We start from the raw sequence: 144,179 nt of genomic DNA on the forward strand, positions 1-144,179 counted from the left end.
TCAGGCACGATGCCCACAGGACACCGCTGCGGCCGCTGTATGACGGCCCATTCAGGGTTATCGAACCGGGCAAGAAACATTTTGTTTTGGATTTGGGGGGTCGAAGGGAGACTGTGTGTGTTGACAGACTTAAACCTGCACATGTTCTTCCGGACAGTAATGTAGTGCCGGCCCAGGCTCCTCGCCGTGGCCGCCCTCCTTCGATGGGGTTGACAGACTCTGGTTTTCCCCCCAGAACTACCCCCGGACCACCGGCGTTTGAGCTCGCCTTCACCAGCCTCGTTCACAGGATGGACCTTCCTCTGCCTGTTCTCTCCCTCCCAGGTTCAGTCGTTCGGGTCGTTTGCTTAGGCCCAGGGTCCTGGACTGAATAGAGACCTGTGTGTTCGGGGGGGGGGGGATGTGTGGCGGACCAGCAGGTGGCTCCACTCACACCCAAGTTGAAGGGAAGTGCTCGGGTGGAGATTTTGGCGCTTACTATATGTGAAGTTCTGAGAGTCAGTTAATAAAGTTGGAGTGAGACACTGAGACCTCTCCTGTCGTTATTACATACCTCCACAATACAATATTAAAATATTAACAATAATAAAACACAGCAACTCATGCGAGATAAAAACTTAGTTAACTTGTCCATTTCCACCCGGTGACACAAGGTTGTTTGTGATCTGAAGTATTCAGGATCCCCTAATGATGATGTTTTCACGGCTGCCGACGTGAGCCGTGTGGTGTTGGAGGGAGAAACAGTGTGAACTGTTTTCTGCTCTGACCCGACACTCTGGCGAGATTGCAGGCAGGTCAGATTTCATGAAACCTTGGAATCATTTGGAGCCGAATCTGAGCAACTGCTTTAGCCTTATATGTTCAGGATGGAAGAGAAAGACCCATACAAACAGTGTAACTGTCCACACTGATGTAGCTGCTGTCATACCTCCAGAACTGGTTGACTACCTTGCTAAGAACCACCTCCAACATGATGATCAGGTCAAACATTGCACTCATCCAAGATTATATAGGTATAAATATAAATATACATATAAATATAAAAGGACAAGTATGTGTGCAAATATAATGTGGTGTACAAAATTGACAGGGTCCATTTAGGTGTGATTAATTATGTTCCACATGTGTGGATCTGACCCAAGTGGATGAATTAAAAAGTAAAGCCAAAAAAGTACTGCCCATTCTGTGATATTGTGCAGCCTTACCTGAAACAGTGCAGTAACTTCAAACTCTTGTTGAATGAGAAGAACACAGAGTGGATCAAAGCCAATAAGAGGTGCTGGAGATGTACAGTACCTGTGATCATTAAGCCGCTAAGTGTAACCTTAAAGCCAAGTGTAAAACATGGACTACAATGCCTTGAAGTTCTTCGTGACGTTAATACCAGCCAAGATGCTACAGCTTCTGATTCCACGAGTGTGCTGCGGGAAAGCACCTGCTTAGTGAGCTCCATTCCTGAGACTCGCTATGTGGGCCAACCAATAGCAGTCAGGTGTTACTCAAGCTAAGTTATGTCATTATTAAGAGCACGACCAACATGATTGAGACCTATGCTATATCTGATGTGAAGCAGGTGATTGCTTGGAGCTTCATGGGACAGCCAAGGACCTTGCACTCCACACTGTCTGTCAAGACATCGGTACCATACATAGTACCGCTGTGCCATTCTCCATTTCTCCTGCCTCACAGCGTGACACGTCCTTCAAGATCCACTGAGCCTTCACTGCAAAGGAACTTGGCCTAGCATGCCATAGTTACCCAAGTGGAGTGTTGCAGGCGAGGTACCATCACCTTAATTAAGGACCTGCTGTCACGGACTGCCGGGGCAGACCATGTGGAGTGAGTTGAGGACCCAAGAGCAGACAAAAACTGGACTTAACAAAAAGCGAGCCTTTATTTAGGGCCGAAAACGCATGGAAGAAACAACAACAAAGTAACTGAGGGAAAACCTGAACATAGACTAGGAAACTATGACTCTTACTGAGAATTTAAGACTATGACTAAACAATATCCTGACTATGGCTGGGAAACTGTGACAAGGGGTAGGGGAGATAACACAGACGACGCGACACTGAACACAGCAAGGCTGAGGACTAAGTACACACGAGGTGATCAGGGGAAGTGGAGACACATGGGGACACAGCTGACTAGAATGAAACATAATGACAACACAGGGGAGAGTAAACTAAATGCAGTGAACAAAGAACAGACTCTTTCAAAATAAAACAGGAAACATGGAGACATAGGCATGAAACGAACTAGACAACAAGAGCCACACAGACATGACACATAACGGGTAGGCGCACGAACCAGGGAGACCGAGTACAGGGGAAGATGACAGAAGCGACAACATGAACTTGACAACATAAGACACACAAACATAAACACATGAAGGGTAAGGGAGACTTAACACAAGGGTAATGTAATAACAAATGAGCTAGAATAACTTAATGAACCTAAACAAACAAACAATAAACATCAAAATAGACTAAAACTCAAAACACTGGGTCGCACGACCCAGGTCCATGACACCTGCCACTGCCACATGTAAGGAAGTATGCCCACTCAGCTAACTGGGTTAGATAACAGGAGAGGGAGGGAGAGAGAATGAGAGAAGAAGATGCAGCTTCACAATGTAAAGACACATCCGGCCTCCTTGCCTGTAATTGGTCCAGCCCAGAGTTGAACATGACCAATTGGCCAGTCCACCACTTTTTATTGTTTATACTGCCCCCCCCCCCCCCCCCCCCCGAAAAAAAAAACAAACCAAAAAAAAAAACATTGGCCCGTAAAAACAAAAAATCACCATCGACCCACCGGGCCTGATGGCCATTCAGGAACATTTTAATTATATCACTTAAAAAGATGATACAGGAAATTAGCCAAAATTAAGCAAAATAATCAGTAATGGAGAAGTATCATTATAAACTGTGGGATGCTCTAGATGCTCTAGATTCCACAACCAATCATGCTAATCCCATCACTGGTCCAGCCTGAATGTGGACAAATGTATGGATACCTGACTAATGAAAGCAAATCAGAAGCCCTGATTTTAGCGCGTGAACGTCTGACTGAATTGAAGGAAAAAAAATATTTCAGTAGGACTGGTAAATGATTCACATACCTGGGTATAATGGATACACCTATTATATCACATCTTTAGGACGCTAACTATAGAAAGCTAATAAGACACATAAAATCAGTGAAGACCTTCCCATATATTTTTTTATCAGGAAGAATAGAAACAGTGAGGATGAATGTACTGTTTATTTACAGTCATTGCCCATCCAATTCATTGTTGGGCATTGGATGAAAAAAATTACTGAAGTTCTTGTGGCAAAGCAAAATAACCCAGATTAATTTCAAAAAACTTCTATCCCCAAAATAAGAGGGAAGATTTGTTTTGCTCAATTTGGGAAACTATTACGGTAACACTTTATAATGCAACATGCGAATAAGGCGTAAATACCCTGTTATTATGGCAATAACGCAGGTTTTTGCAAGAAACAATGAAATAATTACACTATAAGGCACAAGTAGCCTGTATGTGCAAGTACCCTGTGTTACATATCATTATTAAAAATATTATTATAAAGATTTGTAATCCATCCATCTTCATCCGCTTGGTCCGGGGCCGGGTCGCGGGGGTAGCAGCCTAAGCAAAGAGGCCCAGACCTCCCTCTCCCCAGCCACCTCCTCCAGCTTATCCGGGGGAATACCAAGGCGTTCCCAGGCCAGCTGAGAGATATAATCTCTCCAGCGTGTCCTGGGTCTGCCCCGGGGCCTCCTCCCGGTGGGACATGCCTGGAACACCTCACCCAGGAGGCGCCCAGGGGGCATCCTTGTCAGATGCCCGAACCACCTCAGCTGGCTCCTTTCGATGTGGAGCAGCAGCTGCTCTACTCTGAGCCCCTCCCAGATGGCCTAACTTCTCACCCTATCTCTAAGGGAGAGGCCAGCCACCCTTCGGAGGAAGCTCATTTCTGCCGCTTGTATCCGCGATCTCGTTCTTTCGGTCACTACCCACAGCTCGTGGCCATAGGTGAGGGTAGGGACGTAGATCGACCGGTAAATTGAGAGCTTCGCTTTTACACTCAGCTCCCTCTTCACCATGATGGACCGGTGCAGCGTCCGCATTACTGCAGCTGCAGCCCCAATCCGTCTGTCGATCTCCGGCTCCCTTCTCCCATCACTCGCGAACAAGACCCCGAGATACTTGAACTCCTCCACTTGGGGCAGGAACTCATCCCCGACCCGAAGTGGGCACTCCACCCTTTTCCGGCTGAGAACCATGGCCTCGGATTTGGAGGTGCTGATCCTCATTCCCGCTGCTTCACACTCGGCTGCGAACCGTTCCAGTGCGAGCTGGAGGCCCTCACCCGATGAAGCCAACAGAACCACATCATCTGCAAAAATCAGAGATGAGATTCTGAGGCCACCAAAGCGAAAGCCCTCCGCCACTTGGCTGCGCCTAGAAATCCTGTCCATAAAAATTATGAACAGAACCGGAGACAAAGGGCAGCCCTGGCGGAGCCCATCACCCACCAGGAACGAGTCCGACTTATTGCCGGCAATGCGAACCAAGCTCTTGCAACGGTTGTATAGGGATCGAATGGCCCGTAGCAATGGGCCAGACACCCCATATTCCCGCAACACCTCCCACAGGACACCCCGAGGGACACGGTCGAATGCCTTCTCCAAGTCCACAAAACACATGTAGACTGGTTGGGCAAACTCCCATGCACCCTCAAGTATCCTGGAGAGGATAAAGAGCTGGTCCAGTGTTCCGCGACCAGGACGAAAACCGCATTGTTCCTCCTGTATCCGAGGTTCGACTAACGGACAAACTCTCCTTTCCAGCACCCTGGCATAGACTTTCCCAGGGAGGCTGAGGAGTGTGATCCCCCTGTAGTTGGAACACACCCTCCGGTCCCCTTTCTTAAAGATGGGGACCACCACCCCGGTCTGCCAGTCCACAGGTACTGCCCCTGATCTCCACGCAACATTGCAGAGGCGTGTCAACCAGGACAGCCCTACAACGTCCAGAGCCTTCAGGAACTCGGGGCGGACCTCATCAACACCAGGGGCTCTGCCACCAAGGAGTTGTTTAACTGCCTCAGTGACCTCGCCCCCGGAAATTGGCGGGTCATTCCCCTCATCCCCAGACTCTGCTTCCTCCTCGGAAGACGTCTCAGTGGGATTAAGGAGGTCCTCGAAGTATTCCTTCCACCGCCTGACAATTTTCTCAGTCGACGTCAGCAGCGCTCCACCAGCACTATACACAGTGCAGGTAGAGCACCGCTTTCCCCTCCTGAGACGTCTGACGGTTTGCCAGAATCTCTTCGAGGCAGTCCGAAAGTCTTTTTCCATGGCCTCTCCGAACTCCTCCCACACCCGAGTTTTTGCTTCAGCCACTGCCCGAGCCGCATTCCGCTTGGCCTGTCGATACCTGTCGGCTGCCTCCGGAGTCCCACAGGCTAACCAAGCCCGATAGGACTCCTTCTTCAGCCTGGTGGCTCCCTTCACCTCTGGTGTCCACCATTTGGTTCGGGGATTACCACCACGGCAGGCACCAACCACCTTGCGGCCGCAGCTCAATGCAGCAGCTTCGGCAATGGAGACGCTGAACATGGTCCATTCGGACTCAATGTCCCCAGTCTCCCTCGGAATGCTGTTGAAGCTCTGCCGGAGGTGTGCATTGAAGATCTCGCGGACTGGGGCCTCTGCTAGATGTTCCCAGCACACCCTCACTACGCGTTTAGGTGCACCGGGTCTGTCCAGCGTCTTCCCCCGCCACCTGATCCAACTCACCACCAGGTGGTGATCAGTTGACAGCTCAGCCCCTCTCTTTACCCGAGTGTCCAGAACATATGGTCGCAGATCTGCTGATACGATTACAAAATCGATCATCGACCTACGGCCTAGAGCGTCCTGGTGCCACGTGCACTTATGGACACTCTTATGTTCGAACAGGGTGTTTGTTATGGCCAAACTGTGATTAGCACAGAAGTCCAATAACAGAGCACCGCTCGGGTTCAGATCAGGGAGGCCGTTCCTCCCAATCACGCCCCTCCAGGTCTCGCTGTCGTTACCCACGTGAGCATTGAAGTCTCCCAGCAGGACAACAGAGTCTCCAGGTGGAGCACCCTCCAGCACCTCCCCCCCCCAGGGACTCTAAGAAGGCTGGGTACTCTGAACTGCCACTCGGCGCATAAGCGCAGATGACAGTCAGGACCCGTTCCCCGACCCTAAGGCGCAGGGAACAAACCCTCTCGTCCACCGGGAAAAACCCCAACGTACCGGCAGCAAGCCGAGGGGATATTAGGATACCCAGCCCGCCGCCTCTCACCAGGGGCAACTCCAGACTGAGACAGAGTCCAGCCCCTCTCCAGGAGACTGGTTCCAGAGCCCAAGCCATGTGTAGAGGTGAGCCCGACTATATCTAGCCGGTACCTCTCAACCTCACGCACTAACTCAGGCTCCTTCCCCGCCAGAGAGGTGACATTCCATGTCCCTATTGCCAGTCTTGGCAGCCGGGGATCAGTCCTCCAGGGCCTCCGCTCCTGGCCGCCACCCAGCACACAATGCACCCGACCCCTATAGCGCCTCCTGCGGGTGGTGGGCCTGCAGGAGGATGGGCCCATGTCTCCTCTTCGGGCTGTGCCCGGCCGGGCCCCATGGACTAAGGCCCGGCCACCAGACGCTCGCCCTCGGGCACCCTCCCCGGGCCTGGCTCCAGGGCGGGGCCCCGGTAACCCTATCCCGGGCAGGGTAAACTGTTCCCTCGGTGTCCTTTTCATAAGGGTCTTATGAATTGTAATGTTTTTATTAATAATAATAAACTGTAAATTTGGATTAACAATTTTAAAAAAGTGAACTAAAAATACTCCTTTAGCCTTAATGACCTGAAGCTCTATCTGTTATAGACAGTGTTGTTGTTAATGTATGTTTGGGGGCGTTGCGGAACCTTCAGAGGATTTTCAGGGTTCCCCCTGCCGGAATATTATGTGTGGGACAGTTTCCTGTATGTGTGCGACTAGCTGTGGTTGTTTCAAAAAGTGGTCAGTAAACGTCCTAAAACTGGCACTTGAGTTTCCGAGCATTTTTATCCTGAGGTTATAACACTAACGTTTAATTAAACCAAACACTTTGTATTGTGTTGTGATGTAGGGGTCAATGGAGTGGCTGTAGCTCAGGTAGAACAGGTCATGTACTAATCCGAATGTTGGTAGTTTGACCCCTGGCTGCTCCAGAATGGATGCCAAATATCCTCAATAACCCCAATTCAGTCTTTAATGCATCCACTGAAGTGTGAATGTTAAGCACAAATATGTTAAGCACAGTGGACATAGATGCTTCTTTCACTCCTCTTTCAAACCATCTGTCTTCTTTGTCCAAAATGTGAAGCTCCTTAGACTATGATGACCTGTATGACTGAGGACACTCAGAATAGAGGCACAAAAATAACAACATAAAATTGGCCATTTCTGACTATTTTTGATTTTACCTTCATATATCACCTTAAAAAACTGTTTGCCTGCCTGTGTTTGGTATCATTCTTACATGTCTTACTTTACAGGTATTTTTTCATTGATATACCGTATTACCACAATCGATCTAAAATCACACAAAAAACATAGACCCAAAATGAAGGCACTGGCATGGATGCAAGTGAGCTTTATTTACAGTGGGTGATAACAAAGAAAAGTGAGGGTGGCACGGACAGAACAGAGAAATAACTGGTAAACAAACCTGAAACCATAAAATTCAGGGAAAAAAACATGATGAGCGGAGGAACACAGACGGCCCGACAATGAACACAGGAGAACACACAATAAATATACACAGAGGGAAACAAGAAAACAGCACACAGGAGGGAGTCACGGCTGAACCTAATTAACGTGATGAGACAGGGATACACTGACGTCAGACAAGGACCTTCAAAGTAAAACAGGAAATACACTGACTGAACTCAGAGACACCATACTGACAGAGTACAGAGGGCACACGTGGGCAGGGATGACTAGACGCTAAACTAAACCTACACTAACATGATAATAATAATGATGATGATAATAACAATAATTAGAAAGCACAACTAAGAATCAGAACCAAAACCATAATATAACCATAACAGAAGATGCTGGGTCAAAAAGACCTAGGACCGTGACATACGGTTTAATGTTATTGATCAATAGCAGTAGGTATAGAAGAGTCCCTGTGTCTCTTGCTGTTCTGAAGTTATGAGAGAAAGATATAAGAAAAATTTCTGCATAATTTCTCAGTGCACATTTTGAGCACCTGCCACATATATTATCAGACCCTAGACTTGTATTAGTCTTAGTCAATTTAAAGAGATTTTCCACTCTTATTTCATCAAAGGACAAAGCTGGGGGAGTCCTGGTACCATCTTTTACCAAACTCAATTATCATCACACTGCACAGACGCTGTGTTCATGCTGTCATGAGTCTTTAAGGGGAACATACAGAAATGGCTGTAATAGGTAAGAGTGTGTGTGTGTGTGTGTGTGTGTGTGTGTGTGTGTGTGTGTGTGTGTGTGTGTGTGTGTGTGTGTGTGTGTGTGTGTTTGAATCATTATTTCAACTTATTTTTGGTGACACAAACTCCATTGAGGCACATAACGCAGATGACATAGACAGGCACAGGCTCATGAAAACATTGCTGTGACCAATAAAAAAGTGAAATCAGTATCCTCAGGACACAAAAAGGAATGGGACAGAGGGTCAGAGGGAGTTAAAGCAGAATTCGGATGTCAATTTAAGGTGAATTAGAAATGGCACAGTGACGTGGTAGAGCAGAGGAGTATGAAAAAATCAGACTTGTCAGAGACTATCTAACAGATTGAACTGAGCCACATTACTAATACAAGGAAATAGGTCACATTCCCTAAGAATGAATCATTCACCCGAATATGTTCTCTATGATCTTACATCATCTATTTAGGTAATCCCTTAGCATATCAGTCATATGTGCAGTCATGCACACAGTTCTCAACTCTGACAAACTAACGTAACTAGGTGTGACAGTGACAAAATAACTGACCAACAATGCTACAGAGAATTATAGAACATAGGAATGTCTGAGGTTCAATCTCATCTTCTCATCTTCCCTCAATCAATCAAGGCAGCTGACGTGTGTGTGTGTGTGTGTGTGTGTGTGTGTTTGGATTGTGTACTTAGTGTGTAGTCAAAGGAGCTTGCAAAGAAAAGCGTCTGGACTTCTTGAAGTTACTTGAAGACGTTTCACCTCTCATCCGAGAAGCTTCTTCAGTTCTAAGGTCTAAGAACACCCTTCAACTGGTGCGGGAGTATGAAAGGGAATCAAGGAAAGGATCATCAGGGGGTCCTTTTGTCCCTCTGTGGGGGGACACTCCCACTAGGTTTATATCTGGGACTCTCCACCATTTGACCTTAGAACTGAAGAAGCTTCTTGGATGAGAGGTGAAACGTCTTCAATAACTTAAAGAAGTCCAGACGCTTTTCTTTGCAAGCTCCTTTGACTACGATGACCTGGATGACTGAGAACCTTCACAGACATACTTAGTGTGTAGTGTAGTCCTTTATTTTGTATATTGTCTGAAAACAATGACGACACAGTTGCTAGCCAAAAAGCCGCCATGTAGTTTTAAAAATTTACAATTTATATTTCCATTTCATGTTATGATCCTATATGATATGATTCGCTAAACGTATTTAGCGAATCAAACTATTTCCTACTGTGATTTTCTGATTTTAATACTATATTGTGTTAAAACAGTATGTCAAAGACCATTCTCATTCCAATCACGTAACATACTGATGATTTGTTACATGCCGAGGCGTCCCTCAGCAATGCGAAAGATAACCCGAGAGCCACACTGGGTTGTGGATGGAATCCAATAGCTTGACGCCCCCGGTGGTAACACACGTTCCAGCCGTGCATTCCAGCCCTAAACCTAACCCTAATTATAACCCTAACTATATTGTATTGGCGCTTACATACAGCCAATTTTGACTTTTGCAAATTAACCTTTTTGTGATATGTTCTCAACATGAGGAGAAAACAATCACCTCTTTCCTGGGGTGAAGAATTTGGCCACTGTGGTACAGGAATAAATCAATTTACACATATTCATATGAGTACGGTTTTATTAGCCCTCATAATGTACAGAAACTGTTATCTCCAGACGGTATTTCTCTTGTGTTCAGCTGTGAAAACTTCTGGATTTAGGGATTAACATAGTTGCCATGGTTTTCTCTCTTCTCTTATTTTTGTGTGTGACCAGGACAATTCTGGAGAAGAAAGTCACCCCCTTGCAGGCAAGAAAGAACTAGGATAACTTAAAGAAAAAATACAAAGTATGTATGTGTTATTAAAACGATAATTCTTAAGAACACAACTGAATAAATATACAATAACTAAGAGTTGTTGTGTTGTTTTTATTTGTCTACTGAGATTTCTGATTTCCTCTGCCTTTAGGATTGCATTTATCCAGAGTCAGTAGAGGGAGTCAGTGGGAAGCTCACTGCTGCTACTTGGCCCTGGTTTGCTCTCATGGATGAGGTGATAGGACAGAGGCCTTCCATTAGGCTTCCTGTCCTAATTTCCTCTCTCCCTGAGGACACTCCAGGGCAGTTTGTCTTTTCTGGTCGGCGAGTGGAGAATCACACGGAGTGGTCTAAAGAGAGCTTTTGGATGCTTCCTCCCACTGTCCACTGCATCGTCCATCCACAGGGTTTGCAGGGCTGGCTCAATCGATGGCTGTCACACCACTAAGATGTTTTCAGAAATATGCAAGCAGGAGATGGTGGATGCGATATTACTACTAGTATAATACTTGCAACTCTGTAGCAGACAACAGTTTGATAAAGTGCTGTGTAAAAGAAGAAACCAAAAGATTAGATTCTATGAGTTTCAAAGACATTAAGTTTATATATTTTATATAATACAGTAAATGTGTACAAATGACCGGCAATCATTCAGTCACTGAAATTATCCATGAAACTAGCTAAGTAATTCCTAAATTTATGTAGGTTAAAGGGAATTATTTTACCTAGATATGATTGTCTCTGATGAGCCTAAGGTACCAAACATGCCGGCGACGTTGATACAGGTTTTGTAGCTCCTCAAAATTAAAAGAGTACACAACACACGGAGCAACATTTCTTGGTCCATTTTTCAGTTTTTGCACTGTGGCGTTAGCGAGCGGAAAAACACGGAAGTAAGGGCAGACTTGAACGAAGGCTAGAAGGCTGTCCAATTTCACAGCCTAACATAGGTCATCTAAATTACACGAAGGCGTGTGTCTCTAGCTGAGGACCTGTGCTTCCGGCTGAGGCCAACCACACCACACCAGGGCCTGAGTTGCAAGAAGAAGCCACCTCCACCTCACCAGGTCCTGTGCTGCTAGCTGAGGCCATCTACCACACACCACGGCCTGTGCTTCTGGCTGAGGCTGACTGATACACACCAGGACCTGTGCTGGCGGCTGAGGCCATCTACACCACACCAGGGCCTGTGGCTCTGGCTCTGGCTGAGGTCATATACACACCACACCAGGGCTTGCGCTGCTGGATGAGGCCAACTACACCACACTAGGGCCTGTGCTTCTGAATGAGGCCATCTACATCACACGCGGGCTTGAGCTGCTGGTGGAGGCCATCTACACCACACCAGGGCCTGTGCTGCTGGTTAAATGCTAAATTGAGTCCTTGGGTTAGGGTATTAGGCAAGCATGCAGTTACCATTAACACTGTAATTTAATTGGAGGGATGTGTTTGTAACTTCAACTACTGCCCAACTCACCACTTGATTCCATAAATTGACTCTTTGTGGTAGGGCCTGCACCTTAGGGGCATACCACCCTGAGCTCGCCTGATCTCGTTTAATCTTGGAAGCTAAGCAGGGTTGGGGTTGGTTAGTACTTGGATGGGAGACTGCCTGGGAAAACCAGTTGATGTAAGCTTTTTATGTCATTGAACTGCTTTTGATCCAGAGAAGGAGGGTGTTGAAAAACTCAAAGCAGCTGCCCATTAATGAGGGCACATAATCGACATTCTTTTTGGCTGTTTTCAGCAATGTCTTGTGCTGCCGGGTGAGGCCATCCGCACCTCACTGGGGCCTGTGCTGCTAACATAGGTCATCTAAATTACACCAGGGCGTGTGCATCTGGCTGAGGCCAACTACAATTCACCAGGGCCTGAGTTGTAGGATGAAGCCACCTCCACCTCACCAGGTCCTGTGCTGCAAGCTGAGACCATCTACAACACACCAGGTCTGTGCTCCTGGCTTTTGCCACCTACAGAACACCAGGTCATGTGCTGCTGGCTGAGGCTGAAAGCAACACACCAGGGCCTGTGCTTCTGGCTGAGGCCACCTACACCTCACCAGGGCCTGTGGCTCTGGCTGAGGCCATCTACACCACATCAGGTCCTTTACTTCTGGCTTTGGCTACCTACACCACACCAGGGCCTGTGCTGCTGGATGAGGCCATCTACACCACATCAGGGCCTGTGGCTCTGGCTGAGGCCATCTACCCCACACCAGGGCCTGTGCTGCTGGATGAGGCCATCTACCCCACACCAGGGCCTGTGCTTCTTGCTGAGGCCACCTACACCACACCAGGTCCTGTGCTGCTGGTTAAATGCTAAATTGAGTCCTTGAGTTAGGGTATTAGGCAAGCATGCAGTTACCGTTAAGACTGTAGTTAAATTGGAGGGTTGTGTTTGCAACTTCAAGTACTGCCCAACTCACCACTTGATTCCATAAATTGACACTTTGTGCTCAGGTCTGCAGGTTACGGCCATGGCACGCTGTGCACGCCTGATCTCGGAAGCTAAGCAGGGTTGGACTTGGTTAGTAAATGGATGGGAGACTGCCTGGGGATACCAGGTGCTGTTAGCTTTTCATGTCATTGAACTGCTTTTGATCCAGAGAAGGAGGGTGTTGAAAGACCCAAAACAGCTACCCATTAATGAGGGCAAGCTTAAAACATTTGTAGAATATAAACAGAGCACTCTGCTTCTCTTTACAGCTCCTCACTCCACCAGGGCTGTTTGGCACTTTCTGATAGTGAGCAAATGTGATGTATGTACTGCAGCAGTCATACAGACAACTGGATGGTCCAAAAGTTGGCCGACCTATTACTGGCTGAGGTTTTAGTAGAGTTGTGGCTGAACCACATAAAAATATATCATTAATTTTAATCTCCCCAATCCATTATAATGTTATGTTGGAATGTTGTTAAAGAGGGTCAAAATGTTTCAACCCAGTTTGTTTTGCAGATTCTGTATAGCAGCTTTAATATAGAGAGAACACAACTTCCAGATTGTATGAATAAAATCAGTTTTTTTCTTTTTGTCAGTTTAACAGTTTCTGTTGTGCCTGCCACTGTTCCCTGTCTGTTTTCTTACCTGTTTCTTCCTCACCTTGTACTTTCTCCTTACGTTCTCCTCTTTCCTCTCTCCCTCTTTGGACTGACAATCATACACAAATAGAATTTATTCAATTAGATGAAAAATTACATTAATATGAAAAAAATACTATTAAGATCACTAACAAAAAGTCCTATCTCAGTGTACTTTCAACCAAAAGGCAAATAACTAAACCACACGAACATCTAATAAAGGATATAAATATTGAAACACTGATCCAACATTATTCTTGATTTACAGATCATTTGATTTTACACTTTTACCTGAATGTGGCTCCTTTTTAAAAAAAAAAACTTCCTTATATCCATTATGAACCTGGCTGTCTCTCTGTACACAAACACACACACAACAGGAGTAATGGGCATCCAGTCAGTTAGCTAGTAAGTATCCATTTCAAACAGGACAGTGGTAACAACAGCAGGCTACGAACAATTGTAAGTTTTAGCTTTTAAATAGGCTGTATACATTTCAATGGGAGCAACAGGACGGTCAAATGGCGCTGATTTTACTACAGAGTAGGACAGATTGTAGGGCAGCAAACATAATCGGAAAACACGTTTTCAACAATGCAGGTCACCTGGTGTAATGTTTTTCAGCTAAAAAGAAACATGCTCTGACTCCTACCTAACTATATAAAGAGTAACATGCAGCTGATATGTCCTGTCTTAAGCCAGGCACTCACACCTCCGCTCTGCTGCGTCTCAGCCACCATCGCTCTGGCACAAAGGGCACCAGAGCCAGAGCAGGGGAGAGGCGAGCTGGAACAAACCATTTTGGGAGAGGGGATATCTATACTTTTGTTGTTAAAATATTACATCTCAACCAAGTACAGTACTGTATGCTTTTCATATTTTTAGTAGTGTGTCACACAAACAGCAAATATTGTCAAAAAAGTAATAAATCTTTGGGGGTGCTTTGCACAGCACGCCGAAGTTGTGTTTTTAAATCGTGCTCTATTTGGATTGGATTACACATTTAAAAAATGTGCAACCAAAAACTGTTTTTGTTCAGCTTTAGTACAATAAAAATAAAATATAACACAAACACAAAATGAAGGAGAGATGACAAAAACAACGGGAGAAAGAAAGGACAGGAAGGAGGAGAAAAAAGATTTCGGCACACTGGGCTAAACTATTCGTTTTAGGGAAACATTGCAATGAAAAATGTGAGTATTGATGAGACAATAGAGAATGTTATATTACACTGTATGAGGAAGAAGCAAGAAAACTGATTGAAAGCCTAAATGGATTTAATCTTAAACTAGATTTCATTGATTGACTTAGAAATAAATCAGGAAGCAAAAGTTATCAGGCCATATTTAATTATCTTGGACAAACGCATTTGTGTGACATGTGGATCCACACTCCATACCAGTTGGTGGCGGTATTTCACCAATTCGTTGTTTGTCAACAGCCAAGAAGAAGGAGCAGCAGGCGTCTCCTGCGCTGCTGGGAGCAGGAAGTTGAACAACGACAACAAAGGCTGTGTTAGTTGAAATAATAATATATTTAATACTGGTAGATATGGTTTTTGTCTCCCCTCTGGTTTTGCCTTAAGTGAGGTAAGTGTCCGGTTCTGAAGAACTAGCTTGTTGTATTGTCGCTGACACTGGGACGTTTTCGCCTGTTGTTAGCTTAGCATCCATTTACTACGTTGGATCATCTGTTTTCATTTCACCGTTAGTTGAATTGTGTACTTGATCCAGTCACGACTGTGTTCTGATGCGGTGTTATAGCTGTCAGTGCAAAAGCAACACTAGCTTTTGTTGTGTTGCATTAACGTTAGGCGGCGGCATTAGGACCACAGAAGCCATTTAACAGTGTCTGCCAGTGAAGTACTGTCATTTGGAAATGGCTTTCTATCCCTGCGGCAGAGCAGAGTTTAGTCCGCTTCTTGCTCTGTGACAGCTCCAGCGCCCCTTCGTCCGGATGGGATAACCGGAAGAAAATAATGGACGTGACATTCACGTGCATGTGATGTGTCAGGATTAGACTTTACCTTCAATAATTGCACAGCATTGTTGGTTTTATAAACAGGACCTGGAAATCTGTATGTGTCTTCACAAGTGGAATACCATCTTAGACCCGCAGCATACAGTCCCCAAAACCAGTGGCTAACTACCTTCCTTTTATCGCAAATTCTTGAAAAAGTAGTTGCTAAACAGCCAACTGATCATCTGCAGAGGAATCGCTTATTTGAAGCGTTTCAGTCAAGTTTCAGAGCTCATCACAGAAACAGAGTTAGAGAAGGATACAGATGATCTTGTTATGGCCTACAGCGTTCAAAATGTTATTACAGTGATAAGAGCATCTGTAGATCAGATTGAATTAGGTTGAATTACTGGCACACGATGGTGCTAAACATGTTCAAAAAACTTACTTCTTAAATCCAGACAGTGTGAAAATTCCTGCCAGGTTTTAGATGCTTTATGGTGTAAATTAGCCTTTATACACGTAGTGTTTAATGTCCACAATAATCAAGGTATCTAAACCAGTCATGAGTGTTAAAGTTTGTAAAGCAAAGCATTGCTACATAAAGATCAGCCCTTTCGATATTTCTCTCTTTAAGCAGGTCCTCGTGTGGAAACCTTTGGACACACCTGACACCTTATTTGCTGAGCAGGACTATGGAGGAAACAAGCAGGGAGGCAGTTGCCACTGCAGTGCAGCGTGTGGCAGGGATGCTGCAGAGGTCAGATCAGCTGGATAAAGTGGAGCAATACAGAAGAAGAGAAGCCCGTAAAAAGGCGTCAGTGGAAGCGCGGCTCAAGGTGATGTTTCCTCTGTGTGTACTGTTGTTGTTATCTTAGCAATGTCTACTATTTAATTCAATAACAGCTAAGATAAAGGTATGCTTTTTTATAGAGAATGTATTCATTAGTAATCTACACAGTAGATGGATACACGTTAAACAAGAAAGCAAAGCATTTGTATATAGCACAAGGTTATTAAGTCCCAGTAATTCAACAATGATGCTGAACATGAATGTTTCCTGGTGGTCCTTGATGTTCTTCAGGCAGCCATTCAGTCCCAGTTGGATGGTGTTCGGACTGGACTGACCCAGCTGCACAGTGCTCTGCTAGATGTCAAAGATATCCAGAGTTCATTGGCTGATGTCAGTAAAGACTGGAGGCAGAGCATTAACACCATTGAAAACCTAAAAGATGTCAAGGATGCTGTAGTTCAGCACAGCCAGCTGGCTGCTGCTGTGGAAAACCTAAAAAATATCTTCTCTGGTAAGTTTAGCTGAACCTAAAAACTTCAATCTAAAAGATGCCAACAATATTCTGTTACTATAGAAACCTTATCTGCTCTTGGTTTTTACTGGCATGGGTGTCTTTTTCCTTTGCTTTGTGTCTAGTGCCAGAGATAGTGGGAGAGACACAGCAGCTGATAGAGCAGGCAGAGCTGCTGCAGGCCCACAGGAAGCTGATGGAGCTGGAGTGTTCACGTGATGACCTCATGTATGAGCAGTACCGTATGGACAGCAGGAACACCAGTGACATGCATCTCATTTCCATCTACTTTGAAGATGTAAGCGAACATAGCAAAGTCGATGCAGAGAGTTGGACCAGTGGCAGCCTTGCCCCTAAAAATATAGCTTGGAACAAAATCCATCACAAAATACAACAAACGTTACAAATAAGTTTGCTCAGACTACCTGTGTGGTTGCGCGCACGTGCCTGCTAGAATACATTTGGTGGTCAAACTCCATTACAGTGTGCTTAAAGTTCATGCAAATAATATGCATGTGGAATACATGCAAAGCCGAGTTCCAGTTGTCACTTGGAATTGTCCTCTTGGGTACAAGTTCGTGCATCCCGGTCAACTGGCAGTACCTGCCTTGTTTAAGAATTTGATTGGACAAGTCAGTGTCATTCACACACAGTGCAGGTGCTTTTGTCATTTGAAAACTCTGAATGTTGAAAGCATTGAAAAGGCATAAAAGAGCTACGTCTGAAAAAAGTGAATAAAAATCTCCGATAGTAAAAGTGTTTAAAAAAATACAGTTTATGAGTAAAAAATCGTTTGACTGGCTTCATGAAGGGACACCAATGCCTTAAACTTGTGTTCATTCTTTTTTTTTTTTTAACCTTTATTTAACCAGACAAAAAAATCCTGTGATTAAAAATATGGCCTGGTTCAACACAGGTAGTTGTAGAGAAGCCGCTCAAAAAGCTTTCGCTCTCTCTGTTCTCTTCCAGGTTCAGGGACTGTCAGACGAGCTGGCTAAACAATTATGGATGGTACTGCAGCGGTCCATGGTAACAGTTCGTCGTGACCCCACCATGCTGGTGTCAGTAGTTCGTATCATTGAGCGGGAGGAGAAGATTGATCGGCGTATGGTTGACCGAAAAAAGCAGACTGGGTTCATCCCGCCTGGGCGGCCCAAAAAGTGGAAGGACAAGATGTTTGAGGTCAGAACAGGATAATACTTTGTAAATACTGAGAGAAAAAACAATTTCAAAGGGTCTGAAAACTCTCCACATCTTTTTAAGTACCTGCCAACTCTTCTTAAATCGTATCAGTCATTGTGTTTGTGAGTACTTATCCAAAACTTGTTTACATTTAATTTGCCTTTGCTAGGGCTGCTCAATTAATCGAATTTTAATCACGATTACGATCTGGGCTTTCAACGATCATTAAAAATGACTGAGCCGATTATTAGCCCCTCCCTCATTTATCCGCGACACCTTAAAGGCCGGTCCGTGAAAATATTGTCGGGCATAAACTGGTCCGTGGCGCAAAAAAGGTTGGAGACCGCTGATTAAGAGGACCCGAGGGAAGCTCGGAAAGCTAAGCAGAAGTTATTTGGAGAGTGACTGCCGTTGGTTGAAAAGAGAGGTAAAAAAAAAAAACTTCAGTGGTGTTGCACACTATTTTATATTATTTTTTAAAGTCATTGTTAACCCTTTAAAGCCGGTCAGAGCAGCACGCTCCGTGTTGTGTAACTATTGTTAAATCCCTGTAGAACCTGAACCGTGTAAGCTAGCGCAATAATTTGTTTTGCATATGAAACCGGAGGAGTTGTACTTACATCTGATGCCATCAGCTTGTCCTCGGTCACGGTTGCGTTCCACATATAGCTTTGCAAAAATTGCATAAAAAGCGCTTGCAGGAACAAAAACATAATATTCCAGAAACACGCTTTGCCGTTCCTATCAGCTGTTCGTAACACTTCCCACAGTGAAATGATGCACATGCTGTTTTCTTTGCAAATTTGCATCATAGGATTGTTTTTTGTTTTTCCTGCAGTATATAAAAATTGCTGTATCTCCAAAATAAAACTATGAAGACACTCAAAATAAATTTCCTGTTGTTGTAAACTATTTTTTGCAACTTTATTGTATTTAAAGTTTTGAGGGATAAACCTCTTAAATTTCTCCAAGTAGAAATATATGTAAACAAAACAAAAGCGATTTTCAATTTTTTTTGTAGTTTATTGCACTTTTTTGCAATTTATGTAATTACTATGGACTTAATGCATACATATTATTAAAATATGGGCTATAACAGTTGTATTGATGTATAGCAACTTGAAATGCTCCCACAAATGGCACTACAGCATGTAAAAAAATAATAATATAAGCTCTGGTGGACTTGGTTCTATGGTAGGTCTTAAAGGGTTAAATAAATATCGTCAAATAATCGTGATCTCAATTTCAGTGAAAATAATCGTGATTATCATTTTTGCCATAATCGAGCAGCCCTAGCCTTTGCTTTTATTTTCATTTTCTTCATAAAATATTTCAGTCTTTGTATTTCTGACCATGTGGTTAGTATTCTGTCAGCTGTAGGACTGGTGTATGTCTACAGTGATCTCCATCCACTTATGGAGACCCCTTTGACTCATTTAAACCTGTGTTTGCACTCATGGTTGACGCAGCCACAAAGCCAGTGAGCATTTATGAAGCCTTTGGTGGATTCTGTTGCAGGTGTTGGAGGGTACAGTCAGCACCCGCATTGAGGGCACACAAGCAGTCACAAGAGAGGCTGATAAAATGTGGCTGGTTCGTCTTCTAGAAATAACCAGGAAATATGTTCTGGATGATCTGATTGTTGTCAAAAATCTCATGGTGCAGTGTTTCCCTCCACACTACAACACATTCAACAGGTCAGACATATCATTTCTTGTAAGAGTGTGAAGTCGCAGTTATGTTAAATGTCTATAAATGTCTTTCAGTCCCAACAATCCTCAGCTTATTTGTACATCACTAAAAAACTGAAGATCTGCAGATCTATCAAACTGTTTCCATAGTGAGGTAAAGGGCTTTGTACATTTAGTAGCCCCCCGCCAGGACTACATGTGAAAATGAGTCTGGCTAAATCTGGTATATTTAAGTGCTCGTGTTCATTCGTATGCATTGTCCTTTTTAAATAAACACGAGTCAACGATATATTCTACATATATGCTTTTGTGTGTCGTATTCACAGACGTGCTCACCCACATGTGCACCCTGTATGCGTGTTTCAGGTTTTTCCGTCTTTACCATAATGCTGTGTCCATGCGTGTCAAAGAACTGGCCTCTGAGGACTTGGAGGCTAATGAGATTGTGTCTCTTCTGACGTGGGTCCTCAACACATATAAGAGGTACACACACAAAGCACACTTTGTGAGTCTTTGCTTGGAAGCATGTATGTAAACTGACCTAACCCTGGGGCATCTTACTACTGCTGAGCAAAACTCATGAGGAATCTGCAGGTGTGACAGATGTACTGTTATACAACGAGTGTGTGTGTTTGTCCCAGCGTGGAGATGATGGGCCATCCAGAGCTCTGTTCAGAGTGTGACATCCACCAGCTGGAGCCTTTGCTGCCGCGAGGGGTGGTGGACGACCTGCTCAGCAAATATGTGAAGACCTTTACAGTAAGTTGCTACCAGGAACTCTCTGGATTGTCTCATTCAAGTTATTGTGCCTGTAATTATTTATACAGTATATTGTGCAGTTTAAGTTCTCATGCAATTAAAAACTGTGAGTGCTGCACTACAGTAGGCCGGCTCCTTGAACATCCAACTGCAAAAGAAACCAACTCCTCATGTCCTCATATCTGTAACTTGTAATGTCAGCATCTCATTAAAAATGACAAACAACAGAAATCAAGTCAATTCCTGTTTCTGTTTGACGTTCATGTCTTTAGTCTAATATAACAGGCTGGCTGCGCAAGGCCCTGGAAACGGATAAGAAAGACTGGCAAAAGGACACAGAGCCTGAGGCTGATCAAGACGGATACTATCAGACCACACTGCCGGCCATCGTCTTTCAGGTAACACGCAGCTCCCCTGTGAGGAGTGAGTCCGTACAGAGCTGTAAGATTTTCAGCCGTGTTGATAACACGCCTCGTGTGAATGTTCTCAGCCAGATGATGTCCGCACTGTTTTTTTTAACTTGGCGTCAACACTCATATTACAGACCACGCCTGTTTTTTCAATAGCATTACTAGCTACCTCTTTAAAATGTAACAAGCCAAGTAACTATTTTAATTAGTTTAACTGCACTTGATTATTTGTAAAAATGTTTCAACAGTAGCAGAGGATCCTTTACAGGTTCCACACGTTCTGTTAGGTTGGTGTCTTTTGATATTGCACCATTTTTATTCCTGTAAACATTTGTCTCTGCTTATTCACTGGCATGCTCACCTGCCTCAGCCTGGGTCACTGCTGCAGTAATGCACTTTGGTTGGCAGAGAAGAGGCAGAGCACAGAAAGGAGGAGATAGTTTTATACGACTGTAATTAAACTTGGTTATGTTTAACTAGTTACTCTCCAACACTGCTCATTGTTAAAAGCAGTTTATTTTCACTGCACTTGATGAAGAAAAAATGAGATCTAAAGCGTGGTGGGGGAAGTATCGGGGTCACACTGATCAGGTCATGGAGACTTTTCAGGCACAGTGTTAGACTGAAGCTGTCCCTCACTGACTGCAGTTTGAAGGATTTGCTGTGACATTCAGTGTACTGTGTGATGTCTGCTACGTTGTACTTGCTTCTTGAAAGTGCTCCTCTGATTCTGTCTCGACTCCTCAGATGTTTGAGCAGAACCTACAAGTTGCTGCACAGATTGATGGAGATTTCAAAGAAAAGGTTCTGAAGCTTTGCCTGAAACAAATGAACACTTTCCTCCTCAGGTATTTCTGTCATACGCTTTTTTAACTTTTCTTGTAACAGTTCAAGAAAAATGTCAGTGATTTTGAATTTTATGAAGGTGTCATTTAAACCACAGCTTTATGATAAGCTCCTCCTGGAGTAGTGAGTTGCAGGCCTTGATTTTCATGCTCAGACATATGCAAACCCTAGCGCTGTGCAAACAAACTTGTATTTTCCTGCAGCTATTTCCTTGTGTGCACCACTTTTTTCACGAGGACTTAATAGTTCCACTGAGGTGTACACTAAGGGACAACTCACTGCATGTAGTTACACTGACAAATACCTTTATTTCCATTCTGGTGCTGCAGGTAAAATCATTCACCAGCAACTTTAATGAACTGACGCTGCACAGCACTATATACTAATGGCCCTTTAGCACTCTGATTCCATCTGCTGTCTTTTTGCGCACCCTCACATCACAGTTTCACACAACATAACCATTGTTTAAAATGTGTGCGAGAATTATTAGTCTGCATTTCCTAGTGTTGACTTATTGTGAGACTGACAGATTGAAACAATTCACACAGTTCTCTGAAAAACTGTGGAGCAGTTAAAACCAGCGTGATGAGGCTTCGTCATTAATCATTGAATAGAAGCTGTTAAACATTTGAGAGAATCCGGATCATTGTGATGAATAAACCTGTTGTGATGTGAATCCGGTTCTAATTGTTTCTGTTCTCACTTCATTGGGAAGTGTGCTACAAGTGCATCTTGCAACATTGGGCCCAAAATGAACACCCTCAACGTGGTTCATAAAAGTCCCCGGTTCTCCAAATTAAAAGTAGCTAATAATCAATAGTAATTGCATCCATTTAGAGAGCAAGTAAGAGAACAAACTACGGGAACATCTTTACCAGTAACTATGTGTGTTTTGTTTGCAGGTACAGGGAGGAGGCGGTGAGCTACAAAGAAGAGCACCTGAGAGACAGGCAGCTGCCTCAGTGCTATGTGCAGTATATGATAGCCATCATTAACAACTGCCAGACATTTAAGTGAGTTGTAATTTCATTCATGAACTAGTGTTAACATATTATCCAAATAAGAGGTGGATTACTCTAATTCACCCCATCAGCCATAACAGACTGATGGGGTATTGTCATCAGCTCGCTGGGCGGGCAGGCGCTTGGCATGAACACCTAAGATTGTGACACCACAGGTGCATCTACGAATGATCAAGTTCAGACAAGTTCAAATCACACTGGCTGGCAGTGTGCTGGCAAAGATTGTTGAAGATTTCTGTTTTTACCTGTGCTTGATACAGTAAGAGCTCAGCGACACTGAGCTCAAGCTGTGCAAAGCTGTGATGTGCTGAGATCTTAATGAAGGCAAATCACTTTCATCAGCTGCTCCTGTTTGTTACACACATCCTGGTGCACAAGAGACAGCAGCGGCTAACAGAAGGGACAAAGTGTGTCAGGTTTTCAAAATAAAAGCCCTCAGTTTCCTAATAGAAGGAAAATGTGCTTCAGACACTTTTGGATTTTCAAAATATAAGCCCTTAGTGTTATACAGGAAGTTATTTTATTGACCACAGGTATGTGTTGATTTTCAAAATAAAAGCAATGGGACAGTCATTATAAGAATTTCACAGGATTGTCCCTTTTTCATAACAAAGGCCTCTGCTTATTGGTTGATGCTGTGAAATGTTCAGTATAAGCCACTGTCAGCAATGTGTGCTCCGTCCTCCGTCACTCTTTATGAACTGCAGTCAGCTGGAAGATGTTGCATCATGTTTTTTATTGTTGCACAGGTTTTACCCAAATTCATGCTTTACTGCTATTACATTTAGCAATGACTGTACTGTTTAAACAGTTATAAGGTTATATGTCCTTGTATTATTTATTATGTTTTAATTCGTTTTCAAAACTTTGCATGCTGTTTTTTTTCGCATCACAAATTCAGAAGTGGTGTTCTGGAAGTTATGGTGAGAAAACATGCAAAAATACGCCAATATTAATATAAGCCACTAGGGTGTGATGTGTTCTGTAAACACAGGCTGGTGAAAGCGGCTCACCGCTGATGCTGTCTGTCAGTGAAACTGATTTATGGCTCAGTCATGTTATGAAGATTCATTTGTAAACAGTCCCATCTGTCACTCAGGGAGTCCATCAACAGTCTGAAGAGGAAGTACTCTCAGTCATCAGAGCCCACTGACAGTGATGCTGCCATAGAGAGGACGCTCAATGAGGTGGCAAAGGAGGGTTGTCAGTTCCTGTTAGATGAAGTTTTCCTTGATCTTGAGGTAAAAAAACAAAGTATATTTTTAATAATACTATAGTTACTACATGTTTATATCTTGTTTGTTGTATTTCTAGTTTCATTTTCTATTAAAAAAAACAAAACAAAACTCCGGTCTGATATTGTAATCAGATTTTTATTAAATATATTATAAAAGGATGCCAGTCGTGTTCATTGCACGGAGCCTGAAACTAGTGTTTGACTGTTTGGGTGGTCCAGAAAACACGCCTGTCACGTTCAGTCCACGGCTTTCAGAGGAAGTACTTTCTCTAGTCTTGCAGCAAAGCATTTAGCTACTATTTTGGTGTCCACTTCAAAGGAATATAGGTGTTTATAATCACATTTAAATCCATTATATATTTCCTGTTGATCAATAAGAGACAAATGAATCTGCTGTATATTAGGTGTTGTTGCTTCGAGGGTCTTTGAGCGAGTAAATGAGCAGCCTGCTCTCCTTGCTCACACATTGTAACAATAACAACACAAAAACTTTACAGATTTATCAGCTGAAAGTGAGTCGAGGGTGCAGTTGAGTTCCTGTGAAACAGCTGGTGCAGCTGTTTCACAGGAACTTGTGAAACCTCTTAAACTGAGGATTTATTTTAGCATTACGAATGAATGATAAGAATTTCCTCTGATGTTTAAATACTGATTACAAATTATTCTCTCATTGCATTTTCCAGAGTCACTTGAACGAACTGCTGACCAGGAAGTGGCTGACAGGCTCTCATGCTGTGGATACCATCTGTGTGACGGTGGAGGACTATTTCAATGACTTCAACAAGATTAAGAAACCTTTCAATCAGGTAGAAGTTTTGCAAACAGCCGTAGAGTCCAGTGAAATTGAATAACGATGTTTTCAGCATGTAGGTCTGAGCTGTTTGCGTAGCTTCCACAGCTGTAGTGTAACTCTACTCTGAGGACTAACCTGCTCTATGTGCTGTGTGCAGGAGATGACGAGTGAGGCCCTGCGCAGGGTGGTAGTCGAGTACATTAAAGCAGTGATGCAAAAGAGGATCACTTTTAAAAACCCTGACGAGAGAAAGGAGGGAGCTGAAAGGATGATGAAGGAAGCTGATCAGTTCAAGTTCCTCTTTAGAAAATTGGCTGCGGTAAGTTCACATATGTGCAGTGCTCTTTGGTATGGAAATATGTGGACAGTGTGTGCTTCTTCTCTCATTTTGATAATTACGGCTTGTAGCTCATGAAAATCAAAAATCCAGGATCTCGAGTGACTACAATGTTTCAGATTAATCAAAACAATGAACTACAATAATGTCTGACTTCCTAAAATATATTTCAAATGTATATTAATTTAACATAATACCTCATTCATTTTTATATTGACCTAAATGAGCTCAGACTTGACTCTTTCAAGTTTTGTTTTCGTGTGGATTTTCTACCCTAACTCTAATTGATGTACTGTGAAGAGTTTAACAGCCAAGCAGATGATACACACGATCCTCACACAGCAGCACATGAAAATATTCTTGGTTCTCTTTTGTTTTTTAACCATGTAGGGTGAGGACACGGACTGGCTTTGTGGTGCCATCACTGCTATTGCAGAAGTGTTCAAGCTGACTGACCCCACATTGCTGTTCCTGGAGGTCTCCACGCTGGTGTCTAAATATCCTGATATCAGGTACACAGACACATGCTAACGCTGGCTAGCATTCCAGCTGTTGCCAGCATCATTCCCATATTTTCAGCATGGTACTTTAGACATACAGTGGGGCAAAAAAGTATTTAGTCAGCCACCGATTGTGCAAGTTCCCCCACTTAAAATGATGACAGAGGTCAGTAATTTGCACCAGAGGTACACTTCAACTGTGAGAGACAGAATGTGAAAAAAAAATCCATGAATCCACATGGTAGGATTTGTAAAGAATTTATTGGTAAATCAGGGTGGAAAATAAGTATTTGGTCACCTCAAACAAGGAAAATCTCTGGCTCTCACAGACCTGTAACGTCTTCTGTAAGAAGCTTTTCTGTCCCCCACTCATTACCTGTATGAATGGCACCTGTTTGAACTCATCATCTGTATAAAAGACACCTGTCCACAGCCTCAAACAGTCAGACTCCAAACTCCGCCATGGCCAAGACCAAAGAGCTTTCGAAGGACACCAGGAAAAGTATTGTAGACCTGCACCAGACTGGGAAGAGTGAATCTACAATAGGCAAGCAGCTTGGTGTGAAAAAATCAACTGTGGGAGCAATCATCAGAAAATGGAAGACATACAAGACCACTGATAATCTCCCTCGATCTGGGGCTCCACGCAGGATCTCATCCCGTGGGGTCAAAATGATCATGAGAACGGTGAGCAAAGATCCCAGAACCACACGGGGGGACCTGGTGAATGACCTGCAGAGAGCTGGGACCAAAGTAACAAAGGTCACCATCAGTAACACACTACAACGGCAGGGAATCAAATCCCGCAGTGCCAGACGTGTTCCGCTGCTGAAGCCAGTGCATGTCCAGGCCCGTCTGAAGTTTGCCAGAGAGCACGTGGATGATACAGCAGAGGATTGGGAGAATGTCATGTGGTCAGATGAAACCAAAGTAGAACTTTTTGGTATAAACTCAACTCGTCGTGTTTGGAGGAAGAAGAATACTGAGTTGCATCCCAAGAACACCATACCTACTGTGAAGCATGGGGGTGGAAACATCATGCTATGGGGCTGTTTTTCTGCCAAGGGCACAGGACGACTGATCCGTGTTAAGGACAGAATGAATGGGGCCATGTATCGTGAGATTTTGAGCCAAAACCTCCTTCCATCAGTGAGAACTTTGAAGATGAAACGAGGCTGGGTCTTCCAACATGACAATGATCCAAAACACACCGCCCGGGCAACAAAGGAGTGGCTCCGTAAGAAGCATTTGAAAGTCCTGGAGTGGCCTAGCCAGTCTCCAGACCTCAACCCCATAGAAAATCTGTGGCGGGAGTTGAAAGTCCGTGTTGCTCGGCGACAGCCCCAAAACATCACTGCTCTCGAGAAGATCTGCATGGAGGAATGGGCCAAAATACCAGCTACTGTGTGTGCAAACCTGATAAAGACCTATAGTAAACGTTTGACCTCTGTTATTGCCAACAAAGGTTATGTTACAAAGTATTGAGTTGTATTTTTGTTATTGACCAAATACTTATTTTCCACCCTGATTTACCAATAAATTCTTTACAAATCCTACCATGTGAATTCATGGATTTTTTTTTTCACATTCCGTCTCTCACAGTTGAAGTGTACCTCTGGTGCAAATTACTGACCTCTGTCATCATTTTAGGTGGGGGAACTTGCACAATCGGTGGCTGACTAAATACTTTTTTGCCCCACTGTATACAAGAACTGAAATGATGGGATCGTTTTTTATATGGCACATTTACACTAAACATTTTTTTCTCTCACATTGCTGCTTTCATGGTCATTTGAGGAAATAGCATAAGCTTTAATTGCAGTAGTTACCCTGAAAAAACCTACACAAATAGTGTCACCAGTCAGATCTGAGTTTGAATAAAAGACATTAGGTTGCTTTTCCTTAAAATAAGGTTTTTACCCACCACAATACATTTCTACTGTAGCTGCACAGTGTCACATGACATTCGTGGCCAAGGAGTGGCTGACAATAATTAACAGTTAAAAAAAAAAAAAGCTGTGAAGTCTGCTAGTAAAATGAAACGGGACAGTTTGCACAGAGAGTACTTCCTGCTCTCAGAGACTGATATAGATGTAACGCTGGATTTATCTGGAAGTATTGAACGTGTCATCAAAGTACTTATTGTTAGGTGTGTGTTTAGTGTAGGAGTAATGCAACATACTCACATTCATATAGTATTTATTCGTTTTTAAGCTTAACCAACACTTTATTCTATATATCTACCTCACATCCATGCATGCCTTTAGACTGAGGGAGGATGTAGTCAGAGGAAACCACACGCTCACAGGGAGAACATAGAAAGGCCCCAGCCAGGGTTCAAGACACTTTTGCTGCGACAGTGCAGCCATTAGACCACCACGAGTGATGACCCAAACACGGGCTGCAGGAAACAGACTGAAAAGAAAGACTCCGTGGCAGTTATAGGGAACCACAATGGAGATCCAGAACTGGTGCTGGGAACCAGGGCAAAGAAATCAAGCAGCTTCTAACAAACTTATAGTGGATTAAATATTCAAGTGTTTGCCTCTCGTGTGCAGGTATAGTTTTTTCATTTGATACATTTTAGTTATCAGTTTTATTGTTCCCAATGCTGTGTGTTTACTGATTTGGAGCTTTAAGTGCACATTAAGCACTAAGTGTATAAAGCTCATTTACTGAGCCCTGCTCTCCAAACCTGACAGAGCTGTAACAGTGTCTGTGTAGCTGGATTTAAGAAGTGCTTACATTTCTGAGTGTTTGGCGCCATCTTCTGTCAGTACACAAGGTTACATCACCAGGTTATAAACTTTTATTTATAAAAGTTTATAACCTTCATAAAATTTTATAAAGGTTATAAACTTTGTTTCTTAAACCCAGCTTCACAGACAGAATCACATCTTTGAGAGCAGAGCTCCATGGTGTAAGTTCGCCTTTGTACATGTAGTGCTTCATGTCCACTTTGAAATGCTTCTGGTTAAAGTGCTCTTTGGAAGGAAGACATACAAAGTTAAAACATGAACTGATTAATATTCCACTCTGACTCCAGGTGGGAACTTGCTCCTGACGTCGCAGCGTTAGAAACGAGAGTTTTTCATGCAATCTGTTTACACATCTTGATGAGGGCGTGCACGCTGAATCGTGTTGGTGTTCTTTCTGTTAAGCATGACCGTGCCATGAGAAAAAAGCTTTTCAGACTTAGTTTAAAAAGAGAGTGCCTCAACTAATGTTGAAGTGTGCCTGATCACCGAGTGAGCCGTGACAGTGCTACCAAGGCCATCAACACCACGCAGAATACAGCATGTGTCTATAATGAGTTTGCCTATACGTGGCTGAGGTTGTTTGTCCCTCCGGCTCTCTGTAGGGAGGAGCACATCCAGGCGCTGCTTGCTGTGCGTGGTGATGCCAGCAGGGAGATGCGGCAGATGATCATCGGAACGCTCAGCGAGAATAAAGTGTCACATTCTGGTGTCACACAGTCCATTTTTAAAGACGTCGCTGTGCCCACCATTGCCATGACGACCATGACTACAATGACCTCCATGGCAACCTCAAAGCTGCTAAAATAAAGCCTATTTCCATGTCCAGCTCCTTCGGTCACACTAGCATAACAAAGGATACTTTATTTTTCACTGGTTCTTGCAGCCTGTTTTCTGTATTCACTCATTTTGTTCCTTCTTTCCTGATCACATGCCTGCTTAAACAAATACAATTTGTATTGTATAAATGGACTGCATCACAAGACTTTATGTCCTCTCCTTTTACTGAACTTCCCTGTGTTACTCTGTTTCTTGTCAGTCATGTTTCTTTACCTTAGCTGTCCCCTGACTTGTGTACAGCATTCAGTTAACTTAGTTTCATTTTTAATAGCCGATACTTCACATTACCTGTATGGACTGAGCATGAAAAGAAATGGAACAAAAGCAGGATACCTTAAGAGAAAAATAACTCAAGAGGCCGTGGTATTCAAGTGTTTGTTTTTTAATATATTTCATAGAAAGTTCACATGAAAAACACCTGGATCAAAAAGTTCTGGTAATCACCTAGGGTTGCCAACCGTCCCTTAAAATACGGAATCGTCCCGTATTTCGAAACAAAAGTACACGTCCCGTATTGAGCTAATAAGGGACGCACTTTGTCCCGTAATACAGTGAGAATCAAAAGTAGTCTATAAATGTTAATGGAATTAACACTTTGTTTGAAAACATAATTCCCAGCCCCTCTCCTGCTTTGTGACCAATGAGCTGACAGCACACTTATGACAATCCGAGTATGACAATTCAGATTACCGCTCATCTCATTGGTCGAGGAAAGGTCGCTTACAGAGAAAATACCGGAAGACAACAGATGACCACAACAAGAAGCATGGCCAACAGGGAAACAAACGCCGTCACTGCGGTGCAAGTCTCGGACGACAGTAAACCTAAAGCTGGGCAGACACTGTGCGATTTTTTCAGTCGCGTTATTCAGCTCCTGCTCAAACTGCACAATTGACTCGCAGGGGTTAGAAGTTGGTAGGTCACGATGCAGGTCTCACACTATACGGCCCGATGCTCTGATGCGACCTGAGTGCTCACACTGTGCCTCCATAAAATGAAGGTTATAACAGAAAATCTGTCGCTCGCTCGCTCTCTCTGTCTTTCACTCACACAGACACACCATCATCAACTTTGCTAAATTGCTAATGAAAAACATGATCAGGCAGCTGTGATTGAGCAGCATGTAAATCCAACTATTTTCACGGTTGTTGTGGTCGTGATCATTTTGTGAGGCCACATCGAAAAGGCTCGGATGAGCTTTCCAAAGTTCTACAAGTTGTGCCTCCATCGCTTGTGTCCAGATCACACGCTGCACAGCCGTGCTGCTCCGTCTTTTTCACCGACGTTTGCGCGTGCGCAGTGTGAGCGGCTGTGGTGACACCCTCACGAGCGATTGATGATCGGGAGCTGCTCGAGGTGTTAATCACTTCTCGTTACCCCACGTATACTACACAACGCACGATGAAGGCCAAAATCGGTCCGATCACCAAATCGGTCGCACGACTCAAAAATAGTCTCAAAATGGGCCTAAAACCGCACAGTGTGAGCCCAGCGTTAGAGCAGCAATGTTTGTTCCCCTCAGAGAAAGGGAAGAATGGGAAAAGGAAAACACCTGGCTGGAAAAAGTTAATATGGGCATGTGCAGTGAATATCAGCGCTATGTGGCCAGAAGTGTGATAATATAATTTATTTTGTGTAATAAACAACTGCAAGGATAGATGATTACAACAAATAGATCACTAATACATAAAAGTAATACATAGATGAATAATGATGAGTTATGATGCGTAATCATGGGAACAAGTGGGTTTACAAACAGGAGCAGCTGATTAGCATTAGAAAAGCTGAAATAATACCTCAACTGAAGCCAATTGTACTAAATGCACTAAATGTGCACTGTTACAAGAATGTTTTTCTTTCTATTGTTTTCTATTATTTTAAGTTAAGCAGGACAGAGTTCTTTTAAAGAAAGATTTACTTATATTCTCAAAAGTTAAGCATGACAGGCTTCTGTTTAAGAAAGAGACCTGTTTTACTGTGTTAATGTTGTAATTTTGACTTAAAAATAAATGGCTAAATGATCATTTGTTTCACATGTGTTCATATCACAAAGAATAGAATACACATCTACTTAAATCAACTTCAAGTCAAATGGTTAAAAAAATAATTTCACACACAAAAAAAGAGCTAGAAAATTCACCACACTGGGAAGGGTGAAGACAACTGGGTCGCCCGGCCCTGGCCACGAGGTGTCCCTTATTTATTTTTCAGGGAGTTGGCAACCCTATAATCACCAGAAGCTAGAACCAACCAGACAAAGGTTCCAGAGAATCAGCTGATGCTCTCCTAGTGTAATTCATTCACTGTCATATTTCGGCCGGACCCCATCCTAGATGTTGTGGGACAAGAGGTGGGGTTCACCATGGACAGGTCACCAATCTGTTGCTGAGAGACAACTGTGCACACCTACAGCCTAGCATGCATGTCTTTGTGGCATGCGTGTTCAAGAAGTTTCTGTATCCAGGTTCTTTACAGTGCTGGTGTTAGACACGGAACATGCTGTGAATACTGACAGTGGGTAAAAGTATACGACAGACGTCTGTTTGGAAATGTTTAATGATTGTCCAAATCCTGGACACTTCAGCGAGTGGTCAGCAGCTATGCAGCCTGTGTCCGGTGGGCGGCGGTATAGAGACGCTAAGCTTGTTGTTAAGCGTCGTAGCTAAAGAAGACGCGAGGCGGGGAAGAAGAAAGAAACAGGACGTTGTGTTAAATCTGAGAATGTGCAGATTGCTGAAGATGAATAAACCTCTTTAGTTTCTGTCACGTCCCAATTATCAGACCGTGTGTCTGCTCGACAAACCGACTGAGAGTGCAGGCTGCCGATCCTCCGCTGGGTAAGACTGATAGCCTTCACGATATGGCGACTTTTGTTTACTGCCGGCCAGAGCTAGCTTACTGTAGGTTCGCCAAGCAGCTACTGGTACGAGTAGTGTTTCAGTGAGGTCGCTTTCTGTTGAATATACTTATGTTTAGTCTTCTCGCTGTTACCATTAGCGGCTCTTTCAGCCCTTGTTAGCCGGGTAGCAGCAGCTACTCTGGGTTCCGCTCAGAGAAGTGAAGCCCAGTGAGTTTTCGTCCGGTTCAGATGGTAACTGAAAGGCATTCTTCCATTTTACGTTTAAATCTTCTCAGTCTGCCTGTTTTCAGACTATTTATGTAGCTGGCAGATAAAAGTCGAGACACAGCTGTTGGTCTTCATGTTCAGGCCACACGTCTGTGCACAGGAGGGGCTCACAGGGCTGAACTACATCTTTATGTTCAGAATACTGAAAGGTGGAGCTCGGAAGAGTCAAAGTCTTTCAGTTATTTTTAATTTGAAGAGTGGCGCTGCTTTCAAAAAGTTCTGTTTTTTGTTGTAATACCTGCACCGAATTTTCTGAATCACGGCATATGCCCTCCATACTTTAATAACGCTCATATAAAAAGACTAATACTAAGGTTGAAATTAAAGTAACTGAAACGAAACGTTTACAACCAATAAAACTGAAGCGAGCAAGCCCGCTCTCCAAATTAAACTGGATTAAAAAGTCCAAATGAAAACTAACTATAAAGTACAACATTATGACTGATCCACAGAATTATAACTCAAAATGATCAGAAGACCTCATAACCTGCCTACACTGAACCAGGGGGAGCCCTTTTCCACCTTATGACACAGCATCTGATTCAGTGTCCCACAGCCATCAACAGCATTCGCTCATGTTTGCTTTGTGATCCTCGCTGCCTCTCTAAAGGAAGAGTTCCACTTACTGGGCCAGTTTTAACCTGTTATTTTAACTAAATTCTCACCAGGTGGGACCTTAAAAATTACCACAAAGGTTCTTGTTGATAATGTCATTTTTATTTTTAATCCTTTTGTACCAGAGCAGGGATCGGGCTAAGGGCGGCAGTATAGCCTCTGTACTGCTCTATCGCTGCCCGTGGTTAAGGCGCAGGACGCCTCAGATAATACCACCACATGAGAGCTGATATTGGAAGAGAAGAAGTCGCAACTGGAAGCAAGGACTTTGCAAACTTTTTAAACTGTTCCCCTTTAACTCCTGAGCTGGAATATCATTAAAATGGTAATAAAAACCAACACGATCGTATCTTCAACCCGGCTGCAGTGGCCATGGCGCAACGTGCCAGGTTACAAAAGTCAAGAGGTCGAAGCACCAGCTGATGTCACGTCACGCTCTGTGTACAGTGAGCATAAAAACACCATATCACACAGTCCCACCCATTACCCCTGGAAACGCCCTGTGCCAGAGAAATGCATAAATGTTCATTTTAAAAAAGTTTTCAATTTCAGTTCAATTCTGTTTTATTTCTAAAACACCAAATCACAACAACAGCTTCGTGTTGTGGGTAAAGACCCAACAGTCACACAAAGGACGTAGTTGCCATCCTGGAAACCACGAGTGAGCCTGCAGCCTGAGAGCAAAGGGCTCTATCAGGCTCAGACGGTACTGTCAGGTTTTCAAGTTGAGATCCGCTCTGATCATTCAAGACCTTGTATGTGAGGATCAGGATTTTAAATTCAGCACTGAATTTAACAGGAAGCCAGTATGAGAAGGGTGCGCTCCCTTTCTAGTCCCGGTCAGTACTCTTAGTACAGCTTTTTGGATCAGCTGAAGACTTTTCAGATAATAACGAATTACAGTACTCCACCCTGGAAGTAATTAAATCCTATGAGGCAGCATGGTGGTGCACTGTTGCCTCACAGAAGGAACATCCTGGGAACCAGCACCACCCTTTCTGTGTGGAGTTTCACAGAATTCCTTTCAGCACCCAGCTGTTTATACTTCTGAAACCTGATTCATCTTGACTTTTATTAAAGCATTCGGTTTCTCTAGAAACTAATGCAACACGCGCTTCACGTTGGAAGTGCCTCTTTGCTGAATAAGGTAATGAAGGAGCCAGTGTAGTTTCGTATCTGTTGTTAAGAGAATCTGATCTAATCTTATTACAGCTGCCACGCAAACACATCTCAGGCACTCGGCTCGGTCTGGAACATTTCTTAACAAATTGATTGTTTGACTGCGATCCCACAAAAAGACTTCCTCAAATCCAAAGTCTTCCAGAGAGGCATGAATTCAACATTTCTGCAGACTTTCTCACTGCTAAGTCGATCAAGCTAATAAGCAGTGGCTGTCTTCACTGTTTCAGGTTCACCAGGCTCTCTGAAGTTTCTCCAGTCATCCACTCATCATGGTGGAGTACTACCAGGTTTTAGGAGTACGGAAGGATGCGTCTGCAGATGACATAAAGAAAGCGTGAGTTGAAGTTTTAAATGTGGTCCTAGCTGAGAACCTGCACAGAGATGCCATCGCCTGCAGTTTTCTCAGGCTGTGTCTGGTTCTTTATTAATAAACTGCTGAAGGAGTTCAAGCTAACAGGTAAATGCTGCAGAGCTGCGTCACATCTGCACCACCTGGGAGCTGAATGAACTATCCTTTGTGAGAAGAGTAATAGTTTCCCCTCTGACATGTACATGAATAACGTGACGCGTAACATAGCGCTGTGCTGCGTGCTTCGAGGCTTCAGCTGGCACATGGCGGCACATTTCACTTTGAAATCTGGTCAGAAAATTCAGATCAGAAGTGCTCATGTTTTGCTCTTTTACGTCTGTACTTTTTCATTGATGGTAAAAGCCATGCTTTCATTGTTTTCACTGCAACAGCACCTTTTACTTCTGGTGTGCAGGTACAGAAAGCTGGCCCTGAGGTGGCACCCAGATAAAAACCCAGAGAACAAAGAGGAGGCTGAGAAGAAGTTCAAGGAGTTGTCGGAGGCTTATGAAGTCCTGTCTGATGGTTTGTATCACATCTGTGTGTGACGGTGTGTTTTCATTGAGGTCGACTCAGTGAAAACACACGACTGTCTCTTCGGTGATCCTTGTATTTCTGTATTGTATTTATTACTGTTCTCCCACAGTTTGTTTTCAGCTTTTGAAACTTGTCACTTTCCTGTTTTAGCAAACAAGAGGAGTATATATGATCGTTATGGCAAAGAGGGGCTGACAGGGAGCAACGGTGGAAGAGGTAAGCGTCTCTTTTTAAATGCACCTGTAACTTTGTCTGCTTGGTTTGAACACTGGCACGAGATCACATTTACAGCATTTTTACGATGTGATCGCGTTCACTTTAACATTTTCCATGGAGATTGTCAAATCGTGCACAGAGGGATGGAACTTCCAGTTCCCGTTATCAATTCCCTTCCACAGAATAATTCCATGCTGTGTTTCAAATGTTTGTGCATGTTGGAGGTGCTTCCCCTCTTTGTTGTGATCAGTGCTGGGCCCATCACTCAGTCATTACTGCACATATTACACACACTTTTCTTAAAAGTAATGCAGTACACTACTCATGCACTCTCATCCTTTTGTATAATAAAAATGAATGTCCACGCTGGAGACTGCGTCACTATTTCCCTCCAGCGACACACGAAATCAGCTGATCATAGCGAGAGTGCGAGACCTGATAAGCGGCATCGTTAGGCGGGCAGATTTAACGATTCCAAGGAATTGGAATTATTTTCCGGCTCCGGCCGGATGTACACTTTTAACATCACTTTTGACTGACTTGATGTTTCAGGGGCGCACTTCCACAATGGAGAGCATTTCCATGAACCTTTCACGTTCCGTAACCCAGAAGATGTTTTCAGGGAATTCTTTGGTGCCAGAGACCCGTTTGCAGACTTTTTTGGTAAGACCTCCGTTCAGCTGAACAAAGCTGCATCACTGAGTCTGTGACTGCGTCCAGCTTTGAGCTGCATGTTTGAAGACTTTGGGCCTCCTGCTGTGGTTCTCAGTTATTCTTGCGCTCTGACTCTTTCTCCTCTCAGGTGCAGATCCATTTAGTGATGACTCGTTTTTTGGTAGTGGCCGGCGGCACCAAAGCCGGGCAAGTCGTAGCCGGACAGGTGGCCCTTTTTTGGGGGGCTTTGGTTTCCCAGCCTTCGGTGCCGGCTTCTCCCCTTTTGACCCAGGTAAGCTGTTAGCCAGCGTAAAGCTCCCGCTGCTGCAGAGTGGCTCCAAAACTGTTGGCAACGTTGATCTTTTGCTTAAATGAATTAAACAGATCAACTTTTTACTTTTAGCCTTTGGTTCTTTTGGCTCCATGAGCGCCGTGGGTCATATCGGTCACATGGGTCACATGACAACAATGGGCAGTATGGGAGGAGGCGGCTTCACCTCTTTCTCATCAACCTCTTTTGGAGGAGGAGGTGGAGGAAGCATGGGCAACTTTCGATCTGTGTCTACCTCCACCAAGACCGTCAACGGCAGGAAGATCACTACTAAAAGGTACTGACCTGCCAGATAGCATGTGACAAAATCTTCACATAGCAGTGATGTGCATCGTACGGTTAACGTGTTCTTAGTTATCGTGCACAAATCTTTATTCCATCCTGTGGTGTCATCAGTGAGCTCAGCTTCCGTGTCGCCCAATTCTAAACCAAACAGTCGTGCGAACTTTAATGAGAGATGAACACAAATCACCGCGTCCTGGTGTAGCAACACAGTGAGGCCTTTCAATGCATCACTTGTCAGGGAAGCAGCTGTTTGAGCAGCTTTTCACAGGTTAAAAATGAAGCGAGAGCAGCTGGCCGACACCGATTCTCAGAGGAACGTCCTCAGCTGGATGTACTGTATGAAAACTGAATGCTTTTTAATCACAGCTGAGATCAGTCAGATTAGGCTGAAGGTTTCCTGGTATCAGCTTTGCAGACGTTGGTTGAGGTTTAGTACAGCGGCGATCTTGTAGTAATAGTCTCATCACATGGCAGCCATCTTTGTAATGTCCATGTGTTCCTGGTCTGTGAGCGGGAAGAAGCCCACAATCTTTATACTTACAGTCACTTTGATGTAAACAAACCGTTCGCGTTCTGTAACCCAGAAGATTTCCAGTGTTTCCAGTGCATGTAACCTGTTGTGTGGATGTCCAACAACATAACTGGCTCTATGTTTTCTGAGTTCTGTTCTGGACCCCTTGAGTGGCACGTTTGTCACTGATAGTTGTGAACTGCTGTGGAAATCGTATCAATCAGAAAAAGGTCTAAGCTTTCTGCCACAGCTTTTTCCTGACTGCTATCAGCACCGTGTACGGATGTTTGCATCGCAAAAGCCAGATGATCGGAGATGATATGAATAAATGCTTCATGCTTTCTGCCAGTTTAAGGTCGCCTTATTACTTACCATTATTTAACATTTTTTGTTTCTGACCTTTCCACAGAGTCACAGTTTCATCAGACGTGGCTTATTGCATTTTGAATCCCTGATGTTTATAAAATGATCTAAACGTGGTCTGATAGATGATGGATAATGAATGTTTTTGGACAGTCTTACTGTGAATTTAAAATCGAGACTTGGACCAGTCCTGTACATTTGTGCCTTTAACTCTTCACGGTGTTCCTGTGTGCAGGTTACACTTTCCATACAGGTGCTCACATTCACACAGTTTCTTTTTTTATTGGTTTAAATCAATTCCAACTTCTGCCTGCAAACGACACATCAAATCAGTGCATAGGACAAATGGATGGTTTCATTTCAAACTGAACCAACATGAACATGGGGTGGCTGTAGCAGGCGGTAGAGCCGGTCATCCACTGATCGGAAGCTTGGTGGTTCGATTCCTGGCAGTCTACATGCCAAATATCCTTGGGCAAGATACTAACCCCAAATGAATGTGTGTGAATGTTAGTTGTGTAAAGCGCTTTGAGTGCTCAGAGGAGCAGAAAAGCGCTATATAAGAACCATTTACCATGAAACATTTGTCAAATTGCGACCTCGGAGTGGAAAAGATCCGTTGCTTGAATCGGTGTATAGAAGCAGCCAGAGGTGTTTCCGGTGTAATTTTCAGCACTTTGTTCAGTACAACAGCATCAAGAAGAAAGAGCCAAACACACTTTTGCCATTTAATTTGGAGGGAAGTTTCCAAAAAACCCAGTGTGCAAAAAAAACAGCTCTTTTTTTGAAGTGTAGGCAGGAGTTAAGGAGAGTAGGAAGGAAGTAGGAGGTGAGGCTTAGTTAGACTCATGTTTACACCGGCCTAATCATCATCTCAGCAACATCTCAGCAGACTAAACACTGCACCAGCAGACGAGCGGTACGAATGCTGCTCCCATTTACGTGTAAACGGATTTTCACGATTAAGATGGTGTAAATGCTCTCTGTTTCTGCAGAATTGTAGAGAACGGTCAGGAGAGAGTTGAGGTGGAAGAGGACGGCCGGCTACGCTCATTAACCATTAATGGCAAAGAGCAGCTGCTGCGACTGGAACACAAGTGAAGACACGCAAACATCCTCCACTGGAGACGTGTTACCTCAGTACCGAGATCCCAATAAAACTTGAGCTCACAGTGGAATAAACAAAGCAACAAAACAATGTAATAATAGCTGTGTTTCATTAGTTGGTTACTTACGTTGTGCTGTTCCATTCATGTCCTTCCCCTGCTGACTCTCATTTGTTAACCAACACTTTGACTCCAAGGGTTTTCTATGCATTTAGTTGTTGTCTATGAATCGAAGCCGTCCTTTATTTTTGCTCAGGGTGGTGTTATTTTAACGTTTGGGACCACAGTATTGTTTTGATGTTCTTCCCCATTTCAGTACTTTGAGCTTCGCGTCATCCACAACGAGGCGTGACTTTGCTCTTTCATCTGAATCGGAAAAAAAAAGATTCTCATTTCGAAACGTGGGTCAGAAGTTTCTATCCCAGCACCCCACGTTTATTGCGTGTCTAACCGATTCTTAATTTATTTATTTTTATTAAAAACACAATGCTGGTAGGATGTGTTTTGCAATTTTATATGTTCTAATACCTGTGTTTCTGTTTATTTAATGATGCATGTATACCTGTTGATGTCAAGTCTTAATGTCAAAGCTTTTGATGGAAGGCGTTCCATAAATGACAAATGAATATGGAAGGAATTTTGTGTACTTTGTAAACCAATAAATCTTGAGTTTCATCCTGTTTTCAGGATGTTGAAATATTCGCTGGCTCTGGCTTTAAGTTTTCAGGGATTTAGATGAACAGCTTCTGTTTCAGTGTCCATCGTGGTTAAAAACTCGTTGGTCTCTTTATTTATTCAGTCTGTGTTGAAATGAATAGTTTCTCAGGTGTATCGGTCAGCAGTATTATAACGATTGTACCACCATGAAATAGTTTACAGTAGTTTAATTCCTTGCTTGCAGATTTAGTGATTTACTCGTCGTTACACAGGCCTGGATTACATCACATCTTCGGCCTGAGAACCGAGGAAAAATGAAGCTTCCCATTGAACTTTGTGGTTTCCTTCCTCTTTGGAGCTAAAACAGGCCACACATTTAGTCTTAAACCTTAAAGGGGTATTAGTGACCGCAGTGAAAACGTACATCAAGTATTTTAGTATATTCCTACCACATTCTCTCTCTGAGCTGCCTCAGAGTTGACTATTTATTTTATGTTAGAACAAAAATCAAAAACATGTTGGTTGTGCCAAATGACTCTAGTCCCCTAACGAAAGAAGCATACCTGTCTGCTGACGTGATCTGTTTGCACCAGCACCTTCAGGGGGATATCCTTTTCTTTTAACTGGCACAGCAGCAGCTGTCCAGAACTGTCTTCTTCATCGTGAACATCCTGTGTGACACTGAAAAACATTCAATGCGTTTGTCATTATGCATGCTCAATCCTCCAGGTAAGTAAATCCCAAGAGGTCGATTTTGTCCACCTGGACGTCTTCAGTGGGAGAAACATTTCGTCACTCATCCAGGTGGCTTCTTCGGTCTCAGCTGACTGCAGGTTTCCAACCTTATAACAGTACATTTGCACAACTGGTCCAGCCCACTGAATGAACAATGGGCTGTGAGGTCAGCTCCTGGATCATTAATATGCAAATTGTCATGACCACTGATCAAAGACGGTGAGTAGCATTCACACAGAGTTGGGGAATGGCTGCAATCACAGCATTGTAAGATGGTGACAGATGGACCCTCAGGTACATCTTCCTCGTTTCAGAGATGGTCTTTTCCTTTTCACGTAAATGGCCTCCTTGGTTCCTCACTCAAACCAGCGTTCCTCCCTGTCCAGGATTTGCATATTAATGATCAAGGAACTGACCTCACAGCCTCTTGTTCATTCAACATGCCACATTCACCCAAGCACTTTCTTCTATGGTTTTAAGTGTTTACTAACATTCGCAGACATTGATACTCTGTTGGATGTATCGCAGAGCAACTTACGGTCAGTATCTTCCCCAAGGATATTTGGCATGCAGACCAAGAGAGCCAGGGATGGAAACACCAACCCTCGGATCAGTAGATGAGCTGCTCTACCTCCTGAGCTACAGTTGTCACTGATGTCAGACAAATTATTCTCTGGATCTGTGTCTTTTTCAAAGCCCAGTACGTTATGGTCTGTTTATCTAAATGATCCCATTTATCATATACAGAATTCCACTGAATGATATTGTTATTGTTGCCAGAGGTGGATGACGTTCTTTCAGACGGTGCCCTATGATTGTTGTGGTCACGTCAGTTCATCATTCCAGTATATGATGGACAACATTGTCCAGTTCCTCCATGCGGCTGATGGATCCATTGAGTTTAATGAATACTTTACAGTTTGTGGTTCAAGTGTGTTGAATTTTTCCCCGTGCTTCCCTGTTTCCTGTCCCCAAATTTTATTTTTATGTATTTGTAGCAAAAATGTACATAACTTTGTGTTTGTGGGTCTTTGTGTTCAGAGATCTGATTAGTATCGAGGAGTTTGTCAATATCAGCTGCATCACGTTGGCCGTGCTCTGCATTATTTACTGTTAGGACTAACTGGCTTAAGGGTAGATTGCAGAGAAGAGGGCAGCAGTGTGTCAGAGCTCAACCACAGATTGTTTGCTTTCCAGCTGCTCTCAGGTGAAAGAGAAACTCGCTACGCTTGCATCACACAACCAGTTCAACCACCAGTGCAGTGAGCTAACTAGGTAGCTCCTTGTGATCCTCCAGCTTCAGGAAATCACATCAACATCTTTTGAGGAAGAAGTTCATCTCTGTCTGCTGAGCTTCATCCTTTCTGTTACAAATGTGATGTTCAGTATGTTCAGTGCGTTCTGTGTGAGTATTGCAACATCATCCTACTGGTGGTGATCACATGTCACAGTCTTTTGCCATGAATGACCTGTTAATCCGAGTTACTGAAGGAAAGGCCACCACTGTGTAAGGGCACACACGCACACACACGCACACACACACACGCACACACACACACACACAGTGCAGTCATAGAGAAGTTTTAGTTCTAGTTAATCTTTTGGAAATAAACAATAAAAGCGGAGTTTTTTTAGTCCAAAGAAACCACAGGCCAGACTAAGATGCGACAGTGCTGACATTGCATAATTCATGACAGCTTAGACATGATTAGTTGTTGAATGAATGTTCTCGTGTTATGAGATATAGACGCACATGATTAACATTCATTCATTTACCATGACGTGTTTCTGTGATTTGTGTGTGTGTTGTGACTTGTGACGTATTTCGTGGACACGTTCCCTTCAGTTTGAGGTTCCTGTAGAAAAACTTGCACAGCCTTGTAAATGGTGCCGAATGAACGGACTGAACCAGGAGCTTCTCCGTAGCGTCTCCACGGGTCTGTCAAACACTGAGAGAAGAGCTCAGTGACGCTCCGAGCAGTTCAGCTGCAAGCCGTTGATCTGGAGCTGTCCTTGGTGCTAAACACCTCAATCCAATTACCCCACCCCCAACCCCACCCCCCTCTGTTCCTCTATTTCTCCTCCTTCAGTCCGGCGACGCTCCCAGACCCCGCAGCTTCGCGCTCGTATTTGATATTCCGTGAGCGCTCGGGTGTTCCCCTCCTGCTCTGACGGTGTGTTTTGGGGTAAAATGTGGCCACGGGCCGGTCTGCGTGTTCTCGACGGGATTCACGAATTAATGGCCGGCGGGGATATGAAGCAGCAGCTGGGGTAACTCACAGGGTACTATGGTGGGACCTCCTGGGAAGCCAAAAGTTGGACTTCTCCGCCATGTCAGCTTGCTCCACAGAGGTAAGCTCCACGAGCGTTTTTATGTGTCATCACTGACACGAGGAGAGCGCAGCAGTTGTGTCTTTCTTTCTGTACTTTGTAAACTTGGAGTGCATTCGCGCATAATCACGAGTTAAGCCTGAGTCTCTTGAATCGCTTGACAGAAAGGACCGTTCTCACTTTGGACTGCGGCTGGTGTCCGCAAGAAAAGGAAGAGAAGAAACACGCGGAAGCAGTTCAAAGTAGTTTACGTGATCATTAGTGAGCGCACAATCTCATAATTCTAATGAAGTCAGTGCTTGTTTGCAGACATCAGCTCTCCCGGACTCTGGGGGAAAAACGCGAAAGATGCTCTTCTAGTCGTGACGTAGCAGCTCTGTGTCCTATGAGTGTCCCAGGAGAAGATAGACGGTCTATAATTAACTAAGGTAGACTTGAGCCAGGAGAGACGAGGCCTTATGCCGCTACTGGGATTTGTGGAACTCCATTACACAATCAGATAAGAGTCAAAGGACTTCTAATGGCAGCATAAGCTCTAAGACTAACTGCATAATGGCTCCCTTTTCTAAAAAGCACTGTTTAGATTCCAGATATTCCCTGGAGGTGGATTCAACTTGCTCTTCCCTGTTTAGTGATTTCATCAGAGAACTCTTTGTAATTAAAATAGTAAAACTTCCTGGACTAGCAAATATTAGATTATGTGATGTGCTTTTCAAAATAACTATTCTGATATGACTTTAATTTGCTGTAAAACTCTGCGATCTATCTGCTTTAAAACAAAGCAAAATCATTTACTGGGAGCACATAAGCTGCAGTAAATTCTACAATCCCACATTACATATGTAACGCACATACGTGTGTTTTTAGCAATTTTAGATTCCAGCTGACCAGACATGAGATAAAAACAACAGCACGGGGAGCACAGGGAAGTGACAGCTCGGCAAAGTGTCCGAGAAACACCTTCAAACTTGCTGCTCCAATCGTTGAGTTCCTGAATGTATATGCACATAAAAAGCGTGTATTCAGTTTTATTTATACTGTGCCACTTCAGAATAATTCTGTATTTATTAATTTATTTAATCTATTCTCCTCGGTAGGAGATCTTCTATAGAATAACCTGGTCGTACTGGTGTAATGGCTCATGTCTCTTTTTCCAGCCATGGATCTTACCAGGACTTCTGCTGGCCTGAACACAGAGAGGTGGGCCTGGTGGGCCTGGGCAATCTTCCCCTGACCAGCCACCGCCATCATCTTATCGAGCTCCATACGCACATACGCACACACTGCAAAAGCCTGTGTTTGAGGTGACCCACCCCCACAGTAAGACAGCAGTCAAAGCAAACATGACAGACAAGGTGAGTTTTAGCACGCCCAAAGTCAACCCCCGACCCGCTGCAGCTCCTTTGCTCCCCCCTCAGCCAGTGGACATCATCCGCACTAAGGCCCGCTCACGGCGGGTCAGACTCAACGTCGGTGGGCTTACACATGAAGTGTTATGGAGAACACTTGACCGGTTGCCCCGAACTCGTCTGGGACAGCTAAGGGACTGCAACACCCACGAGTCACTGCTGGAGATCTGTGATGACTACACCCTCACTGAGAACGAATACTTCTTCGACCGGCACCCGGTGGCCTTCTCCTCCATCCTCAACTTCTACAGAACAGGAAAGCTTCACATGATGGAGGAGATGTGCGCTCTGTCTTTTGGACAGGAGCTGGACTATTGGGGCATTGATGAGATCTACTTGGAGTCCTGCTGCCAGGCACGCTACCATCAGAAGAAGGAGCAGATGAACGAGGAACTGAGGAGGGAGGCAGAGACACTGAGGGACAAGGAGGGAGAGGAGGAGGAGCAGGGCTGCTGTCCTGACAAGAGGCAGAAGCTGTGGGATCTGCTGGAGAAGCCCAGCTCCTCTATAGCTGCAAAGGTAACAAGAGCTAAACACAGCCGGCACACATGATTGATGCTAGAACGTGAATGAAACCTGTGATAATGTCTCAGGTCACATTCAGGTTTCCTAAAAGTGCACAAGATGATATGTGGGCAGATTAGGTCTGTTACAAAGAAGAGTTATTTGGATAATAGAGAGAAGACATAAGACAGAGGAAGCTGCACGCTACCCTTCAGTATCTACTGAATCTGTGATGACGCTAATGAGAAGCAAGCAGAAGCACAGTTATGAAAGAAATGCACATTTCCTTGATTTTGTTATGATTCTCAATACTTTCAACTGTCAGAGCTAATATCAAAGAGTTTTATTATAACCAGTAACCTCTGGATCTTATCTCTCCTTTACCACAGCTCTTTATTTCATTGGTGCATGAAAAGGTTGTGCGATATAATAAACCGTACTCCAGCTCGAGTTTTTTGTCATTTAGCTTCAAAGTTGCTGCACCATAGGTGTGCTTCATGTTTTGAGGGAAAGATTTATGTATAACCAGTGAGAGCAAAGTTTCTGCTTGTAATCGAGCAGATGTTTTTATTAATCTGATGAAAAGAGTCAATAATTTGTTTTCAGGAAGAAAGAAAGTGGATTTCCAGTGAGTGAGGTTCACAACTGTGTCTGCGCAGTTTCTGTTCAGTAATGTTCTTCACTGAGTTCGTGCCGGACACACTGCAGGTTTACCACAGCAGCCTTGCTGTGCCTGTTTTATTGTCTGCAGCAGAGGAGACAGACAGCTCCTCCAAGCAGAGCATCAGTTCATTACTAACGATGTGACAGCAGTGTCTTCTGCTGAAAACTAGTCTCTTCTTCAGTTTAAGAAATACAACAAGAGTCCAACAGTTAGGTCCTTGTATATTAGGACACTGACACACGTTTCGTTTTTTAACCTGTTTACTGAAACATTTTCCAGTTATAGTTCTATAACAGACATGGACATGATGTGTAGACTCCCAGCTTTCATTTCGAGGGAATCCACGTTCAAATTGGATGAAGAGTTTAGACATTTCAGCTCCTTAACATGTGGTACCCTCTTTTTAAAAGGACCAAAAGCAATTGGACAGTTGGCTCAAAGGCTGTTTCAGGTAGGTGTGGGCAGTTCCTTCCTTATGTCCTTATCAAGTAAAAGACCTGGAGCTGATTTGAGGTGCGGTGCTTGTATTTGGAGATTTTGCTGTGAACAGACAACATGTGGTCAAAGGAGCTGTCCATGCAGGGGAAACAAGCCATCCTGAAGCTGCGAAAGCAGAAACAAACATCCATCGGAGAAATTGCTACAATAGTGGAGTAGGAAAATTTACAATTTGGTACATCCTGAGGAAGAAGGAAAGCTCCAAAACACAAAAGGACCTGGATGTCTGTGGAAGACAACAGTGCTGGAAGTAGAATAGAAGTAGAATATTCTTGAATGACCAAGTCAGTCACCTGATCTTAACCCAACTGAGCATTTCACATGTAGAAGACAGACGGCCCACAAACAAACAGCAACTGAAAGCTGCTGCGGTAAAGGCCTGGGAGAGTCAGGAGGAAACTCAGCATCTGCTGATGTTCAAGACTTCAGGCTGTCATTGTCAGCAAAGGGTTTTCATCCCAGTATTAGAAATGAACATTTTCTTTTCAGTTATTTAATTTGTCCAATTACTTTTGAGCCCCTGAAATGAAGGGTGATGTTAAATGAATGCTTTAGTTACTTATGTTTTCATACAGTCTGTTTGTTCAACCCGCTGAATGAAAGCTGAAAGTCTAAAGTTCGACTGCATCTGAGTTGTTTCATTTAAAATGTACTGTGGTAATGTGCAGAACCAAAATCAGGAAAAACATTGTCTCTGTCCTGATATCTATGGACCTAACTGTGTGTGAACCTGCGAGAAGAAGAGGCAAGAACACAACAGAAGAATTAAAAGAGATATTGTAATATAGCTCACAGTCACTGTAAGCTTAGGAAAACCCACTTAGTCCAAAATAAAGATATAAAGATAGTGACAGTGGTTCTGCAGCACAAATGAGCTGCTGTGGTAGGTAAGGTCCTTGGAGCAGGATCTCAGCTTGAACCCTTCTGGAAAGAGACTTCAGATGTTGTTCTGGAGCCACTCTTACAGCTCGGCCTCTATCAGTGAGTCCACGTCTCTCTGACTTCTGGTACACTTTAAAGTCATCCACACGGGAGGTGGCTGGTAGTTTGTCAAGACCTGTCTGAGGGTGTTAGGGTAGTGGGGAAAGGATGTTACCTTCACATATGGTGACATACCTCCAACTCTATATTATATATATATGATCTAACTGTAGGAAAATGTGAAGAACAAACGGCTATAAGTGAAGAGGAGCTCATACACAGAAGTCAGTGGGCAAGGGAGCCAAGAAATCGGGGGGTGGATTTTATTAGTGACTCCCAGTTTCTGTCTGACTGACCGAAGAGCTTTGCATGCCAAGAGTAAGCAAGCAGGACAAAGATAGACTTTTCGTAGATGCAGCTTCAACAAACTGGGCTTTATTTGCTTCCGTCAACATGAGCAAACCCAACGTGTAAGTGACAAATACAAGTATAGAGACAAGGCAGTGCTGGTTGGCATAGCTGATCAGAGTTCCCTGTGTTTAGATCGTGTCGAGCAGATGGAGGGAGATGGCTACTTCATAGTTAGACTCAGTGAGAACCTCTTTATCCTCCACAGCAGGAGGAGGTCATGATGGAGGCAGTGAGAAAGAAACAGCATCGTTATAATAGCTGTGAGCCGAGTCGCTGTGACACGTGCATTTTACCTGGGAAGACTTTTTTGTTTTGTTGTCATGTTTTTGTGCTCATTTTATAAACAGTCTTGTTACTTTTTAAACTGATTTCCATCAATCAGATAAAAGTAACACACTGTGGAAACCAGTTCGAGACATAGCGAGTTATAGCTGACATCACTGATGTGCTGATGCAGGACTGAGTAAAATTAGTTTCATTACATGGCGATCAAACAAACCAAGCTTTATGTCGCACATGTGTGTGCGGGTGCTAATGGCTGACTGTGCACAAAGCAGCAGCGTTAGTAGCAATCACACAGAGTATTTTCATCTGTGCTCCTCAGTGCTCTGGAAGCTCAAAGCACCGTCCTCTGTTATGTGGAACAAAAGTGCCTCTATATGACTGGGACTTGGAGCTGTAGCCTCCGTACTGCATGAACAAAGTTCAGCCTCAATAATTTGATGCTTAACCTTTAGGACTGGACCGAACTCTTGTTCTTTTTATTGCCTTCGGTGCAGATATTATATTCAGATCTCACTGCAACATCACAAACGTTTAGCTGATTCGTTTCTGAAGTATCAGACTTAGGAAGTATAAGGTTAGGAAACATTTATAGTGACCAAGATAATCTATGAACTGAATTCCAACAGTGACTGATTATTTCTATTCAATTAAAAGAACAGAAACATTCAATTTAATATACTCGTATCATTTTCAACACAATATTTAAGGTGTCTTATATAAGTCTATATAATCATTTCCTAATCACCTAACCAAGTTAGTGACAGCTAGTTCTTCCTTCTAAAAATATAACAGCACTGGCCTTTAGCAGAGCCATGTGACCCGGCTGGAACCGTAGTGTCAGCAGGAGGGAAGCCGCTTAGGCCACTCTGCAGTGACACCAGCCATGTGGCAGTGATGCAGCAGCACTTAACCAATAGGAGGGCCTCTTTCCGGTGATGTGAGCGGCTCAGTGCTGCTGCTTATTAGAAAAGAAGCATCACCTGGCTATTTGTAAACCACTGCGCACAGTTTGTCATGTCCAGATGGTCAGCTGTACATCCACCAGCAATAGTTGTACTTTTATTGGATAATATGAGTATTAAATCTTTAAATAATAGAGATTAGTTTCATAAACTTTACATAATCTGTATAATCTTCTTATTTTTGGCAGAGATGTTTTAGCATGTCCTCGTTGCATCCTTTGTTTGACGCACACTCAGGCTGTAGTGTTGGGCTGTTCGGGTTCACTTCTCATCTCTTCCACATGTATTTAAAGCTTTTTGTGCTCCATTGTTATATGATCACCTGTGCATGCACTTATCCTGCACACAGTTTTGTGATGTATTATTATCAGTCCTTTATTTATGCAGGTAAAATCTCATTGAGATTAAAAGACAGTTATGACAGCACACCTGTAATGCAACTGTCCATAGAGAACTATGAGTCTGACTTAGGAGTACGGCTTAATCTCCTTTGGAGCTTTTACCAGGACTGCTGCTGCTGCAAATAGACTAACTGTTGGCAGGTTGGATAGTCTGTCCTGTCCACTGTCTGACCTGCAGTGGGGAAGGTGGTGGGGTGGAGCTGGATAAAGTCACAGACTCAATCTGGCTGTGCAGTTTCAGCATTCGTCCATTTTCTTCTGCTTGTCCGTTCAGCATCACTGATGACGCTGAGCGGTACACGTTCGTTCAGACACGGGGAAGGCCTCAGCTAGCCCGTGGATTCAAATCCAAACCTCATCTGGTCTCCAGCCTGACTCAGAACTGGTTGGATGAAATCCAGTCTAGAAAAACTGATTGATAAGAAGAACGAGATCTTTTTTGGAGTGGAGAAAATGGTTTGCTCACTTTGTAGTCAGGACATTAGAGACACCGCATGCTGTTTAGGGTAGTATGTTAATGCTTTACATACTGGCTTCACCTGTTCACACAATACCTGTCTCTGATAAACCACGGGTCCACATCTCAGCACAACACAGAGGCTTTTTAAGCCGACGGGATCAGTCAGAGACAGAATTAAAAGACTGTCCATTAGATTTTTGACAGCTGCTTCCTGCCTCATCTTTGACGTTGTACTTGCATTTTTCTATTTAAACCTTTAAACGGCGTTTGCTTACATTTAGGTCTCCATTAAGTAGATTATATAATAATACAAAATGATGGGATTAGTGTCTGATCCGCATGTCTCAAAGTGAGACGAAGGCTGTAAATCTGGTTCGCTAAAAAAGGATGCGTTCTGCTTTATGGGTTTGTTTGTGTCTTTTTGTGCACACAGTTTGTTAATGATGTGTGGACTCATGTAAAACACTGTGGAAGTGCAGGAATAATCCACAACAACCTGTGAGCTTAAAGAGAAACGAGTCATAACACACCCACAGCCACTTTACATGGAATACCTGTGTTCATGTAGCAGTTAGTAATCATTTCAACACTTGAATGAAATGTAATATTCACAGTGAAATCCTGAGTGAAATGCAGGACAACACTGAGTCACTGCGTGTGTGTGTAAAGTGTCTGGTTCAGCTAAATAAGCTTGCCTGACAGCTATAAGCAGCTACTCAGAGGTCTATAGTTTACTGGCCTTGTGCCTTCACATAGGAGCGGTAGAGTGATTCACTAATGTACTGTAGCTTTCAGTTTGAAATGCTTCCATTCGGATGGGAATTTATGGCTGTGGCAGCACGAAGCCCAAAAGCCAAAGTGGTTTTTCTTCAGCCAAGTTCAGCCTGTCAGCTGTAAATCTTTGGTTGGCGCACATCTCCACCGTGAGTGTGCAGAGCTAACGTGCTAGCAGCCTCTTTCTGCAACTGTAGTTTCATCAGTATACAAAAGCCACGAGGCATTACTAATCTTTCCTGCATCTCCTGTAGTAGTCAGATCTTTTATTTAGAAATATTTGGTACTGCTTACAAAATGTTACTGCAGTACAGAAAAAATAAATCAAATTCACTCCTAAAAGTCAAAGTACTTCCAGAAGCTTGTTCTTCCACTTTATTCCACATAATTTATGGACTTTTTTAGATTCAGATTTCTTTGTATGTGTAGATTACTTGGGCCCATTAGACATCTTTATGTACAGTTTACTGAGAAAATGTTGATGTATTCAGTCCTTATGTTTCCTGCTGTAGAGTCGAGCAGTGAGTTCAGCCATAGCAGCCTGTTCTGAAACGTGGTTATTACCGTCTCTCATGATGGATATGATACGCTCCACCAGCTCAAAGTAAGATTTACAAATGTGTGCACCAAGGAGTACTTTACAAACCTCGAAACATACGCAGCTTATTAAGTTCACCTTCACACATCTGACCATTTTCTCTTTCAAAACACTTTCTGTGTGTCTAACACGACACATCCCTCTCAGTGCGTGACGCCAGAACTGGGCTAGGACTTTTTCAAAAAAATCATTATTTTATGTTAGCGTAGAACTTTTCATAATTCTGACCAAAATAGTGAAAATCAATAAATGAATCCTCTTACAGAAACATGTGGTTTCAAAATGTGGAAAAATGGGAGTTATTCCTCTTTCTTGTTACAAAGACAAAGCCGAGACATTTATTCAGCCTGAGCTTCATATCTGTGGTCTGGACTGGGCTACATTCACATCAGCATCACGGCCAGCCAATAAGTAATTATTCCAAAACAACTGAACTGACTTGAGTTCAGTTATGTTAAATGCATCGTGGGCAACAGTTGCTTTAAATGTAACTGGTTTGTGGCCCCAGATATTAGCCCACTGCACAGAGTTTCCCTAAGACGAAATGAAGCGTCACTTGTTTTACCGTTTGTTCACAAAATCACACGTGCAAATAGTTTTTATTTGTTTTTATGTCAGACTGAGAAGAATCAAACGAGGGCTGTGGAACATCTCGAGTAATGAATGTGGAAATAAGTGAAGCTCAGAATCAACTTCAGTGTAACAAGAGATAAAAACATGTGACCCATGAAAGCAGCGTCTTCAAATAGAAACCATGTTGACCTCTGCAGAAACAGCCACTGTCCAACAGATCCTGCGCCTGTTGTTCCACAAATAACTCCACGTATTGATCACAGCTTGGATTTCTCTGCTCAATCGCTTTATCCAGTCTTTCATTGCAGCTCGTCTTCTTGTTCTATAAACTATCAGATTTCCATTTTGGTCACAATCTGAGAGACGTTTTTCCTCTCTTTGTCTCGCTCGTTTGTTGTCGACCCCGGCCGTGAACATTTTTCCCTCACACTCGGACAAGAATGAAGTAAAAAGCGATGCAGTATTATTGAACGTGTGTCAATGCTGCACCAGAATTTAGTGATGTCTTCTCATGAAACTGGTCTGGTAATTCTGTTAAAAAGACAATCAAACGGCAGTCAACACGGGCTCTCGCCTCGGTGACGAGTGGAGTCCATTTCTTTGTCAGCAACTCAAACTTTTATGTAAAAAAGTGTTGCTGAGCACCTGAATGTCAAACGTGGAGACTCACTATATGGCTTCTAAAGCAGCTTGTCTGTTCTTGGTACTGCTTAGAATCTTCCCTGAGTGTCAAGGTCACAGCATTTGGCAGCCACTAAGCCATTAAGACGCTGCAGGGTGGACACCGTTTGATATATCTGCTTTATACTCCCCTGTGCTTTGTCCCTCTTTGACTTTCTATTTATCTCCTCTTTCTTCTTTCTCAATGTTTCGTAGTTTATTCCCAGTTTTTACTTTTGTCTAAACTCTGTAATGATGTAATGCTCGGTGTCTTTTATCGTTACCGTGATTGGCCAGAAGCTCCCCCACTGAAAATAGCTCAGATAATCCATCACATGGTTTCACAGACACCAGGACAGTTGTGGTGGTGGAATAAGAACAAAACTACAGATACAGAGATTAATGATGTTCCTTTTTTAACTGATCATTTCCTGCTCATCAGTCACACAGTGTTAGCTATCAGTAGAGCGCTCAGTCCATGTTCCAGTGTTTAAATAAATAACTCAGCACGTCTTTAATGTGGCCTACACACTTTTATAAAGTTTAAAACAACTGCACAAGCATAAAAACTGTTATATTTATTGGGATTGGAGTGCTGCTGACCTCTTGTCATGCTTTGGGATTGTCAGGCCTTCCATAGAGGCTTCTCCAAGGTAGTTACAAAATGTGCCCTCGTCCAGGCCCCTGGCTGAATGAGGCTCGTCCTGACTCTGATAAAACTCTACATGTTGTAGCCTATTCTGGTTAACACACATCACACTGAAGTCGCAAACAGTGCAGGAGGATTAGGCTCTGCAGCCGTCCTGGGAATTCAAGCATCGTTGATAATCAGCATCATTTACACACACCGTCCAGCTGCAAGGCAAACAGTGCAAGAAGTTTTAAATGTTCCCAAGACAAAGTTTGGTCTTTGCAGAAGCTTGTCCACAAGGGCTGATCCTTTCAGCACTGTTGCAAGTGATGTTAAACACAAGCATGGATGACAAGCTTCTATTTAATGAATGTTGCTAATCTTGTTACCGAGCTCAGTCCACAGATTCAGTAACATTAGCAAGTGGTGGAGGCCAGCAGGTGCAGGTGGAGGCCAGCAGGTGCAGGTGGATGACGGAAAGGCAGGAGGAGCAGAGACCCGAGGCGGTGAAGTGAAGAGGGGGTCAGATATAAACCAAGTTTAGGTGGAGTTTGTTTTCGTTGTGCTGACTTTTTACAGTCAGTTACAATAACTCGTACTGCTGCTAGCTAGCATGACGGAGTTTCTATACTGCTGGGCGGGTGCTTTTATCTTATTTTATTTGGAAGGTTAGTTAGTAGAGTTGCCAACCGTCCCTTAAAATACGGAATCGTCCCGTATTTAGAAACAAAAGTACACGTCCCGTATTGCGCTAATAAGGGACGCACTTTGTCCCGTAATACAGTGAGAATCAAAAGTAGTCTATAAATGTTAATGGAATTAACACTTTGTTTGAAAACATAATTCCCAGCCCCTCTCCTGCTTTGTGACCAATGAGCTGACAGCACACTTATGACAATTCGAGTATGACAATTCAGATTACCGCTCATCTCATTGGTCGAGGAAAGGTTGCTTGCGGAGAAAATACCGGAAGACAACAGATGACCACAACAACAAGCATGGCCAACAGGGAAACAAACGCCGACACTGCGGTGCAAGTCTCGGACGACAGTAAACCTAAAGCTGGGCAGACACTGTGCGATTTTTTCAGTCACGTTATTCAGCTCCTGCTCAAACTGTACGATTGACTCGCAGGGGTTAGAAGTTGGTAGGTCACGATGCAGGTCTCACACTATACCGCCCGATGCTCTGATGCGACCTGAGTGCTCACACTGTGCCTCCATAACATGAAGGTTATAACAGAAAATCTGTCGCTCGCTCTCTGTCTTTCACTCACACAGACACACCACCACCATCAACTTTGCTAAATTGCTAATGAAAAACATGATCAGGCAGCTGTGATTGAGCAGCATGTAAATCCAACTATTTTCATGGTTGTTGTGGTCGTGATAATTTTGTGATGCCACATCGAAAAGGCTCAGATGAGCTTTCCAAAGTTCTCCAAGTTGTGCCTCCATCGCTTGTGGCCAGATCACACGCTGCACAGCCGTGCTGCGCCGTCTTTTTCACCGACGTTTACGTGTTTGCGCGCGAGCAGTGTGAGCGGCTGCGGTGACACCCTCACGAGCGATTGATGATCGGGAGCTGGTCGTGAGGTGTTAATCGTTTCTCGTTACCCCACGTATACTACACGACGCACGATGAAGGCCAAAATCGGGCCGATCACCAAATCGGTCGCACAACTCAAAAATCATCTCAAAATGGGCCAAAAATGCTGATGTTTGCTGGAGCCACAGCTGTAAAGCTGCTGGTCATGATATGGTTTGGATATGTGGTGAGAGGGAAACATGAAGATGAAACCAGGAGATGTCCTTACTGAATCATCAGAGCTGTGATAGAGAAACAGGTTTACCTTTTAGGTGACATGAATGAGTTGAAGTTATGAACTGTTTCTGAGAGATAAATAACACCAGGATCCTTTTTTATGTAGCTGACAGCTGGTAACTGTGCAGGGGCGGGTCTAGCAAAGTGTTGCCAGGGGGCAGGTAGGGCATTAACAGGGAAAGGGGGGCACAAAGACATACTTTTCTTTCTTATTCTCATTTAAAATTTCTTGCTTTTAAAAAATAATTATGTGAATCTTACAACAAATGTTTTCATCTGATGTAAAATGTATAGAAATCATTATTGTACATAGTAATTTTTTTAAGGTCCCATCATAATTTCTTCAGAAGTAACTAAGTACTGTATATGGTGCCAGTTTTTCTAGATACTGCACCAGTACTGTGTGTAAAATGCCATCAAAAAGTCAGTTAAGTTTTATTCTTTCTCAGCTGTCTTTCTGTCTCCTTTCACTTTTTAAAGGTTGCCATGTTAGAAAAAATATTTTGCCCTGCCGTGCTGTTTATTGATGTGGCAAATGAATAGTTTATGAAAATATATCTAAATCTGTCATCAGTAATGATCATGTCTCACCTCTAGCCTTCTCTGTTTTAATTTCAGGTTTTCACCATGTGTTGTAGATAGTTCAGGAGGTTAACTGACCAAGCAGTCTACTTTCGGGTACTGTTTAGAATACCAGAACAGGGAGGATGGTGTAGGTTTAAGTTTATTAGACTGATTTCCCGGGCGGCCACCTGAACTCACAACTCCTTGTCGCTTGGCCAGGGCCCGGGGGCGCCGACGGTCCGGGCTGATCCCCTCTCCTGCTCGCGGTGGGGGGAGTAGGTTCGGCCGGATGGCTCCCCAGCCTCAGTCGGGCGATGGGGGTATGTGGCGGGGCGTGGCCTGCGGTGCCGTGCAGGGAAGACGGACGCACCTGCACGGCATCTGCAATCACGCCCCGCCGAATATTGTAACGGGTGCTGTGTTTGAGGTTGTTGCGATAACGTTGAGCGGGCAGCGGGAGAGCTGCAGCTCTGTGAGCACTGTGAACAGCAACCGTGTGAGTCAATGAAGTATGCTGCAAAGGATGAACTCGCCCCCGGGTCTGCCGTGGTCATTTACAGTGGTCAACTCCACTTTTCTGTCACTGTTCTAACAGTTACCGTGTTTTATGCTGCATTTCTATTGTGTTCTGAGTTTGTATGGCTGCTATACTGGCAACACTGGTCTCCCTGTGAAAGAGATTTGGTCCCAGTAGAACTCCCTGGTTAAATAAAGGTCAGATAAATGCAGGGGGGGTGTGGGAGTTTGTCCAGTCGCTCTGTCTGATTTCATGGAGCAGTGCTTCAGGAGGATGGCTTCTTGGGCTTGTTGTTACAGGCTGTTGGGTCCCAGTAAAGCCACAGTGAGGGCTGATTCTGATCTGGTTTTTTGGAAGACACAGTTTCCAGGTACAGTCGGAGGTATTGGGTTTGGTGGCTTTAGAATCACTTCCCAACTCTTCAAACACACTAACCCTGTCAGTAAATGGACTGGTTCTCATATAGCGCTTTTCTACTGGATCACTCAAAGTGCTTCATACAACATGGTTCATTCACTCGTTCATACAAGCACTTTTTTCTACACCTCAGTGCTTTCTGACAGTCACACACATTCGCACTCCAGTGGAGTATGAATTGGAGCACTCTTGGGTTTAGTGTCTTGCCTGTACTCAAACATGCTAGCTGCAGCAGCCATGGCTCTGCTGCTGACAAGCGTGGAATGAAATCTTTGTTTTGTTGTGTTTCATTTGGATAAGGATTCAAAGCTGATTTCACTTTTAGTCTTTTTAAGCAATTATGAAATGACAAAACATTCAGTTTGTAATCAGTTGCATCATAATGATCATTATAATTTTTCACCTGAAGAATGAACAATGATTTGCAATAATAACATGCAAATACTTTAAAAGTAATCAGTTTTTTCATGTGACATTTGTACCTTTATCTACTCCACTGACACACAATACGTATTATGTGTTGAAGCCACTGAAATGTAAGCTAACAGGAAATTGAGTTGTCCCCAGAGAACAGTGCAGTGGTCTTTTGTCAGATATCACGTCAGATGTATTTAAAGACAAAAAAATAATCTTGCATCGTCTATTTCCGCCTGTTGCTTGATTCTTCCTGTTGGGGGAGGAAAGAATGAGTAACCAATTCTAACCTTCCTCTCTATCCTTTCTATGTATAGCAGTGCAATCCTATTACAATAAACCTGAAATGTCCTACCAAGGGCTACACTGAGAGGACTCAGAACACACATCCTTCAGCTTCGTTACTCTGCTTTCCCAGTTAGAGTTTTTAAATTGGCTATAAGTAATAGTTGAATCCCCTGGGCCCCTTTTTCCATTCAGTCATTCTCTGAGAAGAAGGTTTTATCTTTATTGAATTGAAAAGGCGACAAAAAGGACAAAATTGTTTCAAACCCTAGGAAACCAAGTGTGAAGCTAAACACGCAGGAGCAAAAACTAACTTTTGTTTCCATTTTCCTCCCCAAAAAAGAAAGAGACGAGTGTTTTTAGGTGTTACTCACTTTGTTTTGCACCGTGTATTGTAGTGCTTTGTCAGATTTTGGAATCATTTCCAGTTGCAGTTAATGTCAGAAGGTTTGTAGTCTTGTGTGTTTTTGTGTTCTCATTAAAATACAAATCTGACATCATGTGAGCACATCGCCGTGATTTTCTGAAGAGACACAGGAAACACTGTAAAATGTTTTTTTGCAGGTTGAATAAAAGCTGTTGTCTTATCACCGCTGCAGGTCTCCTCCTACATGACAAGTTCCACGTGAAAGTGTCCGTGCCAGAATTTTTCACAAAGCTGCTTAAAACATTAAAGTCAGCGTCTGTTTGCTGTAACCTGGCTTACAAAGACAAAAGCAGAAAATGCCCATATGTGGTGATGTGTGGATCGTAAGAGCTTTTCATTTCTGCTTGGACATAATGAACAGATGAAAGTTAAGGGCTGACTGTCACTGTGGATGCACAACTTCCAAAGCTAAATCTTCTTAAGGGCCTTAATCAAAAAGGCCTGACCTTTAGTAGCTTTTCAAATAGCACCACCTTCAGGACAAAGTTGGTACCACCATGAAGGGTAACAAAAAAGTCTCAAAAATGTCTCATGTAGTCTAAGAAACTTCTACTCTAGAATGTACACGTCAGTGATTAGTAGCAACAAACAGGGTTTGTCTTATTAAAGAACGTGTTACTGTTTACAGGCACAGAAACAGATGTAATAGAAGACATGTATGAAGCTAACACTATGCCCAGCTAATGTAATAACCTGCTTTTGTCTTGCAGATCCTGGCCATGATCTCCATCCTGTTCATCGTCATTTCCACAATTTCACTGTCCCTCAACACTCTGCCAGAGCTGCAGGTTGTAGATGAATTTGGCCAGTTCAGTGACAACCCCAGTTTAGCCCACGTCGAAGCCGTCTGTATTGCCTGGTTCACCATGGAATACATGTTACGGCTGCTCTCAGCACCCAATAAGTGGGTCTTCATGAAAGCACCACTGAACATTATTGATTTGCTGGCAATACTGCCTTACTATGTGACCCTCTGTCTAACTGAATCTAACAAGAGCGTGCTGCAGTTCCAGAATGTGCGGCGTGTGGTTCAAATCTTCCGTATTATGAGGATCTTGAGGATTCTGAAACTGGCCAGGCACTCGACGGGGCTCCAGTCTTTGGGCTTCACTTTACGAAGGAGCTACAACGAGTTGGGACTGCTGATCCTGTTTTTAGCCATGGGCATCATGATTTTCTCTAGCTTGGTATTCTTTGCTGAAAAGGATGAAGATGCTACAAAATTCACCAGCATCCCTGCTTCGTTTTGGTGGGCAACCATTACTATGACGACTGTCGGGTATGGTGACATTTACCCACAAACCCTGCTTGGTAAGATTGTAGGAGGGCTTTGCTGCATAGCAGGCGTGCTTGTCATTGCTCTTCCTATTCCAATCATTGTGAACAACTTCTCAGAGTTCTACCGAGAGCAGAAGAGGCAAGAGAAGGCCATCAAGAGGAGGGAAGCTCTAGAACGAGCAAAACGGAGTGGAAGCATTGTTTCTATTAACCTAAAGGATGCTTTTGCCCGCAGTATGGAATTAACAGATGTGTTGGTAGAAAAAAGAGAGGACAGTAAATGTCCCGTTGAAAATCACCTGTCACCCAGTCGCTGGAGCTACCACAAGCACTACCACAATGCAGAGGCAGGTAGCCCTGGCAGGTCTCAACAATACCAAGAAGTGGCCCGGCAGGGCTCCCCAGAGCGATTCAAGCCCACGTCGAATAAAACTACTCCTCAACACCTCAGTGCAAAGCGGCTAGAAGATACTTACAACAAGACAGCAGCCATTCAAGAGCAGCAGGAAAAAATTCGAGAAGAACAGATTGAGATGAAAGAGTTCTCATCCACTCTGGCCCAGCAAGCATCACCTAAAGTCAGTTGTTCCAGGGAATCTTCAACTGCAGCGGATAATTTTGCACTGGAAAGAGGGGAGCGAAGCTCACTGCTCCCCAGTGTTGAAGGAGGTCAAGCTGGTACTCAACATCAGTGTATTCCACCTCCCTTGGACCTAAGTCAGATCAGCAATATGGAGGTAAAGCAGGGCCCTGACAGCATTCAGCCAATGACATTCATCAAAGAGGGTTTGTATGAGTTCACATCTAACCCCAAAGGAAGGTTGACTGGGGATCTGAATTTGTTCTCACAGAGTGCAGAAAGCTCTGGGATGACCTATGATAGCACCGGCACAGCTTTGGAAGATCACGGCAGCCCTCAAAACACAGTGATGACACCTGTGGCGACACCCATCCCCACTGGCTCTGCAAAGTGTGCTCAACTACTTACTGACGAATTGGTTTCCAGGTTTTCTCCATCTCCCAGTTATACAACACAGGAAACTAAGTCTCCGCTGGCTATCCTGCAATCTCCATCCCTGGCTCAGCAATATATCAGTCCCAGCACCCCCAAGGGGGGAGGTGAAAGCTCAGCAGGCAGGAGCTTAGAAGGTGAAGGGCAGCTCACTGGCTTAAGCCACCTGGGCAGGAATCACATGGAGAGATCTACTGCTGCCTCGGGTGGTGGTGCTAGTCCATTGTCAAAAGCATGCTCACTCAACAGCACCCAAGACCTAGTAAGTAAGGAAGGAGTGGCCGATGGAGGATTAGAGGAAGCAGAACAGAGAGTAGAAAAACGAGAAAATCACATTGTTCTGGATGGAAGCCGAACGCCGCCCTGTGAAACGAGCATGTGAGCTTTAAAGAAAAATGCAGACAGGGCCAAGGCAAAGCAAAGGCTGATGGGATGCTTGACAGGAAGTACCAGGAATAACCTGTGACAGATGCTGTGTGTGTGAGCACTGGACTTTTTGACAAAGACATTAAACAAATCTATCATAAAAGCTGCAACTCTTCCGATCTCACGACACATTCGAACGGTCGTTCCTTTTTTGACCTTGGTTCTGCTGTCATGACTTTATTACTGGAGGACATTCATAAGCACACGCATGCCTGACTGGGCACTGTTTGAACTTGAGTCTAAGTGACACCGTGTGGTGTCAGTGTTACTGACTGATTTTGTTTAAATGAGACATGAACAGTGGCAACCTGACCTGTGTTTTAGGCCTTGTCTGAATGATAATGTTCGGGACTATCCTGAAGAGTCAGATATTCAGTTTCCTAACACTTGCTCCCCAAGGCCGGATTTGAATGGACAGTTATACCAAGGAAAGACAGACCGTGAAAGGAAATTATATTTTTTATATTTACAAATTTTAAAAATCTATCTTTTGCAAGACTTGCAAGAAACATCAATGATCAGTCATTATTCTGTGTTGTAGATCTTCCTTACTCATTATTACATTCTTGTAACGGGACAACCACAAGCACATGATACAAGACAAAAGTCCCACATAGTACTGCATTGTCCAAAAGAACATATGTATCTGCTGTTGAGCACTGTGATCAATGCTCTAACTTTAAGTATTTCTATATATTTCAGTTTTATGTTGTTGTTTTTGTTCTTGGTTACTTTTTGTTGTATTTTTCTTTTCATTTTTCTTGTTCCTAAATATGTGAAATGGAGATACAATCTCTACTATATTCACTGTTTGCACAAATTTCCATCCATCCATGTTCTACTGCTTGTCCCTTGTCGCGGGTGAGAGGTCGGGTATACCCTGGACAGGCCACCAGTCTGTCCCAGGGCTTCCACCAATGTCCAGCATGAAATATCCTAACAACGAACATTAGTCAAAAACAATACAAACCCATACTGAGACACACGATTTGAGACAGAAAGACAGAAAGGAAACCTCACACAGTTTCCATGATTACTCACTTGTGGTTCATCATACACTGCTTTAATTCCCAGTTCCCACACATACTGTGTGCGTGATAAAGGTTTGACGAACCTCAGATCTGACTTTGTTTTTGGATTCTTTATCAACACAGTGGCCAGGCGCATAGTGTATTCAGGAAAATGAGTTGTGGAAGTAGAGTTCATGAAAAGCAACCATTGTCTTCTTTCTTTATTTTTGTCTCTGTGAGACTAGTGTCTTATCATAACATCAGCCCTATCTAATCGTTTTAATCTTGCTAGTGTACTCACCAAGCTAAGAATGAGATCTGGTAACATGGAGACTTTCATAAAAAAATAAAAAGGCCAACCAGTCAGCCATCAGGAGTCATATTCAATTGCCCTTGTTTACTTAGCTAGTCTTAGCATGTTTCAAAGAATGTGTCTGATTTGAGTGCCGTACAGCAACAGGCTGTTTTTGGCCACGCTGTTAAAAATGTTCACTGAGACGGTAACAGCAAGCCGGAGTAAAAACGGCCAAAATGTGACTTAAAGTAAGAATTTAGAAAACTGGAAGCTGTTGGTTTACAGTGAGACGACTCAAATGGCTTGTCTGATAGAAAATACTGTGGCTATTAACCATTTGTCTTCCATGCTTTAAGCGTATAATAAATATGACACAAAAAAGTATGTTCCAATACATGGAACAGCATGTCAGAGATAACTAGATATCTTTCTGCAACAGGTCACATTTTGCAGCATGCAAGCTAGCATGCTATTTTGACCACACTTCTGAAAATCTCTTGCATCGATGTCAGCATGCTAGCAGAATTCAGCAGCTGTACTCGTCGTATCACGAGTTATACAACAGCTGCCAGAGTAAGACCATGTGGAAAGAGACAAACGAGGTCTTCTTAGTGAGAGGAGGTGCAGGCTCAAGCATCTGGACTTCAGTTATTGCAAAGACACATCGCTTTAAACCAAGAATAATTGTAATATGATGAGTGCAGAGAGATAAATAGAGGGAGTGTGTCTGTGTGACCTTTAGGTGCTGACTGTATTATAAAGGTAGAACAATAGTTCCCTTTGCAGGGAGTCACTTGAGTAAAAAGACCTGACGTCACTTTAAGCATTATCTTTGGGAACCTTTGACATTTTTCTTTTGTTTGTGTTTTTAAAGATCAGATTTGCATTCATGTGAATGAACCTGACAGATTCAAATGCACATTTAACTGTGTGAATAGAGCAGAGTGAGCAGGTGGTGATTAGGTCACATGCTAACAGGGGAATGGTACTGTCTTATCTGTGTTCCCTGATGAGCTTATCAGTTGTTTCACATTTTTGTTGTTGGTTAAAACTTTGAGCTGTGTGTTGTTCTTAACATCTCAGTACATGAAGTTTTTAAAAATATGTGCCTTTTCATAAATAGATCATTTATGAGAAGGTGAAAAAAACTGTTAGATGTGGCCCGACTTTTTCTTTGTCTTCTTTTCTCGTGCTCTCTCTTTGTCCTTGTGCAGTAGATGTAGTTAAATGAAAATCCTCACATTTTCTGGATTTGCGTACCTTTACAACTTTGTATTATTATCTCATCAACGTTATCGCACCCCATAGCTCATCGTTCCAACCTCACAGTGCCACACTGTCATTTGATTTCATCAGCTGAAAGCAGCACGTTCGGTGTGTGACTCGAGTGCAGCAGCAGATTACTGACAGCCAAACGGACATAACGTCTAAAAACACGGCTTTTTATGTCGTGCAACTGGACTCAGCTAGATTTATGTTATGATAAATTGCACAACATTAACTAAATGTTAATTCTTCCCAAGTATATATCCAGCCTAACGTAGATCAAGACAAACTCAGAGAAGTTTAAAAAGAGCACCGGTTCTAACAAACGTTGGTTTGTCGCTGCTGCAGGTCGGGAAGCATGAGAACAGTGTTATGGCTTTCACAACCTCATCTCCACTCATTTGTCGGAGAATTGTTATTTATATTTGTTCATTCAGATTGTGTACAGTAAACATACAACTGTAAAGCTTCTCGATCTGTCCTGCCAGCTCCACTTCTTTAATGCCCCACTCGTCCATCCTCATATACTTTATTGAATTGTAGCCTGTGCAATGATTAGTATGAGTTATTATATATAGCTCAGTGTAATGATAGTAAATGATAAAGAGTTTTGATTCAGTTATCAAAATGCAAGACAAATAAATGTGTTCATGTGACCTCATCTTGTTGTGTGTATTTTTGTGTCTGTATTTGTGCCACATCAGGTAGTTTTGCTAATATAACCACTACAAATTCTGCAAATCAAAACACTTCAACTTTATTTGCTCAAACATAGTACTTTACTTTTAGATTAATTAAATGTTTCTGCAGCATCACAGTAATTCTAACTCCTACGGTTTTCATGTGTTGGCTGAGTCTTTCTGAAACGATGAAATAATGTCCTCAAGTTTCTAATCTTTGAGTTTTTATTGTTTGGCAGAAACAGGCCAGCCTTCCACTCCCACTAATGTGATTGTTTTCATTACATAACAACAAGTAATTCAATATTCAAAAACAACAAACAAACAAAGGTCAGCGTTCATATATCCTGTACTTTCATTACATGTAAAATTGATGGTATTTATAATTTATTAAATACTACTAAACTAAAATGAATGTTTCAATAATTATATGAGATAATGATCATAATTAAGACAAAAAAGCGTGGAATAATATCAAATCAAAATTTATTTATATAGCACATATTAAAACAACAGTGTTGACCATAGTGCTTCACAGTCAATAAAAACATGAGACAGTTAAACAAACAATAAAAGAGGACAACAAACAATAGGTAACAACGCAACAAGCTAAAACAGCCAACTAGACTGAATCAAAAGCCAAAGTAAAAAAATAGGTTTTAAGACGTAATTTAAAAGACTGGATCGACTCGGCAGTGCGAATATGAACGGGGAGGTTATTCCAGAGTCTGGGTGCCACGGATGCAAAGGCCCGGTCGCCTCTCGACTTCATTCGAGTCCTAGGTTGTGCTAGGAGCCTGTGGTTGGATGATCTAAGTGCTCTGTTGGGATTGTATGAATGGAGTAAATCAGAAAGATAACTGGGCGCTAAATTATTCAAAATATTAAAAGTGAACAAAAGAATTTTAAAATCTATGCGATATTTAACAGGGAGCCAATGTAATTTGGCTAAAATTGGACGGGGCGACCGTGGCTCAGGGGGTTGGGAAGCGTATCTGTAACCGGAAGGTCGCCGGTTCGATCCCTGGGCTCTCTGTCCTGGTCGTTGTGTCCTTGGGCAAGACACTTTACCCTACTTGCCTACTGGTGTTGGCCAGAGGGGCCGATGGCGCGAAATGGCAGCCTCGCTTCTGTCAGTCTGCCCCAGGGCAGCTGTGGCTACACCTGTAGCTGCCTCCACCAGTGTATGAATGCTAGAGTGAATGAATAGTGGCATTGTAAAGCGCTTTGGGTGCCTTGAAAAGCGCTATATAAATCCATTATTATTATTATGTGTTCATGAATTCTCGTACCTGTTAAAAGACGCGCAGCTGCATTTTGAATTAACTGGAGCCGGCAAAGAGAGGAGTGTTGGAGGCCCGAGTAGAGGGAGTTACAGTCATCCAATCTGGATGTAATAAATGCGTGGATAAGCGTTTCAAGGTCCTTTAAAGGAAGGAACGGCTTTGCTTTGGAAATCTGACGCAACTGGTAAAAGCTGTTTTTTACCACAGTGGACACCTGTTTCTCGAGTTTAAAAGAGCCATCCAGGAACACTCCGAGGTTTCTTACAGTGGACGAAAGATGGCTAGCGAGAGGGCCAAGGGCATCAGCTAACTGGTCTAGCGGAGTGTGACTACCAAAGACTATGATTTCAGTCTTATTCTCGTTCAATGTAAGAAAATTATGTGATAACCAAATTTTAACTTCATGCAAACAGTTGAACAGAGGTTGCAAAGAAGCAGTCACATCGGATTTCAAAGGTGAATAAATCTGGCAACCCGTTCTCACTCCCAAAGCGTAACATTTTACGCTAGGTGACAAATCGTCACCATATTACGTTTTCAGCTACCCACCACGTTCCTAAATGACGACCTCGGAAAAAGAGGAAATATGAGAACCGTCTGGACTGAACCTACACATGTTCGCTCTTTTTCTTCAAATCGCTTAGAAACACGCTATTTAACATCATTAAAGACCTGGTTAAGGTCAGGAATAAGGTTATGGTCAGGGCTAGGGATAAGGTTAGGTTTAGGGCTGAAATACAGGGCTGGAACGTCTACTACCGCGGGAGCGTCATTGCACTGGATTCCAGCAATAACCCGCCGCGTACCATAAGAACGCCGAAGGTCTCCTTTCGCGTTCCTCAGGAACGCCGCGGGACGTGACAAAACGTCGACATGTTACGCCTCGGGAGTGAGAACGCTCTGAATCTGGATATCATCGGCATAACAGTGAAAGGAGATGTTGTATTTACTAAAAATTAATCCCAAGGGCAACATGTACAAAGAGAAGAGAGCAGGACCGAGCACGGACCCTTGAGGCACACCACAGTAAATAGGGGCAGAAGCCGAGGAGTGTTGCCCCATAGCAACAGAGAACGACCTCTCTGAGAGATAGGATTTAAACCAAGATAAAACCTTTGAGACCAACAACATGTTCCAATCTTGATAGAAGAATGTTGTGGTTAACCGTGTCAAAAGCAGCAGACAAGTCAAGTAAAACTACGACCACAGAATATCCAGAGTCAGCAGTTAAAAGAAGATCATTAAAAACTCTAAGTAAGGCTGTCTCTGTGCTGTGGCGAGGTTTCAAACCAGACTGAAACTTGTCATTAATACCATTTGCATCTAAAAAGGCCTGAAGTTGTTTTAGAACTACCTTTTCCAATATTTTGGAAATAAAAGGGAGTTTGGAGATCGACCTGTAGTTGGTGAGACCAATTAGGTCAAGATTTTTCTTTTTCATAATAGGTTGCACAACAGCATGCTTAAAGACAGACGGTACACAACCTGATGACAATGATGCATTCAGCAGAGATAAGATACAAGGACCAATAATATGTAAAGCTTCCTTAAAGAAACGAGAAGGAAGAATATCATGCGGGGAACCAGAGATTTTGAGATGATCAATTATATGTTTTAAAGCAGAATAAGACACTGGCTCAAACTGTTGAAGGACAGTCAAGCATTCAGAGGCTGGAACTGGGTCTAAAACTGATGATGGATGAGATGGATGAGAAGCCCTTAGAGCTGAGATTTGTTCAGAGTAATACTTTAAGAATTTATCACAAAGAGCAGGGGAGGCATCCCTATAAGTGGTAGTGCAAGGGTTTATCACAGAATGAGGTGATAAACCTGAGGTGTTGGAGCACCTAAATGCCACCTGATACCTCCCTGAGGAAGTACTCCACGTGCATCCAACTGGGAGGAGTTGAAGAGACAGATGCACCTTCCTTCTGCTCTTTAGGAAGTGGCCAGTGTGAAAGAGAAAGACCAACTACTCAGAGAAAAAAGTAAATAAACGGAACACTGACCATCCATCGTCTCCGATTCCCATCAACAGGACTGAATATTTAATGCTACATTTTTGGCCTTCATGAAAACACTGTGCATGTTTACAGCCTGCTGCAACAAACACATTTGACTGTGCCTGACAGGATGGTCACTTAACATTTCCTTGTGCAATAATGCAATAACCTGGAGACATCAGGTGCAGCATCCTTAACGTGAATGTGAAAGCAGCTGGCGCTGCTGCGTTTGCGCCGCAGAGGGTCCACTGGTGACGTAATCTGCGCCGCTTCCACGTTTTGCCCGATGAGGGAGGGGGAGAGAGGGAGGCCCTGCCGCTGTGTCTCCAGTACAGCAGTTGCACACCGCGCTGTTGCGGGAGTGTTTTGCCGTTTCTGCGGGGCTTCCTTCGGCGGTACAAACAGACATTTGTGCCGTAACAGTGATTCCACCGCAGTGCAGCCGGACAGCAGCACAGGTAGGAGGCGGGCTCACCGTGCCGATCCTCGCTAATAACAGCTTTGCTGCTTTAATCATTAATAATGAATCGTTTACAGGACATTGTGCCGCTATGAGCTGATCATAGGCGCACCTGCTGCTTTGCACTGACTACTGGAAATAGCGCATCGTCCTTCTGCGTCTTTGTTTTGTAACCAGGAGGTCTGCAATCAGAGAACAAGCTCTTCGAGCAAAGTGCACTCAATTGTACTGCACGTGAAAACAGATTTAGCAGCTTTGCATGTTCAGCGACTTGTTCCAGCTCATCTCACGGATGGAGCCGGAGCTCAGGGATGCAGTGAACACCTGCAGACAGTCACCGGTCTGTGTTGTGGTCAAATACGTGTTAGCACCTGGAGTCTGATAACATCATGTGAAATATACTTTTATCATCAGGACTGTGTAAAACTCCCAATTTCTTTATATTTAATTGGGAAAATGTGGATACAGTGATTTACTGAAACATGTGCCAACACATAATGCAGCATATAAAGCAAAAAGTGAGTTTGTACAGTTTGAACCATATTAGCGGCTCATAGAAGTTTCTAGGCTTCTTAAACCATATTAACAGATGTGTCTGCCTTTTGTTCTGTTCTCTGTCGAGATGATCCCACATCGTTTCCACTGTGTGGGGTTTTTCAGTCCATGCATGCTATGAAAGCTGTTCCCAGTAAGAACCTTTCAAGAGGGCAGATTAAAAGTGGACAGTACGTTTCCTGCATTCATCATTCCATCACACATTTAGACCAGATCTCCAGCACAACTGGCTAAAATGCAGCACCAAACCATGATGAAGCCTCCACCGTGTTTTACACTTGGCTCTTAGGCACTCACTGGTGTATTTGTATACTCGAGATGTGAACCAAACATTTGACATTTGGATTCATCATTCCAGTTTTTGTGTAAAAATTAATTCTCTTTCTCAAGAATGGTGTCTTGACAGCCACTCTTCCAGTTCAGAGGCTTTAAATAATACAAAAGTGAAAATGGTCAGGTACAAGGTTGGACTGCCATGACTGAAAAAGGCCAATGTCAAAGTCAAACTCTGAAAAAGGCCTGAAGAACTGTTGCTGAGCAAGTCTGTCTCTTTAGAAGTCAAATATAAAGAAGTCAGAGATGGTAGGAACAGCAACAGCACAGCAGAATGTTTGAATTGACATTTCAATGACAAATGTAACTTACTTGGAATAAAGAGTTTTTACTGCATTATCTAAACGACTAAATCGAAAAAGGACTTTTTAGGAACACTCGAGAAAATTACGTAATCTGATGTGGGCATGGCAGCACAACAGCATTTCAGTTACAGTCATTTGTGCCAACTTCCAGAGAAGAGCACTCCAAAAAAAGTTCACTTTAAACGAAACAAAAGTGCCAATTTGTGCAGTAATATGAGACCAAAGGAATTCATATTTCATGTTGAATACACTGATCTGAGATACTGTGCATGCATGTCGTCAGATTTATTTGTTGTTGTTTTAACTAAACGGCATGCATCAACCGTGTGTGTGTGCAGAATGGCGTCCCTCTCTGAGCAGCTGCAGGATGTGCGGAGTCAGGCTGAAGTGTGTCTGTATTCTGGGGGCAGAGTGGTGGATCTGCGGGCTGGGGTAGTGGCCATGGCTAATCTGCCCTTACCACCCTGCTCTAAATACCACCACATTGCTGCAGAAACGATGGTCATAGAGAACAGCTTTGGCAGAAACAGGAAGGAGGTGAGAAAGATCAACTGCATGTTTATTAGTCCCATCTGGAAATATGTCTAACCTCAATCCAGACTGAGACCAAGATTTTCAGGATTTGGCTACATCTCACACTCTGTTGTTTGGATCGTGACTTGATTCAAAGAATAGCAGGTAGACAACACAATGAATGAAAAAGAATGTAATCAAGATGTTGCAATGGCCCAGGCCTCAGCCTGATTGATATGCTGTGGTGGGAGCTTAATAAAAGTTTTGAAAACCTCAGCGAAGGTTGAGGGGGCCAGAGTTCCCCCGACATGCTGTGAGAGCCTGATAAAGGCATGCACTTCAAATGATTGCTTTCAAAGAGGTTTATACTAAATCATCAGGTTTACTTCTTCACAAGGCCAGAGTCCCAAAAATGAACGTGTCAAAGGTGTCCTGAGATTGTCTATGATTGTGTGATCCTGTTGGTTTAATGATGCTCCAGCTCAGGAGCTGAGAGACATACAGACAGCTGAGTTTATGACCTGAACACTCTGAACACTCGACAAAGGCTTCTGGTTTTGACTTCTACTACTCCTATAGCACTTATGTAGCAAAACTGTCCGAGTGACGACGCTCAGTAGTGGTGACGCTGAGTACTGCAACGGCTTCCTACGTGAGTATAAATGTGACTGCGGCGGGTACACCGCCCCCCACACACAGGCAGTTACAAATGTGATGTAAGGGTCGACAGGAAGATAGATGTTTGAATGTGTTCAGTGTTGTAGTATGTCACACCACTACAACCGAAACAGTGTGGGTTCAGCTTAACTGTATTCTTCTATGACTGGATGTGTAAAGCACTTTGGGGACGAGTAAAGCGCTGTACAAATACAGGCCACGTTTCAGATTAAAATTGATGCTAAAATGTGTCTGCTTCCTTTGCAGACTCTTGGATCTCTTCAGCGCTTATCTACAGCGCTTAACATCCTCGAAAAGTATGGCTGTAATCTGACAAATCCCAACAGGCCAAAGTACTGGAGGACTGTAAAACACAACAACCCAGTGTTCAGGGCCACAGTTGATGCTATCCAGGTAATGATAAAGTATTATCACTCACTGTCCCTCTTCCCCTCTGTTTTTCTGTTCCTTCATCTTTCTTTCTCCCTTTCCTATCCCGTCTGTAATAACTGAAAATAAAATAAATAATAAAAACAAAGGCTGATCGAATGGACCAAAACGGCAAGGCTGTGCTGATCCACTTTGCAAAGTAAATCCGTTGGGTATCTTTGTTGGCTTTCAGACATTAATTCTGACGGCTAAGAAAGCAAACGGGACAGGGGAAAAAAAAAAGGAAAGGAATGAAGGGAAAGAATACAAAGAGCTCATTGGCTGTCAGGCTGCTGTGTGAGACAGATACAGACATTTTTACCCCTCACATGTAAAAGGCTGACGGGGTGGCGAACGGTGTGGTTTCCCGAGTTTGTGAATTAGTTTCAAATCAATACCATCAACAACAAGGTTGAATTACAATGGCCTCAGTTGCCAGGTTGAAAGGTCAGAGGTCAAGTTTTACTGAAAAGAGGAGTGAAAATTGGCTGTGGTGAAAAGCTGACAGATCGGTGGAGTAGTCCAGGGAGCATGTGAGAATTAGATGCAAACAATGAAGTGGGAAAGTGGCAAAGAGGCAAAACAACATAAAATGTTGATTATTATGTGACCGACAAAGCTTTAGCTTCACTCGATGACAGGAAACTTGAATGGATGCAACAAGAAACTTGACAAAGTAGAGCACACACTCTCGGAGGGTCAAATAAGCGAGTATGAGACATATGAGTTACTCCAAAAGGAGAACGAAGAGTTAAGAGAAAATCTCCACAGATCAGCAAATAAACACAAACACAAGGAAGCAATTTCAACAATGACCAAGGAGATGAGAGTAATGAGCTTCTGAGGGCTGCAGGTGCACATTTTTCCTGCTAAGACATCAAAAGCCAGCCTTTACCTCTCCTAGTTTCTTGTTGGTGTGTGTGGAGGAGGTGGGTGGACCCACCCACACTGAAAGTCCACCACCACCAAAGATGATGGCAAAACAAGCATTTTTTTAAGGTACAAAACCTCGTCAGCAGGCGCAGTTCCTTCCCCAATCACAGATTAATGGCAGCATCTCTTTCCTTCACCCTCCATCTGTCCTTACTCTTCTTCAATGTAGTGACAGTTCCCGTGCCAACAGACTGCTATGCTAGCTGTAATCACTCAGCACGCTGTTCAGCTGTGTGTGTCTTAGTGTTCAAAATAATTTATGTTTCTATTATAATTGTGTGATGTTTGCCCGGTTGAGACTAATTAGTTGTGGACTCCTCTTTCTCTTGTTTTAATGTTTATGATTGATGTGATCATAGCTCTGTGTGAAAATGCCCGGTCCTACTGATGCAGACTAGTAGGAAGTGACAGAAATGTTCCAGTTACCGCTGCTGGTACTAACCACTAACATTTCATTACCTTCTACCCTGTCTGTTATATTCCCAGGGAGGACGCGCTGTACTCTGTCTCTATGGTTACTCTAATCAGCAGCCAGATGGACTCAGTTTCCCTGATGATGTTACAGATCCTGATGTGGGCAGAGTTGCTGCGGTAACTCTGGAAGTGATGAGCCTGAGAATGGAACTAGAAATGCTTATCAAGGTTTGTGTAAACTTTCTGTATGCGTATTACTAGTTGTCCCTGTGCCGACGTGAGTTTGCTGCAGAACCAAAGAGATTTTTAAAAGGTTGGCTTTGACCAGATCTGTCAGTTCAATGTAGATCAGGTCATCCAGTAATTGGAAGGTTAGCGTTTCGATTACTGGCTGCTCCAGTGCCAGCAGACATGTTAGCCCAAGCATCGACAATCCATTCGCAAATTGTGGCGTAACTCGCCCGGCGCTGCCTTCCACTCTTAGTGAAACGGTGGTCTCCATTGGTCATCCATCGCTCCCACGCCGCTGGCAGCCTTACTTTGAACGGCCGGTTCACACCGATGTCCAGCGGTTGGAGTTCCTTGGTCAGGCCTCCTGAATAACAGCAAGCTCACAGTTCATTTGCTTCACTTGTTTTTTCACATCGGCTGTGAGATGCATAGAGTCATTGATCAACAGCGATGGTGATGTGTGGAAAAGACCACCTGGTCTCCTTACATACACCTCCCTCAGCCGCTCTTTCATCATTTCCTCATCCATCCAGCCCTTTTCATTTGCCTTAATGATGATTCCTGCTGGAAACTTCTCTTTAGGCAAAGTCTTTCTCTTAAAAATCACCATAGGCGGCAGTTTCTGTCCATTAGCATGGCAGCCAAGCACAACAGTAAAAGAAGACCATTGTGCGTATCGCTACCGTGCTGGTCCCCTGCTTCTCCACAGTGTGACTCACCGTCGAAAGTGAGCGGCACCTCGTCCATGTTTGTGATGTGGCTGGGCTGGATGTGTTTGGCGGCGATGTGTTTGCTGCAGTAGGAGCGGAAGATGGCCAGCTTTTCCTTATAATCCGCTGGAAGTTGCTGCGCTACCGTAGTCCTGGTCCGGATGGAGAAATGGCACCGTTTCATAAAACGAAAGCACCAAGACGGACCTCCTTGGAAATGTTCAATGTTAATCTCTTCAGCTAGTGAAACTGCTTTTAGCTGAATGGTGACCGTCGAAATGCTTCTCCCACTCGTTCTTTGCTCGATGATCCACCGCTCGAGTCTTTCCTCCAACTCGGGCCACCTCGCCTTATGTCCGCGGAAACCAGAGGTGTGGACTCGAGTCACATGACTTGGACTCGAGTCAGACTCGAGTCATTAATTTTATGACTTTAGACTTGACTTGAAAAAATGTTCTAAGACTTGTGACTTGACTTGGACTTTTACACCAATGACTTGGGACTTGAATTGGACTTGAACCGGTTTACTTGAAAAGACTTGATATTTTACCCCAAATATAAAATTTAACATGCATATTATATAGAGATTGAAAATGTGACGTCATTCACGGGTAGAACCGCAAAGGATTCTGGGAACTCGTGGCAAGCGGTACTAGCGCACGCAGGCTTTCAATTAAAATCAGTTACACAGCGATAAAAAGAAACACAAAAATGTCAAGAAGCTGTTGTATCATTAACTGCAATAGCCGGTCGCATGACAGCCACGGGAAGCCGACGGGTAAAGAGATCGGTTGTTATCGGATTACGTCGTTGAAGAGAAATTGTTCGAGCCATGTTTCCGAAGTAACAAAGACGCGACGGATGGCCTGGATTGCAGCCATTCAAAGATCAAATATAACGTCCCAGAACACTCCAGCTCACAGGTTAGTCTGCTCCAAGCATTTACACGAAGGTCAGTGTTTTTTAGTAGTTAATACGTCATTTTCATAACATAACTGGTGATATAGGTTACAAGCAAGTCTGGCGCTGAACAGAAATTGTCGCGCTATGCTCCTTTATTTATTGTGCATAAATAGTGAATTGTCCTGACACAATATTGCGTTTCGCTTCTGTTATTATGGTACATTGACAAAAACATATACTTTTATTCACAGGATAAAACAGGTTTTTTGTATCACTAATTGTCCAGTACGATTACAGCATACAATATTATTGTCACTGCTACATTTCTGTGATGCGTACCAGAAATTATTTCCACTACTAATTAATTACCGTTGAGCTCAAAGGTCTTATTAATAAACGGTTAAGGAATGTGTATTTATGAAGACGATTTGTGAGACTGGTAAACTTATGATACGTACGATGGTCTTTCGTTCTACACGGTGCATTTCAAGGTCCTGCACCCATCCGTCGGTAAACTGTACCTGGGCTTGTTGCAGTGACCTGAAGTTACTAAACTTCATGAGTGTATGCACTCACTCCAAGAACCGTGTAATTATAAATATGCATATAAATATGCTACGATGAGATAGCTGACTTCATCTAACTAGCAAATGTTGTCCAGGCTACGTTGGTGATACAGTTTTTTTTAATGTGTATGATATTTTTGTCATGCGATTTTAAAGCTGGTCCTACAACCGCATCCAAGAATAACATGCAGCTTATCTCAGAACTGTCGGTGAAAACTATTCTTGGAGCTAGGTTTAATTGAGCTGCATTTTAAAGAGGTGCAATTTCACAATTTGTGTATATTTTCTAAGTTCACTATTTTGTCATGTGTTGAGAAAAACACAGATTTAAAAATTACATGGTCTAATATTTACATTTAGCATAACTGCAACATTATTTTTTCGTTTTGTTTTTTAAAGACTCGAAAGGACTTGAAATTCAAAGTTTCAGACTTGTGACTTGACTCGGACTTTTACACCAGTGACTTGAGACTCGACTCTGACTTGCCTGACATTACTTGAGACTTGACTTGAGACTTGAGGATAAAGACTTGAGACTTACTTGAGACTTGCAAAACAATGACTTGGTCCCACCTCTGGCGGAAACTCAGCTGCGTTTTCTTGACCTGTTGGAGCTTGTTTTCTAGCTTCCTCCACTTGTGAACCATCGATTCATTAATCTTAAATTCTCTCGCGGCTGCTCGATTTCCATGTTCCTCCGCGTAGCTGATGGCCTTCAGTTTAAACAGTGCTTCATAAGCGTGTCTATTTTCCATTTTCAGGGTTGTTAAAACAACGAGGTTCTGCATAACGCACATACCTGTTCTTTTATAAATTCTACATTTATAAAACATTTATAAATTCTACATTTATAAAACATTTATAAATTCTGCATTAATTGCATGTAAAGGGAAGTATTTTAAGCCCTTTTTCCCAATTTTTTTCAAACCTCATACTCCACATGTGTAATAAGGGGGCCAATAATGGATCATAGAATCATGCTTACGTATCAAGTTTCTATGTGGATAAATAGTTTGTGGTGGTCAACAAATTCTAATGCAGTCAAATATTGTCATTGTGATAGAAAGTGGAAAAACTATGTTCATTATTTGAGGTAACAACAACAAAAACAAATTCCAGTTTTCATGTCCTGCAAGAATAATAATGTCACAAGACACTGAATAGAACTCAAACCAATGCCACTGCCAGCACTCTCCAAAATCACTCCATCATCAAAACCCTAAATCCTGGAAAGCAAGTCTTGTTCTGATGTTAAGTGATGCGTGACATATTCAAAGAGCTTTTTGATCTCGTACTGAGCTACTCCCACAAAAATATCATGCATTATATCAAATAAGTCGGAATTACAAACATTGAAATACTTAAGTGTGAATGTTTTTTCAAACCATATAAAAACTTGGGTTTTCCTGGAGAGACTGGCAATGCATTTCAAACACATCTTTTCCACGAAGGATCATCCTCACTGTATACGGTTTAAGAATCACTCTTCTCAGTTAAACAAAGGCAACAGAAATGACGGCTCCTGAATGACTCGTTTAAGCCAAGACGTTTGTGTATCCCTAGATTATCTCCAGTGATTTGTGAGATTGTACCATAGAACTGCTCCCCAGATAATGGAAGACTTAGCCCTTAGCTGTCCAGTGTTTATATCATTGATCAATGGTTCCAGTATAACATAAAAACCGTACTTGTGGAGATCTCACCTCTGAAAAAGTGATCCCAAATGAATGTTATTCAAAACCAAATTAAATTTTGGAGGCAAGTGTCTTACAGCAGAATAAACTCGGCCAATTTTGTGAATTCCACGTCTGGAGCCGAGGGGATTGGCTCTTTCAAATGTTCAACTCTTAAATGTGAAGTTGACTTCTGACTGTTGGGATACAGACACATGAAACAGGTCACATACTTTTCACTCACTGCAGGGCTCGCAAAATTTCAAAATCCCTGGTAGCCTTTCGGGCAGGCACTCTTCAGCTTTTGGTAGCCAAAATAAATTTAAGTAGCCCGAATTTAAAAAAAAGAGCAATTTTTTGATTGGTGTTTTGTTTCCTTTACAATGTTATACATTAAAGCAGCGGTCCCCAACCCCCGGGCCTCGGACCGGTACCGGTCCGTGAGTCGTTTGGTACTGGGCCGCGAGAGTTGAGGCTCAGGTGTGAAATGTGTGGTTTTCAGGGTTTTTATCGGTTTTCAGCGTTATTTTGTTATCGTTTTTATCGTTTACTCGGTGTTCCTGGGTCTTTTCACGTCTGTTATGAATAAATCTTCTTTTTTCGGTACCGGTACTAGTTTTATTTTGTTGTATTTATCCGCGACACCTTAAAGGCCGGTCCATGAAAATATTGTCGGGCATAAACCGGTCCGTGGCACAAAAAAGGTTGGAGACCGCTGCATTAAAGTATAATATTGTAAAGGAAACGAAACATCAATCAAAAAAAAGTTAAAACACAAATTACAACAACTGTATAAAAATTACAATCATCAACTCAAATACTTGGTTCTAATTGAACAGAAATTTCTATGAACTTGTAAGAACTGTAGAACATGAATCAGTCTGTGTTTATTGTTTATTGTTAGTATGTTTTTTGCAATTGTTTTTTGTTCTGGGAAAGATACTGCAGACTGAGCAATAATGCATTTCTTGCATTTCTCATGGGCTCTGATGGGGTCTTTCTTAAAATGACTGGTCCCAGTAACAAAGGCGCTTGTCGACTCAGAAATGGAGGGAAACTCATGACACACCTGGCAGAACATCATGTTATTTAGCTCATCATATTCCAACCACAGAAATTCTTTTGTCCATGAAACAAAAAAAGCTGCGCTTTCTTTTTGCCTCATTGTCTGATTTGTCATAAGTTTTCTGTTTTGTGATCAGCTTTTCTTTGCTGTCCCGTCTTCACCCTGACCTGTCTCATTTGGCTCTGCAGAACTAAAATATCTTCATAAATTCATCTGCTTTTACACACGTACTTACATAACAGTCAGCGATTCTCTGCGAAATGAACCTCTATGACATGTTTAAGCTTGCTGCAGGAGATTTCACTTGTCACGTTTGAATAGTAATCTAACGATTGGTAAGACGATGCCAGAGGAATTGGTGCGCAATTGATCTGTCACTCACCAATCAGTGCTGCCGCTCTCTATATGTAGCCGCTAAACTGGTGGACCTAAATCTTCACCACCACGTCTGTATACATACAAGCAGAAAGGGGAGTGAGTGGGTCAGCGCTCAGAGCACAGAAACTTAGCTGGCTTCAAACACACCATTTATTTTCAGGATAAAACACAGTCAGAGCCCCGAATACAAGCTAAAATCCCCGTATACAATAAAAATAGTGTTTGCAACCTGCTAAAAACCCTGCCGGCAGGAATGATTAAACACTAAAAACACAAAGCTAAATGAATGTTTTTCCCTATGCTAAAAACTCCCCCCAGGGTCCTAATTCTCACAGTCCAGCAACACGCGGGCAAATTCTCCTGAGCTGAAAGAGACAGGAGAGGAACTCCTCTTCCGGGATGGGGAATCTCGCCAGCAGAAGACCAGGGAGGAGGCTCCTATCTCCACCTGACTGTGCGCAATCGTGCAGTCCAGCCACTCTCCACCTCCTCGCACGGCCTCCCTCGTAGCTCCGCCCTGAAACAACAGACACGGGCCAGCAACGTTGTCGGCGCAGCCGCTGTTACCCTTCCCCGGCAAAGCTACGCCTAGCGCCCAACAGTGGGAAAGCGATACTCACAGATGCAGGCAGAGGCGTACCCCTGCCCTACTGTGGATTTCACGCGTCGCCTCCCACGGTCGCTATTCTGTCCGTCGGGACTGGATCGCCGGGTTATGCTGGCCGATCGCCGAATGTCTCGTGGCGCCCCACAGTCAGGCCGGAGGTCCTTCTGTTCATATGCTGGCTTGCACACGTTTTGTTTCCAGCTCTTCACTTTTCGTGTGTCTCTCTTTCAGTCTTTGCGCTCACTATCTCCCTTAAGTCAGTTTGGCGGCTGAAAGGCCACCTCAGGGAACGCCCCAACCTCACAGGTGCCTACAATTGTCCGCTTAATCCACAGTGGAATAAAAAAAGCATATTGTTCAATCAACACTAAACACACACTATAAATATGGGGATAAAATCATGCAATAGGAATATCAATAAACAAACATGCAATATCACTATTACAATAAAATCATGCAAATAAAATCGACACTATGTACCAACACAGTCTGATCCAAAACAAACTATAAAAACACAATTTTCCACTGTGTGACATATACACAGTTTGCGTGATCGCAAAGTGAAAGTGAAAGCAAAAAACTAGCGTAAATTCAAACGCGATTTCAATATGTTGACAGTGGCTCATCAATGCCAATGACATAATTACCCAGCTACATTTGCGAAAGAATGCAAAAGCATTGACATATATTTTTCCTTCCTACGATAGCCTGACGGGCAGGGCTGAGATGGATTTTGGTAGCCCGACTGGAAAAATTGCTAGCCCCGGGACGTTGGGTTTGCGATTTTGCGAGCCCTGCACTGAGTATGAGTGCTGCTGGCTGCTTCAGCAGTCTGGCTCTAACCCTCAAACTCTGGTTGAAGTTCCTCCAAACTTCAACACAACTAGGGTTGTGATAAGGAAACTCTACGTCAGACATCAGAATAACCTGCAGCCAGAGTAAAGTATTTCATGTTATTATTTATATTTCAATTCAATTTTATTTATACAGCACCAAATCACAACACAGTAGTCGCCTCAAGGCCTTATATTGTAAGTTAGACCCTACAATATACACTGACTGGCCCCCAAAGAAGCTGCCACCTAGATTTAACTAAGCAAATAGGTATGAGCCTCTTACTTGAAAATGACTGCGTGGGTGATTATCTTTCAGTTGGCAACAAGTTATTTAACCCTAACTGATGCAATGAGTTGCTTCTCATTTCATAAACAACTATGTGGAAAGACACATCTTGTGGTCGTGGAAGAGATGATTGTGTGTTTAAAAAGGGTCAATCATTGGCATGCATCAAGCATAGAAAGCATCTAAGGAGATTGCAGAAACTACTAAAATTGGGTTAAGAACTGTCCAACGCATTATAAAAAAGTGGAAGGATAGTGGGGACCCATCGTCTTAGAAGAAGAAATGTGGCCGGAAAAAAATCCTGAATGATCATGATCACTTACACGTTGAAGTCAAATCAAAGAAAAAAACAACACTAGAACTCAGGGCTATGATTAATAGTGAAAGTAAGAACATTTCCACGCGCACAATGCAAAGGGAACTCAAGGGATTGGGACTGAACAGCTGTGTAGCTGTAGGAAAAGTACTAATCAGTGAGGCAAACCGGAAAAAAAGGCTTCCCTTTGCTAGGGGGCATAAAGGTTGGACTCTGGAGCAATGGAAGAAGGTCATATGGTCTGATGAGTCCAGATTTACCTTGTTTCAGAGTGATGGACACATCAGGGTAAGAAGAGAGGCAGATGAAGTGATGCACCCATCATGCCTGGTGCCTACTGTACAAGCCTGTGGGGGCAGTGCTATGATCGGGGTCTGGTTGGTCAGGTCGAGGTTCACCAACAGTATGTGGTAAATGGCCTGTATTTATATAGCGCTTTACTAGTCCCTAAGGACCCCTACGTTCAGTCATCCACCCATTCACCCACCCATCCACACACTGGTGATGGCAGCTACATTGTAGCCACAGCCACCCTGGGGCGCACTGACAGAGGCGAGGCTGCTGGACACTAGCGCCACCGGGCCCTCTGACCACCACCAGTAGGCAACGGGTGAAGTGTCTTGCCCAAGGACACAACGACCGAGACTGTCCAAGCTGGGGCTCGAACCGGCAACCTTCCGATTACAATACGAACTCCCAACTCTTGAGCCACGATGTGCTCCAAAACAGGTCAGCTGACTACCTGAATATACTGACTATACTATACTCTTTCCTGATGGCACGGGCATATTCCAAGATGACAATGCCAGGATTCATCGGGCTCAAATTGTGAAAGATGGTTCTGGGAGCATGAGACATTATTTTCACACATGGATTGGCCACCACAGAATCCAGACCTTTACCCCATTGAGAATCTTTGGGATGTGCTGGAGAAGGCTTTCAGACTCTATCATCCTCAAAGCAAAGCAGTTCTTGGTGAAAAATTATAGATGGAAATAAATCTTGTAACAGTGCAGAAGCTTATGGAGACAATGCCATAGCGAATGCGTGCCGTAATCACAGCGAAAGACGATCCAACGAAATATTAGAGTTTGTGACCTTTTTTTGGTGGTGACAGTGTATATAGCTATGAAGATGATGTAACAAATTATTATAACCACCTTAATATTTGAATTACCTTATAAAAGAGCAGAAGTATATCCATCAATCTTGGCATCACATTTCCCAGCAACAGCAAGGAGGCTATTCTGTGGTCACTGGCTCATGACTAAGAGTGACGTGATTAACTGGAAACTCTTGTTATAGTTGTGCCAAAAGTCAGTTCAATCTTTCAGAGATGCACAAATCAAACAAATTAAATTGAGGGGAAAAAACAGTGTTCTCATTTCCTATTAATCATATAGTAAAAATCATGAATGAAGCAACCCAGAATTATGGCAAACGCTTCAAAACAAGAAAAAGAAACATAACTTAGTTGTTGACTCATCACCATCACTTCCTGGAGGACTTTATACTGACTGCATCAAGTGAAGCAACTCTGTGGATGAAATGAACTGCTCAACTCCTTTTATGATGTTTGGTTTGAGGAACACGAGTCAATTATGATGCAGCATGGAGAGTGGCTCGTCATCAGATAGGAGAATGACTGTTCCATCTTTGGGAGAGATATATTAACAGGACATACTTTCAAATGTCAAGCTATTGCAAACATATATATATATATGTATATATATATGTGTGTGTGTGTGTGTGTGTGTGTACACACACACACACACACACACACTACTGTACATGCACTGTAGTTTTTTCATTAATTATGACTTGTTTGGTTTGATCTCAGGAGGCTCATCCCCATCCTGAATTCTATGAGAGAATCATTCCTACACTCAGACACAAGGTGAGTCTCTTCTCTTACATTTAAGTGGTTAAACTGGTGGCTCTCAAACTGCAGGAAATAAAACCGGTGTCATCAAAAAGAGCTCGCTACTGTGCTGACCACAGTTACGCTGAAATGAAGCTTAATAATTCGGATTCAAGCAAGCAGTGATCAAAAATTATATATGCCAAGAAAGCACGAGGCATGTCATTTGGAGCAGGTCATGACTGGGATCATACCATTATGTGAAAGAAGGAAGGTGTCAGGCTAGTGCTGTGTGTGGGCAGGATGTGGACTCACTCTTTGTTAGAAGTAAACTTTACAAAAAACAAATGAAGAACCTCAAACACAAACTAAAACTAACTAGACTCAGGAAACTAGAACTAGGAAGCATAGACTAGGAGAGCAGAACTGGGAACTAGAACTTCACCAGAACATGGAGGACATTGACGATGTGGCACAGACAGAGAGAACCACATGGTTTAAATACAGACGGACAACAAGAGGATGGGGAACAGGTGATAACACAGCAGGTACAAATCAAAGCTAACGAGACACAGGAATCAACGCAGACTCAACTCAAGACACGTAAGACTAACGCAAAGACATCAGACATGGCAACAGGGAGGGAACACAGACGTGGGACCAGGGCAGGCACAGAGACACAGAACCAAAGGCGCTCAAAATACAAAACAGAAACCAAACCCTAAGAACAAGAAAGCCTTAAGAATTAACCTGAAACATAAGATAATAATAATCAAAACCACTGAGTCAACAGACTCAGGACTAAGATAGAAGGAAGGCAAAAGCCGTGATGATCCACTTGGGAAAAAACATTTTTCGGGCATTTTTCTTGGCCTTCACACAATATTTCTGATTGCTATAGATCATACATATATACAGCACAGGCACTCTCACAACTCTTAAAGCTGATGCACGGTCATTAGCTAAGAAGCTGTTTTCTAGCTTTTCACTGTAACTCCTTTAGTTACCCTGATCTCCTTGCTCAGCTTGTTTCTGGACCTCTGGTTTCTGGTCGTCCCCCCCCCTGGTTGCAGCTTCAGAAACACTCCAGGCTGTGTAGGCGTAGCAGGCTTGTAATTCCTCCTCGGTCCAGTCCTTACTACTTTAACCTGCGGTTTAGAAGTTTTTCCATTTGTCTGTATGTAGGTATGAGGTGTTTTAAAGAGGAATAAACTGGAGGAGAGGCTGCTCGTGACCTTTTAGTTAAGATTGTGCTGACCTACGCCACACTGTGCACTCCCTATAGAATAGATGACCCTCTATAAACATGATGACTTTCTATACTGGGAGCGCTTCATGCTGTGATAAGGAACCAGCTACTTCTTTTTAATCTCTTGAACTCCTCACATTTGCTAATACATCACTATATAACTTCCATAAACCACTTTCTCACATTAAAATAATAATAATCACAGTAGAGTAGTCACCAACAACAATAAGCACACCTCAGAGACCCTCTGCTCCCACACACATTAAACCCACCCTGTCTCCATCCACTAATGTTGAAATTACTTCCTGCAATTTCAACTTGCACTTCTTAATGTCATGCTTTTTATATACATTCTATCTATCCTTTGGTCTTTTGGGGGTCCTTTCCGAGAGGCCTGGGAGCTTGAGGGTCCTGAGCAGTATCTTTGCTGTTAATGGACTGTGCTCTTGTGGACAGAGATCTCAGATGTTGTTCCTGGGATCTGCTGGAGCCACTCGCCTAGCTTCAGGTGCATCTCTTTACTTTATCCCATCCCCACTAAACTGTTTAAATCTGTATTTCATCGTTTAATAAATCACTTATTTACTTAACCCCTGTGTTGTCCTTTTGTCCCTGAGGACCACAAGTGTATGGAAATCAGGAGGACATTGTGAGGGTTAAGGAAATGGGACCAAATGAAGCAGCAAACCGAGATTAAACAGTTATCTCCATAAAACAAACAGTCCAAAGACCACTGGATGACATCACAGTGGCTTCATCCATCTTTTACATACTAAACAAATTCACGTGTGGTGAATGTAACCCTCATAATGTCCTCCCGATTTCCTTACACCTCAGGGACAAAAATGTCCCAAGGACAACACAAGGGTTAAATTCAATTCTTGATGTAACAGGGAGCCATCGAAGAGAAGCCAGTATGGGTGAAATATGCTCCCTCTTTGTCTGTGAAGGTTCTCAGTCATCCAGGTCATTGTAGTCAAAGGAGCTTGCAAAGAAAAGCGTCTGGACTTATTTAAGTTGCTTGAAGACGTTTCACCTCTCATCCAAGAAGCTTCTTCAGTTCTAAGGTCAAATGGTGGAGAGTCCCAGATATAAACCTAGTGGGAGTATCCCCCCACAGAGGGACAAAAGGACCCCTGATGATCCTCTAATCGCCTGAGCCAAGGTGTGAAACTGGGTGTGGGTCCCAATCAGCCAGAGTTTCGGGTGAGCTCATTGTGAAACCTGGCCCCACCTTATCATGCGAATTCCTGAGGTCAGATGGCCCAGGATGTGAGTGGGCGTTAAGGCGTCTGGGAAGGGATCTCAAAACTGGATTATAGATGGCAGAGAGTTGGTGTCGTAAACCCCCCCCTCTGTTCAAAGATGGTCGCTCACAGTGGACATAGATGGCTTCTTTCACTCCTCTTTCAAACCATCTGTCCTCTCTGTCCAAAATGGATTGAGGGCCACCACTCTACCTACTGAGCTATCCCTGCCCTGTGCTGATTAAAGAAAGCAGTCCTACATATTTGTTTAATGTTCACATTGAAGGACATATCCTGGTCAAAACTACTCCAGGATTCCTCACAGTGTTACTAGAATCCAAGTTAATGCCATCCTGATTAGACACCATATTTGTCAGATTTTTAAGGCGTGGCTGTAACTCAGGAGGTAGATCAGGTCATCTACTAATCCTAAGGTTGGTACCTTACTAATCAAAACTAAAATTTCTGTAGTAGAAAATAGAAACAGGAAGGTTTCTGTTATTTTACTGTTTATTGCTTAATTACTTTGTGTAGTATGCATGGCTATAAGGGAAGTTTGTATCAGTAGGAAAAGCTGTAAGACTTGTGAAAAGTCCAAAATGTATGCCTGCGCTTGCTTGTGGTGAGCAGCAGCTCAAACAAGAATTGTAAATGGCTTCATGAACACATTGAAGTCGGAGTACTTAGATACTAGGACACTGAGCCATGGCTCTGTGGTACATGCACACATTTCTGCATCTCTGCCAATCAAAGACACTTTGTATGTAGTTTATGTAATATTGAATACTGAACTGTAAATTTTGATTTTTTTCACGGAAGCAATTTTTATTCAGTGTTTTCATAAAAGCCTTGTTTTGATGCATTTCATACTAGTAGGGAGAACACACAGGAGGTTTAAGGCCCGGCAACTTTGAAACCTTTTTGTCCTCCACGGTGGAAATAAAAACATGTATTACTTAAGCCAGCTCCTAATTTTATAAATTCTGCACTCAGCTTTGTAGTCTCCAGTATCATTGAAATGCGGCCAGATGCTGCTCATTTTTCCCTGAGATGCTTGCATTCAAATCCCTCTCCCATGTCTCTCGGCGTACCCAGCCTGTACCATTACACTTGCTGTCTCCAGGACGTCTGCCCACCTTCCTTCTTTCACATCGTGGTATGATCCCACTCAGTCTTTTTAATGTGATTGGCCGCATTGTGTGCTCATGAAAATGAAGTCTGACCCCGGCTACATAGATTCTCAGCAGGGCTGAAGATTCGGATGCCATATACCAACAGGCCATTAATAATTGACATTTGAAATTATTGAAATGATATAATATAATTATTCGGGCTGGGTGTAATTGTACTGTGGGTCGATGTGGCTATACGTTTGTCTAACAGGACAAGCACAGAGATGAGTCCTCTGTCAGATTAGTCATTAGTTTCACTCTTGCCTTTAAATGCTGACTTACACTCTTCAAATAAACCTTCAAATAAACTTTACCAATATTTTGACTGACTTGGGTATGTTGAACCTTAATACCTGCTCCTGTAACCAGGTTTTGATCAATTGTTAATTTTTTACAAATGGAAACAGAGTGACCTAATGTTTATAGTCCACAATTAATAATTATTTCGCTCTTTTGTGGTTTTGAAACAGTTGGCTTTTTTGGCTTTCTCAAGTGGAGATTTTCAGCTTCGATAGTGTTCGATATGAGAATTAGCATTAGAATTAGCCAGGGCAGGGACTTGCTGCCCCAAATGAGAGAGTTTAGGCATCTTGGGGTCTTGTCTGTGAAGGTTCTCAGTCATCCAGGTCATCGTGGTATGTTGGAAAGAAAAGCGTCTGGACTTCTTTAAGTTTCTTGAAGATGTTTCACCTCTCATCGAGAAGCTTCTTCAGTTCTAAGAGCATTTGGTGGAAAGTCCCAGATTTTTAAGACCTATTGGGAGTATCCCTAAGAGGGTCGAGGACCACCTCTGCCTAATCACACGAGCCAAGGTGTGAAAATGGGTGTCTGTTAACTCCTGCATTTTAACTAAGGTTTCAGGTGAACCCATTGTGAGACCCTGCCCCACCCTATTGTGGTACTGAGATGAAATGGCCCAAGATGTGAGTGGGCTATAATCCAAAATGACAGACAGTTGGTGTCGTAAGCCTCTGTTCAAAGATGAACGACCATCATTAGGCAGAGGAACAATACGGGATCCACGGCCCTCTTACAGACACTCCCAGTAGGGCTAAAAATCTGTGACTCTCCGCCAACTCCTCTTAGAACTGAAGAAGCTTCTCGGATGAGAGCTGACACATCTTCAAGAAACTTCCAGACGCTTTTCTTCCCAAGCTCCCTAGACAAACTTGGGGTCTTGTTCACAAGTGAGGGGTGGAATTCTGTCCATACATCCACAGTTTAAATAGAGACTTTCAGATTTCCAGCTTTATTGGCATCCTCTTATTATCTACATACGTTGTCTTTATGATTGCATTTTTAATGAAGCCATGTTGATATTAATATACTATCAGACCATCAGTGAACCATCTCTAGTTTTAAAGCCAGCGTTCAGCCACTTTTCTCTTTTCTTAGGATGTGGGACTCAACACTGATGCTGTGATCTCGTCACGCCATGCAGACAGCCAGACCAAGTCTCTAGCTTTTTCCCTATACCGTCGATCCTCCAGGGAGAGCAACCGCAGCCACTCGCTCTCTGCCAACAACCAAAGCCTCAGGTCCATTCAGGTCTTTTCCACCTTCTCAAGCAAACATCCAGGTTAGCTGACAAATTGATGTCTGACTTCCTCAGTCTTGATGCTAAAGACACTCAACTTCCATCAATGTGTCATCATAATGTGGATGTGAGTGTGTGACATATGATTTAGAAATATAGCTTCAGTCTGTAGGCCTAGAAAAGCAGTCCATTTACCCTGAAGGCCAGATGTGCGAATTGAGCCTCAACTTCTGGAAGGAAAGATTCCAGTTATTATGAATTTTTACGTTGTATTTTTACACTTTCTAAGTCTAGATTTAACAGCGTATCATGTGCTACATTGCAAAACAATGGTGAATCTTTGCTGTGAGTGGGTACAAATTATAGCAGAAAGCAGTGTTGTGTCATTGTTGTTTTGTTTCACAGAGAACTGCGCTATTTGCGGAATATTTCGCATCTCAGCCCACTGCCTCACCTGCCTCCAGGGGCTGTGCTCAGACTGTGACAGACTGTATCACTCCTACCCTGAGAGAGCCAACCACCATCGAACAGCTGTCACGTCATCAACTTCATCCAAAAACAGGAGCAATGAAGGGTCAGGATAAGCAGTTCTTGGCAAAATGTACTTTGTCTTACAAGGGTGCAGTAATCCTCAGAATTTACAACTATATATGTGTGTGTATATATATATATATATATATATATATATATATATATACATACATACAGTGGGGCAAAAAAGTATTTAGTCAGCCACCGATTGTGCAAGTTCCCCCACTTAAAATGATGACAGAGGTCAGTAATTTGCACCAGAGGTACACTGCAACTGTGAGAGACAGAATGTGAAAAAAAATCCATGAATCCACATGGTAGGATTTGTAAAGAATTTATTGGTAAATTAGGGTGGAAAATAAGTATTTGGTCAATAACAAAAATACAACTCAATACTTTGTAACATAACCTTTGTTGGCAATAACAGAGGTGGATAGCGTAGTGGTTAGACTACACGCCTTTGGAACAGAGGATCGCAAGTTCGATTCCTGCCTGGGGCGTCTGTATCCAGTAAGGGTCCTAAGGCTAGACCCCCTATGCTAAGCAAGCCTACCGCAGACATGAGCGAGACAGATAAATATGAAGGCATGCCGGCTCGGACGTCGCCCGGATCAACAAGGTCCGCGTCAGGTGTTGAGGAACCAGGGCACCCTGACGAAAAGTGGGCTACTGGAACAAGAAGGCATCGGTGGGCAAGGGACGAAAACAGGGCGTTGTTGGAATGCTACTACGCAAGTAACCCCGGCGGAAGGGGCTACATGAATAGGATGAGGGACCTATGGATTCTTCGATACCCAACATCCACAATGACGGCGAAACAACTAGTAGCTCAGTGTTCCAACATTCGAAAGAAGGGACTGCTCTCACAGCTAGAGATTGACGAGGTACAACACAAATGCTACGGCAAGGAGGAGTCAGGACGCCAGGTCAGGGGGGAGATATCATCACCCCCACCCGAGATTGGGTACATAGCCCCAAGTGTGATAGGAGAAGGATCGTTGAGTGCGAGAGGAACTGACCTGAAAAATAGGATCATGGCCAAGCTTGAAACCTGGATCCCCCGTAGCCGGTTACCAAGATTACGTGAAGTACCCTCAGAAGGTCTGCTAGATGATGTTAATGCAGCACTACGGGCAATACCTACAACCACGATTACCGACACTAACAAGCTGATCTACAATACGGCAGCAGTGATCAGTGAGATGCTTGGCTACAAGTTGAACAGCCACAAGGGGCAGTACCCTCCATGGAGAAGGAGGCTAGAGGGCAAGATCAAAGTAGCACGGAGAGAGGTTAGCCAACTAACGGAGTTGCAGAAAGGTGCGACGAATAAGGTGCCTAAGAAATACAGCAAGCTGTCCATACCTGAGGCCTTGGAAACTGCCAAGCAAAGACTCACAGCCTTGGCCAGCCGCTTGAGGAGGTACACCAGAGAGATAGAAGGCAGGAGAATAAACCAGCTGTTCTCCACAGAACCAGCAAAGGTGTACTCTCAGTGGCAAGGGAACAATAAGAGAACAGCACCACCAAGGCTGGAGACGGAGCAATACTGGAAGAGCATATGGGAGAAGGATGCAACCCATAACGGCAATGCTCAGTGGCTAGAGGATCTGAGGGCAGACCACAGCGACCTCCCTGAACAGGGTCCAGTAACCATCACAGTGGCAGATATCCAAGAAAGGGTCTCCAGTATGAAGAGTTGGACAGCACCAGGGCCCGACATGGTTCACGCCTACTGGCTGAAGAAGCTGACTGCACTCCACGAGCGTCTGGCAGCACAAATGAACCAGCTGCTAGTTAACGAGATACACCCGGAATGGCTAACTGAAGGCCGGACGGTCCTGATCCCCAAGGACCCCAAGAAGGGACCGGTCCCCTCCAACTACCGACCAATAACCTGCCTCAGTACTACATGGAAGCTCCTGTCAGGCATCATATCGGCTAAGATGAACAGGCACATGGGTCAATACATGAGCGGGACACAGAAAGGAATTGGCAAGAATACCAGAGGCGCAAAACACCAGCTACTGGTAGACAGAACAATCAGCCGAGACTGCAAGACCAGACTGACCAACCTGTGCACTGCCTGGATTGATTACAAGAAGGCCTATGACTCAATGCCCCACAGCTGGATACTGGAATGCCTAGAATTGTACAAGATCAATGGGACCCTAAGAGCCTTCATCAGGAACTCAATGGGGATGTGGCGTACAACACTAGAGGCCAACTCCAAGCCCATAGCACAAGTCACCATCAAGTGCGGGATCTACCAAGGAGATGCTCTGTCCCCACTGCTGTTCTGCATAGGCCTGAACCCCCTCAGTGAGATCATTAACAAGACTGGCTACGGATACCGACTACGGAACGGAGCAGTTGTCAGCCACCTCCTGTACATGGATGACATCAAGCTGTATGCCAAGAGTGAACGAGACATCGATTCACTGATCCACACTACCAGGCTATACAGCAATGACATTGGAATGTCGTTCGGACTGGAGAAGTGTAGTCGGATGGTAACAAAGAGAGGGAAGGTAGTCAGAACTGAGGGGATTGAACTACCAGAAGGCAACATTGCAGACATAGAGGACAGTTACAAGTACTTGGGGATCCCGCAGGCGAATGGGAACCATGAAGAGGCCGCTAGAAAAGCTGCAACCACCAAGTACCTGCAGAGGGTCAGGCAAGTCCTGAGGAGTCAGCTGAATGGTAAGAACAAGATCCGGGCCATCAACACGTACGCCCTGCCCGTGATCAGGTACCCTGCTGGGGTAATAGGCTGGCCAAAGGAGGAGATAGAAGCCACTGACATAAAGACAAGAAAGCTCCTTACCATGCATGGAGGGTTTCACCCCAAGTCCAGCACCCTGAGGCTGTACGCTAAGCGGAAGGAAGGGGGCCGGGGACTGGTGAGTGTCAGCACCACAGTCCAGGATGAGACAACGAACATCCAAGAATACATTGGGAAGATGGCCCCAACTGACCGAGTGCTCAGTGAATACCTCAGGCAGCAGAAACCCAAGAAAGAGGAGGGAGACGAGGAACCATCATGGAAGGACAGGCCCCTGCACGGTATGTACCACCGGCAGATAGAGGAGGTGGCTGATATCCAGAAATCCTACCAGTGGCTGGACAAAGCTGGACTGAAAGACAGCACAGAGGCACTAATCATGGCAGCACAAGAACAAGCTCTGAGCACAAGATCCATAGAGGCTGGGGTCTATCACACCAGGCAAGACCCCAGGTGCAGGCTGTGTAAAGATGCCCCAGAGACAATCCAGCACATAACAGCAGGGTGCAAGATGCTAGCAGGCAAGGCATACATGGAACGCCATAACCAAGTGGCCGGCATAGTGTACAGGAACATCTGTGCCGAGTATAACCTGGAAGTCCCGAGGTCAAAATGGGAGATGCCCCCAAGGGTGGTGGAGAATGACCGAGCTAAGATCCTGTGGGACTTCCAGATACAGACGGACAAAATGGTGGTGGCTAACCAACCGGACATAGTGGTGGTAGACAAACAGAAGAAGACGGCCGTAGTGATCGATGTAGCGGTTCCGAATGACAGCAATATCAGGAAGAAGGAACACGAGAAGCTGGAGAAATACCAAGGGCTCAGAGAAGAGCTCGAGAGGATGTGGAGGGTGAAGGTAACGGTGGTCCCCGTGGTAATCGGAGCACTAGGTGCGGTGACTCCCAAGATAGGCGAGTGGCTCCAGCAGATCCCGGGAACAACATCGGAGATCTCTGTCCAGAAGAGCGCAGTCCTGGGAACAGCTAAGATACTGCGCAGGACCCTCAAGCTCCCAGGCCTCTGGTAGAGGACCCGAGCTTGAAGGATAAACCGCCCGCAGGGGCGTGCTGGGTGTTTTTTTTTTTTTTATATATATATATATATATATATATATATATATATATATATATATATGAAATGACAATAATGATAAATCATAAATGATGCAACAGCAATAATAAGGATTATGGATGTAAAATAATATTTCATCTCGACTATATATATATATATATATATATATATATATATATATATATATATATATATATATATATATATATATATATATATATATATATATATATATATATACACACACACATATATATACACATACATATATACGACTATTGCTGGTTTAACTTTTTTCATCTTAAACTAGATCTTTTTACTTTTCAAGTTCTTCCACCTGGCGTTGCCTTCACTGCACTAAAGTCAACTCTATCCAGGATGTGCTCTGTGACGAGTGTGAGCAGCCTCGCTTGGAACCCCTCGGCTCTAAAGAAGAGGAATGTCAGCCTGCTACTATCATCGGTCTGTTATCCTTTGGTGTATCTCAGGCTCTAGCAATAGCATGTTGTTATCTTTTATTTTTCTGGGTTTTTTTCCTCAACATAGAAACTGATGGCTGGCACAGTGCTGCACTGTTTCCAAATGACATGGAGCTTCTTGGTTTGAACCATAGCCCGGCCAATAGTCAATATATTAGTAACTGCATAGAGGAAACCTCCTTCAACCATATTACCAGTGTTATTATAACATAGTTTTTGTCCACCAGGGTGCGCTCTGCAGCCTCCCTGCTGGCAGTTCTGATCCGAGTTGTCGGGCAGAACATAAACAAGTAATCTACGACTTGTTGAAGCAGGAAAACGCCATTATTATTATTATACTATGTTGTCATTATCTTAGTTAGTATTCATAAAGAACATAAAATATTCATAAAAACTACACATAAGATCTACATGTAGATCTGTTTATGTTTAGTGTGTATTAAAAACCTCCATTATTTGTCGTGATCATTTTTTTCCTTTGTAACAGAGTAATTCTCACAAAGGCTTCTGTAAGAATTTTGTTGTAAAGCTCAGTTTGAGTAATAACGTTTGTCGCTGTTTTTTTAGAGTGGCAGTGTAAGAGCTGCACTATGGTGAATGCAGCCAGTAGTATTCTGTGTGAGGTTTGTGAACGACCTCGTTTGGCGACGCGACCTCCAGTGACCCCGTCGCACCCACCCATAACCCCACCCAGACCTCCAGCACCAGTATTGGGGATGCCCGGTGACCCTGACAGTCAGGTTAGGTGTGTGAGTGTGGTCACATTTCTGCGCTCATCCTGCTAGCTATCTGTTGCTAATAACATTTCATTACAGCGATTAGAGCATGCTGTAATTATTAAAGGTACTGCGCTGCAGTGGTTTAAGTCACATCTGTTTAAGGATTCATTTTTTTATAGTGCCAAATCACAACAGCAGTTGCCTAGAGGCTCTTTATGTTGGCCAAGACCCTACAATAATAGAAAGAAAGCCAGAAAATCACATGACATGATGAGGACTCCAATTTATTCATCAAATATCAAACCACCAACCTTGCGATCAGTAGATGACCTGCTGTACCTCCTGAGCTACAGCCACCCCAGTATGCCAGTATGAAGTGCCACATGCTCATACTGTAGACAGAAGCTTCCCTACAGGGGCCCCACCCAGGCCCCATAGTGGGGCTTCCAGGCAGGCCCCACATTTCATGCCTGTACCGAGACCTACACTACAGTACAATAATTTACATGTACAGAGGTGAGTGATCACTGTCAGGTTTACGGTTGTAATTTTGAGGCTTTAATAGTGTGAGTTAGATATGATTATCGTTCCTGATCATAACTCTTCATCAGCCGTTTAATGCTGTGGCTGTTCACCGCATACATGCCAACCCTCCCGATTTTTCTGGGAGAATCCTGAATATCAGTGCCCCTCCCAAAAATTTCCCCAAGCCACCATTCCTCCCGATTTTCCACCGGGACAACAAAATTAAAAAACCATATCCCAGATTTCATAGTGCGGTCCAGCCAATTCCAATTCCGATTTCCAACAATGGCGGCAGCGACTTAGTTTCAATATTACTCTTGTTACTCTTTCTGGGTCGTAAAATAAACTTTTAACATATTTTCAGGCGAGAATGTAGCTGAGTAAACTTCAAATATCTGAGCCGGAGAGAACAGCGAACTCCCAGCACATCGTTTTCAGACCCCCCGCGGTCTACTCAGGTTAAACATGATATATAAGTCACTTAAGATAACTTAAAATTATTTTTAACTTATTTAAGTTATTTTCTCCGTTAAATAAACACTGTAAAATTCATGTTTTTTATATATATATATACGCCCCCCTCCCCAATGTCTCCCTAATTCTGAGGTCTCAAGGTTGGCAAGTATGGTTCACCGTGGTTAGTGACTCTCTTCCTGTAACTCTGCTCCAGTGGGTGTGTCAGTTCTGCACATATCTGAACTACTCTCCGGCTATGGTGTGTGAGATGTGTGACCTGGCTCGCCCAGAGCCTGCACCGCTGCCAGTGAAGCTCCGCCCTCCCTCTCCTGTTAGACGTGTCCCTGCTCTGCCGATCAAACCGAAGGAACCTGCTCCTGAAGATCTGGACTCCTGGAGGCAGAATTTGATAAAGGAGGAGGGGCTAAAGCTGATTCAACTAATCAGAGCAAGTCACCGTACTGTCATTATATCTGCATACAGAATTCTTTTCATGTCTTAACTAGAGATGGCACGATACCACTTTTTTATGTCCGATACCGATACCGATATCATAAATTTGGATATCTGCCGATATCGATATGAATCCGATATAGTGTATTTTTTAATCAATAAAACTGTTTTTTTAATATCTTGCTGCTTTTTGTATAAGTTCATACTCAAGTTAAAAAAAAAAACACACTAAAGCTATTCTGTTAAACCTGTATGTAAAAAATACACTGCACCCAAAATATTTCATAGTTCAGCAAAACTGATCAATCTAATAAACTTAAACCTGCTCCATCCTCCCTATTCTGGTATTTTGAAGAGTACTTAGCAGAAATATTAAGCAACCTAACTAATAGGGTTGCAAACTCCCAGCAAAAAAAAAAAAAAAAAAAAATAGGGAACCACCCCCCACCTCATAATGCTTAATTGGCGTAAACAACTATAATTTGATGCAGTTTAAAAAAAAAATACACAGAAATCAATTATTTTTCAAGAACAATTAAATAGATTCAACATCTTTCTTCAACAGAACTGCAGACTGCACAGATGGTATCTTTCCAAAGGAAAAAGTACTATAGCTTACTAGGGTATATTAGACTTAATAGTTACTATATACAGTAATAGACTTCTATACATTTTACATCAGATTAAAACTTTGGGTGTAAGATTCGGATAATTATTTATTAAAAGCTCGACATTTTAAATGAGAATAAGAAAGAAAAGTATGTCTTTGTGCCCCCTTTTCCCTGTTCATGCCCTATCGGCCCCCCTGGCTAAACTTTGCTAGATCCGCCCCTGCACAGTTACCAGCGTCAGCTGTAGAAAAAGATCCTGGTGTAGAAAGTAATAATAAATACATTATAACAACAGCTGATCAAGCTAAAACGTGCTGCTGTTGTTCAGCCGCTGGTTTCCTCTTTCTGGCGCAAAGTGAACAATAAACAAACAAGAGAGACGGACTCGCGACAGAAAAGCCGATCAGCTGATCATTGATCAGTTTCGATTGAAGTAGCAGCAGGAGAGAGAAGAGGCAGTCGCTCCATAGGTTGTTAAACTTAACGCTGGAATGCTTTACAAACACTCAGAGATGAACTTACACACTTGCTTTACTTCTCTCTGGGATCACTTCCTCGGAGATGAAATGCCGGATTGCTAGCGAGGCTGCAAATACACACAGCCGCTCTATCACGTGACCCGTTCTGCTGCGATGTGCTACGGTTATGAGCCGAGTTACGCCATGTCGCAAGTTTTGTGAGGTGCTTTTTTGATATTTAATGGATCGGATTACACTTTTTTATTTTTCTCCGATATCCGATCCAGTAATTGACGTCAGTATCGGACCGATACCGATACGTAATATCGGATCGGTCCATCTCTAGTCTTAACACAAGTTCGTTTGATCTTCATGTCTGTGTCAGCATGGGGAGAAGAAAGGAGTGAGTCCAGAGGAAGTATACACAAGCATGAGGGTAGCTGGGGACAGCAACATCCTGCCCTGCAAGTGGTTAAAGACTGAACTTCCCCTGCTTTTAGACCAGATCAGGATGTTGGTGGCGACATCGTCCTTTCAGTCATTTTCAGATAAGACCTCAACTGAAGACAAAGTCAGTAACCTCCTGTTAAACCTGACAAATCACTCTGACTATAGTTCTGTGTTTTCTGAAAGTGAAACTGTCCTGCTACACAGAATAACATAACACAGGATCTCACCAAGGAGGCTGGCAAAGTGGTAGATCTTGCAGAAACAGAAAGTGTGATCCAGCTTTCCAGAGCAGAAGCTAAACAAGCCTGGCTTACAGCAGGGGGTGACACAGAGAGAGCTGCCAGACAAGCTCTGAGAGACCGACTCGCCAAGGTGATGTTTGGTCAAACGTTTAGCATTGTTCCCTGATATTTCATGACTCCACCCTCTGTGTAGACATTCAATTATATTTCTTCATTCTATCCTATCAGGTAAAGGAGCTGTGTGCACTCGGCTTTAGTGATGAAAGTCACTGTCATGAGGTTTTACGGCAGAGTGGTGGTGAGGTAAGAGGAGCCTTGGCGTTGCTACAACGACCACTTCTGGAGCCCTTCCACAAACGCATCTGGAGTGAGAAACCTGAGCCTCCTGTCGATATCCACCATCCTGACAAGCAGGTAAAACCACAGCCGTGTGATGTCACTCACTGGTTTACGCTGGGGCCAGTTTAAAGCCCAGATCTTTAGTTTATGGCCACACCGGGGATTTTTATTTTGGAATTTGTAGGTTTTTTTCAAATGGGTCATCCTCATTTCTTTATATTTTGCTTCCAAGGAGTCGGGATTTCTTGGCATTTTTTAAAGTGGTCATTGTCTTTCTGAAGGCCATTTAAAGGTTTTCTTTGGACATTGCTGTTATTTCGCTCATTTTCAGTCCTGTCCTTGTTCTTGACCATTTTCAGTGTTAAGGTCCAGTTCAGTTCACTTTCATTTATATAGCTCCAAATCACAACAACATTTGCCTCAAGGTGCTTTATATTGTTAGCCAAAGACCCTACAGTAATACAGAGAAAACCCTCTATGAGTAGTGCTTGGTGACAGTGGGAAGGAAAAACTCTACAGCGTTATTTTTGTGTCTCTATTGTGAGTGCATGTATAAAAAAAATGCAAGTGCAAATGTTGTATTTTGAGGAGAAAATGATTTTCAGTGCAGAAAAGTCGATTCGAGTGAACAAAATTAATTTCTGTGTTTGCTATTATCCACACACACACAATAACAGCCCCTCTCGCTCAGATCTCTGCTCTGTGTGCTCACAGACATCTGCAGACCGGCTCTCGGTGTGTCACTCTCACTCTCAAATAGTGACGTGCGAATCATGAACGAATCGTTCAATACTTGAGAATCACTTTACTGACTCGTGAATCATGACTCACAAGCTCCTCCCGGTGGGACATGCCTGGAACACCTCACCCAGATGCCCGAACCACCTCAGCTGGCTCCTTTCGATGTGGAGCAGCAGCTGCTCTACTCTGAGCCCCTCCCGGATGGCCGAACTTCTCACCCTATCTCTAAGGGAGAGGCCAGCCACCCTTCGGAGGAAGCTCATTTCTGCCGCTTGTATCCACGATCTCGTTCTTTCGGTCACTACCCACAGCTCGTGGCCATAGGTGAGGGTAGGGACGTAGATCGACCGGTAAATTGAGAGCTTCGCTTTTACACTCAGCTCCCTCTTCACCACGACGGACCCGTGCAGCGTCCGCATTACAGCAGCTGCAGCCCCAATCCATCTGTCGATCTCCGGCTCCCTTCTCCCATCACTCGCGAACAAGACCCCGAGATACTTGAACTCCTCCGCTTGGGGCAGAAACTCATCCCCGACCCGGAGTGGGCACTCCACCCTTTTCCGGCTGAGAACCATGGCCTCAGATTTGGAGGCGCTGATCCTCATTCCCGCTGCTTCACACTCGGCTGCGAACCGTTCCAGTGCGAGCTGGAGGCCCTCACCCGATGAAGCCAACAGAACCACATCATCCGCAAAAATCAGAGATGAGATTCTGAGGCCACCAAAGCGAAAGCCCTCCGCCACTTGGCTGCGCCTAGAAATCCTGTCCATAAAAATTATGAACAGAACCGGAGACAAAGGGCAGCCCTGGCGGAGCCCATCACCCACCGGGAACGAGTCCGACTTATTGCCGGCAATGCAAACCAAGCTCTTGTAACGGTTGTATAGGGATCGAATGGCCCGTAGCAATGGGCCAGACACCCCATACTCCCGCAACACCTCACACAGGACACCCCGAGGGACACGGTCGAATGCCTTCTCCAAGTCCACAAAACACATGTAGACTGGTTGGGCAAACTCCCATGCACCCTCAAGTATCCTTGAGAGGATAAAGAGCTGGTCCAGTGTTCCGCGACCAGGACAAAAACTGCATTGTTCTTCCTGTATCTGAGGTTCGACTAACGGACGGACTCTCCTTTCCAGCACCCTGGCACAAACTTTCCCAGGGAGGCTGAGGTGTGTGCCCCCCTATAGTTGGAACACACCCTCCGGTCACCTTTCTTAAAGATGGGAACCACCACCCCGGTCTGCCAATCCAGAGGTACCACCCCTGATCTCCACGCAATACTGTAGAGGCGTGCCAACCACAACATCCCTACAACATCCAGAGCTTTCAGGAACTCGGGGCGGACCTCAACAACACCAGGGGCTCTGCCACCAAGGAGTTGTTTAACTGCCTCAGTGACCTCGCCCCCGGAAATTGGCGGGTCATTCCCCTCATCCCCAGACTCTGCTTCCTCTTCGGAAGACGTGTCAGTGGGATTAAGGAGGTCCTCGAAGTATTCCTTCCACCGCCTGACAATTTTCTCAGTCGATGTCAGCAGCGCTCCGCCAGCACTATACACAGTGCAGGTAGAGCACCGCTTTCCCCTCCTGAGACGCCTGACGGTTTGCCAGAATCTCTTCGAGGCAGTCCGAAAGTCTTTTTCCATGGCCTCTCCGAACTCCTCCCACACCCGAGTTTTTGCTTCAGCCACTGCCCGAGCCGCATTCCGCTTGGCCTGTCGATACCTGTCGGCTGCCTCCGGAGTCCCACAGGCTAACCAAGCCCGATAGGACTCCTTCTTCAGCCTGGTGGCTCCCTTCACCTCTGGTGTCCACCATTTGGTTCGGGGATTACCACCACAGCAGGCACCAACCACCTTGCGGCCGCAGCTCAATGCAGCAGCTTCGGCAATGGAGACGCTGAACATGGTCCATTCGGACTCAATGTCCCCAGTCTCCCTCGGAATGCTGTTGAAGCTCTGCCGGAGGTGTGCGTTGAAGATCTCGCGGACTGGGGCCTCTGCTAGACGTTCCCAGCACACCCTCACTACGCGTTTAGGTGCACCAGGTCTGTCCAGCGTCCTCCCCCGCCACCTGATCCAACTCACCACCAGGTGGTGATCAGTTGACAGCTCAGCCCCTCTCTTTACCCGAGTGTCCAGAACATATGGTCGCAGGTCTGGTGATACGATTACAAAATCGATCATCGACCTACGGCCTAGAGCGTCCTGGTGCCACGTGCACTTATGGACACTCTTATGTTCGAACAGGGTGTTCGTTATGGCCAAACTGTGATTAGCACAGAAGTCCAATAACAAAGCACCGCTCGGGTTCAGATCAGGGAGGCCGTTCCTCCCAATCACGCCCCTCCAGGTCTCGCTGTCGTTACCCACGTGAGCATTGAAGTCTCCCAGCAGGACAACAGAGTCTCCAGGTGGAGCACCCTCCATCCAGCACCCCCCCCCCCCCCCCCAGGGACTCTAAGAAGGCTGGGTACTCCGAACTCGGAGCATAAGCGCAGATGACAGTCAGGACCCGTTCCCCGACCCTAAGGTGCAGGGAACAAACCCTCTCGTCCACCGGGAAAAACCCCAACGTACCGGCAGCAAGCCGAGGAGATATTAGAATACCCACCCCAGCCCGCCGCCTCTCACCAGGGGCAACTCCAGACTGAGACAGAGTCCAGCCCCTCTCTAGGGGACTGGTTCCAGAGCCCAAGCCATGCGTAGAGGTGAGCCCGACTATATCTAGCCGGTACCTCTCAACCTCACGCACTAACTCAGGCTCCTTCCCCACCAGAGAGGTGACATTCCATGTCCCTATTGCCAGTCTTGGCAGCCGGGGGTCAGTCCGCCAGGGCCTCCGCTCCTGGCCGCCACCCGGCACACAATGCACCCGACCCCTATGGCGCGCCTCCTGCGGGTGGTGGGCCTGCGGGAGGATGGGCCCATGTCTCCTCTTCGGGCTGTGCCCGGCCGGGCCCCATGGACTAAGGCCCGGCCACCAGACGCTCGCCCTCGGGCACCCTCCCCGGGCCTGGCTCCAGGGCGGGGCCCCGGTAACCCTATCCCGGGCAGGTTAAACTGTTCCCTCGATATTCTTTTCATAAGGGTCTTCTGAATCGCTCTTTGTCTGGTCCCTCACCCAGGACCAATTTGCCATGGGAGACCCTACCAGGGGGCAAAAGCCCCCAGACAACATAGCCCCTGGGATCCCTGGGACACACAAACCCCTCCACCACGATAAGGTAGCGATTCAAGGAGGAGATCATTTTATTTTAAAATATAGAATTTTTTAAGACCATTGTTGGCTTTAATCTAGTTTAAACCAAACCACTCCACTGGATTTAGCTGGATCAGTCAGCTGAGACTGAAGAAGTCATTTGGATGAGTAACAAATTATTTCTCCCACTGAAAACGCTACGTCCAGATGAACAAAATCCACTTTTGGGGATTAGTTATTTAAGACTCCAGATTTAACAGGAAGCCAGTGAAGAGAAGCCTTCAGGCCTTCAGGCTTCTCTTCACAGAAATGAGGAGTGACTTGCAACTGTTACACAGTACTTTACAAAGACACCATGTTTGGCATTACTGGTAGAAAATGTGAAGTCTATTTTAACATGATTTTATTGTTTTTTCAGCGTGTATGTCGGTGGCTTCTAGCAGTCTACGATCTACCCAGCTGGGGTCGCTGTGAGCTGGCACTGTCGCTTCTTCTGGAGCACAGCGCCCCCTATTCCCTAGAAGATGTGGTGCAGGCAGTGCAAGAGTCCCACGACAGGGAATTTATCAAGCGAGTGCTCGCCAAAGAATGTCCCATCTGCCTCTCGGTTTTCCCTCACAGCAAAGTTAGGGTTACTTGACAGATGCTTTTGAGTCACTAAATAATTTTCTGAATGATTTCCATTTCTTGATTTTCTACTTCCTCCCACCTCCCCTTCTCAGATGCAGTCTCTCACGTCGTGTCAGTGCTCTGTGTGCTGTGGTTGTTTTCAGCAGCACTTTACCATCGCTGTAAGGGACAAACACATCAGAGACATGGTGTGTCCAGTCTGTTGGGAGCCTGACATCAATGACCCCGAACACCTCAACAGCTACTTCTCCACCCTGGACATCCAGGTAGGAAGCAAATAAACCGGGAAAGGAATGAGAATGTCTCTCCTCTCTCTGACTGCTACATTGTCATCTTGTCAACCACAACTATAAAGCCTGCCATCACTTACAGTTCAGTAAAACAATGAACTGCATTTTTTTGTTTTTTCTTTGCTCAGTTGTTGTTTCTCTGCAGAGCTTTTCTAAAATGGATTAAATGTCTTGATGTTATATTAATGAGCAGAACATTGGCTTCACTCTGTTAGCTGTTAGCTGAGCAGGGTACGATTTAGTGTCTCTACTTCTTTGAGTTTATTTCCAATCCAATATTTTGGACAATGTACAAAATATACAAGAGGTTAATGTACCAACATTCTTGTACACAAACGTTTGGTTGCCAGAAAATTCAGTTGACAAACAACATCTAACTTTGCTGTTTGGGTTGAAAATGAATTACAGGCTGCTGAGCAGCAGTTTCAAAATGCTGTTTCCTGCAAGTTTTGGAGGGACTGATTATGTTTTTTCTCCTGTTTAACAGTAAAACATATTTTCATTCCTTTCTCAGATTATTATTTATGTCATCGATTATAGTTCTGCCCATAAAATATCAAAAACCTGAACATGTACACGACATGTATCTTTAGTTATTGCAATATTGTTTTTCTAGGCTTACTAATTATACAGAACTTTAATTTTTATTCCGATTTTTTTACATTCATGAGAGTAATATTGTAAGAGAGGGGTAGTAATCACTTTCATTTTGGTCATATCATTATGTCCTAATGCAGTGCATGTCCAGGTCAGTCTGTGGAACACCTGTGTTAGAGTTAGTGCGTTACAATCAGTGTTGAGGTCTGGAATCTTTATATTTCTATTACTGGAGACAAAGGGTGAAATGAAGTATTAATATTATATTAATACCTGTGATTGTGACTGTCAGCACCAGTTTTTATTCACAGTGGTGTGAGAAGGTGTTTGCCTCATTCCTGAGGTCCTATTTTTTGTATGTTTGTCACACTGAAATATTTCAGATCATCATACAAATTTAAATATTAGACAAAGATGACACAAGTAAACACAAAATGAGGGTGTTAGTATTATTGTTATGATAATAATAATAATTATTATTATTATTATTGTGGCCCTGTGTGGAAAAAAGTGATTAAAAATTAAAACCACTTTAAGAAATCTCTTAAATAAGACTTAAACAGGACCAGACATCCTGCTGTGATCCAAGGAAATTCAGGAACAAATGAGAACATAAGTAATTGATATCTCTTGTATAAAAAATAAGTATAAAAACATAGAAATGGTGAAAACATGGAACAGTGGTGAACCTTTCCAGGAGTGGCCGGCTGACCAAAGTTACACCAGGACTGACTCAATAGGAACATAAAGGCTCGTCTCAGTTTTGCCAGAAAACATCTTGATGATTGATGAATATTCTCCGGACTGACAAGACAAAACTTTAACTTTTTGGAAAGTGTGATGTGCCATTTCATCTGGAGTGAAAGTAGCACAGCATTTCAGAAAAGGAACATTACACCAACAGTAAAATATGGTGGTGGTAGTGTGATGGTCTGGGGCTGCCTCAGGACCTGAAGACTTGTTGTGGTAAATGGAACCATGAACTCTGCTGTCTAGCAAAACATCCTGGAGGAAAATGTCCAGCCATCTGTTCATGACCTCAAGCTGAAGTGCACTTCTGTTCTGCAGCAGGACAATGATCCGAAACACACCAGCAAGTCCACCTCAGAGTCGCTGAAGAAAAACAAAATGAAGACTTTGGAGTCACTGTTCTGATCTGAACATGATTGCGATGCCATGGCACGACCTTAAAAAGGTTCAATCTCAAAAACCTTCCAGTTTGGCTGAATTACAACAATTTTGCAAAGACAAGTGGGCCGAAATTCCTCCACAGCGCTGTTAACGACTCATGCCAGTTATGTTATGTGTGGCTGTGTTCAGACAGGAATAGGACCCAAGGTGCAGACTCCGGAGACAGTCGTGAACTCAAAACAGCTTTAATGTAAAACTCAAAATATAACATAACTGGAAAAAATCAAACTAAACTTAAACCAGAGGACTGACAGAACACACAGCAAAATAAACGGTAAATCGCGACACAGACACCGAGAAACACAGGGCTTAAATACACAGAGGGAGCAATCTGGGAATGAATAACAGGAGGGAAACACAGCTGGGGCAAATCAGGCCTAACGAGACAAGGGGAAGCAAAACCAGATACATTAACCTCAGACAAGGACCTTCAAAATAAAACAGGAAACATGACACAAACTGAACTAAAGACACAGACTCGCACGCACTGCAACAGAGGGAACAGAGACGTGGGACCAGGGCAGACACAGACACTGACTGGACACGGGGATATAGCAACTAAGGATACACAGAGACGCCAACTAGACAAGGGGATACAGCTGACAGGGGAGACAGAGCAACTAGAGAAGACAGACATAAACCATAAGACAGAACTCAAAGAAAGCAAGACTAGAAATAATAAATAATATAATAAACTCAAAAACCCTGGGACAACGACCCAGGCATCCTAACAACTTATTTGAAACTCCTGATTGCAGTTTTTGCCTCAACCAGTTATTAGGGGGCAAGAGTTTTTTCACCCACCGCCGTATGTCTGGATTTTTTTCCTCTTAATAAGAAACACGTCACTTAGAAACGGCATTTTGTCTTTACTTGTGTTATTTTATTAAAGGTGTTCATATTTAAGAGTGACAAACATACAACGCATTGTTTGCAGTATGAGTAAAACCTGGGAAAGAGTGACCGACACCATACTTGGTGAAGATCTTCCAGAGATCTTCTACTCTGTACAAATGTTTTTACAGGAAGAACAGGACTAGTCGTGACAGGTAAATCAGTCTTTACATGTACATTCTGTGAAGTTAACGTTCTAAAACTTGGTCTTCACAGCTGCGAGAGTGTCTAGAGCCAGAAGTCTACGAGCTTTTTCACAAGAAGCTGACAGAGCAGGCTTTAATCAAGGACCCCAAATTTCTCTGGTGCTGTCACGTGAGTACAGGATCAATATTTGCAACAAAATCTCAATGAACAAATTACTTAATGTAATTACTTAATTTCTATTTAAAAGTGATGCAAGTTTGAGTACACGTTTTTGGATTATTGATGCTTCACATGTGTTAAAGATTCAATTTTCTTTATATGAAACAATAGTGCAGTAAGTAGTTTTGCAAACTTTGAAATTGAATTGGTGACCAGTGAAGAGCTCACTTTTCCCAGATGGAAGCTATAGTCTTTAAGTCTGACGTCATTAGCCGTGCCTGGGCCCAAACTCTGCTGCAGGTTCATAGGTCAAACGATCACTGCGGCATCACTGAGAGTTGAAAAATTGTCTAAATTCTTCCATCTGTAATAAAATGATCAGCGTTCTGCTCTACCAGGTGTAACAATTGAGTTTAACATCCAGGCATCCATGAAAACGGAATTTATGACATTTGACAGAGTTAGAAGTTAGCAGGAAGTTAGCTCGCTAGCTTCCATCTAAATACAATATAGCATGTCCTGACTGAGGGAGTTCAGAAACAAATTCAAACGTACAGCTCTGTTATCACTTCCAACATAAATGAAGACAGAAAACTAAACAGCAGTGACGTTTGTAGGGTTACTGAAGTTTGGCTAGCTGGTACATGATGATGTGCTACGTGATCACTAGCGACACAGCTATTTTAGCATGACATAAACACAGTGAAGCTGGAGGATGAACACTAACTTCAGAGTCCGTGACACAGATGCAAAACAGACCCCAACACTCCCATCACAATGGCTCACAGGGAGAAGGTTCTATATGTAACTCCAGTGCTGGGAAAAATATTTACCTCTTCCCCAATTTCACTGCTGTACTAGACATGACAGGGTTAAAAATGAGAAGGAAAGCAGGTGAGAAACAAAGTCACTGATGTCTGTCAGTCTGGAACAGGGTACAGAACCATTTCAGAGGCACTGGGACTCCAGTAAACCATAATGAGAGCCAATGGACTATGTGCACGTTAGCATATGCTACTTCCGGTGCGGAAACTCCTGTGGGGAGCTTTGTTTCCGGTGTCCTATTCGCGCCTGGTTTACGATCCAAAACAAGTTTAGCAAATGAATGAATCAAGCGGCGATTTACATTTCTATAGATGTCTCGGGCATTTACCCAATATATCTGTAAATGATGTTCATCGACTTGTTGATATTTTTTCCCCGCGCCTCAGAGCAAAAGAGAAAAGGGATTCAAATGTTATATTTCTCAGCTGTCCCTCGTTTATCGCAGGTGTTATGTTCTAAAAATAACCAGGATAGGTGAAATCAAGTAGCCGATTTTATTTTTTGACGGTGCAAAACGTTTGGTGGACATCGTGGACATAAAGCACTGCACTTCAGAGTCACACTGCTAGCGATCGATGCAGCGATTCTGTACTGTACAGGAGAGACGTCACGGAGGAGATCGTCTGCAGCGATCAGGACGCAGGACACAATGTGACGTAAAAAAAACGTGCAAACTTGCACTAAAAAATCTGCGAAACAGCGAGGTGAAAGGTGAACCGCGTTATAGCGAGGGACCACTGTAATTTTGAAGGCAAGTCACAACATACCCTTCGTACATACTAATGTATAGAAACCTTTACCAGCAGTCATTCATTTTTTTGTGTGGCTTTTTTCACGGTTTGTTAATATGCTGTGTAGGTGTGTACTTGACTAGCTGATCTCGACATTATGGGGGAAACATCTGGTTTGACTATTCTTCACCTGTAGTTTGAATGCTGAACATTTGCCTGTTTAAATCATAAGACCAGTCACGATACAGAGATGTGCTTCTGAATGTGGACGATGTGTCTTCTGCTGCAGTGATGCAGTTCTGCTTGTGTTGAGTGATGTAAACAACTGATCGATCTAAACGCTTTAAACATCAAAACTGATCATTAGATTTTGTATAACACAACAGCGGTGAGTGTTCCCACCTCTGCTCTTTGTAACTTAACGCAATCTTTCCGTTTTCGAGTTTTGGACATGGTTTTGGAGGATATCTTCGCAGTAGCGATTGACCGCAAAGTAAAGCTACCGGAAATATACAACCCCACATCCGGTCTCAAACCAGGAAGTTAGCATTTTCTCGTGCACAGGGTCAGTATCTACAAATGAAGAAAAATGTTCCTATTTGGCATAACCTTTAAAAATGCTCACACACCCCAATGTGGCTGAATTAAAACAATTCTGCAAAGAGTGGGACAAAATTCTTCCTCAACAATATGACTGACTCATTGCCAGTTATTAGTTCAGCAATTTATTTTGAAAAGGCTGTAATGAATGAATTAATCTTACCCTGTGTTCTTGCTTGCAGAGTGCTTGGTAACTACATGAGAGTCTGTGCACTCTGTGTCATGGAGCTTTCAAGATCCATTGAAATGATTTAATTAAAAACACCTTTTTACTTAAACAACTCAACCGAATACAAGAAGTCATTTTCATGGACTATGATTGCGTTATAGTGTTATTGTACAATGAAATTTCTATCTTGTCCTCTCCTTTCCCTTCTCGTGTTTGTTCTCCTCAGTGCTCATATGGATTCATCTATGATGGAGACCAGTTGAAGGTCACCTGTTTTCAATGTCGAAACAGTTTCTGTGCTCACTGTAAAAAGCCTGTAAGTTTCTCTTTGTGTATTCTTGTTTTCTTACCACTTTATGTTTGGTTTCACTTTTTCTGCAGAGCTGCAGTCTTATCCATTTGTTAAGCCATAAAAATATGACATTCCAAGCACATCTGCTCTTCACAACTCTTTTAAGAACCTTAACATTAAAGTTATGTCCTAAATAGTCCAAAAATACGAAACTGAAGGAATCATTACATTTCCCCCTCATAGTGGGGAAAACATAATAACAGTGTGCGATATGGGGGGGGGCTGGTATGAATAAAGAAAGAAAAAAGAATGCTTGGGCCTTGCTAGCATAATGGACGGGTTTTGACGGGGATGAAGCATCATCAAATTTGCTTCCAAGCCAAAGACTATAAAATATGATAAAGCATATCTCGCCTTTGGCTTCACCTGCACAGCGGTGGGTGATGAGGAGAGGCAGCAGTGTGTCGTCTGTCTTAAAGTGCAAGCTTGTGACAGTTTAAAGCTGTCACAGGCCACCGGGGCAGACCGTGTGGAGTGAGTGGAGGACCCAAGAGCAAACAGAGGTGAGGACACAAAAACCGGACTTAACAGAAGGCGAGCCTTTATTTAGGGCCGAAAACTTAAGGAACAAGGCAGCAAAGCAACTGAGGGAAAACCTGAACATAGACTGGGAAAACTATGGCTAAACAAAGTACAAACTAGGACTAGTTAAGGCTGGGAAACTATGACAAGGGGTAGGGGAGATAACACAGACGACGCGACACAGACTGTAAGAAACACAGAGACTAAATACACATGAGGGATGATCAGGGGAAGTGGCCACACATGGGAACGCAGCTGACACACATGAACTTAACGACAGGACAGGAGGAGTGAGCTGAATACACAGACAGTGAATGCAGGCCTTCAAAGTAAAACAGGAAACATGAGACATGAACCGGGGAGACGTAGTACAGGGGGAGGTGACATAACTGACAGCATGAACTTGACAGTACAAGACACACAGACATAAACACACGAAGGGCAAGGGAGACGTAATGCAAGGGTGACATAATTACAAAAAGGGCTGGACTACCTTAAAGAACCTAAGCAAACAATAAACATCAAAATAGGTTAAGCATAACACACTGGGTCACACGACCCAGGACCATGACACCACCCCCCCACCAAGGGCTGGCTCCAGACAGCCCAAACCAAAAGAAACAGACCACCGAGCCCGGGCGGGCGGCGGGGGACCAGGACGGAGGGACCAGAACAAGAGAAAAAAAAAAAGCCAACAGAAAACACTGGAGCACGTGACAACAGGCCAGACATAGTTCAGGGGGTCGGCCCGGAGGGCGGCAACACACCAGCCCACAGTTTACGAGTTCAGGCGGCCGACCCGGGGGTTGGCAACCCAACAGGCCACGCCATCCCCCATCAGGAGGCCGTCCATGTGAGAGGCAGTGGCGGTGCGGTTCGGGAGGCCGACCCGGAGCCCGCGGGCACAAGAGTTCGAGGGTCATATGGTCGGGGGGCCGACCAGGCGGGCGCCACAGGTGACAGAGCCGGTCAGGAGGCCAGCCGTGTGGGTGGCAACGGCGGCGGCGAAGGGGACGGCGGAGCAGCTCAGGGGGCCGACCGCGCGGAAGGCAGCGGTGGCTCTCCAGTGTAAGGCGCACTGGCCGAGGCCCGGTGGGCACAGGACCAGTCGAGGCAGGACCAGACGACGGCGAAGCAGGAGCTGACGCAGAGGTTGGACCAGGCGACGGCGAAGCAGGAGCTGAAGCCGGATCAGGCGAAGCAGGAGCAGAAGCCGGATCAGGCGAAGCAGAAGCAGAAGATGGCTGGACGGGCTCCTCGGGCCCTCCAGCTGACGTGGCACGAGGCCGGTGCGGTTCTCCTGAACCCCCAGCTGACAAGGAAGGTTGCTGGACGGGCTCCTCGGGCCCTCCAGCTGACGTGGCTTGAGGCCGGATGGGCTCCTCGGGCCCCCCAGCAGACGTGGCATGGTGCTGGACGGGCTCCTCGGGCCCTCCAGCTGACACGGCGTGAGGCTGAACGGGCTCCTCGGGCCCTCCAGCTGGAAGAGACGGCTGAAGCAGAAGGCAGCCTGAGGCGGAGAGAAAGCTCACGCCATTCCTAGCAGGCTGCTTCTCAGCCTGTACAGCAGACGTGGAAGGAAGCTGAACGGGCTCCTCGGGCCCTCCAGCTGGCGAGGCACGAAGCAGCGGGGGTGCTGCGAGGTGCCGAGGCGGCACACCCAGGCATCCAGCCACAGGTGCAGGTCGGGCTGCGAACTGGGCAGGGAGCTGAGCCGCTGACTGGGCAGGGAGCTGAGCCGCTAACCGGGCAGGGAGCTGAAGTGGACATGGAGGTGTTTGTGTCAGGGCCTGCACAAGTGGCTGAGCAAACATCAGAGTGGGATGCCGACCTGGAAGCTGAGCAGGTAGCCGGGCTGAAGCCTGTGGCGAAACAGACCGCTGGGACATAACTCTACGCTCTGAGAGGGCAGGTGAAGAACTGTCCTTAGCACCCGCAATCTTCAAACAGGGGTCAAGAAAGTGAACGCTTTTAATGTTCACAGTACCGGCGTTAGACTCTGAAAACACGATGTCTCCTGAGTCAACAGTCTTAGAATCTTTAAACTCAGAGTTCATTGTCTCCGGCTTGATGTGAGAAAACTTGGTCACATGGATGACATTCACATGGCTGCTAGTGGAATTATTGCCTAGGGGTACGTTTCCAGTGTCAAGATCAGTAACACATACAATGTTATTCGTCATGTCACAGAAAACCAAAGTAGACTGCACTTCAATCTCAGCTTTGGGAACATTAGCTTCATGGGGTGTGGCTGAGGGAGCAACACCTGAAACAGAACCTTGTCCTTTTAAGCCATTAACGTGGCTTCTGCTGCCCTTGGCTGCCCTCGCTGTGGAGCTAAACACAGTTTCTTCTGACTCATAACATGACTTCGACAGAGTGTCGCTCAGGGAAAAAGTCAGGTCAGCTAACACAGTTTGCTCATCTCCCACAGCATCCAGAACACAGTCCAGGTTATCCATAGACCCTCTAGCATGAGTCATGACTGTCTCAGGCCGAGCATGTTCAGACACACAATACACCTTCTTGGCTAACGTGCCCATGTACTCACTGTTTATCAGTTCGCCACCTGGTCTCAGGTCCTGGACTGAATTATTCCTGGCAGAGGTGGAAACAGGTGCCCTGCCCTCACGGAATGGAGGTGGGTTAATTACTGGGTCTAAGTTCCCATGCCTAGAATTCACAGTGGCGTCCTCACCAACTAGAGTGGGTTCATGGTCACAATTCTCAGACGCATTCAACTGGGAGTCAAAAGGCTCAGTTATATAAGCCACACAGGAAACAGTCTCTGGTTTCTCTAAATCATTAACATGGTATCGAATTTCCTTATCTGCTCCCTCAGAACAGGTAGACACAGCCCTGCCATCCTCGCTACATGACACTGGCAGGGTTTCTGTTGGCGCTTGTACGGCCACATGAAGAGCTTCTACATCAAAATTCCTGGAAACCCCACTTAATGGTTCACGCTCAGTGTTGCTCACATTTCCAGCAACAAGAATGCCCCCAGACTCATCATCAGTGATTGAGTGGTGGTTAACACAGGTCACACATGGAAACGCTAAACATTCATGTTGAGACACTCTACAACCCTTGGGGGGCCTCTCTAGCTGTTTAATTTCAGTCTTGCTGCTCGTAGTGTTACTATCAGCTGGTCCATTTACAGTCTCTTTAGTCTTGGCCGGTAAAACAGATATTTGCACGGACTCTGGCTCTTTGATACGATCGCCTCTCTTATGGCTGAGCCCGCAAGGCAGCAGTTCAGTAGTGGGCATAATCTCGCCCATGGAAAAGACACGTGGAGCAAAAGCACAGTCACTCACCTCCATGTCGGAAGGGGCACGAGATGAAACGAGACCCTCCCCAACCTCCAGCTGCCGAGCGGCGCCACGGTGACGTCGCCGTCGCCTCTTCCCTGAAGGCGACGCGGTGACAGAAGCTCCGGTTGCAGGGGAAGTGAAAGGGGGCAGGCCCTGGCAGCTCCGCGGGCCCCCAAGAGCCAGGCGCGTTCCCCGAAAGACTTGCTCATAGTCGGGGGTCAGCCACGGCTTCCACCGGAGCTTCTCCTCCAGCTCCGCGAGAACCACCTGCTCCCGTTCAGCAACGTCCTGGGCAGTGATTTGTGGGGACATCTCCTCAGAGCCGAAAATCACTGCTGACGCGGACTCGGAGGCGACCTCGGCCAGCGGTTCCAGCCCAGGCGACTGCTCTGACGACACCCCGGACTCTGGCTGCGCTGACGTGCGGCGGCGACGAGGGCGCCGCTTCCTCCTAGCAACGGCTGTTGACACAACATTGATAGCCGTGACGGCTGGCTCCTCGTCCTCCGACCACATCCGTGCCAGAAAGGAGGCTGGAGAAGCGAAGTCCGAACGAAACGGCGAGGGTGAGCGGCTCGTGTACGAAGGAATGGATGGTAGCGACCCCAGGTTGCGCCCGAGTCTCAGTGAGCCAACCTTAATCACCCCGGAGCCGCAAGATGGTGGAGGCGGTGATGGGGAAGTTGCGTGACAGCGGAACGGTGGTGACGCAGCCCGTGCGCTGGGCGCCTGCTCCTGAGGATGGGGTTGGAGGATGGTGCGGAGGTAATCAGAAATCAGGGGGGGTAGCGCCTCCCATAGCCAGGGGAACACGGTTACGCTCACCCGCAATGGGTGAAGCAACTCCTCCGTATCCTCCTCCCCGGAACGCTGCATCCACTGACAGCATAGCGCTTCCACTGCCTGAACGACCTCCCTTCTCTGTGTCGCTGGGTCCATACTGGTCGCGTCGTACTGTCACAGGCCACCGGGGCAGACCGTGTGGAGTGAGTGGAGGACCCAAGAGCAAACAGAGGTGAGGACACAAAAACCGGACTTAACAGAAGGCGAGCCTTTATTTAGGGCCGAAAACTTAAGGAACAAGGCAGCAAAGCAACTGAGGGAAAACCTGAACATAGACTGGGAAAACTATGGCTAAACAAAGTACAAACTAGGACTAGTTAAGGCTGGGAAACTATGACAAGGGGTAGGGGAGATAACACAGACGACGCGACACAGACTGTAAGAAACACAGAGACTAAATACACATGAGGGATGATCAGGGGAAGTGGCCACACATGGGAACGCAGCTGACACACATGAACTTAACGACAGGACAGGAGGAGTGAGCTGAATACACAGACAGTGAATGCAGGCCTTCAAAGTAAAACAGGAAACATGAGACATGAACCGGGGAGACGTAGTACAGGGGGAGGTGACATAACTGACAGCATGAACTTGACAGTACAAGACACACAGACATAAACACACGAAGGGCAAGGGAGACGTAATGCAAGGGTGACATAATTACAAAAAGGGCTGGACTACCTTAAAGAACCTAAGCAAACAATAAACATCAAAATAGGTTAAGCATAACACACTGGGTCACACGACCCAGGACCATGACAAAAGCCTAACAAGCTAAGATGCCACTTGGAGACAAAACATCCAGAGCACAAAGACAAGTCAGCTGACCTTTTCAGACAAAAACTGCTCAACAGTGTCTCTTTACTAAAGCTGCATCTGTGCTGGCAATGCTCAGCTCAGCTCCTATAAAGTTGCCTACCGAGCACTGTGTGAAAAACCGCACACAGTTACGGAGGAATTAATACTGTTTGCTGATAACGTATGTCAGATTCATTGATGAAGATGCTGAGGGAGGAATTGCTTTTCTGCAAACAAGTTCCTGCCAGAGCCAGCGCAGAGAAACTGTTCAAAAACATCGAGGACTGTGTGGGGATCTGCACAGACGGCTGTGGCTGGGAAGCCAGGAGGGCTGCAAGTGTTAATCGAACACGTCTCCCCCAATGTGCAGCGGACGCACTGTAAGATACACCGCGAAGCACTAGTGTCTAAACAGCTGAGTCCTGAGCTGAATGACATAATGAGTGATGTCGTCGCCACAGTCAACTGCATCAAAACACGACCTGTGAAAGCCTGGATTTTCTCCTCACTGTGTGAAGAAACGGGCTCCGGCCACAGCTCTGCATCACAGTGAGTTCCACCTGCTGTTACGTGGGACGGTGCCGTCCACGCTCTTTGAACTTCGAGAGGAGGTCTGCATGTTTTTGAATGAAGAGGGCAGTGATCTTACCAACAGATTTAACTGTAACAACGTTTTCATGAAACGGGCATACCTCAGTGACATGTTCCTGAAACTCAATGAACTGAATGTGCAGATGCAGGGCACAAACGCTCAGCTCCCACATCTGGCAGATAAACTCACATCACTTGTCAGAAAACTTGAGATGTGGCAGCAGCGAGTGAAAGATGGAAATGTGGACTCATCTGAGAATTTGAAATCATTTACTGAGACAACAAGCTGCAGAGTGATCTCATGCACGACGTCTGATTCAAAGACCCTGGCTGTACCACTATACTTACTCCCCCCCTTCCTTCTTTCACCTAATGGTATGATCCCAGTCTGTCTAGGAATGTAATGGGCAGCACGGTGTGCCCATCAAAATAAAGTCTCACCCCTGCCTCCAGGCTGTTAATAAGTGACACGTGGTGGGATGTATATATAATTATATTATGGGCTAGATGGGGCTCATAAGTTTGACACCCCTGGGCTAATATTTTATTTTGTGAAGTAGTCCTCGTAGACTTGTGCTTGTGTGCAATCCAAGCCTTTATAAATATTATAAATGTTTCTAATTTAAAAGAAAATGAAATATTATGTGATTATAAATATCTTTCTATGTAACTGTTACAATAGTAATTCATTTTTATATGCTCTGTTCTGTACTCATTGGTAAACATTGTTTGTGTGCAGTGGGAGTCTCAGCATGCTGGTCTGTCCTGTGAACAGTTCCAGTCCTGGAAAAGAGAGAATGATCCAGAATATCAGAGACAGGGCCTGGCTGGATACCTCAGAGACAACGGCATCAGTAAGTACACACATATGAACACACACAAACTCTGATTAGTTGTGTAAACGTAACCCATGGAGTCCTCTTCACTAAAGTCCTGTGATGCATGGGCAGCCAAGTTTGTGAATGTGATAACTTGAAAATGAGGCAAGACAATCCTGGTTACCTCAACCTTAAGGTTAAGGGCAGAGGTCAAGTTTTCTAAAAATTTGCTGCTGGTTCACCTGACACGACACAACACGGGGGCGGTCAGCTTGTTGCGTTTGTGTTTCCAGTTATTTCAGCTGTCACTTCCAGTCCTCTGACTGGACTGTCCTTAACCTCTTAAGCATACATGCCTAACCCTAAATGCGATCTCCTCGCTTTTGCCCCCGTATCTGGGGGTGTTGGTACTTAAGAGGTCAAGATTAGGGGTGCAACGATACTCGTATCGATATTGAACTGTTCGATGCAGTGCTTTCGGTTCGGTACGCATATGTATCGAACAATACAAAATGTTTAATTTATTTTATCAACTTTTCTTCTGATGATGCTGTCTGTGTTGAGAGCTCAGTGGATCTGCGTTCGACTTATCCGCCTAGGCTGCACTGTCGAGCGCAGATCCACTGAGCACAGCGCAAGCTAGCAAGACAGAAGCTAAGCTCGTAGCAACATAGCAAACTGAACCTCCCCCACCCTCATTCAGATCTGGCGTTTGGAACTAATTTGGTCTTCATGTGAAGCATGACCCTGAAGGTCAAAAGTAAAACAGTATGTTGGATGTGCCATGCAATGCTCAATTACATGGGTGGGAACTAGTGCGTTAGCGCAGTTAGCTCGTTAACGTGTTGGCCGTCCAGCCCCACGCACGGGGCGATCCGCGGTAGCTCGTTAACGGAGATTTGCCGTGTTGTGGCGTTAACGTCATTTCAGATTAACGCTGACAGCACTAGTGGGAACACGACGAATATGACTGCACATTTACTCCGACATCACCCTAGTGCAAAGACAAGTGGAAGCAGACAAAAACAACAAGCACGCATGCTACAAACTTTACCCGAGTCATTTAGACAGCCGTTAGCACAGGATTCTCCTTATGGGGACCTGATATGTTTAATATGCTGCTGAGAATATAGCCCAGAAGAAGCGTATAGTACAGCTTTTATTTTGGAAAGAGCCATTTCTCTGTAATAAACTCTCTTTTCCAAAGATGAGTGATTTCTCGATCTTAGATTTATTTTTTTTATTACTTTGTTGTTTCAGCAACATTAAATTTAAAAACTGTACTTTTGAGTTAAAATATATATTTATAATTTTAATAAATTACAAATTAAAAAGGCATGAACATTTTTTTTTTGTATTGAAAAAAATATCGAACCATGACACCAAAGTATCGAACCGAACCGAACCGTGAAGTTTGTGTATCGTTGCACCCCTAGTTAAGATATGTAGTATGCTGGGACCACTGCATACTACATATCTTAAGGAAAGGGGAGGCATAATTAACCAACTGGCCAGAGCTGAGGCAGTCGAGGTGGTAGTGGCATCTGACAAGGATGACTCCTCGTGGCATGTCTCAGTGGGGCCCCAGGGCAAACTCAGGACACAATGGAGAGATTATATCTCTCGGGTGGCCTGGGAACACTTTGGTGTGTAAAATGGATGGATGGATGGGAGCTACATTACCCAGCCTCCCACCCCTGAACCCACTGAACTAAGCCAGAAATCATAGCCCCCACCTCCCAAGATTCAGGCATGAGCTAACAGCAGGTTTGACTCCATGCTTTTTGCCCTTGTACCTAATTTCAACGGGCACTATGGCTGCACACACGGGATCTAAACCCACTCTTTCTCCAACAACGCCCAGAGTCAAACCAGAGTTTGGTAGACCAAGGTCTGCATGCAGCCTGAGTCCACCATAGCCTGGTGTACAGCCCTTTGGTGCCTTACTGGAACGTTGTACGTCACTCCCAGGCCAGGGGAAGGTGCTGGGAGGCCAGTGACACGGAAAACCTGTCCCACCTCCATCAGTGGGCGCTCCGTGTGGATGCCCGCACCAGCACTCCTGCCCTGTCGTCTGTGTGACTTCCTGTGAGATGGGTCCAGTGCCTGTAGCTCCCAGGACCTGCAGAGGGGAAGCAGAGGAGAACAGGTCAGTAGGGAGTTTCTGTGGGGCGCAACAGTTGGTGGTGCTGGAGGAGAGCCGAGGATTCTTCTCCTCGGGGCCGGCACAGGCAGTTTCCCCACCGACGACTGTATCAACCCAGGGTCCTCCATCCACCGTAGTAGTTGGTTGTCCACCAAAGTCACTGCTGCATCAAGGCTCCCTGGCCGATGGCCGAGGACCCATTCTGCTGTCTTCTCAATGAGTTGGTACTTGACGACAAACTCCAGCAGCCACCTTTTCCTCCTTCCCAGGGTTTGACTGCAGCTACCTGGCTGCCATGACACGGAGCCTCCAAGCGTAGGCAAACGTGTGATCCTTTGCCTCCATCTGACAGCCCTTGAACCGGCGGCGGTGATCTTGTGGAGCAGATGTTCCCAAACTCTCCCCACGAGGGCAACAGCAGGCTCAGCATTGCTGTCTGGGCCTCCCCAGAGGGCAGGGGAGAGACCCGCAGCCCTGACTCTGCCCTCAGTCACTGCCATGGCTCTACGTAGCTTTGACACACCTCACAGCGATGCCTGGACTGGCTGCACATGCTGTGGGTCCAACATCTCTCATCATGTAGTTGATAGCGCCACTATGGCAAGCTTTGTGCTGCTGGTTAACACAACACAACACAGGGGTGGTCACAAACACTTCTTTTGCTGTATCTTTTGTGTTTCCGGGCTGGCTGCAGTGCAGCCACAAACGAAACCCTGCTACCACACTCAGCTCAAGTCTTTCAAATTGATGCCATGTGTGAACTTCAGTGTTTAGTCCTGGCTTCTGCCAGTAATTTTTCTGATAAAAGTGGAAAACAAGAGCAAACTTTAACGTTTTATCATTAAAGCATCATAACTACTATATGATGACATGAGCCTGTCACGGTGGCGCATCATTGTGATGTCATAGGATGTTGTATTGAAAAAATAAAATGCAGTTTCATATGATATTCATTTGTTTTCACTCATCGTGAAGTTTGTTTCATCCATGGCCAAAAAAACCCACCATGAGAAGCTTTCTGTGGGACGTACAAATCTGAAACCAAACACTTACAGAGCTGAGCATATCTCTGTCTTAGCATTATGGTAAATGGTAAATGGCCTGTATTTATATAGCGCTTTACTAGTCCCTAAGGACCCCAAAGCGCTTTACATATCCAGTCATCCATCCATTCACGCACACATTCACACACTGGTGATGGCAGCTACATTTAGCCACAGCCACCCTGGGGCGCACTGACAGAGGCGAGGCTGCCGGACACTGGCGCCACCGGGCCCTCTGACCACCACCAGTAGGCAACGGGTGAAGTGTCTTGCCCAAGGACACAACGACCGAGACTGTCCAAGCCGGGGCTCGAACCAGCAACCTTCCGATTACAAGGCGAACTCCCAGCTCTTGAGCCACGATCGCCCCATGAACAGCCCATAATGCACTCTGTGTTGTGTTGCTGCTCTGCAAACTATGTCTCATGATGTCTATGTATGTTTCAGACAGGTCTGTGGTGTAAGTACACAAACATGCACATTTATGCATGCGTTGTTATCCTCCTGTCCATGCTGTGTAACCGAGTAAGGTTACAGTATATGAACAAAGGTATTGGGCCGCACCTCTGTTTGAATTCAGGTGTGCTCAGTCTGTTGCCACAGGTATATGACACCTAGACATGCAGTTTGCCTTTGTGTTATTCTAAAGAGCTCCCTGAATTTGAGTGTGATGCTGTAACATGATGCCACTGCTGAAACAAGTCAGCTGGTGAAAGTCTTCCCTCCTGAATATTCCACAATCAGCTTTAAGTGCTATTATTACAAAATGAAAGCGTTTAGGAGCCAAAGCAGCTCAGCCATATAAACTTACAGAGCAAGGTCATCGAGTGCTGAGATCCATGACATTAACTGTGTAACAAGTATATATAAGTAAAGTTAACTCATTTATGTCAGGAAAGGTGTTGAAAGTACGTCAGACTAAAATGGTTTTCTTGAATGTAATGCTACCTGTGTGTCCTCTCCTTCCTCCCTCCTTCTAGCTTGTCCTAACTGTCGCTTTCAGTATGCGCTGTCTAAAGGAGGCTGCATGCATTTCTGCTGCTCACAGTGTCGTTACCAGTTCTGCAGTGGCTGCAACAACCCTTTCCACACTGTAAGTCTGTCACATACAGTCCTCTTCATGGTGTCATTTTCCAAGGAGTCATTTGAGCCATGTGATACTCTACCTAGGATACATGTGTGACAGAGAGGTGTGGAGTAGTCATCTACTAATGCTCAGGCTGGTGGTTTAGTCCCTGGCTGCAACAGTCTGCATGCAAGTGCCCTTCTGCAAGGTACTAACCCCGCTGCTCTCCGATGTACACATTAGAGTGTAAGTGGGTGAATTAGGCCAGTTCTATAGAGCACTTTGAGTCCTCAGGTGAAGTAGAAAAAGAACCGGTCCACATCTGATTATTTCACACAGACTGTGGGTAGTGAAAACACGTGTACAACTTTGGCAATTTTCTCTTAGATTTATTTTTTATCCCTAAAAAAGGAGAGCAGCATGTGATCATTAAAACACTGTTTTTGATTTGTTTTGTGTGAAATCTTGAGTGACTGAAACAAAAGTAAGCACTTCATAACGCTGCAGACGAGGCACTGATCCTCATGTTTGATCTGGGCCACAGCATTTCTTGTTCTGAAGGTGCAACCTTTGACCTCAGCAGCTTTGGAAAAGGCTCTCCGACATAAATTCACTGATGACACGAATGCAGCACACAGATTTGTTTTCTTGTTTTTGGCTGTTTCACATGAGACATTCAAAACAGCTGTTGGCAGCTGCGGTGTTTGTTCAATTCATTGGTGTTTGGTGCAAAAGTTCATCAACATCTTTCCAGTAAACAGAAACCAGCATTGATGCATTCATTACAATTTAGTTTTGCGTGTATTTCATCTGGGAAAGTGGACGAAATGATGACACGTGTGAAGTTCAGTTGCACATTTTTATGTCCTGTCTTTTAAAAACACTATTAGTGTTTAGTGAAGGGTCACAGTTTCCTTTTGTTTTTTAATTTTTATTAATTTCAGTGTTACGTGAGCAGACTGAGGGGAAAAATAAAAATGGCTGTCGTTTTCTCTTTTGTTTCCCATCAGACCTGTGCAGTGGACCAGTGCACAGTGTCTGGACTGCATGCCCATCATCCTAGAGACTGTCTCTTCTATCTGAGAGACTGGGAACCATCCAGGCTGCAGGCTTTGCTCCAGGTAAACACACATACATGTAACTGTGGAATGACACACAAGGATGGGAAGAGAAGAGGGAAACAAGAGACAAGGACACACAAACACACATAAACACAGACACAGAGAGGACACAGAGGACAAAGACACAAGGGGAGCCTAAATGTGCAAAAAGCTAACATAGAATAAACTCAGGACTACAAAATGAACCTTAACCCTTTAAAGCCGGTCAGAGCGGGCACGCTCCGTTTTGCGTAATTACTTTTAAATCCTGGTAGCACTGCAACCACGTAAGCTAGCGCAATAATTTGTTTTGCATATGAAACCGGAGGAGTTGTACTTACATCTTATGCCATCAGCTTGTCCTAGGTCACAGTTTCCTTCCACATAAAGCTTTGCAAAAACTGCATAAAAAGCTCTTGCAGCAACAAAAACATAATATTCCAGAAACACGCTTTGCCGATCTGATCAGCTGTTCATAACACTTCCTACATTGGAATAGACGTCAGTGTGAACTATCACATGTCCGCCATGACCTGCCCGAAACCGGAAGTGATGTCATTTTGCAGAAATGTAGTTTTTTACCATCAGGGCCTCATGAGCCTATACTGGTGTTTTTAAAAGTTATGTTTGACTTCATGACTTTCTGTGTCGTTTCTGGGATGCTTAGGACTCATATTGCACTGCTGGAAATAGTTTATTTTGATGCATATGCTGCTTTTTTGCAAATTTGCATTATAATATTTATTTTTGTTTTTCCTGCAGTATATAAAAATTGGTGTATTTCAAAAATAAAACTATGAAGACACTCAAAATAAATTTCCTGTGGAAACTATTTTGTGCAACTTTTTTGTATTTACAGTTTTGAGGGATAAGCCTCTTAAATTTCTCTAACTAGAAATATATGTTAAAAAAAACAAAAACGATTTTAAATTTTTTGTAGTTTATTGCGCTTTTTTGCAATAAATGTAATTACTATGCACTTAATGCAGACATATTATTAGAATTTTGGCTATAATGGTTGTATTGATGTATAGCAACTTGAAATGCTCCCAAAAATGGCTCCACAGTATGTAAAAATATAATATAAGCTCTGGCAGACTTGGTTCTATGGTAGGTCTTAAAGGGTTAAACCATAACACAAAATGACATAAAAACACAAGAAACTCAAAACACAGGGTCATGTGACCCAGGCCCATGACAGAGATGTTAGCGTGTTTAGAGCCGTTACTCGTTTCGTTTTGTCTCTTCTGTGTTTTTGCTGTCATCCTAAAGACCCTTCGTTCTTTTTCATGTGTTTATCTGGTCAGTGCCTGTTTTACGTCTCATCATATCTTATCTTCGTGACAGAATAACGGAGTTGCCTTCAACACTGAACCTCCTCCTGGAACTCAGACAGGTAGGCTGTTTCTTCCATCAAAGTTTTTGTTTCAATACTTTTGATGATGCTGTGGAGTTGTTCTCTTTCTAATATTTTCTCCATGGCATTCATATTAGTGAGGACACACTCAACGGCCCCACAAGTAAGTGGAAAACAGCACAGGGAAAGACACACTATAGGAGAGAGCCCAAGTTTAGTCATTACTGATGATTAAATACAGCAGAGGTGAAAGAGGTGCAGGCACAGGAGAATCAGAGAGTTGAGTCCACTGTCAGAGGCCACTGAAAGATCATTGTAACCTTCACGAGTGCTTTTCCTCTGCTCGAATGAATTCTGACTGAAACTCGTAAAATAAACCATGTGACTGCTGACAGAAGTAGCTGGATTAACTCTGTGTTTTAAACTACTCAGCTGTAAAAGGCTGATGCTGAGCAGGCGGCATGGACGCCCAACTAAGATTTCAAAATTCCTACCATGCGTCTACTAAAACGTCTGAATCCCAGTGTTTTCTGAAAACCTTGTAAGTGCTATAACTCAAGTAGAGAAGTGCATAACGTTTAATCTAAATAACTCTGCTTTTCATCTGGGAATTAAACAGAGTGCCTGAAACCTTGTATCTTTTCTAGGGTGTTCAACCAATGACAAACGTCCACCTTTGATTAGAATATTTGAACCAGGGATGCTTGATAATACTTAAACCAGTATCTCAAAATGCACATCATCCATCCATCCATTTTCAATCACTTATTTGGGTTTGAGTCATGGGGACAGCAGACTGTGATAATGTAATCTTTCCAGCGAGTTCTCCAGAGGGGAACAGAGTCCAACCCCTCTCCAGGAAGCTTGTTCGAGGGCTCAAGCTATGCTTTGAGGTGAGCCCGACTATATCTAGTAAGTAGTTCCTAACCTCACCCACTAGCTAAGGCTCCGTCCCCACCAGCAAGGTGACATTCCAGTACCAGTGTCAGAAGCCTGGATCGGAGCGCCAGGACCAGTGCCTGTGACTGACACACAATCCACTCCCAGTAACTCTATCCCAGGCAGGGTGCGCTGGACCCTTGGGTCGTTATAGTAACTAAGGGTGAAATGCAAATAAGATGTTTTTGAAAAAGTCAAATCCAAGTAATCAGTGTTTTAAATACAGGCCATTTACCATTTGTATTTTAGGGAATTTGGTGGGCTCTGTAAATCCTTTCTTATTGCAAAGAAACTGGATTTGTTCCACTTCTGGCAAACTTACTCCACATTTGTCTGTTCCTCTTTGTACAGAAAGAGAAATGTGGTTCATCAAATGTCTTTTTCTTCTACCAGTTTAAAAAAGTTTGCAGCTGGGACGCTTTGGCCTATAGGTGACAGCTAAGACTTTAAATTTAATGAAATCACATGATTAGTTCGTTACCAGGCCTCTGGAGAACTTCAGGACATGTTGAGGAGCTAATTTAGCCATTTGAATCAGCTGTGTTGGATCATGGACACATCTAAAACCTGCAGGGACACCGGCCCTCGTGGACTGGGATTGCCCACCCCTGTTCTAGGCGCTGGGACATGCTTTCTGTAGGGTAATCTTTTTATATTTGCGTTCTTGAAAATGTAACCTGTTTCATTATACTGCGGTTATTAGGCACCTGGAGCCCTGGGACTGTACGGGGGTGGGTGGCCCGTAGCAGGGCTGGTTGCCGGTCACTTCTGGCCCTCTGGGACTGACAGCCTTTGGGCTCTCGCTCTTTCTCTCGTTCACACTCACGAACATTTGTATTTATGCTCCATCCTTTTATCAAACCCCCCCCCCCTTTTTTTCTGCCTGTCCTGCCTTAGATATCATACAGTATACCACTTATAATGTCACAACTGTAACTCTATTATGTCTTGATGAATAGAAATGAAGAAATAAACAGATAAACCCACAACAGTGCATTCAGATCAAAAAGCTGGCAGACAGGACAGGATTTAGCAAGTAAATAAATCTCTACTCTGTCCTGGCTAGCTTAGTCATTCTTTTAAAGAATGTAACACGTTGTTGTTGATTTGACACCATGACTGGCTATCTTAGGAAATGTTCATACAAATTAATACTAATACATCTGAATTCAGTTTTATTTATACAGCCCCAAATCAAATCAACGGTTGTTGTTTCAAGGCACTTTATATTGTAAGGTAAAGACCCTACAATAATACAAAGAAAACAAAACCCCAACAATCATATGATTCCAAATGAGCGAGCACTTGGTGACAGTGGGAAGGAAAAACTCCCTTTTAACAGGAAGAAACCTGGCTGAATTAATGGAGTTCTGAATATTATAATGAATTTTTCAATTAAGGAATTTTTTGTATTGATTTTCACTGATGTTTTTCTATATTTTTAAATGGGTACCTCTCTTCCTTTTAGATCTGTGTGGAGTAATAGAGCAAAAAGATGAGGGCGGGCAGCAGTCAGATGCAGCCTGTGGAGCTCAGACCCAACCTGGACATGCTGGACTCTGCGAGTATGGAGCTTTTAATGAGTAGTATTTGCTTTGCTTGTAATATGTTCCTTAGATCCCAGAGTCTCTGGCAGTCCATAAGGAGCACTTGTCTTTAATCTTGTGTGACCCTTGTTGGTTGCTTCAAATGGCTTCAAAACACTATAGTTTAAAAAAAAGTGTGCTAAAAACTTTTTGAACACAAACAGAAATAAGGGAATTGATAATTAAAGTAATTCACAGTTCTTTGTCCTCTGTCTGTGTCCCAGAATACTTGAACTGCTCTTGTTAAACCATGCATAAAAATGATTCAGTTAAGTTCCATTTTATTTTTATAGTGCTAAATCGTTTGCCTCAATGCGGTTTACATTGTAAGTTAAAGACCTTACAGTTAAAAAGAAATCCCAAAAATCACATAACCCCCAATGAGCAAGCACTTGATGACATCAAAACACCAGCTCCTGGTAGATAGAGCAGTCACCCAAGACTATAAGACTCGACTGACCAACCTCTGCACTGCCTGGAATGACCACAAGAAAGCCTGTTACTCAATGCATCACACATCGATCCTGAATCCCTGAATCAGGAATTTGTTGGGGATGTGTTAAACAACACTAGAGGCCAACTTCGAGCCGATTGCGCAGGTCACCATCAATTGTGGGATCTACCAAGGAGATGCCCTGTCCTCACTGCTATTCTGCATAGCCCTGAACCCCCTTGGTGAATTCCTCTACATAACATGCTAGGGAGACTGACTACGAAATGAGGCAATCGTCAGCAACCTCCTCTACATGGATGGCAACAAGCTGTATGCTAATAGTGAATGAAAAATAAAAAAGAATAAAAAAGAATAGATAGATGGAAGCCACTGACATCAAGACAATGATTTTACTACCAGAAGGCAACACTGCAGATACTGTGAACAGCTGCAAGTACCTAGAAATCTCACAGGCAGATTGGAACCATGAAGAGGCCACCAGGTAAGCTGCAACCACTGAATACCTGCAGAGAGTAGGGTGAGTCCTGAGGAGTCAGCGTAATGGGAAGAACAAGATCTGGGCAGTCAACACCTACGCCCTGCCTGTCATCACATACCCTGCTGGGATAATGCTGGTCAAAGGAGGAGATAGAAGCCACTGACATCAAAACAAGGAAGCCCTTATCATGCATGGAGGGTTTCACCCCAAGTCCTGCACCCTGAGACTGTATTCTAATCACAAGGAAGGAGCCCAAGGACTAGTGAGTGTCAGAATCCCTGTCCAGGATGAAACAACCAATAAGTACATCAGAGGAGCAACAAGAGTAACCATCATGGAAGTACAGGCCCTTGTATGGTATGTCCAGATAGAAGAAATGGCTGATATCCAGAAATCCTACCAGTGGCTGGACAAAGCTGGACTGAAAGACAGCACAGAGGCACTAATCATGGCAGCACAAGAACAAGCTCTGAGCACAAGATCCATAGAGGCTGGGGTCTATCACACCAGGCAAGACCCCAGGTGCAGGCTGTGTAAAGATGCCCCAGAGACAATCCAGCACATAACAGCAGGGTGCAAGATGCTAGCAGGCAAGGCATACATGGAACGCCATAACCAAGTGGCCAGCATAGTGTACAGGAACATCTGTGCCGAGTATAACCTGGAAGTCCCGAGGTCAAAATGGGAGACGCCCCCAAGGGTGGTGGAGAGTGACCGAGCTAAGATCCTGTGGGACTTCCAGATACAGACGGACAAAATGGTGGTGGCTAACCAACCGGACATAGTGGTGGTAGACAAACAGAAGAAGACGGCCGTAGTGATCGATGTAGCGGTTCTGAATGACAGCAATATCAGGAAGAAGGAACACGAGAAGCTGGAGAAATACCAAGGGCTCAGAGAAGAGCTCGAGAGGATGTGGAGGGTGAAGGTAACGGTGGTCCCCGTGGTAATCGGAGCACTAGGTGCGGTGACTCCCAAGCTAGGCGAGTGGCTCCAGCAGATCCCGGGAATAACATCGGAGATCTCTGTCCAGAAGAGCGCAGTCCTGGGAACAGCTAAGATACTGCGCAGGACCCTCAAGGTCCCAGGACTCTGGTAGAGGACCCGAGCTTGAAGGATTGTCCGCCCGCAGGGGCGAGAGGGGAATTTTTATATATGTATTCACACAAAATGAGCAACTCTGGTTGGCTTTGGCATATTTTTTTTAATCCCTATTTAAGACTCATTGATCATTGATATCACTTGATATATAAATAATTTTTTGGTGGTGTGCTGGTTTCTAGGAAGCATTACCGGGAGTACTTGGTGAGCCTGATCAATAGCCACTCCATTGACCCAGCACCGCTCTACAGCTCAAACGAGCTGCTGCTGGCCTGCAGGAGGTACAAGGTAGAGGACACCCACAGGGACGGGGAGGACACCTTCACCTACTACACCAGGCTTCTTGAGGTGAGGATCATTACCTATATACATTTCACTGCTGAACATAAGTTCATCATTTCATTTCATTGCTATGCTGGCCATCTTTAGTTCAGATGTGGATCGTTATTCTGCTATTGTTTAGGTCCATTGGTTTCTGGGAATGGTCACTGTAAATAACTTATCACCTTTACAATATAAAACATTTTTATCCTGACCGCAGCGGCCACGTTAACCATAAAGATGTAGAATTGGTTTCACAAAAAGCAAGTCTGCAAAGTTCATCCTAACCTAACTGAGCAACTTGGGACATGTAAGACTGCCCTGTTAGACTTCTACCACCAGCATGCAAACACCAACTGGTAGAATATTTTCATTAACCACCTCAGAGTTCAGGCAGAAATGGGGACCCTTCACAGTTAATGGTAAAATTTAATACCCAAAATTAAATGAAAAAATGAATGACATCGAGTTAATGAGGAAGTGGTTGTATAAGTAGCACAGTGAGCTTTCCCCTCTCCCTGTTCCCTGTTAACTGAGTGGTGGGTTCCAAAAGATGACACACCAGTTAGAAGTAGGCTGGGTGTTATTTGAAAGGTTTTGGTCTAAATATTCTGTTTTAGTTTTCATAAGCAGGCGTGAGCGTGGTTGGTTTTGTTGTGTTTTGTTTATATAGCCGTAACACTTGCATCCACACTCATCATATTATTGATGCTGCTGTACTTATGTCATCCGTGTGTATTGTATTGGTTTTTATACAGTATGTTTTTTTGTGTCTGGTACAGACGCTGGCCAGAGAATGAATCTTTAATTGGCTTATTGAGCTTTGTCTCACAGCAGCTGTAGCCCCAGAAATATGATTTTGTATTTTTATTACCTACATTGAATACTGGGGATGGGTATCGTTTAGGTTTTATCCGATACCGGTGCCAAACCGGTACTTTTGAAACGGTGCCGGTGCTCAAACGGTGCTCAAACCGGTGCTTAAAGAATAGAGAACACAAAATTGGTCCAAAAACCTCTCATGTTCAGCTGTTTTTTGTAAAAAGATAACAATGTTAGCCTTTTCTGCAGCTATGGGGCATATATGGCATCACTCTTGGCTGGAAGCAGTGCTTAAACAATGGAAAAAACACAAACTTTGTCCAAAACCTCTCATGTTTAGCTGTTTCCCACTTATTCTTTGGTCATTTTAGCCTTTTTGGCCAGGGTGAAGGGAGCATCTGCCATCAAACAAGAGGACAGCCGCATGTAGCTATGATGGTGTTTGCTAGTTCACCTTACATGCATTAATGTAATAACGTGGTTAGCCTACTCAACGTAAATTACACACGAACAACATTAAGCTACTCACGCAGAGAAGAACGGCTGCTGCTGCATCATCATCCTCATCATTTCTGCTACACTGGCAGGGCTAGGGGCCAGGACTCTCCTCTTCGTGTTTTTGGGGGATGTTGCTCCGGGTCCGATAACAGGCACCACACCCGCAGTAGATGTGCTCGGTGTGAGGTCTCGCAGCAAGCTATCAAATATCAAGACCAGACTTTGACCGCTTCGCCTTGAGCATTTTTAATCTGTAGCTCTGCTCTAAAAGAACGTACGTACCTGGGCCCGCCTACTATCCTCGGAAACGTAAAATGATTGGCTAGAAGTGTATCACAGCTCAGGAAAAAAAGCACCAAAAAAAAGTACCGAAATGTGCGCTGCTTTTCGGTCTGGTTACTACCGTTTATGTCAGAATCGGTGCCATCGTGGCACCGGATACCGGTACCCATCCCTATTGAATACTGACTCTAAAGACATTTTGCGTGTTTCATAGAGCATCTTTGCTTCACCAGAATGTATTTTGTGTTTTGGCCATCTGCATGACTATAAGGTATGTTAAAATCACCGTTGTGGTGTCTTTTCAGAAACTGATGGATGAAGTACCGCTCGGTGATAAGGTGCCACGAAAGAAGTAGAGGATGCTCAGTTCCTGTTTTATATCATTTGTAACTACATTAACCGTTCAACTTAAAACTCAGCAACAAGACAAGATGATCCAGAAGATCCCTGTTTTTCAGGTGGACAATGTATTAGTGTTCACTTATACCTCTGTGATAGTGTAAATAAATAGTTTGACTTTGTCAGAAAACCACATTTCAAAATCAACGTATGTGAGCTGGAACATGAGACAAGCTCTGACTAAATCATTTAAATCAGCTGAATGTTCTTTTGTGTAAAACTGTTGAGCAACAACATTTCTTTACATTTTTCTTCCGCAGAGAGACTTTCTTGAGCAATAGTTCTTCAGGTTTTCTCAAGTTTTTTCGAAGTTTGGATGTTGCCTGCTTTTCACTTACAGTTATGTAACACTGACCTATAACTCATTCAAGCATAAAAAATGCTCCTAACTCAAGAGATGAACCAGTGATGTGTCCTCACATATCAAACTACGTCACAAAGAAATCAATTTTAAATCATATTTGTAGGCACACTTGCAGCCTTCCAAAAACACAGTGTGTTTCCCCTTCTTTAGGTATGTCTGTGAAAAATGCCAAAGATATCACATTTTGACAGGCATAGAATAATATTTCTGTACCAACAAGGTGATTGCTAAAGAACAGCATCATGGCCGAGGGAATTACAAAAAACTGTCTACAGCAGATAAACAACATCTACAAATCACGTCCTAAAAAAGGAAGAAAAATCTGTCAAAGCTCCGACACAGGAACTGAGTGATTTACGTGATTTGTTTCTCTTAAGGAAGGGAAACAGAGAAAAGGCCGAACTACACAAGAACCGGACTGAAATGAGTGGCAACAGATCTTAAATCATCATCAATATGGACGAATGATATCAGGGAGGTACAGTAGTGAATATCAACAGAGTTTAGTTCCAAAAGCCGCGTTTCAGCTTTTGGACTTTAGAATTGTACAGACGTTGTTTTTGGCTTCCATGTGTGTTTCAATACGTTTCAAAAATCACTGCACTTGCTCCCATTTTCCTCGCAAAATTCAAAGAAGTGAGAGTTGCTTTGAGACGTTTACACAGTACTGTACACTGAGGCTTTGCTTCTTTTTTCCTCAAATGAACAGCCAGTATTTCGGCTGGATCTTTTTATTGTGCCAACCAAATAAAACAAAACTTTCCTCTTTTCTCAAACTCGCTGTTTCACTCCCCAGCTGTGAGATGTAGCCTTACTTATATAATACACAGATGTGAATACAAGGGCAAATACTTTTATTTTCAATTGGCTTCAGCAGCAAATGAATCACTAAGGTAGCGATATATTTTTTTTGTTTTACTACGTTACCAAAGTTTATTGAAAGATGTATTGAAATCAGCTTGACTGTAACATTGGATTTGATTGGAGCAAATTAACATCTTATTGAAATTATAAGTGCTTGCATCACTACGTAAGCTCACATAAGAGCTTACTTAGTGATTAAGTAAGTTAACCTAATTAATCTTAAGTAAGTTAAGAGCCAAGAGAATAAAAGTTGTCCACTCTGCAGGGATGAAAACAAATGAAGGATTGTAAACTCAGAATCCACAGGTGACTGCATGTTTTGCAAAGGCTGTTACTGCAGAAAGTAAACAAGTTCTACTGATACATAAAAATTCATCTTTTATTTCCTTTCTTATAAAATGCTACATTTCCACAACTTTGTTTTTACTGGCCATTTGAGAGTGGTAGGTTGCATGTAAAAATCAGAATGCTTACACTTGACAGACAGATAATGGTTTGACCAAATGAATAACATACTGAGAGTTTAAAAGCTGCCGTTTGTAATAAGCAAGAACATAAGTCCCTGTGAAAGTGTATTCTGTGTCATGTACTGTGTCTAATAAAGCATTCATAACATGACTGATACCCTTTTTATACAGTTTGGTAATGTTTATGCTGATCATCTGGTTAATCTACACACGAAGCAGATGAACCATACAACATATACAATATGATGTGGTGCGTAGCAACAGTCACAGACATGACTCTAAGCAGGACATTCGAGGAACCGTATTAAATATTGCCGTGAATGGAAATAAAATTTGACAATCTGCAAATTATGCAGAGCCTGTATTTATGTGATTTTACAACAAATCCAGTTCGGAAACAGTGATCAGAAGAATCGTTATCATTTTCATTCATGCTAAAAACATGTTCTGTAACATGTGTGTGTCGTATGTCATCAATACAATCCCATACCATTGAGAATATAGGGTACAAGCTCTGTGCTAGACCCAAGATGTAGCGTCCAGGACCGTTGAGTGGTTCTTTGTCCAAAGAAGGCTCCAGCATTTCTAGGTCTTGCATATATGATGTTAGGCTGGAGTACTAGCATTTGGCAGTCGTTCACTGAAACTCTCACTATGACATAGGACGCAGGGTTAAGAAAACTTTTCACAACATTTTGATGTGGAGGAGTGGAAGCTCTACTCTGAGCCCCTCCTTTATAACCGAGTTCCTCACCCCATCATTAAGGGAGAGCCTACTACCTCACCCGTCGAAAGAAGCTCATTTGCACCTCTTGTATTTCAGTCTCATTCTTTCAGTTACTACCCAGAGCTCCTAACCAACTTAATAACAGCCACGATTATTTCAGTTATGTTCCTACTCCACAGTTGAGGGTAGGAACATAGATCAACCAGTAAATTGACAGTTTCACTTTCATGCTCACAACAGCCTAGAACAGCATCCATCTCACTCCATCTGTCAATCTCATGCTCTGCTCTCACATCCCCAAGATACTTAAACTCTTCTGTTAGGTCTATACTTGTAGACCTCGCTGACTCAGAGACTTATTCCCGTGAACAAAGCAAGACAGAGCGCGATCCATTTTAACTTGCAAGGGGAGCCGATCGGACCAGGGTCTTGGAGCTGCGAGTTCCTCACCTGATCCCAGACAACTCCAAACTCCGGCCCCCTCTTGCAGCTCTTTTATTAACTCGGTGGTCACACAATCATCTCATTAATCATGCAACAGATAAAACACTCACATGTGAACATCTGTTGTGTGTGTGTCTATGAGCATGTGATGTGATATGTGTATGTGTGTCTGTGTAGGAAACAGGTGAGCATTCATGCTAAAGACCTAATCACCTTGCACGATGACAATCATATTGATCCACAATTCTCTAACATCTTCCACTCGGGGAAACAACTCATCAACAACCTGGAATGGGCAGCTGATAACAGTGGTTGGACCTCCTGATTCCCATCCTGGGTGCTTCACACGTGCCTGCAAACCAGTCTAGTGCAAGCTGGAGGTCACTGCCTGATAAGGCCACAACCAGAACAGAAACCACATCGCTCCTGCTGAATCTGAGGTGCAACTAACAAATGGAACCCTCTGCTGCACCCTGGCATAGCCCCTCCAAGAAGGCTGAAAAGTGAGAGCCCTCGGAAATCAGAGCACATGCTCCAGTCCCCTTTCTTGAGAAGGGGTACCACCACACTTATCTGCCAGTCCGGTCACAGGCATTGTGACCAACTTCCATGTGATACTGAAGAGACATCTGGCTTCATGGACACATAGAGCTGGGTGTCACCTGCATAGCAATGAAAATGTATGCTATGCCTTTTAATGATATTGCCTAAGGGAAGCATGTATAATGTAAATAGAGCAGGAAAACAATTTCTGTGATGATAAACAATCATAAACATAGAAAACATTTAATTTAATCTTTCAAAGCAGAAAAACAAATACTGCCGTTTTTAGCTCTTTCTACACCTTAAATTTCCAATCCTGGCTTGATAAACAGTCATGATTGTTTGAATGCTTCTACTCTCATATTAGTTAACAGTAACAATGTTTCATCAAACTAAAAGGATTATCTTCAACTTTTGATTTTGAAGTTAGCTCGTGGGTAACTTCCTGAAACTTGACGAGTCACTCAGAGGACTGAAGGCGGTGCTCTCTAGCACTGACCTGGAGCCAGTGGCAGTGATATCTAGTTTTATTGTAACTGAGGAGATTGTATATGTATTTTATTGTATTGTAAGCATACAATACTTTTTAAAACTACTACTGTGAATTGCATTTCTTATGACTATCCATCCATTTTCTTTCGCTTATCCGGGGGCGATTAGAGGAACGGCAGCCTAAGCACAGAAGCCCAGACCTCATGTCTGGGGGAACATCAAGCCGTTCTCTGACCCGAGGCCTCCTCCCATTGGGAACACCTCACCAAGGGGCCATCCTTATCAGATGCCCGGACCATCTCAGCTGCCACCTTTCAATTTGGAGGAGTAGCAGCTCTACTCTGAGCCCCTTTCAGATGGTTGAACTCCTCGCCCTAAGGGAGAGGCCAGCCACCCTTTGGAGAAAGCTCATTTACGCTGTTTGTGTCTGCAATTTCGTTCTTTCGGTCACTACCATAGGTGAGGGTAGGAACATAGCTCGACTGGTAAATCAAGAGCTATGCTTGTACGTTCAGCTCCCTCTTCATTATGATGGGCTGGTACAGGGTCTGCATCACTGCAGCTAAGCACCGATAAATCTGTCGATCTCCTGCTCCCCTCTCTCCTCACTCGTGAATAAGACCTCAAGATATTTAAACTCCTCCACTTGGAGCAGCAACTCATCCTTGACCTGGTGTGAGCACTCCACTCTGGATGAGGACCGTGGCCTCAAACTTGGAGGTGCTGATTCTCATTCCTGCCACTTCACATTTAGCTGTGAACCACTCCAGTGTGAGCTGGAGGCCACCACCTAATGAAGCCAACAGAAACACACGATCTGTGAAAAGCAGAGATGAGAATCTGAGATGATCCAAGTAGAAGCCTTTTCCCACTTGGCTAAAAGTACAAATTCTGTTCTCTTCAATAAAAATGAACTGCAATAGTGACAAAGGGCAGCCCTGATGGAGCGAAACTTATTGCTGACAATGTGAACCAAGCTCTTGCAACAGCTGAATAAAAATGCAATGGCTTGTAGCAACAGGCCGAACACCCCATACTGCTGAAGTACTTCCAGTAGAATTCTCTGACATGTAGACTGGTTGGGCAAACTCCCAAATATCTTAGAGTGGATAAAGAGCTGGTCCTGTGTTTCACAACCAGGACAAATACCACATTGTTTCTCCTGAATCCTAGGTTTGACCAACAGACAGACTCACCCTCCTGTACCCTGCTATAGACTTTCCTGGAGAGGCTGAGGAATGTGATTCCCCTATAGTTGGAGCACACCCTTCAGTCCTCCTTCTTGAAGATGAGAACCACATCCCCAGTCTGCAAATCCAGAGGTACCACCCTAGATATCCATGCTACATTGTAGAGGAATGTCAACCAGCAACAGCCTGGTTTAACTGCCTCAGTGACAACACCCCCAGTGACGAATGAGCCGCCCCCTTATCCCCTCGTCCTGCTTCAGAAGATGTGTCAGTGGGATTAAGCAGGTCCTCAAAGTATTCCTTCCACCGCCCGACAACATCCTCAGCTGAGGTCAGCAGCACTACACCTGCACTATACACAGTGTAGCTATGACTGTCTACAAGGGCTAAGTGCATACTCTGTTCAGTGTAAGCATGGTTAGCTTTAAAAAAAAGAAAGAAGAAGATTTGAGTAAGATAAACATGATGTTTGATGTTTCATTGTAAAATATCACTCAGCAGTGACTCCATGACCCACAAGCACCTCCACTCAGTGACCATGGGATATTTCTTTTTAGATTGAGCACTGACACATATTTATTGTATTTTTAATTATGGTGTTTCATAGGAATTACCACACCAGACTTTGAATGTTGTATATGAAAATCAAGTGCCTTTTATGTGACACTGGCTCATTAGTCAAAGTGTACTTTAAGTCTTCCTTATATGCATTTTTTTTTAGGCTACCTTTTTAACAACTGGTAAGGAGCAAGAGATTAAAAGATGAAATGTTGCCCTTACAGTGCTTTCTCCTTAGTAGGTCAGTGAGAACTCTCCATGTAAACGAAAACATTTGCTTTGCCCTGTCCATATTTCTCAGAGTAGTTAATGTCCTTGTGTTCTTCCCACTTTGTTGCCACAGTATGTGGAAGGTTTGAGTGGGAGGCAAACCTCCCGTAAGAGCATGGACCGCAACGTCCTGCAGATGCTGCTGAGTTAACAGCTGGATCTGTCCATGGTGCTGAAACCGTGTTCAGGCCTCCGGATGTTTCTATCCTGGTTCACATATCAGCTGCATGCTTTTAGTTACACTGAGAGGGACATGTTTGCTCTTCATGGCTGATTTAGGAGAGTCTTTGTATTGTAACAGCGCTCAAATGATAAGGAAACTGCCGAGAGACGGAAAACAGCAAAGAGAGGGAGAGTCGAGGGGGTTGGGGGAGATGATGTCATAGTTTTTAGTCTGTGCCAGGCAGATGGCTGCAGCCGTCCTCCTGTCGCTTAGCTCCTGCTTCCATCTCCATCCCAAACATCAGCCTCAGCTCCGGTGACTTACAAGCGCTGGAAACGGAAGCCGTTTAGAAGGACACAAAGCGGAAACGTCCTCGTGTGCGCTGTATGTGAGCGAATGATCCTCGAAGCATAGTCCAAATCTGATATGGACGAAAATACCGGACCAAGCACGGGGCTTCGATCGCTCTTCACTTTTGTCTTCATTCTGTATTATGACCAGACGACAGTGTGGACGAGCTAGTCCTGCCCAGAAAGGAGGAGGAGGAGTAGGAGACACACGCACAAGGGTGTCGACGGAGAGAGGCAGGGGCAGAGGAGCTAAGGCGGGGAGCAACCGGGGGAAATAGACTAGCTAATACATCAAGATACTGATAATGGCTGCTAAATCGGACGGGGTCCTGAAGATGAAGAAGAGCGACGTGGCCTTCACCCCTCTGCAAAACTCGGAGCACTCTGGCTCGGTGCAGGGACTCCACCCGGGCGGCCAGCTGGACTCTGCGGGCACCGGGGACGGGGATTTTGCCAACGGGGAGTCGCGGTGCTGCGGTGGGGGAGGCTCAAACTCGACGTGCCTTCGTCTGGGAAAAGGGCAGCAGAAATATACGGTGTGGGACTGCTTGTGGATCGTAGCCGCCGTGGCCGTTTATTTGGCCGATGTGGGCACCGACGTGTGGCTGTCGGTCGACTACTACCTCCGCCACGACTATTGGTGGTTCGGCCCGACGCTCTTTTTCGTTGTGTTGGGTTCCTTCTCGGTCCAGCTCTTTAGCTTCAGATGGTTCGTCCACGACTTCAGCACCGAGGACGGTGCCGATTCTGTCACCGATTGCTCCCTCATGGATGGGAATAAATTGCTTAGCGGCTCGGCCTCACACGGTGATGTTACTGCTCAACACCACCCGGCCACGCCGCAGAGGCAGGCGTCGACCGCCAGCAAGAACACCACCACTAACAGCACGGCGAGCACAGCGCTGGGAAACAGGAATAGGAAACGCTCGGCCTACTACTCCTTCTGTGTGTGGTTCGGCCAGTCCGTCATTCACATCATGCAGCTGGGCCAGATATGGAGGTAGGATGGAGGCCTTGGGCTGGCGTGCAAATGTATGTGTTTAAAATATTTAAATGACAGAGCAGAGGGCTGCTTTTAGGACCGGCTGCCATCTTTAGCCCCCCACACACATGTTCCTGTGTTTACCTCTCCACCCTGTGTTAAAAACACGGGAAACTAGCCCAGGCCTCCCAGTCACAAAGGTAGTGGTGCCTTTGTGGTACAAATGTTGTGGCTCCTTTCTGTTGTCCTTTAAAACAAATGTAGATATATTGAGTCCAAGCTTAAGTCCTTTGCTGTGTGTCTTTCTCCCATTTCATCGTCCACTCTCCACTACTACACTATCTACTAAAGGCAAAAGGCTGAAAGAAAAGTTTCATTCATTAGTAGTAGACCATTGTAATATACGTTCACAGTTTGAACTAAACTGAATCTGTTGTACACGTTCTAAGGTTTGCACCTATAGACCTGAAGGAAGAAGGTGTTGTGGCACTTTAATCACCTCTGACAAACTTTATTTCCGTTAACATTAACATTTTTCCTCCTTTATTCCTCGAACAGCAGAGAGATTCAAACGATGCAGATTTACAAAATCTGCAACTTGTGAATTGGTTTATGCATTTTCAGCTCAGAGTGAAGTATGTGTATAAGTATATAGTTTGCAGCATAACTATGCTGCAATAGGCATAGGCTGCTGGGGGAATCCCATGATGCATTGAGTTTTTCCTTTCCAGTCACCTTTCTCACTCACTATGTGTTAACAGACCTCTCTGCATTGAATCAGTATTATTGTAGGGTCTACCTTACAATATAAAGCGCCTTGAGGCGACTGCTGTTGTGATTTGCTGCTGTATAAATAAAATTGAATTGAATATTTGTCAGTTTGTGAGGCTCTGCCTTCTTCCTGAAACCAGTCAGAGTAACACCTTAAAATCTGGACAAATCATTTGTTGAGGTTGTTTGGTGTTTGTTTATTCACAGTGGATTCTAAGTAACCTAAATAACAAATATCTCCAACGACAAAGGAAGAAAGATTTCTTTCTTTAAAATCGTGAAGTATTATACTGGCCTTGTCAGAAAAGGCCCTGTTCCATGGTGAGATTGCTTTCTCTGTGTTTGTGCAGAGCAGGGCGGAGCCCTTATTTACAGACCTTTGATGCACAGGTAGGCTAATGCATCTGTTTTGTATTGGAAAAGTAACCACAAAGGAAAGGTTGTATTTTGGACACATTTTTGGATATCAGTTCTCATTGTTTTGTTTTTTTCCACAATGTGTTTTGCAAGCCTTTACCCAAACTTTCTGGTTAAAATGAACATAAAGTTCCTTTTGAAAATGTCTGACTCTTTTATTTGAAAAAAATCATGCAGTCCGGTTTCTTTGAAGGCGGCTGTTTCTGTGCCGGACCCATAAAGGCGATTACCATTACAACGTATAATGTGGAAGGACAGACACAGGGCTGTAAAGCCAAATCTCAGACGGGGTTTGGACTTTGTGTTGTTTGATATACAAACAGTTTGTGGGACTTTATCATTTTCAACATCTGTTGGAAAAGAACAAATTCCAAGAGAATTACTGTGACTTATATGAATCCTTATGTAGAGAGTATATTAGCCTGTCATTATAAACACAATGGTAACTTTAGATGGGAGGACCTAAGGTGTTATTCACCATCCAATAACTTTATAAATAGTGCACACTGAGGTCCTTAAGGTAAGATAGAGCCTGATTCTTCAAGACCTTTAAATGCAGAGATAATTCTGGATTTAACAGGGAGCCAATATAAGAGATATATGCTCTGTCTTTATAATCCCTGTTGGTTCTTACTGCAGCATTTTGAATCGGTCGAAGGCTTTCGGGGAGTTTTTATTTAATAATGAATTTCAATAGTCTAGCCTAGAAGTAATAAATGCGTAAATGAATTTTTCAGCTTCACTGTGAGAGGACACGTTTCTAATTTTAGTGAGCTTGAACAAATGCCAGAAAGCAGTCCTGCATATTTGTTTAACGTGTGCATTGAATGACAGAGTATCTAGTTAGACACCGAGTACAATAACCTGAGTTTTATCTGAATTTAGAAGCAGGAAATCAGAGGTCATCCAGGTCTTTATGTCTTAAGTTTAACTAATTGTGTTGTCCTGTGAAACACCCAGGACCATGACATATCTGACTTCACGGATCGATAAGATCGATATTATTTGCAAAGGAATTAAATGCTATGCTATGCCTTTTAATTAACACTGCCAAAGGGAAGCATATATAGAATAGAATAGAATAGAATAGAATACTTTTATTTGTCAATTTCTTCAAATGTACTTGCCATACAAAGGAATTGAAATTACGTTTCACACTGTCCCATGCGTAGACATTGACAACAATAAGGTGCAGATGCACAACAAAAACAGCCCTAACAATAAAGTAATAAATAGTAATATAATAATATAAATAGTGCTAAAAGAAATACTAAAAATATATATATAGTTGCAGGTGTGTGCAATTGCAATGCAAGTCAGGAATGTTTTCAGTTCTTGGTTCAGAGAGTGTTTCCTTGCTGGAGAGTGTGCGTGGGTGAGGGGGAGTAGAGTCCAATCTGTCTTCCTATACTTCTGCCAATCTGGTGATTCTGCTGGCTGGGAGTCGGGAGGGAAGAGAGTTCAGCAGTCTCACAGCCTGGTGGATGAAGCTGTTGGTGAGCCTGGTAGTGCGGGAGTGGAGACTTCTGTATCTCTTTCCAGAGGGCAGGAGGCTGAACAGACAGTGCGCGGGGTGGGTTGCATCGTTGACAATTGTGATGGCTTTGCGGGTGAGGCGAGTGGTGTAAATGTCTTGCAGGGAGGGGAGTGGTACACCAACTATCCTCTCAGCTGTTCTCACAATGCGTTGTAGAGCTTTTCTGTTATAGTCAGTGCAGCTACCGCCCCACACAGTGATGCAGCTGGAGAGGATACTTTCAATAGTTCCTCTGTAGAATGTAGTCAGGATGGGTGGTGGAGCACTTGCCCGCTTGAGTTTGCGCAGGAAGTAGAGGCGCTGTTGTGCTTTCTTGGCCAGTGATGCTGTGCTGGTGGTCCAAGAGAGGTCCTCACTGATGTGCACCCCCAGGAACTTGGTGCTGCTCACCCTCTCCACCGCAGCGCCGTCGATGGTCAATGGGGGGTGACAGGTGTGGCCTCTCTGGAAGTTGACAATAATCTCCTTGGTCTTACTAACATTTAGCAGGAGGTTGTTGTCTCTGCACCACGTGGTCAGGAGCTCAACCTCTCTCCTGTAGTGGGTCTCATCGCCCTTGATGATGAGCCCCACCAGCGTTGTGTCGTCCGCAAACTTCACAAGGTGGTTGGAGCTGTAGGTTGGTGTGCAGTCATGTGTCAACAGGGTGAAGAGCAGAGGACTGAGCACACAGTCTTGTGGAGCCCCCGTGCTCAAGGTGATGCTGTTTGAGACCTTGTTGCCCACACGCACCGCTTGAGGCCTCTGGCTGAGGAAATCCAGCAGCCAGTTGCAGAGGGAGGTGCTGAGGCCCAGTCTGTCCAGTTTACAGATGAGTTGTTGTGGTATTATGGTGTTGAATGCTGAGCTAAAGTCTATGAACAGCATTCTCACATATGAGTCTTTCTTGTCCAGATGAGTTAGGGCCGGGTGGAGGGCAGAGCAGATTGCATCCTCTGTGGATCGTTTCGCTCTGTATGCGAACTGGTGTGGGTCCAGGGTGGGAGGTAGGGTGGATTTGATGTGTGACATGACTAGTCGTTCAAAGCACTTCATAATAATGGGTGTCAGTGCCACGGGGCGGTAGTCATTGAAACAGGCTGGGGATGGTTTCTTTGGCACAGGTATGATGGTGGCAGTCTTGAAGCATGATGGGACAGTGGCTTGCCTCAGGGAGGTGTTAAAGATGTCTGTGAAGACATTCTTCAGCTCCTCTGCGCAGTCTTTCAGCACACTACCAGGGATGTTATCTGGACCCGCTGCTTTCCGGGCGTTGATGGTGATGAGTGTCCTCTTCATATATATTGTAGATAAAACTGGTATTAGCATAGAACTCTGTGGAATGCCATAATAAAGCTGTATGTGTGAAGAAGACTCGCTGTTTACGTGAAAACATTTGAATGTATTATGTGGAGTTTAAAGCTCTACCACCTGAGCTACAACCAGCCGCAGCTCAGGTGGTAGAGCAGGTCACCTACTAATTGGAAGGTTGGTGATTCCCCATCTCATCCAGTCTGCATAACAAATATGCCTGAAAGAACTTACAGGGCAAAAAAACTGAAGGGCTGGTTGTGTAAAGCGCTTCGAGTGCTCAGATGAAGTAGAAGAATCAGTCCATTTAGATGAAATTCAGACCATTGCAGCACATTTAAAATCTTTGGCATGCTTTTATCTGCAGTTTTGAATGCTGCACTGAGGTCCAGCAGGACAGAGCTGAGTCTACTCGAGGAACCGTCACTAAAGCAGTTTCAATTCCACGATGAAACTTAACTGAAATTCTTTAAATAGACCATTCCTCTGCAGACGATCGGTTAAATCAGTAAAAGCTGGGTGAAGTGGTCACTTTTTAAGTAATTGTTTAATTACTGCCACCTTAAAGGCTTGTAATACGTATCCCATTCATAGAGACAGGTTCATCGTATTTAAAATTGAAGCATATGAAAAGTTACCACAATTAAAATGAAAATAAAATACCGTCTCTCACTGATCCCGTACAAACCCTCCACTGCCTGGTTTAAGTTACTAGACTCAAAGATCCGAAAATATTTATGGAAAAATAAACCATCACAAATAAGTTTGAAAAGTCTAAACACAGTGGTGGTCGAGAGCTACCAAGTTTTTATGTTTCAGAAAGATTAACTCAAGCTGCTTATACATCCCATGGCTGGGCCTAGAATAGAACAGAACAGTATCAAGCATCATAATTGATTTATGGCTTAACATAAACCCTCTGTTCTGTCTTCAGTTATCTCCTGTAAACCCATTTGGAACAATCCAAATATTTATGAGTAAAATGAATCAAAAAACATTCTGTCATGGCATCAGGAGTGGATAAAAGAAATCTAGAACATGTTATTCAACTTTATCAGGAACACATTTTAAAATATGGAATCGGCAACAACAGGTTTCTTGAATATCGACATTTTAAATCTTTTATGCAGGAAAGATTTAATCCCGATCAGCTGAACTTAGAAATATCTACAGATCAAAGCTTGTGGTCACAAATATGCTTTAATACCTTCAAAATGACTAAAAGTGTCATGGGCGTCTCACGCTGTTTCTTTTTGTTTGTTTGTTTGCTTTTTAATCCTGTCCTATATGACAGCTTTTGCAATCAGAATTATAGATCTGAATGCTTTTTATTGTCACTACACACGTACAATGAAATTCAGAGCAACTGTGGAAAAAACGGGGGTAAGGTGCACAGTTCTGTGGCACCATAAACATCTGAACAGCTTCAATATCAAATGTATACATATAAAACAATATTGTTATATATTTACAGTGTAGGTGATTGCACGTAAATTCACTCTTACAGAGTAGTGATGGTTGTTTGTGTAGTCTGTGTAGAGAGGAAGTCCTTTGATTGGGGGTGGAATGATCTGGATCCACTGTTGTGCCAAACACATTTTGTTTTGCCAAGAACAGCTCCTTAGATTCTCTACAGGCTCCTCTTGTTCAGGGCTTATCTGATTATTTTGTCATTTCTATCTGTGTTATTTCAGTCATTATACGTAGTACACAGTATGACCATGTCTAAGGCAGGACAGGCAGTAAAAGGATAGAGTAGAAGTAGAAATGCACAATGTCTCTTCAACTACAGCACCTGTAAGGAAAACAAACATGCAGCACCTGAAACACAGACATTTGAAAATGCACAGGTACATAAGTCAACAATCTTTTTGTTGTGTGTGTGTGTGTGTGGCTCACTAGGCCTTGGTCCCTGTGGGACACTCTTCTTGAGTGTGGGGAGGTTTCCATCTCCACTGGTTGTTGGATGTGGGTACTTGCTGGCCCTCAGGCCTGTGGTCTGAAGTGGTTTGACCTCTTTGTTGCATGCTGGGGTTCCCGCCAGGTGTCAGGCAGTTCTTGGGCACCTAGGGTCCTGTGGCCCTGTTCTCAGCTCGTGCTGGGAGGCCGACTTCGGCTGGAGTCTGCTGCCTCCTGCTCCTGGTTCTCTGGTGCTCCTGCCTTTTGGCTGTGGGCACTCCATCTGGGGCCTCCCTCTGCTCCTCTGGGGTAGATCCTCTTGGCAAAACTGTCAGACAGGTCAGGTTTCTTAAAACGGATATTGAAAGAATGAGTCTTTGACTAAAGGTAGGCCTTCTCTGACCTGCTCTAATAGACAGGAGGAAGAGATTACTGAAGTTAACCCAGAAATATCAACAGGAGAGAAAGAATATAACTCAATAACAAGAAATAATTAATAAATAATAGCGGGATGCAATGTTTCATCTGTGGGATGATTATGGATCATTTTCTCTAGTGTTTGAAATTTTACTTCTGAAGAATTTTATGAAGTCATTACTAGTTTGGGTTAAAGGGATGGTTGGCTCAACAGAGCTCTGAGTGTCAGCCTGGCTACACCCTGGGGTTGTTCTTATTGTCTTCAATCAGTGATGAATAGTAAGATGTTCTGGCTTTACAGAGGGCCTTTTTAAAATGCAACAGTTTTTCTAGGCTAAAAGATTTTCTACATTAGTGAGATGAGATGAGCCACAGTATCCAGACCTACATGCAGTGAGGATCTAAGACTATTAACAAGATAATCATCCTCAGTGGGAGGAGAGTTTAGGTCTGCACTGTGCTGGCACATGGCATCAAGATAACAGTGGAGGAATTGACTTTTAGAAAGACACCAGCCACAGTGATGTGTTCCCCACTGCTGTGTAATCTGTTATTGTAAATTTAAATACGCAGCAGTGAACACAATTTCTTTGTTTAATTCAAGAGCACTTTGAAAAACAAACTGACCTGATACCAGCGTATCTAAATTAAGGCAGCATGTACAAACAATGAAAGATACAAACTAAATTCTAAACTCTAAACATCCCAAAGACGCCTTCCTGCATAAACCGTTTCAATGACGGACGCTTCATATTTGCTTTACCATTGTTTGACTTCTTGGCTAATCTTAATGATGTTATTTTTGTTCAAATACTGTATCGATGTTTTCAACCTACAAAACTGTCCACGGTTCATCATACCATGAACCGTCATTGACTTGGCTTAAAGCTTAATCAGGTTAAGTTTAGGTTAGCTTCTGTGAAACCGTGTGTCTGTTGTGGGTTTCACATTCAAAGGCTTATTTATCGACTGCTTACATTATTCATGCTCCTCCTCCTGCAGGAGGAGGACTGCTCGTGTGGTTACAGAGTCGACTGTTTGTAACAGCAAAGCTACAGTCTGCACATGGACAGTGAGCCAGGCTGTAAAATAAACTGCTGGCCCCAGTTCTATGCTTTCATGAAAATAAGATCGCAGTTATATGAAATCTTTGACAGCAGTTTATCCATAAACTACCTAAAGTACATAACACCAGATATATATATATATTTGTTATACTGCAGGATGACACTTCTCTATTACAACTATATGACTCCAGGGGTTGAAATAGCTGTTAGGGTTATTCTTGTGTTATTTGCTGATTTGTTTACTTTCTGAGGGCATAAATAAATAGATGTTTATTCATGCAGTCATTGCCGACACTGGATATAGCAACCTTTTAAAAATCATTTGAAACTGTAAAGCTTTGCACATTGACATACATTTTCAAATGGATACTATTGCAAATACAGAATGATTCAAATCAATTTAATGTTACACCTTCTTCACCCTGTTATGCAACAATTTAGATAAAGACATATGTTTTTAGTGATGGTGCCCCCTGTGGACAGAAACATGCATAACTGCAGAGAACATCTGCTTTTTCTCCTACAATACAAATACAAAATAGTGGACACATTCACTGCATCGTGGCTGGTGGTTCGAAACGTTGCACCTTTGTAAGGGCCAATAGGCAGAGAGTAAGGTGGTGCTAAAAAGTGATGACGTCCTGTGATGGGCTGCGAGTTACCCATCTAACAATGTGACATCGAGTGTTTCAATGTTTGATTTAGTCGTTTTTTGGACCATGACACAATCTTTGGATTTTGCCTCTGTACTCTAACATAGTGTGTTTTTAATCAAGTAATGAAAATATGATTAAAATTCAGGTTTTAATTCGAGTTTTTAGCCAAAGTGTTGAATTAGCTGTGAAAAAGTGGTGACTGAAAAATGTCTTTCTCTTCAGAAACTCTTGGGTTGCTTTGTAGCGTACTTTGTGTCATTGTGGATTTGCACTGTCTTTACATCTTAGTTATAGACTCATACACCTGCCTGTTTAAGAGTATTCTTAACTGGCTCAGTGTTAGCAAGGCATTTCTCTTAGCAAGCGAGAAATTCCTGCACTGTTCCTACCTTTTGTTGTTGAGTTTACCAGTGCATTCCTGCTTTTTAGGAGTATGATCACTGATTGATTGTTTGGCTTCGAATAAAGTTTATTCTGTCTTTCTGATTGATTTAGTTGGGTTTCTCATTCATTTGCGTCAACATTTTCCATAGTTGGTATATTTGGAATTTGGTACCTTTTCACTATGATGAAAGTGATGGACACCTTGGTTGTGTTCAGCATTTGGAATCAGCTCCAGATCTCTTATCAGCTTGATTTGTCAGTGAACAACAACATCAGTGTTGCAGCCAGGTGAAGTCGGATTACGCTTGAAAAGGAAAAAACGATAAAATTGGCTGTCATAACTCCCATTTTGACCTCGGGACTTCCAGGTTATACTCGGCACAGATGTTCCTGTACACTCCTCCCCCCTCCCTTTCCAAATGCCTTCGATGCTTATTCCCTTCCGATGCTGACGGGGATCAAGGAACCAGCGCACGCAGGCCCGGATGTGCTGTCTATACTGGCTGTCTCTCACCCTTTACCCCCCCTGTTGCTTGTCATGTGTTTCTTTGGTGTATTAAGAGGTTTTTCATGTGCAGAGGTGTTTTTTTCTGTCCTCAAACTGATCTCCCTGTTGGAGCTCAGTCTGAGGGGAGTTATTTTTTTCTCCTTATCTTTCCTCATGTGGTGCATTTTCCATTGTTATACCTCTCTGACCTGTCTTCCCCATGTGATGTTTTGTGTAATGTATGTATGGTCGGAGGGTAAGATGGTGCCGCCATTGCGTGCAATAGGTCGGCAGCCTTATGAAATTTCCCCTTGTGGGACTAATAAAGGTAAATCAAATCAAATCAAATATCAAATCAAATCAAAATGAATCAGAGGTTTTGACTGGAGCAGAGAGAAAGTTTTGCTAGCTGAGGTTACTGAGCAGGTTATGAACTGCAGTGTCATTTTGTTAGCTTACTTTCCCAGCAGTATTTGGTGGCATCTCTGTGGAAACCTGCTAAAGCTCAGTGGAATGGTTTGGAGAGGATCTGCAGGATCTGGGCTGGAAATATTTATAATTGATAGGCTGAGAGAAGGAGGTCCATGATAAGATGATTAAAGAAAAGCAGATAGACTATAAGACTTTAAAAAGTCTGGTTGGAAATGTACTGTGAGTGCCACATAATGTGGCAATGTATAAAACACAGATATGAGAACACAACAGACACAGACAGAGAGAATATGTTTGGGGTGTGGTCCCAATCCTGAACTTTAGATAAAGGTTCATCATTTAGGACCAAAGAAGTGAAAAGGTCACTAGTACACAACCGTTCAGTCTCCTCTGGAGCCACAGCTTCACCATGTGTCTGGTCCATCTGACCATGAATAGACTGCAGCTTAAATGCTATCAGCTCAGATTCAATTCTAAAATTCTTTACTGCAACTTAATTTCACAGTCCATTAGCATGCTGCTAAATGACTGTGTGTTTTGGTGGTAGTGGTAATGGGAAAGAGACAATGGAAATGAATGCTTCACAGACAGAGAGAGAATAAAATGTAGGCTGGAGGCAAGCTGAAAAGTAGTAATGATGCATTTCTTCAAAAGAGTGTTTGCTTCAGGTAAAGACAGGAAAGGTTGAGCTGCAGTGTGCGTGCTTCTGTCCATGCTGCAACCCAACACAATAGATTTTCACTCTCTTTTTTTGTAAAGTTAAATTGGATGTGTTATAATGCTTTATATCAAGAATTTATCAAATTCTAATTCAGAATTTCATATCTGCGGCTACAGCCACATTTACTGTTTGACATGTTTGGTGTCCTGCGACCATACTTTTCTTTCCCTGGTGAACACGTGGGTAGATCCAGGTTGTGGTTTGTTCTGTCAGAGGTTTCTTGTGCTGTAGAAAAACTTTCCTCCCTCCTGTGGTGAGTATCAGGTATCATCAACATATATACACTAATAACCTATAAAAGATGACACATCTCATTTACCCTGGTCAGCCTGTTTCTAGTCTGTTGTTGGGACCCAACCAGCACTGATCAGCATGAGACTCAGGCTGTGTCCGGTCAGTAAAAAACAACTTAAATATAAATACAATCAGTGTTTATATTTAAGTCAGGGCAGCTATGGCTACAGTGTAGCTGCCATCACCAGTGTGTGAACGTGTGAATGACTGAATGTAGTGTAAAGTGCTTTGGGGTCCTTAGGGACTGAGTAAAGCGCTATACAAATACAGGCCATTTACAAAGAAAGAACAATACAGTATCCACATCTGCACCAAATCTTCAGCAGTCTTCCAACCAGCCTATTAATCAACCAAAGACCCAGACAGACTTTTAATTCATTTGAAAGCCTGATGCTTAGCCTCGTCCACCCCAGCTGTGAAACTCAGAAACCAGTCTTACTTGTTATCATCTATCGTCCACCTGGGCCTTACACAGAGTTTCTGTCTGATTTCTCAGACTTTATATCTAATTTAGTTCTCAGCTCAGATAAAATAATTATTGTGGGTGATTTTAACATCCATGTAGATGCTAAAAATGACAGCCTCAACATGGCATTTAATCTGTTATTAGACTCAATTGGCTTCTCTCAAAATGTAAAAGAACCCACCCACCACTTTAATCACACTCTAGATCTTGTTTTAACATATGGCATAGAAACTGAACATTTAACAGTGTTTCCTGAAAACCCTCTCCTGTCTGATCATTTCCTGATAACATTTACATTTACAATAATTGATTACACAGCGGTGGAGAGTAGACTTTATCACAGTAGATGTCTTTCTGAAAGCGCTGTAACTAAGTTTAAGAATATAATCCACCCACTGTTATCATCTTCAGTGCCCTGTACCAACACAGAGCAGAGCAGCTATCTGAACGCTACCCCAACAGAGGTCGATTATCTTGTTAATAATTTCACCTCCTCACTACGTACGACTCTGGATACTGTAGCTCCTGTGAAAACTAAGGCCTCAAATCAAGAAACCAAGTATTTGACTCCGTGGTATACAGTGGTCCCTTGTTTATGGCAGGAGTTACATCCTGCCATAAACATCGCGATAGCTGAAATCTGCAAAGTAGCCAACTTTATTTTTTACAGTTATTTCTGATGTTTTAAGGCTGTAAAAGCCCTCACTACAAACTTTATACACTTTTCTCAGACAGGCATGAACGCTTTCACACTTTTCTATCTTGTTTAAACACTCTCAAAGACCTTTGTAGAAAAGTAAGTCCAGTATTATAGAATGAAACCAAAGGCACCAGCAGGTGACGACATTTCGCCGACGTTGTTGTGTTTGTTGTGGAGAAAACTTACAAACATAAAGCACTTCAGAGTCACACTGCTAACGATCGAAGATTTATGTGAATTTGACAAGCTGAATGCATTCTGTACTGTACAGGAGACACGGCACGAGAATAATTGGCAATGGTCTACCTACAGCCAATCAGGATGCAGAGCACAATGCGCTGTAAAAAAGAAAA

At 43.9% G+C, this 144,179-nt stretch overlaps 5 protein-coding genes across 9 annotated transcripts in view; all 5 read left to right on the forward strand.

Moving 5' to 3' along the window:
* The first annotated feature begins 14,812 nt into the window (after window positions 1–14,812).
* On the forward strand, window positions 14,813–29,187 carry exoc3 (exocyst complex component 3). 3 transcript variants are annotated; one of them, XM_085438267.1, is made up of 16 exons: window positions 14,813–14,995; window positions 16,003–16,204; window positions 16,450–16,669; window positions 16,795–16,967; window positions 17,639–17,851; window positions 19,370–19,548; window positions 19,909–20,025; window positions 20,184–20,301; window positions 20,574–20,699; window positions 21,459–21,559; window positions 22,460–22,570; window positions 23,679–23,820; window positions 24,500–24,622; window positions 24,767–24,928; window positions 25,337–25,458; window positions 27,714–28,798. In XM_085438267.1, exons 2-16 carry the CDS (start codon window positions 16,061–16,063, stop codon window positions 27,763–27,765), a joined length of 2,103 nt encoding a protein of 700 aa, XP_085294393.1. In that variant the 5' UTR covers window positions 14,813–14,995; window positions 16,003–16,060; the 3' UTR covers window positions 27,766–28,798. The 3 variants fall into 3 exon arrangements, with proteins under 3 accessions (XP_085294393.1, XP_085294391.1, XP_085294392.1); XM_085438265.1 differs by lacking the exon at window positions 27,714–28,798 and adding an exon at window positions 28,808–29,187 and having other exon boundaries at window positions 14,814–14,995; XM_085438266.1 differs by lacking the exon at window positions 27,714–28,798 and adding an exon at window positions 28,808–29,187 and having other exon boundaries at window positions 14,814–14,995; window positions 16,006–16,204.
* A 2,344-nt stretch (window positions 29,188–31,531) lies between these two features.
* Window positions 31,532–39,017, forward strand: dnajb6a (DnaJ heat shock protein family (Hsp40) member B6a). Its single transcript, XM_085438268.1, has 8 exons — window positions 31,532–31,879; window positions 34,194–34,300; window positions 34,731–34,840; window positions 35,003–35,068; window positions 35,621–35,731; window positions 35,871–36,014; window positions 36,126–36,330; window positions 38,208–39,017. The coding sequence occupies exons 2-8, from the start codon at window positions 34,236–34,238 to the stop codon at window positions 38,311–38,313; spliced, it is 807 nt and encodes a 268-aa protein (XP_085294394.1). The 5' UTR covers window positions 31,532–31,879; window positions 34,194–34,235; the 3' UTR covers window positions 38,314–39,017.
* Window positions 39,018–43,254: 4,237 nt separating this feature from the next.
* LOC146688425 (potassium voltage-gated channel subfamily B member 2-like) lies at window positions 43,255–62,178 on the forward strand. Its single transcript, XM_085439319.1, has 2 exons — window positions 43,255–43,969; window positions 56,951–62,178. Exons 1-2 carry the CDS (start codon window positions 43,385–43,387, stop codon window positions 58,910–58,912), a joined length of 2,547 nt encoding a protein of 848 aa, XP_085295445.1. The 5' UTR covers window positions 43,255–43,384; the 3' UTR covers window positions 58,913–62,178.
* Window positions 62,179–65,780: 3,602 nt separating this feature from the next.
* Window positions 65,781–126,720, forward strand: rnf31 (ring finger protein 31). 3 transcript variants are annotated; one of them, XM_085438280.1, is made up of 24 exons: window positions 65,781–65,954; window positions 67,488–67,686; window positions 68,587–68,733; window positions 70,168–70,323; window positions 79,508–79,564; window positions 84,592–84,775; window positions 85,139–85,307; window positions 89,455–89,588; window positions 90,173–90,345; window positions 91,520–91,753; window positions 93,213–93,398; window positions 93,482–93,649; window positions 93,748–93,933; window positions 98,224–98,430; window positions 98,528–98,701; window positions 101,624–101,722; window positions 104,265–104,354; window positions 111,204–111,318; window positions 115,452–115,564; window positions 116,548–116,658; window positions 117,985–118,033; window positions 120,402–120,498; window positions 122,735–122,900; window positions 124,781–126,720. In XM_085438280.1, exons 2-24 carry the CDS (start codon window positions 67,489–67,491, stop codon window positions 124,829–124,831), a joined length of 3,264 nt encoding a protein of 1,087 aa, XP_085294406.1. In that variant the 5' UTR covers window positions 65,781–65,954; window position 67,488; the 3' UTR covers window positions 124,832–126,720. The 3 variants fall into 3 exon arrangements, with proteins under 3 accessions (XP_085294406.1, XP_085294407.1, XP_085294408.1); XM_085438281.1 differs by lacking the exons at window positions 122,735–122,900; window positions 124,781–126,720 and adding an exon at window positions 118,132–118,157 and having other exon boundaries at window positions 120,402–120,491; XM_085438282.1 differs by lacking the exons at window positions 115,452–115,564; window positions 117,985–118,033; window positions 120,402–120,498; window positions 122,735–122,900; window positions 124,781–126,720 and having other exon boundaries at window positions 116,548–116,652.
* A 4,395-nt stretch (window positions 126,721–131,115) lies between these two features.
* Window positions 131,116–144,179, forward strand: part of xkr4 (XK related 4) — a 29,528-nt gene continuing 16,464 nt past the window's right edge. The window contains exon 1 of the mRNA XM_085438286.1: window positions 131,116–132,306. Within this exon, the coding sequence (XP_085294412.1) occupies window positions 131,612–132,306 (695 nt within the window). The 5' untranslated portion in view covers window positions 131,116–131,611. The remainder of the gene's footprint in view (window positions 132,307–144,179) is intronic.

Source organism: Copadichromis virginalis, linkage group LG18 (genome assembly GCF_057382275.1).
Source record: "Copadichromis virginalis isolate Kocher_CV1m ecotype Utaka linkage group LG18, C_Virginalis_male_GT1.1, whole genome shotgun sequence".
NCBI lineage: Eukaryota > Metazoa > Chordata > Actinopteri > Cichliformes > Cichlidae > Copadichromis > Copadichromis virginalis.

Excerpts from the sequence above, each read along its gene's own strand:
- exoc3 (XM_085438265.1), top strand. The coding sequence starts at position 16,061 with ATGGAGGAAACAAGCAGGGAGGCAGTTGCCACTGCAGTGCAGCGTGTG. Across the intron at positions 17,852-19,369 it reads GGAAGGACAAGATGTTTGAG|GTGTTGGAGGGTACAGTCAG; the intron begins GTCAGAACAGGA and ends ATTCTGTTGCAG. Across the intron at positions 21,560-22,459 it reads ATGAACACTTTCCTCCTCAG|GTACAGGGAGGAGGCGGTGA; the intron begins GTATTTCTGTCA and ends TTTTGTTTGCAG.
- dnajb6a (XM_085438268.1), top strand. The coding sequence starts at position 34,236 with ATGGTGGAGTACTACCAGGTTTTAGGAGTACGGAAGGATGCGTCTGCA. Across the intron at positions 35,732-35,870 it reads CCCGTTTGCAGACTTTTTTG|GTGCAGATCCATTTAGTGAT; the intron begins GTAAGACCTCCG and ends TTCTCCTCTCAG. Across the intron at positions 36,015-36,125 it reads CTTCTCCCCTTTTGACCCAG|CCTTTGGTTCTTTTGGCTCC; the intron begins GTAAGCTGTTAG and ends TTTTACTTTTAG.
- LOC146688425 (XM_085439319.1), top strand. The coding sequence starts at position 43,385 with ATGACAGACAAGGTGAGTTTTAGCACGCCCAAAGTCAACCCCCGACCC. Across the intron at positions 43,970-56,950 it reads GCTCCTCTATAGCTGCAAAG|ATCCTGGCCATGATCTCCAT; the intron begins GTAACAAGAGCT and ends TTTGTCTTGCAG.
- rnf31 (XM_085438280.1), top strand. The coding sequence starts at position 67,489 with ATGGCGTCCCTCTCTGAGCAGCTGCAGGATGTGCGGAGTCAGGCTGAA. Across the intron at positions 89,589-90,172 it reads TCAGCCTGCTACTATCATCG|AGTGGCAGTGTAAGAGCTGC; the intron begins GTCTGTTATCCT and ends CTGTTTTTTTAG. Across the intron at positions 122,901-124,780 it reads ACTACACCAGGCTTCTTGAG|AAACTGATGGATGAAGTACC; the intron begins GTGAGGATCATT and ends GTGTCTTTTCAG.